The sequence below is a fragment of the Humulus lupulus genome, chromosome 3 (assembly GCF_963169125.1).
Source record: "Humulus lupulus chromosome 3, drHumLupu1.1, whole genome shotgun sequence".
Classification (NCBI taxonomy): Eukaryota; Viridiplantae; Streptophyta; class Magnoliopsida; order Rosales; family Cannabaceae; genus Humulus; species Humulus lupulus.
This window is the reverse complement of record NC_084795.1, coordinates 143454737-143598915: the sequence shown is the minus strand read 5'-3', so window position 1 is coordinate 143598915 and position 144179 is coordinate 143454737. Positions and strand designations below refer to the sequence as shown.

The 144179-nt window shown below is 40.7% G+C and overlaps 1 non-coding gene across 1 annotated transcript; it reads left to right on the top strand.

Annotated features, from left to right (window-relative positions):
• The first annotated feature begins 96870 nt into the window (after positions 1 to 96870).
• On the top strand, positions 96871 to 96977 carry LOC133828106 (small nucleolar RNA R71). The gene has a single exon (XR_009890747.1). It is a non-coding gene; the product is annotated as a small nucleolar RNA R71 (small nucleolar RNA).
• The last annotated feature ends 47202 nt before the right edge of the window (positions 96978 to 144179 follow it).

The window sequence follows — 144179 nt, the reverse complement described above, 5'->3', positions numbered from 1 at the left end:
CCCTGGACTAAACCAGGTACGAAGTTTGAATACTAATAGGTACATGCGAACATGCAATTAAAACCTTGGATACAACCAGGTCCGCAACCTTAAATTAACTAGTCAGCCATCAGGCATATTCCTCGATCTAAACACAATCCCTATAACTATTCAAGTGTATAAAAACTTAGAAAGTTCAAAACCTCAATAATAAATAAATAGAAGAGAAAAAGCGTAAAGATTGTGGTTAAACAATATATATTTAAAACAAGGATAGTTAACCTCGAACTAAGCCCTAAGGCAATTGTATCGGCCTAAATGGCCTGATTACAAGGGATAAAAAATATATAATAAAAAGAAATAATCTAAATAAAAAGACGACCCTCTCAACTCTTAGCTCCCGCAACTTGCTCTTGAGATGAGACCTCATCTTTTCCGCCTTCTCTTCTAGCTCTTGAGGCCATGTCGATGGTCTCAGTCGGCTCCTTTGCCAATAGATCTTGAAATTTGGCGAGGTAATGCCCCTAAAGCTTGGTGTCAAGGAAAGAGAATTCCCCATCTTGATTGAAACACCAGGCATGGTAAAACATCTTCTCCAATGCCTCCTCCAACTCGGTGTCAGCTCCCTTCACTTTCAGTGTAAGCTCCTCGATCTGAGCGGCATCATCCTTGGCCTTTGTCGACCTAGGTAGCATCCTCTGTGGCCTTCAATTAGAGTCGATCGACCTCTTTTTAAAGTTGATCACAATTTTGGATCACCTCTTAGGACTATGCCTCGGCAATTTTTTCATTATTTCAAGTGGTCTCCATGTCCGCCTTGACCTCTTCGAGGGCAGAGCGAATTCGCTCTCAATCTCGAACCTGGGAAAAGTAGGACTGCATTGAAATTTAAATGAAGAGTTAGATTACGAAAAATATTGGAACTTTAAAAACAGTAAGAGAACTCACGGTCAAAGACATCCCCAAGGCGGAGTCAAGGACAGACGCGGTGGGATTTCCTTCAATTGCCTCCAGCTCCATTGAGGTGAGCTGATTGATGTGCCCGACCACGTGGCCGGAAGCCCTTGGAGCACAGCTCACAGGTGCTCTGGAGGCTTGCCCACCTCAATGTGGGGAGTTCGCATTGTGACAGAAGGAGCTGTTTGGACAACTTGGGGAGCTAAGAACTCAATTACCTAGGGATCTGGAGGGGGAGTGTCCTTGATTGTTAGCATCAAAGCACGGGGTTGTTGGGATTGAGAGGAGGTGGTTTATTTGGCCTTGGCCAGAGTTCTTGTCGAAACTTCAGCCCCAGTAATGTCATTCTTCAAGACCGCTGTCTCTTAATAATTAGGCCAAAGCTTGTGAAGGCATTCTTAAGGTTCATGTCATCTTCTGCAAAATGATCAAAAGAGTTAGACAAATTCTAATTAAGTAAACAACAAGAAGTAAAAGTAGAAGAGTCTTACCCTTCGAATTGGAGGTGGAAACTACAATGGATAGCTCCAGATTGGGGGCCAGGATAGCTACAATGGGAACCACTAACTCCTGAACTATAGAGGGTGGGGGAGACTCTATCAAAATTATATCAGGAACTCTTTTTGGCTCAATCTCTTCATCCGAGCTAGGATCGTACTCGGGTTTTTAAAGATCGGGGTAAAAGTGTTGTAATCTAAGGATTACCCAGGGTGGATGTTTGTCTCGTATTGTTAAAAAAAAGTTGGACCTAAAATGGAAGGTGTTATCTACAACTACTATATACTTTAGGTGGCTAAAATCATGGCGGAGGACCAGGAGGTTGACACATTGTTGCAAAGTGACATACTTGTCTGGATCCTCAGGGGGCATAGCACGACCTTCCTCAAGTTGTGTTGGTATAGTACAAAATTGGCAGCAGCTCGGTTAATTTCACTATTAATGTTACTTGGTTGGAGGTTTCGGCTGCTGCCCCCGAATCTGCTCGACCTTGATTATTATCCTAGTCGCCCTGGACATTCTGCCTATGCACCAGGGGCACGACCTCATCTTCCTCCTCGTCTTCCTCAATGGCGGCCAGAGGCCTCTTAGGACCTCGGGGTTTTATGACCAAAGTCTGACCCTCCTTGATCAAACCACATGCCACCATGGTGGCATCATTTACAACTACTCGATACTCCTTTTAGTAGCAATAGTAGAAGCAAGAACTTGGTACTGGTCCAAGCAGACCTGAGATGACTCGAACCTCTTGTAGATAGTTGTACAAGGAAATACATCGATCAGAATATGCAAGACACTTAGCAACAAAAACTTAAACAAGGTTAAAGGCAATGATACTTACAAGGTCGTTTGAAGTAGCGGTAGTCGCAGGTCCCAAACCTGTTCGACATAAAGAATTGATCCTTATAATCGTTTGGATGGCTCGGGAGGTTGATGATACTAGCGGTCTTGGGAAACTGGGTGAGGTAGTAGAAACCCTCACTGTAACGACCCAAAATCGCTAATAAGGCTTAAGGGCCTTGATTAGCATGCTGGGAGGGCATAATTGGTTCATGTGTGATTTAAATGATTAAATGGATGATTATGTGATAAGCATGATTATATGATTATATGGACATGTGAAATGCATGTTTACGAGTATTAATATGCATGCGAGCCCTGTTTAGCTTATAAGGGCATATTTGTAATATGAACCTGTTGAGGGTATGGTTTTGAGTTATGTGCGGTGTTTCTGGCGTGAGGGGATCCTGTTCTGCGGTACTAGTTGAGAGTCACGACTGTGGTAAGTAATGTTTAGCTGAGGTGGTAACCATTAGTAACCTTAGAGTTAGTGGTATTGGTGAAATAAGAAAGGAAAAGTGGTATTTTTGCAAAGAGTGGAAATGACTAGGTTGCCCTTGAGGTTTAGGAAGGCAATGTCTTGAAGGAAGGGTAGAAAGGGTCATTTAGGCTTTAAATGAGATAATCACAGCTAAGGATATGTTATACGTACAAACTTCTCAAAACATCCATAAGTCACTTTTAGTTCAAGTTTGAAGAAGAAAGAACAGAGCATAGGTCTTGAGAGAGAGCTGGATTTTGAAGGAGGTAGAGAGTGGGATCAACTTGAAGAAGAATTTTCAGCCACCCACACTTAGAATTTCAAAATTTGGGAAGGAGGTAAGGAGTTCATGTTCTGGTTTTAGGTTTTCATCTGTTCTTGGGAATTTTGGATTTCAAATTTCTGAATTTTGGGTTTTGTGATGAAGTTGTGAGGAATTGAGCTTGGAACTTTGAGTGCTGAAGCTTGGAGTGGTTTGGGGGCAGCCTAGGCCGAAACTCTCTTGGAGGTAATGATTTTTTACCTTAATTATCTGGGTTTCTTGAGCTTCAGAGATCAAGTTTGATTTTTATGTTTGATGAAGTTATTAGTCAAGTTTTGGTGTTATGTGGGTGTTTTGGTTGAGCTATAGTGAATTGTAGGTTCAATTTTGAGTTTAGATGAGGTTTGGAGTGGGTTTTTGGAGCTTTGGCTCGGGAAAGTTCGATGGGAAAAACCTAGAATTTTGCATGTTCGGGTTGTAATGCTGTAGCGCTAGGCTGGGAGCGCTACAACGCTAGGCTGTGTTCTTGGGGGCCTGGGTTTCTGACTATAGCACTGTAGCGCCCCTCTTGTAGCGCTGTAGTGCTGTAGCGCTACCTTGTCTCCAGAATTTGTTTTTTGGGAATTCTTTTAGGGTTTTTGCTTGGGGGCTCGGGGGACGGTTTCACCACTTTGTTTGGTGGAATTAGAGGTCCCAAGAGCGTGAGTTTGGTCCCGAGATTGTCCATCTTGAAATTTAAACTCATCGAAGTACCATTTTATGGATTGTGACTAGGTGTATGCTAGGGCTCAGATCGCTATCGTGCTCAAGGGTCGTCTCTATTAACCAAAGCACTCAAAATCAAAGGTAAGAAAATTGCACCCTTTTGTGTGGCTGTGATGGGACTAAGGGCTCCCTATATTTGAATACAATTGTTGTATGATTATGATATGCCATGAGAGCATGAAATAAACAGCCTAAGAGAGCTAGAATTTATATTTGCGCACAGGACGCAGCTTGGCCACTGGTAGCTAAGGACAACTTAATAGTCACTGAGCTTGGCTTAAGCGGGCTGGAGTCAATGGGTTAGACACTGGGCTCAGCCTAAGTGAGCCGGAGACAGTGGGCTAAATAGAGGGTGCGGCCTAAGGGCGTCGAACCTGAGTATTGTATGATGAATGTTGATATGTTATTATTGTTGTTTGTTGATTATAACTTGTTTAATACTGAGATGAATGGCTTATGAATAATTGTTTGACCTCTCTGAGTAGATGACTGTTATGGCATGCTGAATACCTGGTTAACAGCTTTATGGATTATTTGTTTGTATGTATCGTTTATGGCATTATGATTTTCTTACTGGGCCTTGGCTCATGGGTGCTACGTGGTGTAGGTAAAGGCAAGAGCAAGGTGGACTAGTCTTGAGTTGGAGAGCTCTGGGGAAGAATGTGCATAGTCAGTTGCTCGTCCGCCACGGTCGAGGAATAGTGCAGGGACAGGAAAACCTGAAATGCGTATTTTTCCATTAGAGTAGCTTATGGATGTATATAACTCTGAAAATTTTGTAAACTTCCCTTTAAAACCTGTTTTTGGGATCCCATGTACTAAATGTTTATTTAAATGAGAAATTTCCCGTTTATGACCAAAACCTTTTAACCCTAACCTGATTATGATTTTAGGATCACATTTTCAACTATATGACTTGATTAGCAAGTCTTGCACATTTATAATCCACCGTGTAATGGCCTTGGTTATCTAGGGTGTTACACTCACCTCTAGTTTTGGTGTCCAGATTGGCCTTCAGGAAGAAAAAAAAGAATATCCTTTGGAGTGGGGTCGTCCCACGCGTTCTTGAAGAGTAAATACTTAAGCCTCACGAGGAGGCGATAAGTGTTTGGGGGAATCTAGAATGGAATGAGCTTCATGAAGTTCAGAAAGTCCGTGAAATATGAATGTAGAGGGAGGAAAACTCCTAATTTCAGGTGTTCGCCACTCCATGCCCCCAAGTTGTCCTCCAAGGGAGTGCAGCTCTGCTCATCGTCCATCGCAGGCTAGGCATAAAATCCCATGACTCCTCATTATTTTGTTTACTTGGGGCATTGAGATTATACGAGACACGATCCTCTCAGCCTCATAAAAGCTGTCAAAATTTACCTCGACCTCCCGCTCCACCACTGGTCCGAAGTGGAGAATGGGGGTTTTAGCGACTTGCTAGTCCTAGGAAGAGGATCTGACAACAAATTTTCCTTTCTGGTTGCTAATTTTTAAATGGTTTAGTTCTCCTAGTTACCAAACGTCTGTTAGAGGTGACCTAGGGTGAGGTAATATAGGACAAGAAAAGCTCAACCTAAGGATGGGAAACTATACTACTCAAACTAAAACCGTATCTAAAGTCCTAATATGTGTATCAACGCATGCCCCTAATTCACGCGCTGTAATCTTGGGAAGTATTGCCACCTTGAAAATCATGTGTTAAAACAGTGGTTTTGAAAGGCGATTTTAATGCCAAACCGCTCCAGATGCATGTCGCTTAAGCTACCCAGTTTCAGACCTGAAATCCCCAAACTAATGGCCTTAATTGCTATCCAAACAATCTTAAAACCTAGAAATGACCCGATAGTTTACCTACTTTTACACATTCATTCAGACATTTTCGGTCTTATAGATGATTTATCTATTTTGGCATACCAAACTCAAATCAAGCCATTCACAGAACCAAAACGAGGAAAGAAAAACTGAAAAAAAAACTTCGTAAACTCGTGCATAAATGTGTAAAATAAGTTTAGAACAAAGAAGAAATATATACTTACGAGTTGGTTCTTGATCGAAGCTTGGAAGGGTTAGGAAAGTTAAGAATGCAAAGAGCTTCTAGGAAAAAATTGCCAAAGTGTGCTGGAAAATTCAAGGGTTTTCAGAGAGAAGAAACAAAGAAGAAAGTTTGGATTGAAAAGGTGGTGAAAATCAGGTTCTATGCCCGTATAAATATGAAAAACTTGGGAAAGAACTAGAGCCACAAGATCAAAGCAGTTTGAGATCTAAGGGCTAAGATTAAATGAACCAAACGATGGCAAAAGGTTGGCAAGACAACTGTCACAGTACTCGAAACCCGAACAGAAGCCTATAACAAACAGACACGTATCCTACACTCGAGTGGGTTGGTGGGCACATTCTCCCACTACAAAATTATGCAACCCCCTACTGTGCATGTCAGAAGTGACTTCATACACGAGCAGGGGCTTGGGGGGAAAATTTTGTACCCTAAAAATATGAGCTCAATCGTCTAGTTCAAGGTATAGTTGGCGAGCAATAAATGAAGGTTACTGGATTCTGAAGATGTCTTATTAATTCTAGACAAAATAGCTCGAGGTTACGTCATCGAGTTTGGCTATTTAGATATCCTCCAGATCGCCCTCATCAGGCTTTGAGCATCACTCGGGTCAGATCGCCCTAGCGTATAACCTCCAATTTGAGAAGCACATTCAACTCGCGGTAGTCTCAGAGATTGATATGCACAATTAATATTTGTAACATTTATCTAATAAATGCCCGATATCAAGAGAATTAGCACATTTAAGGAATTTATGTATTTGGGAAGTTACCCATTCTTGTAAGTTACCAAATATTTTACGGTTACCCAAAATTGTCCATCACCCTGTATAAATAGAGAGGGAATTGATAGTAAAAGGGACTGAATTTTGTATGCAAGAACTCTGCAGAAATTGTTTAAGACAATTTCTCCAAGAGTGCTCAGACAAAATAATAATGACTCGTGGACTAGGTGAATTTTAATCACAGAACCACGAAAAATTGTTTGTGTTCTTTATTTACGGTTTACAAATGCCTAATCACCTTTGCTCATATTTCTAACGTGTCAACAATAATATATATTTTAAAATTTTAAAGAAAAAAAATTAAAACAAAATAATTTAAAAACTTTTTAAAATAAAATTATTGAATGTCAAATTTTTTTTGAGAAAAAGTGTTAAAAATTATATTTAAAAAAAAAATTAAGAGAATGTTTATATATATTTTTTGGGTACAAATATAATGCCCCTTATTAATTTAAGGACAAATAACCCTTTGGCCCCTCATCATTTGCTAAGAGTTGTCATTTACCCTTATGTTTTGCACTTGTGTCCACTTGCCCCATTATTTACAAAATGGGTAATCATTCGCTCTATTTTTGCTTTAGCCCACCACCAAAAAATATAATTTTCCCACATTTGATTTTTTTTAATAATTAAAAAATAACTATATATATTACTTTTTAATTATACCACCCTTAAATTATGTATATATGTATATATTAATTTAGAAGAAAATATAGCTTATGCTTATATATATTGCTAAACAAAAGTAGGATAAAGAAAAGGAAAAAATGGGCAAAAGAAAAAGGAAAAATAGGTAACTAATATATATATAGAAAAATTATGTGGTAGGAGCATTAAAAATAGGTGCATTGATGCACCCTATTGTGTTTTCGGCTTGTGAATAGTTTTCGGTGAAATTTTTTATGACCGATACATTGTAGTTATTTAGAGTACCCTGCAAATTTTCAGAAAATTCCAAATAATTTACAGTACTGAAAACAAAGTTCAAATAAGTTGTTGCACGAGTGATTAATATTTTTATGCGCATGGAAAATAACATATTTAAACTTTTTTTTTGGCATTGTAAATTATTCAAAAATTTGTAAGATGCTCTAAATAACTACAATGTACTTGGTCATAAAAAAATTGCACCAAAAACTGTTCATGGACCAAAAACACCAAAGAGGTGTACTAGTGCGCCTCTTTTTGAAGCTCCTACCATGGAAACACTCTCTATATATAAAGTCACTAATACATATATATTAATTAATTCATAAAATATATGCTCATATATATAGCTAAGCAAAAATGGAAAAAATATAAAAATGTATTGGTAGTTTTCTTTAAGGATGATGCAATTAAAAATTAACATACATATATTTGTAGTTATTTTTTTAATTATTAAAAAAAATAAAAGAGAAAATTATCTTTTTTTTGGAACGGGTCTAACATGAAAATGGGGCAAATGATAACCCATTTTGTAAATAATGGGGCAAGTGGATACAAATACAAAACACAAGGGGTAAATGACAACTCTTAGCAAATGATGGGGGGCTATAGGGTAGTTTGTCCTTAATTTCACTTTTATAGGGTTTCAAATTACTTTTATACAATTTAGCATAGTTCTGATACAAACTACACACTATACCCACATTTTTATCATTTGTTTTCTTTTTCCGATTATTTACTTTTTCTTTTCTTATCTCCCACATAAAAAATAAATTCAAATAACTAAAATATGTTTATATTATTTCATCTAACATCTTAATAAATAAATAATAAAGTGCAATAAGTATTTTTCTAACAAAAGTTTGTAAAGGAAAAGATAGTTACACAATTTAATATTAGTATAAGAAGACAAGCTTTTATGACACCTTACCCCCTTCTTCTTCCTACACCTTTTACTCATTTTTTTCTTTTCTTTTCTTGCACATTGCCTAATACTTATTACCCAATTCAGTTGTTATTCATCTTCTCTCTCTCTCTCTCTCTCTCTCTCTTTCTAGATATCAATATAATTTTTTGATTTTATATTCTTCACAGTGGTTACTACTCGGTCAAGCTCTGGCCTATACTTACTTTCTATAATAGGTCTCTAGCCCTCAACACTGATATCATTGGAATACGAGGTCCATTAATAGCACCAAAAAATAAAAATGGTTCCTCGCCCTCAGGCTCAAATGTCACCATTTTCCTTTTGCAATCTATGGTTGCTCCATACTTGGCTAACCAATCCATACCCATTACTATATCGAAATCCTCCATTTCTAACTTAATCAGGTCCACTGATAATTCTCCACCATCCACCTCTACATGTAAATATCTAACCCACCTCCTAGAGATTACTAATTCCCCAGTAGGTAATAGGGTTCCAAACCCCACATCATATATATCACAAGGTCTACTAAGTTTGTCTATCACTTGCACAAATGAATGAGTAGCACCAGAATCAATCAATACTGAATACATAAAACCATTGTTAGAAATCTAACCTGTGACCATAGATGGACTAGCCTCGAGCTCTGCTTGAGTCAGCGTAAATACTCGAGCTGGAGCCAATTCATCATATTTCTCCACACACGAAACATGCATTTGCACGACATTCTCCCAAATGCCGTCTCTTGCATCTTGCACACTCGGGATAGGTTCTCTAATTTTCATTCCCACCCTGACGGTCGCTCTGAGTTCCCTGGAACTTCTTGTTTGAATAAGTGGTACCAACTGTGTCAGTAATCTTTCTTTTCTTGTCGGTGGAGCCACCACCCTTACTAGATCTAGTAGACGGAGGAGCTCATCCCATAGCATATGAGCGACACAAGCCATCATGTCATTTCCCACCACTCCGATAAAGTCAAGAATGGATTTAATCTTACTCATCCACTGCTCAGCCTTAAGTGGATTTGGGCCTCCCTCAAAATATCAAGTATAGTTACAACCATTGTTTCCAAAATAAGTCGGCCTAAGCGACAAAAAATAAACTTTTGACTCAAGTCCATCAAATAACTCAACCCCGTAGGTTAAGCAGACCAAACATGTACACACTCTCTCCAAGCTCTCCAACTCATGGTTGATTTAACTTTCCCTTGCCCTTACCTGCAACATAGAGCACTTTGAGCCAAGGCCCAGCAAGAAAAGTTCCACGAGGCATAAATAATAATCACAACATACAAATATATCAATCCCATGAATCATAAATTATACATATATAGTTCAACCATATCAACATCCAATACGATTCATGCCGAGTAAGGTGCATCACCAAGCACCACGATTAGGACTCATGCGAGTGAGTGCATAACTGAGCACAACACTTACGACCTATGCCGAATGGGTGCACTCCAATAATGGCCCAACCATCACAACCTACATTTCACATGATCATAGACGAATACGGTCCATGTCGATCAATCACAATCCATTGAATACAGTTAAGCATAGTAAATAAAATAAGCAACTAGGGTACATAACCTTAGTTCTATTTCAATGTTACGGTCATAATCATTTACTCATTCAATATGGTCAATGCTCGCTCTATGTGCAAATGCCAACTTTTCTTGCTTGGATTCCGGCAATGAAATAAGTACCGACCCAAGTGTGACCTCCTTTAAGTGTCCTTAAATAGCCCTAAGTCACAATCAATATAACGTGGGTTTAGTCCTTCCATTAAACCAAAACCTAACATCACTTTCCATAAACCTCATATGTTTTGAATACACTTTAAACACATTCAATTATGTCCTAGGAACCTTATCTTTAGTTCCCCTAAGGTTACCCAACAAAAATCATCAAAATCAGATCCGAAACAAGACCAAAAACACGGGCCGATCAATCGGTTACCCAAGGCCAGTCAACTGGATGCCTCTAAAAATGCAGACTGCCAACTTACAACAGGCTAGTCGACAGGCTTTGTACAGAGAGCCAAAACTTCATTTTTTTCATTTTTCCAAACTCAACCAATCCAACCCTCAACTTGTTTTCATCAAATTCTAAGTACAATATTGACCCTATAACAAGTATACAACTCAATATACATCATATAACATCCAATTACAAGTCACAAAACAGAAATTCAAGAATTAGGGCTAAAATCACCAATTTTCCCCAACTCCAAAGTTGAACAAATTAATGGTTTTCAATTCTAATTCAATCCTTAAATAGTTCATAAACATGTTTCTAACCTCAACCTACTCATATAAATAACCTAGCATCGTCAATTTTCAAAAATTAACTAAAATTCCCAAATTCTATCAAGAATAAAATGAAGAACACAAAGGAGAATTCTCTTACCTTTCTTTTGTGATTGATTCATATGAAGAATATGTAACTAGCAGCTACCAAATCCTCTAAGAACCTTGAATTTCTTTTATAAACTTAGGGAGAATCAAAGAGCTTGGTTGAGAGAGTTTTGAGAGAAAAAAAAAGAGGAGAAGAAGAGAGTAACGTGAAAATGAGGAAGGGAAAGCCTTATGGTCATCTTCTACTAACTATAAACCCAAATAACTAAAATGCCCCTCCATCTAATTTCCTTTCTTAACCATCCTCAAGGGTATTTTGGTAATCTAGCATGTACTAATTACCATCAATCTTCAATTACTACAAAATATCATCAAGTATAATATTCTACCAACTGCCCTTACCTTAACAATATAATCAAACTCGACTTAACCTGGATATTATTCATTGTGATATTTCGCTATTACCGCTTGAAGGAATCCACCATTGCCGAATTTTAATATAAATTCCCACATAATATTGTTGTCACAGTGCACATATCATATATTAATCACATATAATTCACATAATCAAATATATTCAATTATATAATAATATAATTCATCAATTAATTCCACTCATGCCCTCCAGGCATGCCATTAGGATACTTAACCTCATAAGAAGTTTTGAGCATTACAATTATCCCCTCCTAATAGAAATTTCATCCTTGAAATTTACCTGAACAACTCAAGATACATATCTTGCATATCTGACTCTAGTTCCCAAGTCGCTTTCTCTATTTTCTTGTTTCTCCATAACACTTTCACCAAAGCACAATTGAAAAGGATCGAAGTTCAACACATCCGAAGAGGAGTTGGTTGCAACCTTGAGTGAGGTGATGTCATCCAAGAAAAAGTGTAAGGATGGTGGTATGACACTTGTGCCACCATTCATGTAACTTATGATAGAGGAATCATCAAGACTTTTGAAGAGACCAAAGATGGCCATGAGATCTAAATAGGGAATAAGCATAGATCTAAAGTGATGGGAAAAATGCAAAGTGGATCTCTTCTTCACATTTGGAAAGATAGTTCTTCTTACAAATGTTTTGTATGTACCAACTATGAGTATAAATCTTGTAAGTGAAAACTTGTTAAGCAAACCGGCATCAAAGCCGTGTTTGAGTCTAGTAAGCTCATTTTGTCCAAGGGAAACTGGTTTCTGGGAAAGGGGTATGTTTATGATGGTATGATTAAGTTGTATACTCAAGATTCTAAGATTGACAATAATATTGCCATCTCTTCATGTTATATGCTTGGCTAAATTATATTATTTTGTGGCATAATAGACTTGCTCATATATGTTATAACACAATTAAAATAGTTAATAACTATGGTTTAATTGTATGTGATAATGTTGAGCATGATAAATGTGAATTATGTACTAAATCTAAAAAGGTTAAGAACCTTATCCTAGTGTTGAAAGAGAAACTAAGGTGTTAGATTTGATACATAGTGACTTATGCGAATTAAATGGAATGATAACTAGAGGTGGACATAGATACTTTATTACTTTTATTGATGATTGTTCTAGGTTCACATATGCTTACTTGCTTAAGGATAAGGAGGAAGCTTTTAGCATGTTTAAAATCTATAGAGCTGAGGTTGAAAATAAAATGGAAAAGAAAATCAAAGTAATAAGAAGTGATAGGGGTGGTGAATACTTTTCCAATGAATTCAGTTTGTTTTGTGAAATGCATGGTATAATTCATGAATGTAAATCCCCTTATACACCCCAAAAAAATGGTATAGCGGAAAGAAATAATAGAATATTTGTAGAAATGATAAACGCTATACTTTTGCATACAAATTTTAGTTTTGCATTTGTTGCGAAAATAATAGATATGCTTGCAAGTTCACGAATCAAAAAAGTAATTGTTGACCCTGATTTTGGCCAACTGACACGGAGTCAAATATGCTTGATGTGGACAAATGCGTTGAAAGGAATGTGATGACAGAAACAATAAAGAACACAAGAATTTATAGTGGTTCGGCCCCAGAATCTGGTAACAACCTACGTCCACTTGAATTATTATTGATATAGGATTCAAAAGAGTGATCAAAGAACTAGGGTTCAATGAGTTTCACCAACCTTTGAAGAACAAGAAAATATATCAAATAGAATAACTCTAATCTCAGATAATCAGAAAGCAAAAAGTCCCCCTCCCTTGAGCTATCTTTCTCTATTTATAGGCTCAAGGAAGATTTACATTAATTTGTTACAGATATTATTTCCTAAATAATCGGATACTTAGGAAATCATGGGAGATAATTTTGGATTCTATCATAACTGCATAAGATTTTCTCCATGTATAGCATGCGTATGACCAGGCTGGTCGTATATGGAGATCGAACGTTGTGACAATAGATGTCTTCCTGGTCGATAGTCGAGCACGAATTCTGCCAGATGTTAGCCATGTGTATTAAATGTTTGCCATGTCATCTATGCCTGTTTTTTGGATAACATTTGCCCCCCAAGTTTGTTTAGTGTGACCAGCAATAAAGAAACTTTAGGGAAACAACCGTTCATATCCCCACGAAATCTGTCAGGATCCCCGTGCGTTTTTGAAAGCCATGACATAATTATGTCTAATCAAGCCTTTTTAGTTTTCAAGACAACAATTTGACGGCTTATACACTTCCCCACGTTTCGAAAATGGGAAGTAATGATTATCACCTTTTGCCATACCTCGGCCCCTATAAGTAACTTCTTTTTCTTCCCTATAATTTTTTACTCACCATCTTTGTCAAGAACCTCAAGAACCTTGCTCCCAGAATACAGAGCTTCGAAACCAGTCAGACGTCCAGCCGAAGGTCTTTCCGACTCGAAATCTCTACTTTTTTCTGAATCTCTATCTTCGCCCAGGTAATTACTTTGTTTTTTTTAAATTTTTTTTTCTTTATGCCATGCATGCCGTTACTATGCTCTGTGATTTCTGTGTTCTTGAGTATGGTTTTATGAGGATTTTTTGTATAAACCTTTCAATGCTTGGTAAGGGGGTGTCTTTTTGCTTTGTATAAGTTAGGACTTAGTTTGATAGTAAGGATCATAGGCTTAGGGCGTAAGATCAACGTAAAAATTCAATCTTTAAGCTATGTGAAAAAATTGGGTTTTTTCCCGCCCTTCAGGAGTCGAAAAAGTTCTCTTTCAGAAAATAGTTTATTTCCTTTATGATCCATTTTTAAAACCACTAGTGCTGAATCTTAGTGTAGGGGTAGGATGCTGCTGGTTATTTAGACGCGAGCAACGTTATCCCAAGCTTCCACACTACTTCGCAGACTGTCTTATCTCCTCCATTGTCTGTTTGCAGTTCATATGCAAGACCCTTGGGGAGGAGAAAGACCTATTGAAGACGACCTCTTGGCCCAACTACTTGAAGGCGAAGAAAACCCATCCACTTTGATACCAGAAATTCCTTTTTCTCGCCCTAGATCAAACCGTCCCCCGGCCCCAACCCAGAGAATGGCCCGAACAAAAACAAAAGCTCAAAAAAGGAAAACTCCTAACTCCTCAGGCCAACCTTCTGCTGATGCCCCCTCGACCAGTGGTCGAGGCGAATTCGCTCCTGACACCAATGTCCAAAGGCGTGCCTGCCTTCGTCATGCTGACCAGCCAGTTGTTGAGTGGCACGTTGTTCCTCAAAGTAGGGTGACGATACGGATGATCGCCAACTACTTAAATAAATACAATCTAACGGGGGTGACCTTAGTCAGACCTTCTATCGACCAGCGGGCCAACCTGCCAGGCGGAGCCTATAGCGCCTGGTTGCAGTTTCACTTCGAGGCAGGTGCCACCTTGCCTCTTCATCCGTTCTTTCAGGGGTTGCAAATTACTTTGGAGTTTCCCCCTTTCAAATCACCCCAAACAGATATAGAATGCTGGACGCACTTTATATCCTTTATAAACTCAAGAAATGGCCAGTACCTACCCGCCACGAGGTTAATTTTCTTTTCGACCTTAAGTCCAACCCCAACCAAGATGGCACAGGGTTTTTTCATCTCTGCCACCAAGAAACCGGGCGCACTTTCTTGTCTGACACCAGTCATATCTCTAACGCGGGGAGGTATCACCATGAATAATTCCTTACTCCTGACCTAGCTGCAGACAACCTGGCCTTCACTCGAGGAGGTAAAAATTCTTATGCCAGTAGCTTTTTCACTTAGTGTTTTCATGTCGCACTGTCTTCACATTCCACTGTGTTCCAGGCCCATGGTTACATCCAATCCCTACTCCAGGGATGGAGTTAAGGGCAACACTCTTAGCCAGCATGTCAAATGCTGATAAGAGTGTCATAAACTTAGTTGCTGAGGCTAACCTTAGGTTGGTTGGCCTTTGGAGCTCCCAACCTGCGACGAATGAACCTTTGGCGGGCGGTGTCCAAGACGAAGTGGAACCTGAGCGGCAACCCCAGGCGCCTCCTCCACGGAGGAGCCCAACTGGGGTTACGATCAGGGAACCTGCCATCCCCCATCGAGCAGAGAAAACCTCGGTCCTCGAGGGCAAGGGAAAACAAAAGGCGGCCGAGCCTACCGAACTTTTTGACGATTCGTCGGATGTAAATGGTACAATAATCTCACTTTTAAATCATTTGCCAATTCCATCTCATCTATTTGATGGGGACGGCAACTTTAGGAATGCTCCCTCTTTAAACTCAGATTTCTTCCAGGAACTAGGCAGTTCAGTAAATAATGCTACAACCAGTAGTTGTAGCCCGGGTACTTTACTTGTAATCCTTTTACTTTTATCCCTGTTCCCTCTATGACCATTTAGTCTTATTGCTCGAGTTGCTTTCTTTTGTACAGGTATGGACTTCGAGGATGTTTTCGAGCATTATCAGGCTACCGCTGCCTCTTCTGTCCCAAAGAAGGATAACAAGAGGACTCGAGGGGAAAGCAGCAAGACCCCTTCAAAGAAGGCTCGAACAGACGATGCTCCAGCCACTGCCCCTTCCAAGGAGAACACACCTCTGCCCCCCACCGAGCAGACGACTCCCATACCTGTTAATCCACAACCTTCTTCTAGGGTCGCTGACAAGGAGGCATTGGACAACTTGCCCGAAGGCTCCCTGCCCAGCTTCATGGTCGGGTCAGCCCGAGAGAGGATATACAAACTCTCAAAGCACAGACGCAGTCAGGCTGCCATCACCGAAACTGCTTCGATGGATTCTGACCAGGTCGTCAACAGAGGGCTGAATGAGATAGTTAGCGTAAGTCATCTCTTGCTACTTTGCCATTTATGTCTGATTTCTTTCCCTTTCTTTGTTTCATTTTTTATCCTCCAGGGGCTGCTAACCCTAACGGCTCGCTGGCGCCGCGTTGGGGCATTAGTTTCTCGCGGAAAGAATTTTGACTCCAGGCTTGCTCAGGCTAAGCAAGCACTTGAGGCTGACAACAACAAGCTGCTCGAGGAGAAAAAGGAGCTGTCCAAACTTAACGAGCAACTGTGCGAGGACCAGGCCACTCTCACCCAGGAGCTTCTGGAGAGCCAAGATGCCTTGAAGAAAGCCAATGATGCCCGGGAGAAATTCAGGGAAAGTGCCAAGCTTGTCACTCAAGAATGTAAGCAGCTTGGACTTGATCTGACTGCCAGTAGGGAGGAGATGGCAAAGCTTGAGAAGCGAGTACAGGAACTCGAGGAGGAAGGGGCTAAGAATTTGAAGAAGTACAAGGAAGCCACTCACCTCTGCTTCTACGAGTTCTGGAAGCACAACCGGGAGGCCAACTTCAACTACCTGTCCGAGCGGTTGAAGAGGACTCTGATGGCGCAATGCGCCATTCGGTTGGAAGAAGAGGAGAAGGCCAAGGCACCTGCCGCTGACGTTGAAGCTGGTCCTCCTGCCGACCAGGGTACTCCCCCTAATCCTCAAGACCCTTCTGCTCCTCAGTTTCGTTTTTATGACCCACGGGTCGTTTTGTAAAGACAATTGGTTTTTATTGCTGCGAGGGCAGCGCCTTTATTTTTAATTAAACAATTACATCCGAGCAGTACTGCTCGCGGTGTAACAGAATGCTTTTTTGATACTATAATATTTTTTGCCTATTATAACATCTGTTCGTATGACCGAACTTAGCATAGTACTTTGGTTTGATTTAACAAAATATAAAATTTGAAAAATACTAAGTACCGCAGCATGCTTTCACTTATTTTGTTCATGTGTTTACATACTTTTTGGTATGCTTTTCTATCGATGTACCTTATATACCCCCCAAGTGATCGAGGAGCTTCTAGGTCCTTGATCACTTGCCTTGACCACGACCTGTGCGAACATTACTGCTCGATAGGAAACGTAGAATTTATAATACAGCAAAACAACACATGTAATGAACAAATACTTGTAAAAATAAATTTACAAAGGTTGGCAAGAATGACTGGCTGCGCACAGTCCCTTATAATCTCGTATTAATAATGGACTAAACATGTCTTTACGAGTGATCTTAAAAAGATCTTACACTTATAAGCGATTAGCCATACAACGTGGCTAACCCTTTTTCGAAACTTGTAAAAAGTAAAAATTAATACAAGCCAGTCCTTTAAAAAGGACTGTTTATTGGTAGTACTTGCGCAGGTGTTCACCATTCCAATAGCGTGGAATGAGATCTCCATTTAAGCGTGCAAGTTTGTAGGTTCCCGGATGAAGGACTTCTTCAATCTGGTAAGGTCCTTCCTAGTTTGGTTCGAGCACTCTAGCAGTGGGGTCGCGGGTATTCAAGAAAACTCATCGTAGCACTAGGTCACCGACGTTGAACTTCCTTTCTTTCAGCTTTGAGTTAAAATACCGGGCGACCTTTTGCTGGTATGCAGCAACTCGGAGTTGGGCTTTTTCTCGTATCTCCTTAATTGAGTCTAGGGACTCCATCACCAGTTGGCTATTTTGGCTCTGGTCGTATGTGATGCGTCGATGTGAGGGGGGATCTAATTCAACAGGTAACATAGCCTCATACCCGTATGCTAAGGAAAACGGGGTGTGACCTGTCGCTGTTCGATGAGAAGTTCTATACGACCAGAGTACTTCAGGCAGCTGTTCTGGCCATGCTCCTTTAGCGTCTTCTAGTCTTTTCTTTAGGGTGTCCTTAAGCGTTTTATTCACTGCTTCAACCTGCCCATTTGCTTGTGGATGCACGACTGAAGAAATGCTTTTAATGATCCCGTGCCTTTCGCAGAAGTCTGTGAATAAGTCACTGTCGAACTGGGTGCCGTTGTCTGAGACAATTTTTCGAGGTAAACCATATCAGCAAACAATGTTCTTGCTGACAAAGTCGAGAACTTTTTTGGTCGTTATGGTAGCGAGTGGCTCAGCTTTGGCCCATTTGGTGAAGTAGTCGACTGCTACAACTGCGTACTTCACCTGCCTTTTCTCGTTGGCAGGGATCCAATCAAGTCTATACCCCATACTGTGAAAGGCCAAGGACTTCGCATCTGTTTTAACTCGTTTGGAGCTGCGCGTGGGATTTTGGAAAATCTTTGACACTTATCGCACTTTCGGACAAACTCCATTGAGTCTTCGTTCATAGTCAGCCAGAAATAGCCCTGCCTCAGAATCTTTTTCGCCAAACTTTGCCCCCAAGCGTGATCCCCGCAGAAGCCTTCATGTACTTCCCTCATCAACTCCTTAGCCTTCTATGGTGTAATATATCTGAGCAGTGGTATGGAATATCCTCTACGGTATAGAACACCATCGACCAGAATATACCTGGCAGCCTGCCTTTGAAGAGTTATGGCTTTCTTCCTATCTGCAGGTAGTACACCATTTGTAAGATACTCCAAGTAAGGCGCCATCCATGTGTCTCCCATCCGGATTTCCATACTGGCTTCAGTTGCTTGTATGCTTGGCTCGCTCAATCTTTCTACTGGCACAATATTCAAAGTGTTAGCATCTTTTGCGCTTGCGAGTTTGGCTAAGGCATCTGCATTCGAATTCTGATATTTAGTTTCTACTGGCATAAGGTATTTGCTGGAGGGTATACTTCTTGAACTGGGCCAACAGATCTTTAGTTTCTTTCAAGTAGGCCACCATTTTTAGGCCTCGTGCTTGATATTCCCCTAGAACTTGATTTACTACCAGTTATGAATCACTGTAAATATCCAACACCTTTATACTCATGTCTTTTGCCATTCTTAATCCAGCGAGGAGTGCTTCGTATTTGGCTTCATTATTTGACGCTGTGAAGTCGAACCTAATGGCGCAGTGAAATCGATGCCCCTCTGGCGTTACTAAGATCACTTTTGCTCCTGCGTGAGATTCGTTGGATGATCCATCTGTGAATAACTTCCACGAAGGAGCATCATCTTGGGGGTCAGGCGCACTAGGCTTTTCGCACTGCTCGTTGTCTGGGAGTTCGGTGAACTCTGCAATAAGATCAGCCAAGACTTGTCCTTTTACTGCTACTCGCGGTGAATATGTAATATCGAACTGCCCTAGTTCGACCGCCCATTTTAATAAATGCCCAGCCGCCTCTGGTTTTTGGAGGACTTGCCGAAGGGGCTGGTTAGTTAAGACTGTAATGGGATGGGCTTGGAAGTAAGGACGTAGCTTCCTTAAGGCCAAGATTAAACAATAAGCTAACCTCTCGATGGGAGGATACCTCAGTTCTGATCCGATTAGCCTCTTGCTTACATACTAAACTGCCTTTTGTACGCCTTCTTCCTCTCGTACTAGTACCGCACTAGCAGCAACATTGGTGATCGCCAGGTAAATGAACAAAATTTCTCCTTCGATAGGCTTTGATAAAATAGGAGGCTGTGCCATATGGGCTTTTAAGGCCTGAAAAGCTTGCTCTCAGTCTCTTGTCCATTCAAACTTCTTGTTGCCTCTTAGTAGATTGAAGAAAGGGACGCATTTATCCGTTGACTTGGAAATGAATCTACTTAGGGCTGCAATTCTCCCAGTTAAACTTTGTACATCCTTGATCTTCTCTGGCGATTTCATGTCGATCAGGGCTTTTATTTTGTCGGGGTTGGCCTCGATTCCTCTTGAATTAACCATGAACCCCAAAAATTTTCCCGATCCAACTCCAAAGGAACATTTGAGAGGATTTAGTTTCATCTGGTACTTGTTCAATACATCGAAACACTCTTGTAAATCCTTCACATGTCCTTCTGCTTTTTTCGACTTTACCAGCATGTCGTCCACGTACACCTCCATGTTTACTCCGATCAACTCTTTAAACATGTGATTAACCAATCGCTGGTAAGTCGCACCTACGTTTTTCAGTCCGAAGGACATTACTTTATAACAGTATAATCCCGTATCGGTCCGAAAGCTGGTGTGATCCTCGTTAGGGGGATGCATGCTGATCTGATTGTAACCTGAGTATGCATCCATGAAGGAGAGGATCTCATGTCCTGCAGTCGCATCGACTAGCTGGTCGATCCTTGGGAGTGGGAAACAATCCTTTGGGCAGGCTTTATTGAGGTCTGTGAAATCCACACAGGTTCGCCATTTTCCGTTTGGCTTGGGAACCAGTACTGGATTAGAGACACACGATGGATAAAACGCCACCCTGATGAACCCATTCTCCTTTAATCTTTCAACTTCTTCTTTTAAGGCTCTCGACCGATCCTTATCGAGCAGCCTTCTTTTCTGTTGCACGGGTGGAAAACTCTTGTCTACGTTCAGGACATCGTTGATAACTGCAGGATCTATCCCAGCCATGTCTTTGTGTGACTAGGCAAAGAATTCCTGGTTTTTCCGCAGAAACTCCACCAGTACATGCTTCGTGGTTGGTTCTAAGTTTTTCCCGACCTTCACGACTCTGGTCGGGTCTTTCTCGTCAAGTTGGACCTCTTCCAGGTCCTCGACGGGTCCAACAATTTCTTCAAAATCCCCAAAGCGAGGATCTAAATCTCTATCCTCACTTTGGGCAACACCCTATTTGGTGACTTCATCACCGGATTAGGCTTGTGTATCAATTGCCATCTGCAACCTATCTGGGGGAGTGCTCTTTGACGTTCCCTTCTTCACCTTCGTGACTGAGGCATTGTAGCACTCCTTGGCCTCCTTCTCGTCTCCCAACATGCGTCCTACCCCTGCGTCTGTTGGGAATTTCATGGCTAAGTGCCGTATAGAGGTGACGACCCGTAGATCAACTAGTATGGGCCTCCCAATGACGGCATTGTACGCCGAAGGACAATCGACTACTATGAAAGTAGCGAGTAATGTCCTGGTAGCAGGTGCTGTACCTGCTGTTACTGGTAGTCTAATTGACCCTGCTGGGGCGAGTCCCTCACCAGAGAAGCCGTATATTGTTTGGTTGCAGGGCTCTAGGTCCTTAACGGACAACTTCATGCATTCCAGTGAAGACTTATACAGGATGTTCACCGAACTTCTTGTATCAACTAGCACTCTCTTCACCATCATATTGGCCATTTGGATATCCACGACCAGCGGATCAGAATGTGGGAACCGGACATGTTGGGCGTCGCTATCAGAGAAGGTTATTTCGCCCTCTTCTGACTGAGCCTTTTTCAATGCGTGGTCATCCACAGTCATCATCTCGATGTCCTGGTCATGGCGCAGAGTTCAAGCATATCGTTCCCTGGCCTTTCCGCTATTTCCCGCGAGGTGTGGGCCTCCACAGATGGTTAACAATGTGCCAGTTACGGGGTCAGGCTACAAAGGTGGTGAGCGTTGGCGTGTGGGTGCTTGCTCGTTACCACCTGGAGCTTCTCGTTGGGAATTTCCCGAGGCCTGTATGTACCTTCTCAAGTGTCCTTGTCTAATAAGGAACTCGATCTCATCCTTCAGCTGGTTGCATTCATTGGTATCATGTCCGTAGTCGTTATGATAACGACAGAACTTGGTAGTGTCTCTTCTCGAAATATACTTTCGAATGGGAGCAGGTTTCTTATAAGGCACACTGGAACTTGTGGCCTGATAAACCTCTCCCCAAGACTCAATAAGGGAAGTATAGTTAGTGAACCGAGGTTCATAACGATTACCCTTAGATCGTTTATTGTCAGAGGTGGAAGGCTCATTATGTGGCCGTTTCCCCCCATTCTTTCCATTGCCATTGCCGTTCCCGTTGCCGTTGGGCTTGGACCCATTGGCAGCTTTGGCGGGCTTGGTAGTCCCCTTGTCCTTGCCTAGGGGTTTTCCTTCATTGGCAATGGCATCTTCGAGCTTGATGTATCGATTAGCTCGATCCAAAAATTCCTGGGTAGTTCTGACCCCATGTTTTCTGAGGCTGTCCCAGAGAGGCGTGCGGCGCTTAACCCCTGCGGTTATGGCCATCATCTTGCATTCGTCTACCACTGTTTTTGCTCCAGCAGCTACTCGCATAAAGCGCTGGACGTAGTCCTTCAGTGGTTCTCCGTCTTGCTGGCGTATTTCGACCAGCTGGTTTACCTCGGTCGGGTGCACACGACCCACGTAGAACTGTCCGTAAAACTCCTTCACGAACATTTCCCAGGAAACTATACTTGCAGGAGGGAATTTGAAAAACCACTCCTGTGCGGCATCAGAAAGTGTTGCAGGGAAGATCCTGCACCGAGCGTCTTCAGACACTTTCTGAATGTCCATTTTTATCTTAAACTTGTTGACGTGAGATACCGGGTCACCATACTCGTCAAAGTTCGGAAGCGTAGGCATCTTAAACTTGCTAGGAGTTTCTGCCATAGCTATCCTTTGGACGAAAGGAGTGCCCTTTCTCTTATCGTGGTCGATATAAGATGTTCTTCCCCCGACCAGCTGCTGCACTGCCTGGTTGAGGGCATCTATCTGGGCTTGCACGGCGTCAGGAATCGTCGGGGCCTCTGGTGCTGGGGGGACGTACTCGTCGTGCTGCTCCCGGCGATCGTTGAGTACGTCTCTTAAATCCTCGTCTCTTCTCCGCTGCTCGCTAGCTCCAAGCCGGTTGAAGAAGTTATTTTGTCTGGGCTGCCCCCCGGCGTCCCGTCTTTTGGGTTGGTCATCCCGAGGTGGCAGGCTTCTGCCTCCACCTCTTTCTTCATTCCTCCGACCGGCATTTCCTCTGCCTGAGTCGGTCTCGTTATAACCATGGCCATCTCTGAATCTTGATTTGCTATGGTGGGATTGACTGTTCCCTCGGTTGCCTTCCCAGGCTGGAACCTCCTGAGTGTTAGAGGGTGGCCTGCGCTGGTCGGTAGGCCCCCGTGCATTATCATGCCGTGGGGGGCCTCGGATCGCAGAGCCTAACTCTGAGTTCCTCCTGTTACCAGGAGGACGCTGTCCTCTACTCGAAGGATTTGGCTCATCGCCCCTATGGCATCTAGGACTGTGGGGCGGCTGCCCGGCCCTATTTTGCCTTTGTTGCGGGGGATTGCCGCGACTAGCTTGGGATAGAAGCTGTGCTTCAGGGTCCCTTAGCGGGATATCTTCCTGAGGCACTGGTGGCTGCTCGGGCCTTTGTGGGCTCGAGGGTTAGATAGGCGGGCTAGGATTAGGACCCCTCTGTGGTGGTCCATTCGTAGGTTGATCAGGCTGCGAGGCAGGTGCAGCCTGGTTCCTATCCAGTTGTAGGGCTGCTTCGAGGGCTGCCATGGCCTCCCTCTGGCGACGGTCCATCTCCGCCTGTCTTTCACTCAGCTCCAGGCACTGCCGTTCAATTTCCTGTTGCTGCCGCGCCATGATTTCGGCAGCACTTACCTGACTGGCCCTCAGATTGGCCAGTTCATCTTGCAATACCCCCAGGGTATTCTTCAGCGTCTCGGAGTCCATCTCTTCCTCATTGAATTCCAAATGTGGCTCATCCTCAGCCACGTTTGGAGGAGGAGGAGGTGGGTGAGATGGTGCAGCGCCGGCCGCCTGTCCAGTTTTCTTGGTAGTTTTCGCCATTGATCTTTCAATGATAATGTATCAAGCTCTCAATGAAAGCACCAGAATGTTGACCCTGATTTTGGCCAACTGACACGGAGTCAAATATGCTTGATGTGGACAAATGCGTTGAAACGAATGTGATGACAGAAACAATAAAGAACACAAGAATTTATAGTGGTTCGATCCCAGAATCTGGTAACAACCTACGTCCACTTGAATTATTATTGATATAGGATTCAAAAGAGTGATCAAAGAAATAGGGTTCAATGACTTTCACCAACCTTTGAAGAACAAGACAATATTTCAAATAGAATAACTCTAATCTCAGATAATCAGAAAGCAAAAAGTCCCCCTCCCTTGAGCTATCTTTCTCTATTTATAGGCTCAAGGAAGATTTACATTAATTTGTTACAGATATTATTTCCTAAATAATCGGATACTTAGGAAATCATGGGAGATAATTTCGGATTCAATCATAACTGCATAAGATTTTCTCCGTGTATAGCATGCGTACGACCAGGCTGGTTGTATATGGAGATCAAACATTGTGACAATAGATGTCTTCCTGGTCGATAGTCGAGCACGAATTCTGCCAGATGTCAGCCACGTGTATTAAATGTTTGCCATGTCATCCATGCCTGCTTTTTGGATAACAATAATAAAGTGGTCAAGAGACCGATATCGTCCCACAAGGATTAAATTCGATTAAACAAATTAAATACAACGATTACTAAATCCTTATTTTATTTGAGCAATCAATTTTCGAAGACTAATGAAAAACTTAAAATAAAATATGACTTTTAGAGAACAAGTAATTAAATAGAAAAACTCAAGATAAGAACAATTGTTAAGGTTTCAACTTCACTCTTTAAAAAATTCTAATCTCAATCATTAATGTACCTAAATCAATCCAATATTCTCAAGAACCTAGAATGTTCTTTTATTTCTATACCATCTCTCGAGTGTCGCATAAAGAGTGTGTAAGTTATAACTAGCCTATATCTCTATACGACCATTTATCCCTACCTCTTCATTAAGTTCCACTCTAGAAACAATTCTAAGTATTCCACCTCTCGATTTCACAACTTAGAAGTATTTCGGCTACCTAGATTCATGCTTCTCTCTCGACCTAACATAACCTAAGTTATTCAGCTCGTTGACAAATTGTTTAAATGTTCCCTTCTAGAGTAATAAGTCTCACCATTGAAATAAAATCTTAATTACAATCATATAATGCATCACAATATATAATCATAAATATACATCAATGAACCAAAGAAGAACACTGTTGACCAGCGTTTTGGTCAACGACACTGAGTCAAATTGAACGATAGTTAAACAATATAAATGACCTGAATTCAAGTAAAAGACACTAGAATTTATAGTGGTTCAGCCCCAAGAGTTGGTAACGACCTACGTCCACTTGCACTTTTATTAATAAAAAAAATCTCAGACTCAAGATCAGAAGAACAAGATTCAACTGAGTTTCCTAAGCCTAAGAGAGAATACAATTCGATAGAGATTTTGTATGTAAAGTGCCACCTAAAGCTAATGACTATGAGATATCTCTATTTAAAGAGTCCCTTAGTGGGTCATGGGCCTTACAAACATGGAATAGGCCTCACACGCATAATATGAGTTTCTTACAACCAAATATATAATAAATGAATATAAGAAATACATTCAAATAGTAGTTACATAAATATCCCATAAGATTCGGGTAATTCTGGTCGATTGAGGTGTCTTTCAACCAGGTCATTCTTTTGAGTAGTTTGTATCATTAATACGTCATCGACCATGTCCTTGCTGCCGACCAGGTGCTTTCCGACCAATGATCTTCGAGTGATACTGTAGCGTCCCAAAACTCCTAATATGATTAAGTACTTTGATTAGCGTGTTGGGAGGGTACTTTTGGTAATTATGTGAATTATATTATTATATGATTGAGTATGCATGATTATGTGTATTAAATGTGTTTAAAGACTCACGTTTGTTAAAAAGGGTCATTTTTCATAATTTTGACCCATTGATGGTATATTTGTAATTATTATGTGCTATGTGCTTTGAGACCACATTATTATGTGGATATACGTGTTATTAGGTATGAGTGGATCCTTTCGAGTAGTTTTAGCAGAAAAGTAACAATGGGGAAAAATACCCAGCTCGGGTCGAGCCTAGGGGTATTTTGAAAATTTCAATAATTTGGGATAATTGGTAAAATGAAATTAATTGGTGGAGTAATTATATTTGATAAGTTAAGAGATTAGCGGTGTAATTAGAATTAAACTAAATGACCAAAATGCCCTTGAGGTTAGTTTTGAGGTTAAGCAAATGTGAGGGAAAAATGGTCTTTTGACCTTGAAGTTAGACAAAATGGCTAAGTGCTGATATTCTCTTGGTCATTCATGTTCATTCTTTCTCACCTCTTCTAGTTTCCTTCATCAAACTCATTCAAGACTAAAGCACTTAGGCCAAGCATCAAGCCCTTGAGATTTTTTTAAGGATTTTAGGGAGGAGTTGAGCAGCAACGAAGGAGTTAGTGCTACCAAGGTCACCTTTAGCATAATGATTCAGAATTAAAGCTTAAGAAGAGGTAAAATTATTCATTTGTTCCTCATTTTCTTTGAGGTGTTCTTGATAAAATTTGGGTTTTTGGTTGGATTTTGAATTTTGAGGGTTTGAGGCTATTAGGATGTGTATATTGATGATAGAAACTAATTGGGTTGTTGAATTGATGCTTGAATTTGGATTGAATCCATGATTTTTTATTGAAATTTTTAGATTGGGAGAAAAAGTTCGAGTTTCACACTCAAAGTTTCAAATTGTTGTTTTAGGTGGTAATTGGAACTTTTTATAGTGTCTTGATGTTGTTTATAAGTTATATTAATTGTATTGAGGTTGAATTTTGTGTAAAACTGCTGAAAATCTGGTTTGGATCGAGGAATTGAAGTTTGAAATTCGTAGGGGATGATTTGGGGCCTGAAATTCTAGGGACCTAGCACGACCTCGCTAGTGTCCTAAAAGCTTAGGAATTTTGTGCATTAGTGTTACCACCCTAGGGTAGGGCGCGACTATGCTAGGTTCCTAAATACATTTTTTTTCTTCTGATTTTTGGGAATCAGGCTCGGGGTTTCAAGGATCTATTTTGGGGGCCCACTTGGGGGCTTGAGGGAAGATTCCATTACCGTGTTGAATGGATTGGAGGTCCCGAGAGCTAGGGTTTTATTTTGGAGACTATAATTGAACTTAGTTCCTAATGAGCATATCATTAATGTTATGACTAGGATTTCTGAGGGGCTCGGGGAAAGGATCACACTCGATGTCGTTTATTCTTCAACACATGACTTGAGGTAAGAAAACTGACACATGCACCTAGAGTAGGGCCTCGACCCTGATATTTGAACGCGGTTATAACCATGCATTGAATCTGTTTAGGGTTATGTAACCTTGTTTTATAATTATACTTGTTGCATCTAACTGCTTTATGTAGTTGTCTGTGATTGGTTAGCATGGGCCCGTATTCGACGATAATCATGAAAAATATAGGCCGTGATGGCAGGGCCACTATGGGGGTGCTGTATACACCTATTCAGCATAGGCCGTGTAAATTGTTTATATGCTGAAATGAGATTTTTTTATTATTTGTGAAGCATGCTATTTACTTTCTATGTTTAACTGAATATCTTTTATGCTCTGTTGAGTTTACTTCTTGGGCCTTGGCTCACAGGTGCTCTATGGTGTAGGTAAGGGCAAAGGGAAAGTGGACCAGCCATGAGTTGGAGGGCTCCAGAGCGACACATACATATTTGTCTTGTTCAGCCGTCAGGCTCTGGACATCTGAGGGACTTGGGTTGAAGAGTCCATTTTGTCACCTAGGTCGACTATTTTGTGAACAATGATGTATTTGTATTTTGGTTTAAACTCCTTTTGGGATCCGTTGTACATGTTTAAAGTTTTAATGGAAAGTTTAATCCTTTTGACCAACATTTTCAGTACCAAAACCTTTATTAAATTTTAATTACATTTTTGAGTCCAAATGACTCACTTAACGAGTTAAGCAGTATTTTAAGCACACAGTGTAACCATCCTGGATTTGTAGGGCGTTACAACTAGATATCAGAGCTGCCAAGATTTTATGGTTCCTAAAGAGTGACAAAACATGTATGCTCGCTGCTAAAGACAAGCTTGACTCATGGTTCGGTGGGTAATAGGTCGAATATCTGTTAAACTGTTTATTTGAACTATATGTCTTATCTGCATGCTAGAATAGGGAGCATGAAATATACTGATAGGGCCTTGTCCTTGACTGCTATGTGAATATGAAAGATATGCTTATTAGCATTATTGTTTCATGTGAGTATAATAGAAATGCTTATTAGCATTATTGTTGCATGTGAATGCTGTGTTGGTTCGGTATGGACCGTGGGATGGATTCTAGATATGTTATCATTGTTTGATAAGCCGAGTCATTGATTGTAGACATACTTGGAAGCTATGTCTCCAAGGCGTTCAATCAGACTAGTCGGAGCTAATATCAAGGCCAGAGATGATAATCAAGGCCAGAACCCTCCACCTGCCCCTTAGAATTGGAAGTAAATGTTTGTAGATATGCATACCAGGCTTCATAGATGAGAGGATGAGATCAGATGGTTGAGACAGTAGGTTCCACCAGGGAACGCTACCCTGCTTGTGCCACTTATAGTGGTTATCAGAAATTGAAAACAGATGGGAACCCTTCCAACTTTTGAGGGAGGCCCAGATCCATTTAGGGTTTAGCAGTGGATGGACATGATTAGTTCCATCCTCGATTTCATGAGTGTAACACCCTACTACCTTAGAGTCATTACCATGTGAGTTATAAATGTTCCATTAGCTTGCTAATCGAGGCTTTAGGTTAAAAAATGTGATTAAATTGAAATAAAACTAGTTTAACGACATTAATTATAAATATTTGGACATTCATTAAAATCATAAGAGTTATACATTTGGGATCCCAAAATACTGTTTAGAAAATGTATTACAACTCAAAAATACAATTACGGTCGACCTAAGCGATAAAGAAAATCATTACAATACATTTCCCAAAATAACCCTGGCTGTGGCAGCCAGGTAGGGCGAACATGTACACGCTGCTCCACACTCTCCAAATTATGGTTGGTCGACCTTTTCCTTGCCCTTACCTACACCATAGAGCACCTGTGAGCCGAATCCCAGTAAGAAAACTCAACACATAATATATCATAACTCAATCATAGAATTAAACAGTTCAACAAGCCACAAAATAAACATATAGCGGCCTATGCCGACCCAAGTGCTTTACTCGGCACTGGGTTCGCTAAATTACTACCTATTACCTTGTAAATCCTGAACACCAACTATATTCCCAAAATACCCCTAGGCTCACCCCGAGCCAGCTACTCGACCCCGTTGTGACTATTTTTCTATTCCACTACCTAGAACCGTCTCATATTGCACACCACAAATATATCACCACAATCATGTGGTATCAAGCAATACACACATATTGATTGCATTTATGCCCTCAATGGGCTATAATTACAAATATGCCCCTATTAACCAAATTGGGTCCACATGCAATTTAATTCACTTAAACATGCATTTCTAATCACATAATCATCTAATTCACATAATAACATAATTAAATCAGTTATTGCCCTCCTGGCACACTAATCAAGGCACTAAGCCTTATTAGCAAATTTTGGATGCTACAACTATCCCCTCCTTACAGAAATTTCATCCTCAAAATTTACCTGAATAGCTCGGGATACTGATCCCGCATATAAGTCTCAAGCTCCCAAGTTGCCTCTTTGACTTTGTTGTTCCTCCACAGCACTTTCACTAAGGCAATGGTCTTGTTCCGCAAGACTTTATCTTTTCGGTCTAGAATCTGAACGGACTTCTCCTCATATGATAAACCTTGATCCAGCTCCAGGTTCTCATAACTCATCACATGCGTAGGATCTGATACATACTTCCGGAGCATGGACACATGAAATACATTGTGAACCCCTGATAGAGCTGGAGGCATCGACAATCTGTAGGCTACCTCTCCAACACCTTCCAGAATCTCAATGGGGCCAACAAACCTAGGGCTCAACTTGCCCCTCACTCCAAATCGTTTCACCCTTCTCGAGGGAGAAACTCTGAGAAATACATGATCACTGACTTGAAACTCTATGCTCTTATGTCTCAAGTCTGAGTAACTCTTTTGTCAACTCTGAGAGGCGAGCATTCGAGCTATAATCTTCTCAATTGACTCATTGCTCCTTTGAACAACCTTAGGACCTAGATACTTCCTCTCACCCGTCTCATCCCAATGGATGGGTGATCTGCACTTCCTCCCATAAAACATCTCATATAGAGCCACTCTGATAGTCGCCTAATAACTGTTATTGTATGAAAACTCAATCAAAGGAAGATACTTACTCCAAGATCCCCCAAAATCTAGTTCGCAGGCTTGTAACATATCCTCTAGTATTTGAATTGTCTACTCAGACTGTCCATTTTTCTGCGGATGATAAGTGGTACTAAACCGCAACTGTGTGCCCATAGCCCTCTACAGGCTCTCCCAAAATTTGGAGGTGAAGGTGGGGTCCCTATCGGATACTATCGACCTCGGAGCCCCATGTATTCGCACAATTTCCTTCACATACAATTCAACATACTGCTCCCGTGCATAAGTTTTCTTGACAAGAAAAAAGTGGGCTGATTTGGTGTACCTATCCACAATCACCCACACAGAATCATACTGTCCCACAGTCTTCGATAATCCAACCACGAAGTCGATGGTGATATCCACCCATTTCCATTTCGGAATCCCTAAAGGCTGCAGCAACCCTGCTGGCCTCTGATGTTCAACCTTTACTTGCTAACAAGTCAAACACTTGGCCACATTATCCACCACATCCCTTTCATTTCTGGCCACCAATAGAAGGTTCTCAAATCTGGGTACATCTTCGTCGTACCCAGATGTTAGGAATAGGGGGTGGTATGAGACTCATCTAAAGTCTCTCGTCGGATACTGGAATCCATCAGAACACAAATCTGACTTTTATACCTTAGTAAACCCACCTTTGATATAGAAAAGTGCTTATCCGCTATGGCTAAGACATCCTATGTGTGCTCCCTCAACTAGGGGTCCTCCCTCTGTGCTTCATTGATTCTCTCAAGGAACATGGAATGAAGTGTAATATTGGCTAGCTGACCAACTACCAACTCAATTCCTGCTCTAGTCACCTCTTTAGCTAACCTCTCCGATATCTGCCTCGAACTGAATAACTGCCCAAGGCCCTTCCAACTCAATGCATCGACCACCACATTGACCTTCCTAGGATGGTATAGTATCTCGCAGTCGTAATCCTTTACCAATTCTAGCCAACGCCTTTGGCGCATATTGTAGATCCTTCTGAGTAAAAAATACTTTAGAATCTTATGGTCGGTGTATATTTTGTTAGGAATGAGTTTCCCAATACGCAGCGGAAAGGTGGTGGGGTTGGCCCAATGTACAACAAAAAATTTGTAACATATTTAAACTACCTTTAAATATGCGGATCTATTAATATACATACATTAATCATAAGCAAGTTAAGAATGGAAATCATACCTCTTGAAGCCTATCAAGTGTCCTTGCTATCTTTTCGTAATTAGAACGATTTTCCTATCCAAGATGCTCCCAGGTACTCACACCAAGATCTTCCACAACGTTCTCTACACCTCAAGAAGTGTGTGGGCACTTAGAGAATGAAGGATAGTTTATTTGTGATTCTACTTGATGTACTCAACACATGAGATCAAGAGACTAGGCCTGAGAATTGGTTCTTTATTTTTCAGGGAGAGAAAAATATCGTTTTACTTTTCATAGAGCGAATAGACTTAGTTGTCTTAATTATCTGAGTTATCTGTATATTTTCTGATTAGTCATACTTAAAATAAAATATTCAAATTTAAAAAATAAATATGTAACCAACTTACAATTTACTTTTTAATTAATTAATTATTTTATTAATGAAAATATCCAAAAACTAATTTTTTTGAATCATTCGTTAATTAATTAATTAAATAAATAAAAATGAAAATTCTATCCCTGAAAAATAGCAGTACACGCCACAACCACCCCTATTTTAGGGATATTTGATTTTTCTATTTTTATTTAATTATTTATTCAAATTACTTTGTCAGATAAGATCTAACAACATGATAACTAATTCAAATTTGAATTCAAATTTAAATTAAATATCTTTTTAACTAATTATCAAATATAATTAATTATTTGAATAAATATTAATCTTTTAAATTCAAATCCAATTTGAACTAACCGGAATATTATCTCCCACTCAAATAAAGATATTTAATTAATTCTACTAATTAATTAAATCCAATATTTTTGAAAATAAATATTTAATTCATTATAATTTTGAAAATTATAATTAATTAATTATTTAATATAATTTCAAAAATTATACAATAATTAAATATTAATTAATTTTGTTAACTACAACTAATTTGTAATTAATTAAGTAATCATTATTATCATATAATTGCATATTTAACCCGAAGAACAAATTTCTTCTTAAATATGTCTTTAAACTATTTTTATTTTCACATCAACTCTTACCTTGACTAGTATTGATAGAGCCGCTATGGGGACCTACGAACCTATAATTCCAAGCTCCAATAAATTTGAGATTATTAATTAAACTCTTTAATTAAATAATCTTAATTTATTAATCTCATAATTATTCCACAATAAATATGAGACCGCACTCTTGTAATTATAGACATTTCATTTACTGAGTACTTTATAATTATAAAGCGTCCATTGATATAATCATTGCATACAAATTGACCCACTAATAATGGTTCATAATTAATCGGGAATAAAATTATCATTTTACACTTTTAATTATCTCTTGTTTCCTTAAGTACCATTGGTTTTACTAGTGAAAGTTAATTCATAACTAAATTATGAATTTGAGCTCAATAACCTTTCAGTCTCAAAAGTCAACCCTTAAGAGAACCATTATTCAATCTCTTGTGAGAAGGCATAGATTCCATATCTGTATACTATGTCCCTAGCCATCTACATTAATGAGTTCCCAAAACAAAGTTTCTAGCTTGATCATTCTGATAGACCCTAATGAGTGAATCAAAGAACTCATATAACATAAACAAGAATTCATAGTAACTTCAGGATTAAGATCTATTTGTATATGATCATCAGTTGATATATTTAATTAATACTTCGAAACAATATTTAACTAAGTATTAATAAACATATCTGGTCCAGTTCTATATATTCTCTAATATATAAAGCACCTCCACTAAAGTGTCCTACCACACTAGTGATCCGGATCTAGATCACATGTATTCATAATACTAGTGGACCGTACTTGCAGTAATTAATCTAAAGATTCCATAACTTTATTTTACTACGAACTATTCAAGTTCATTTATCTCAAACACATCCTCCCGTACCAATACGTGTTTGAGATCACATATATGAACTTAGGAATTTTTCTGATATTTACATAATATTATCACAGAATAATATAGTCCATAAAATATATGCATAACAAATTAAATTTATTTATTTATTACATAAAACAATGTATACTACATATACTTTCAGGGAACAATTCCCAACAATCTCCCACTTGCCCTAAAGAAAATGAGGCATCTCTCTCATTCCCATGTTTCTTACATGCTCCTTAAAATATTTTATGGATAAAGTCTTTGTGAAAGGATCTGCAAGATTATGCTCTGAAGCTATCTTCATAACTGCAACATCTCCTCGATGAGCTATCTCTCTTAGCAAGTGATACTTCCTCTCGATGTGCTTTCCCCTCTTGTGACTCAGTGGTTCCTTTGAGTTAGCTACTGCCCCACTGTTGTCACATTATAGGACTAGTGGCTTATCCACATCTGGTACAACTTCCAGATCGGAATAGAAATTTTTGAGCCACATAGCCTCCTTAGCTTCTTCACAAGCTGCTATATACTCGGCTTCCATGGTGGAGTCTGCAATGCTGGTTTGTTTAATACTTCGCCAGGCTACCGCTCCTCCTCCAAGAGTATAAACTGATCCATAAGTCGATTTCTGACTATCTCTATCTGATTGAAAATCAGAATCAGTGTAACCAGTGGGGTTCAGGTCTCCACCTGAATATACAAGCATATAATCTCTAGTATTTCTAAGATACTTGACAATATTATTCACTGCAATCCAGGATTGGATTGATAACGGCTGACTATCCCTACTGCATAACAAATGTCAGGTCTTGTACATAACATGACATACATCAGACTGCCTACTGCTGAGGCATAGGGATACTGTCTCATGTCTTCCTCTTCCTGAGGTGTTTTGGGACACTGCTCCTTAGAAAGGAATACTCCAGAACGGGTTGCCATATCACCCTTTTTGGAGTTTTGCATATTAAAGCGTTCTAGCACCTTATCAATATAAGTTGCTTGAGACAGTGCCAAAGTTTTGTTCTGTCTATCTCTAAGAATCTTAATGCCCAGAACATACTTGGCTTCTCCCAACTCTTTCATTTGGAATTTCTCAGATAACCAGTTCTTTACCTTTGATAATGATGTTACATCATTTCCAATCAGTAATATATCATCTACGTAAAGAACGAGGAATACTACTACACCATCTTTGATTTGTTTATAGACACAAGGTTTGTCAACGTTTTGTTCAAAACCAAACATTTTAATTGTGTCATCAAATCTAAGATTCCAAGATCTAGAAGCTTGTTTGAGTCCATAAATGGACCTAACAAGCTTGCAAACCTTTTGCTCTTGACCTTTTAATTCGACCTTTCTGGTTGAGACATGTAAATGGTTTCGTCAAGGGAGCCATTCAGAAAAGCTGTTTTGACATCCATTTTCCAAATCTCATAATCCATGCACGCAACTATGGACAAGAGTATACAAATGGATTTTAGCATGGCTAATGGAGAAAAGGTTTCTTCATAGTCAACCCTTTCTTTCTGTGTGTAACCTTTGGCTACAAGCCTTACTTTGAAAGTCTCTACTTTCCCATCCACTCCTCTTTTCTTCTTGAATATCCACTTGCAACCAATGGGTTTGATATTCTCAGGTTGATCTTCAAGAACCCAGACAGAATTGGAATACATCGATTCCATTTCTTGGTTCATGGCTTCTTGCCATTTGTCCTTGTCAGAATCATTCATTGCATCTTTAAATGTCAATGGATCATCTTTGTTTGTGTCAGACACAAGCATTTGAACTTCTTGTTCATAGCGTGTGGGTTGCTTACTAACCCTCCCACTACGACGAGGTTCTCTACTATTTTGACTAGAACTAGCAATTTCCTCTTGTCGTTTTTCATTGGTTGTTGCTGGTGACTTTGCAACTTCATTCGAGACCATCTCCTCCAGAACAACCTTACTGCGAGGTTTGTGGTTATTAACATAGTCATGTTCAAGAAAAGTTGCATTTATCGATACAAATATTTTATTTTCTTTTGGACTATAGAAAATTCCACCTCTAGTATCTTTGGAATATCCCATAAACATGCACACTTCAGAGCGTGATTCCAGCTTCCCGGTCTTTCCTTTAAGCACGTGTGCAGGACACCCCCAAATTAAAAAATGGTGTAAACTAGGTTTACAACCATTCCATAATTCTATGGGTGTCTTTTGGATAGACTTAGATGGAACAACATTCAATATGTATAGAGCACATTGAATCGCATAGCCCCAGAATGACAGTGGTAATGATGAGCAACTCATCATTGATCTAACCATATCTAATAACGTTCTGTTCCGTCTTTCTGAAACACCATTTTGCTGTGGCGTTCCAGGTGCAGTGAGTTGGGATTGAATGCCATGCTCACGCAAATGGTCCTCGAATTCAAAATCCAAGTACTCTCCTCCTCGATCAGATCAAAGAGCTTTTAGTGATTTACCTAATTGTTTTTCAGCCTCTGCTTGAAATTCTTTGAACTTTCCAAAAGTTTCAGATTTTTTTCTTTGCATTAAGTATAGGTAAACATATCTTGAATAATCGTCAATGAAAGTGACGAAGCATTCATAACCTCCTCTTGCTTGTACATAAAGTGGACCGCAAACATCCATATGTACTAGCTGAAGTGGTTCTATGGCTCTTGAACCTTTCGCAGAGAAAGGTCTCTTGGTCATTTTGCCTTCTAGACAGGATTCACAAACAGGGAGAGATCCAATAGATAGTTCTTTTGAAGGACCATCCTTTACAAGCCTATTTATTCTGTCTAGACCAATATGGCCCAATCTCAAGTGCCACAGATATGTTTCACTATCAGAATCAGTCTTTTGTTGTTTAATAGATCTAGGATTACCTATTTTAAATAATTCAAAATTATAAACAGATTTCTCTTTAGCTTGCAGTTTATAAAGCCCATTGATAGATTTTGCAGAACATAACTTAAAACCATATCTTGAAATAACAATTGAATTATTATTAAAAGAAATTTTAAAATTTTGTTCATGCAACATAGAAATAGAAATTAAGTTTCAAGAAAATCCAGGAATTTAATAAACGTTCTCTAAAAAAAGAAATTTATTCTTCTCAAATTCCAAACGGGCTATTCCAACTACTGCTGCAGAGACAATCTAACCACTGCCTACCCTCATAGTCACCTCTCCATCAGCAAGCTTCCTCGTCGAACTAAGAATCTGTAGAGAAAAAAAAACATGGTTAGTGGCTCCTGAATCTACTATCCAAGAAGAGGAATTGTCTTCCACTAAACAAGCTTCTAGCACAAGTAAATCAAATTTACCTTCTTTTTCTCTTTGAGATCAGCGAGATACTTTGGAAAATTTCTCTTTCAGTGACCATCTTCTCCACAGTGAAAGCAAGTCCTTTTTGGGGTCTTCTTTTTGGAGGTTTTAGTGTTCTTGTTCTCTTTGCCTTTAGATGACTTTTTAGGCTTCTTTGTATTCTTGTCTTTCTCCTTGTCTTTGCCATTTCCATTTTTCCTCTTTTTGGTTTTAGCCTTTGAAGAGGATGGGTTAGAATCAACAACATTTGCTTCTCCTTCTTTCTCAGAACTTTTGTTAAGAGATTCATAAGTTTGCAACTCATTTAACAGCTATGTCATGTTATATGATAATTTGTTCATGACATAATTGGTTGTGAAACCTTTAAAAACTGGGGAAAGTGATTCAAGTATAATGCTTACTTGAGTCCTTTCATCGATGATTGCCCCATGGATAATGGCATCGTGCATTATATTGATCATGTCTAATACATGTTCTCTGACAAAAACTCCTTTCTTCATTTTCTTGGTCATGTAGGATCTGGTAGCCTCATGCCTGCACTGGTCTGACTGCTGTCCAAACATATCTTGAATGGTATCCCAGATCTCATAAGCATTTTCAGTGTTTTTAAACTTCTTTCTAAACACATTGCTCATACTCGCAAGCATATAACACTTTGCTTTGTCGTTTGATAAGATCCAATTATCAAACTTTTCCCTTGCAGTTTTGGTAGCAATAGCGGGAGGGACTTTAGGAAATTCCTCAATCAAGACAAATTTGTGGTTCTCACATATTAATACAATGTTCAAGTTTGATTTCCATTTCATGTAGTTTTCACCAGTCAACTTTTCATTAATAAGTAAAGAAGATACAGGATTTGAGCTAGACATAATTGCTGAAAATAAATAAATAAACAAAATGAATTTATGCATATAATAAATATTAGTAATTCTCAGAATAGTAAACGTGATGCATGAATGCAACAATTAAAGAAAACATAAAAAATAATTACTAATTCCACGATTAATTAATTTGAACATTAATGGACCAGCGTTAGGGTAGGTCAGACTAATTCCAAATTAATTTTGAGACAAGTTCTCAAATTTATAAGTGAAAACTTAAATCAATATTTCTCTTTTGACTTATAAACAACTGCTTGTTTGGTCAAGAATACACTAGTCTGCTCAAAAGCCTAATGTACCTTGTGAGTGTAACCCATTATTTTAGATCAATGACTTAACTCAAGAGTGTGCCTTAGGGTCAGTCATACTTGAAATACATCATTAAATCCTATTCTTGAAAAAGAAGTTTTCCTTGAGAATAACACAGTCGGAACCCTTCCTGTAACGACCAAAAATTACTAATAAGTCTTAAGGGCCTTGATTAGTGTGCCGGGAGGGCATAACTAGATTATGAGTGATTTAAATGATTAAATGCATGCTTATATGACTAATTGGATAAATGTGATGCATGACTATGTGTACTAGTATGCATGTAGGCCTTGTTTAGGTTATAATAGTATATTCATAATTTTGGCCTGTTGAGGGCATAAATGTAAATATTTGTGATAAATGGTTGAGACCACATTATTATGTGGATATATTTGTAACTTGTGACTCGAGGTGATCCTAGTGAGTGGTTTAGCAGAAAAGTCATGGCGGGGATTTATACCCAGCTCAGGGTGAGTCTGGGGGTATTTTTGGGAATTTAGAAAATTTATTAGAGACCGTTTGATATTGAGGAATATAATTGGTGATTAGTTAGGCGTCGGGATATAAGTGGTAATTAATAGGGGTACTCGAGGAATTAGCAGGAATTGGGAATAATGACCAAAATGTCCTTAGAAGAACTTAAAGGATTAGTTATAATTGGGAGGGAAATATGGTCATTTGACTTTAAAGGGATAAGTTATATTCAACTTTTTAGGACTTAGTGGAACTGTTAGAAAGAAGTAGAAACTGAAAGAAGAAGGAAAGAAGAGAAAACAGAACACTTAGACTTACTCTCTTCTCCTCCAATCGGTTCGGTCATCTTTCACAACCTCTTGAGGAATTTTGAAGATTTAACTCAGGAAAACTTGGGCTGGAGCTTGGGGCTAGATACCTTGGCGAAGCTAGAGGTTTTAGCAGGGATTTGTCACTTAATTAAGGTAAGGTCTCAAGGTTTTGTTGAGTTTTCTAAACTGTTTTAGAAATGATTTTTGAAACTTGATTTTGATGGAAGTTAGGAGAATTAAGCTTTGGGAATTAAGGAGTGTAAAGCTGGAAAGGGTTGGAGGATAACCTAAAGTTGATTTCCCCATCAAAGGTAAGAAAATTCCGCGTTTGATCAACTTGATTTCTGGGTTAGTTTTGAGTTTCTGGTTGGGGTTCTTGAATTTTGAGTTCAATGCTCACTTTCTTTGTCTGATGATGCATGTGGTTAGAATTGAGGTTGTTGGATCATGTGTGGTGACATGTAGATGATGATGGGATAAAATGGTGTATGGTTGAGGTTTGGAGGGGCTCTAAAGAGGTTTGGCTCGAGGAAAATCGAAGGAGAAAAAAAAACTAGACTGCTGAAGTGATGTAACTAGCGCTGTAGCGCTAGCCTTTGGGCATTACAGCGCTAGCCTTGGCTGATTTGGGCGTTTTTGCTTCTATTTGTAGCGCTAACCGCCCACTTTAGGGCGCTGTAGCGCTACCCTGTTTCCAGAAGGGAATTTTGGGGTTATTTCTTAGGGTTTTTGCCCGAGGGCTTGGGGTTTGATTCCACCACCCTATTTCATGGAATTAGGGCTTCCCGAGGGCTCAAGATTGGTCCTGAGGTTAGGTTTTGGGATTGAAGTTTGGTAATGGTTCTAACTTATGACCGTGACTAGGTGTACGCTAGGGCTCGGAAGGGATCGTGCTTGAGGGTTGTCATCATTGATCAAAGCTACCGGAATTCAAAGGTAAGAAAACTGCACCCGGTTATGTGATTGTATTGGGACTAAGAGCTCCCTATATCTGTATGATGTCATAAATGGTATTATGCCATGGGACATGTGATAAACAGCCTAAGAGTGCCGGAATCAATATTTGTGCATAGGGCTGGCTCGGCCACTAGTAGCTGAGGATAGCTTGATATTCACTGAGCTCGATTTAAGTGGGCTGGAGTCAGTGGGATAAATAGGGGGTGCGACCTAAGGGTGTCGACTCTGATTGTTATATGTGAATTGGTTGTTAATGATAATTGATAAGCTTGGTATGATGAATGCCTGATTATATGGATGTCTTGGACTGTTGAGTGTATGATTACACTGTATGAATTATCTGATTGTTTGATTGATGATTATGCTCTGTTATTGTGTTTTCTTGCTGGGCCTTGGCTCACGGGTGCTACGTGGTGCAGGTAAAGGCAAGGGTAAAGTGGACCAGTCCTGAGTGGGAGAGCTTTGATGATGAATGTACATAGTCAGCTGATCGGTCGCCACGGCCGAGGAGTGGAATAGGACGGGAAAGCCTAAATTTCTGTTTTTCCCTTAGAGTGGCTAGTAGCTGTACCTATAACCTGAAATTTTGTAAACTGTCTTTTAAACGATATTTCTTTTGGGATCCCATGTACGAAAATGTTTAAATATATGAAATGCAACTTTTGTGACCAAAATCTTTTAACCCTAATTCAATTATAGTTTTTGTAACACATTTCTAACTAAATGACTTGATTAGCAAGTCTTGCACTTCTATAAATACACAATGGAACGGTCTTGGCTATCCAGGGCATTACAACTTGGTATCAGAGTGTCCTAGGTTTAAGGGTTCCTGAGGACTGGCTGGACATGTACATTCGCCGTTAAAGACAAGCTCGACTCAGGGTTTGGTAATTGCACATACGTGTTTAAATGCTTAAATGATTAGAATGGAATATGAATGCTGATATTTGCTTGATTAATAGGGAGCATGAGATACTGATAGGGCCTGGCCCTTGACTACTGTATGGTGATATTGAGGCATGATTATTAGCATTGCTGTGTATGTGAATGAATATTTGAATAAACAGTTATATCTTGATTGTTTGTGAATGTTTGAGTTCCAATGGTGGATCATGGAAGGATTATTACCCTGTCATTGTAGCCTGATCGCCGAGTTGTTGATTGCATATTAACTTGGATAGCTATGCGTCCAAGACGATCTGTACGACTTACCGGAAGTAGGTCTGAGGCAAGGGATGATGACCAGGGCTAGACCCCTCCGCCAGTCCCTAAGAACTGGCAGCAACTTATGGCAGACATGCAAGCACGGCTACAGAGCCAGGATGAGCAGATCCGTATTCTGCGATAGCAGGCTCCATCAGGGAGTGTTGCCCCTATTGTGCCACCTACAGTGGTACCGGTTGCACAACTAGTAGAGGTTGAGAACATATGAGAGCCATTGTATGAGCAGTTTAGGAAGCAGCAACCCCCAATCTTTGAGGGAGGACCTGATCCACTAAAGGCCGAACAGTGGATGACCATGATTACTTCTATCTTGGATTTCATGAGGGTAGAAGGACATGATAGAGTGGCCTGTGCTACATATATGTTGAGAGAGGATGCCCGTATTTGGTGGGAAGTGGCATCACAGACCAGAGATGTTACTACACTAAGTTGGGAAGGATTCAAGGATCTATTCAGTAAAAAAATACTATAATGTTGCCATTAGGGTAGCGAAGGTAAATGAGTTCGTGGGGCTGGTTCAAGGCAGCATGACCGTTACAGAATATGCACTGAAGTTTGACAGACTTGCGAAGTTCGTACCAGATCTTGTGCCTACCGATGCAGCTAGGCAGGACAAATTTATTAGAGGGCTTAATGCTATGATAGCCCGAGATGTGAGGATTACGGCAAATCCTGGGGGGACAACTTATGCCCAGGCTGTTGAGAAGGCTCTTACTGCTGAGGAAGCAGAGAATAAGATCTGGAGGGAGAGTGCAGTAAGGCAGGAGGGCCACAGGGCAGTGCCTTCATATTCTGGGTTTGGTAGGGGCGGAGTGATCTGAAGAGGAAAACCCCTGATAGTTTGACTACTTCCGGTCTTGATAGGAGGGGTCGGGGTACCCAGGGTGGCCATCAGGGAGGCGATGATTTATGGAGGAGCTATCTTGAGTGAACGAGGTGCAGAAGATGCCATCCGGGCAAATGCCAGGCTAAGGCCTGTTATGTGTGTGGGGTGGTAGGACACCTTAAGAAGGACTGCCCAACAGTGAAGAAAAGAGATGCAGGGAAGGTGGACAGCTTGACTCCAGCTCGAGTGTTCACCCTGACGCAGGCGGAGGCTAAGGCTAGTCCCTTGGTAGTGACAGGTCAGCTTTCTAGAGCTGGCTCTCTTTTTACTGTATTGATTGACTCTGGTGCTACACATTCATTTGTTTCTAGTAAGGTAATTGATAGACTGTGTAGACCTAGTGAGTATTATACTTCGGGATTTGGGACTATTTTTCCTACAGCAGAACTGATAGTTTCTAGGAGGTGGATTAGAGCACTTCCAGTGATGGTTGATGGTAGGGAATTGTCAATAGACTTGATTGAGTTGGGTATGGAGGACTTTGATATGACTTTAGGCATGGATTGGCTGGTTAGATATGGAGCTACTATTGACTGTAGAAAGAAGATGGTGACCTTTGAGCCGGAGGGCGAGGATCCCTTTGCCTTTGTGGGAGCGGTGCATGGACCCCGCGTACCCATGATATTAGCGCTGAGAGCCAGAGATCTGTTACAGGGAGGATGTATAGGTTTTCTAGCTAGTGTGGTAGATACCACTAGGGTTTTTCCAACAAGACCGGAGGAGACCAGATTGGTTTGCGAGTTCTTGGATGTGTTTCATGAGGACTTACCTGGATTGCCACCGCGTAGAGAGATTCAGTTTGTTATTGAGTTAGTGCCAGGGACAGAGCCAGTGTCGAGGGCACCGTATAGAATGGCACTGGCAGAACTGAAGGAATTGAAGATACAGTTACAGGAGCTTCTGGATTTTGGGTTCATCAGACCTAGCTACTCGCCATGGGGTGCTCCAGTTTTGTTTGTGAAGAAGAAGGATAGGACTATGAGAATGTGTATAGACTACAGGGAATTGAACAAGTTAACTATCAAAATTAAGTATCCACTACCAAGGATTGGCGACCTGTTTGATCAGTTGCAGGGTAAGACGATGTTCTCAAAGATTGATCTTCGATCTGGTTATCACCAGTTGAGGATCAAGGATGGGGACATACCGAAGACGGCCTTTTGGATGAGGTATGGGCATTATGAGTTTCTGGTCATGTCGTTTGGTTTGACCAATGCCCAGCATCCTTTATGGATCAGTTCGTTATTGTCTTCATCGATGAAAGTTAGTGTACTCCAGTTCAGAGGCAGAGCACGAGTTTCATCTTCGACAGGTTTTGCAGAGATTGAGAGAGCATCAGTTGTACGTCAAGTTTAAGAAATATGAATTTTGGCTACCAGAAGTTACATTCCTTGGACATATTGTTGGTGCAGATGGGATTAAGGTGGATCCATCTAAGGTGGAGGCAGTTAGGGATTGGCCGAGGCCAAGGAACGCCTCGGAGGTTCGAAATTTTCTTAGTTTAGCGGGTTACTATAGACTGTTTGTGGAAGGCTTCTCAAAGATAGCAGCGCCAATGACAGAATTGACACGAAAGAATTTGAAGTTTATTTGGTCAGACAAGTGTGAGAACAGTTTCCAAGAATTGAAGCGACGACTTATTATCGCACCTGTGTTGAGTCTTCCTTCGGAGGAAGGAAAGTTTGTGCTTTATTGTGATGCGTCAAGGTTGGGTTTAGGCTGTGTGTTGATGCAGAACGAGAAAGTCATTGCTTATGCATCACTGCAGCTGAAGGAGTACGAGCAGCGGTATCCTACCCATGATTTGGAGTTAGCAGCGGGGTGTTCGCACTGAAGGTTTGGCGGCATTATCTATATGGGGAAAAGTGAAAGATATACACCGATCACAAGAGTTTGAAGTACTTTTTCACACAGAAGGACCTGGACATGAGGCAGAGATGTTGGATGGAGTTGGTAAAGGACTATGATTGTGATATTCTTTACCATCCGGGAAAAGCCAATGTAGTGGCGGATGCGTTGAGCCGGAGAGGCCCGAGATAGTTGTATAGTTCCACCCAAATCTCGAGAGAGTTAGCTGATGAGATGGTCAGAGCGGGGATAGAATTGGTGGTGGGCCGGTTGGCCAATATTACTCTGCAGTCGACCCTGCTAAAGCGAATTAAGGAAGGTCAATTGGTAGAGCTTAGTTACAGTAGGTTAGGGAGAATGTCTTAGCGGGAGTAGCTAAGGACTATTCTATTTCTGAGGTTGGCTTGCTACGGTATCAGGGGCGGATTTGTGTTCCAGCTGATGAGGGGATCAGACGAGAGATATTGGATGAGTCACATACGATGCCGCACTCACTTCATCCGGGTACCACGAAGATGTATCAAGATCTACGAACGTTATATTGGTGGCCAAGGATCAAGAAGGATGTGGTGGAGTACGTAGCCAAATGTTTAACCTGTTAGCAGGTGAAGGCTGAGCATCAGCGACCAGCAGGGTTGCTTCAGCCTTTGGATATTCCCGAGTGGGAATGGGAGGATATTACGATGGATTTTGTAGGAGGTTTACCAAGGACAGTAGGGCTTCATGACTCGGTGTGGGTGATAGTGGACAGATACACCAAGTCAGCTCATTTTCTTCCCGTGAAGACGACATATACTGTGGATCAGTATGCAGAGTTATATGTGAGGGAGATCGTACATCTCCATGGGGTTCCTAAGTCTATAGTGTCAGACCGGGATCCTATTTTTACCTCCAAGTTTTGGGATAGTTTGTAGAAGGCTATGGGGATTCAGCTGAAGTTCAGCACGACCTTTCATCCTCAGACTGATGGACAGTCTGAGAGGACGATTCAGGTATTGGAGGATATGCTCAGAGCATGTGTGATTGACTTTGAGGGATCGTGGAGTAAGTATCTCCCGTTGATTGAATTTTCGTATAACAATAGTTACCAATCGATGATTGGAGTAGCTCCTTATGAGATGTTGTATGGGAGGAGATGTAGATCACCCATTCATTGGGATGAGATGGGTGAGAGGAAGTATTTGGGGCCGGATATGGTTTAGAAGACAAATGAAGCTATTGAGAAGACCCGAGCTAGGATGCTCATCTCACAGAGCACACAGAAGAGCTACGCTGATCCCAAGCATAGAGACATGGAATTCCAGGTTGGGGACCGTGTGTTTCTTCGAGTTTCACCACTGCGAGGGGTGAGGAGGTTTGGGAAGAAGGGCAAGCTAAGCCCTAGGTTAATCGAACCTTTTGAGATCTTGGAAAGAATCGGTCAGGTGGCTTACAATTTAGCTTTGCCACCGTCGTTGTCAGGATTCCATGGCGTATTCCATGTTTCTATGCTCCGGAAGTACGTCTCAGATATGACACATGTGTTGAAGTATGAAGATCTAGAATTGCAGACAAATTTGTCTTATGAGGAACGATCGGTTCAGATTTTGGATCGGAAGGATAAAGTTCTATGGAATAAGACGATTCCTCTAGTCAAAGTGTTGTGGAGGAATAGTAGGGTCGGGGAGGCGACCTGGGAGCTTGAGTCAGCGATGCGGGATCAGTATCCCGAGTTGTTCAGCTAAATTTTGAGGAGGAAATTCTCATTAGGAGGGGATAGTTGTAACGACCCAAAATTACTAATAAGGCTTAAGGGCCCTGATTAGTGTGCCGGGAGGGCATAACTGGACTATGAGTGATTTAAATGATTAAATGCATGCTTATATGACTAATTGGATAAATGTGATGCATGACTATGTGTACTAGTATGCATGTAGGCCTTGTTTAGGTTATAAGGGTATATTCGTAATTTTGGCCCGTTGAGGGTATAAATGTAAATATTTATGATAAATAGTTGAGACCACATTATTATGTGGATATATTTGTAACTTGTGACTCTAGGCGATCCTAGTGAGTGGTTTAGCAGAAAAGTCACGGCAGGGATTTATACCCGGCTCGGGGTGAGTCTGGGGGTATTTCTAGGAATTTAGAAAATTTATTAGAGACCGTTTGATATTGAGGAATAAAATTGGTGATTAGTTAGGTGTCAGGATGTAAGCGGTAATTAATAGGGGCACTCGAGGAATTAGCGGAAACTAGGAATAATGACCAAAATGCCCTTAGAAGAACTTAAAGGTTTAGTTATAATTGGGAGGGCAATATGGTCATGTGACTTTAAGGGGATAAGTTATATTCAACTTTTAGGACTTAGTGGAATTGTTAGAAAGAAGTAGAAACTGAAAGAAGAAAGAAAGAAGAGAAAACAGAACACTTAGACTTGCTCTCTTCTCCTCCAATCGATTTGGTCATCTTTCACCACCTCTTGAGGAATTTTGAAGATTTAACTCAGGAAAACCTGGGTTGGAGCTTGGGGCTAGAGACCTTGGTGAAGCTAGAGGTTTTAGCAGGGATTTGTCACTTAATTGAGGTAAGGTCTCAAGGTTTTGTTGAGTTTTTTAAACTGTTTTAAAAATGATTTCTGAAACTTGATTTTGATGGAAGTTAGGAGAATTAAGCTTTGGGAATTAAGGAGTGTAAAGCTAGAAAGGGTTGGAGGATAACCTAAAGTTGATTTCCCCATCAAAGGTAAGAAAATTCTGAGTTTGATCAACTTGATTGCTGGGTTAGTTTGAGTTTCTGGTTGGGGTTCTTGAATATTGAGTTCAATGCTCACTTTCTTTGTTTGATGAGGCATGTTGTTAGAATTGAGGTTGTTGGGTCATGTGTGGTGAGATGTAGATGATGATGGAATAAAATTGGTGTATGGTTGAGGTTTGGAGGGGTTCTAGAGAGGTTTGGCTTGAGGAAAATCGAAGGAGAAAAAAAAAGTAGACTGTTGAAGTGCTGTAACTAGCACTGTAGCGCTAGCCTTTGGGCGCTACAGCGCTAGGCTTGGCTGATTTGTGCATTTTTGCTTCTGTTTGTAGCGCTATAGCTCCCAATTTAGGGCGCTGTAGCGCTACCCTATTTCTAGAAGGGGGTTTTTGGGTTATTTCTTAGGGTTTTTGCCCGGGGGCTCGAATTTTGATTCCACCACCCCGTTTCGTGGAATTAGGGCTTCCCGAGGGCTCGGGATTGGTCCCGAGATTAGGTTTTGGGATTGAAGTTTGGTAATGGTTCTATCTTATGACCATGACTAGGTGTACGCTAGGGCTCGGAAGGGATCGTGCTTGAGGGTTGTCATCATTGATCAAAGCTACCAGAATTCAAAGGTAAGAAAACTGCACCTGGTTATGTGATTGTATTGGGACTAAAAGCTCCCTATATCTGTATGATGTCATAGATGGTATTATGCCATGGGACATGTGATAAATGGCCTAAGAGTGCCATATATAATATTTGCGCACAAGGCGCGACTTAGCCACTAGTAGCTGAGGAAAACTTGATATTCACTAAGCTCGGTTGAAGCGGGCCGGAGTCAGTGGGATAAATAGGGGGTGCGACCTAAGGGCGTCGACTCTGATAGTTATATGTGAATTGATTGTTAATGATAATTGATAAGCTTGGTATGCTGAATGCCTGATTATATGGATGTCTTGGACTGTTGAGTGTATGATTACACTGTATGAATTATCTGATTGTTTGATTAAGGATTATGCTATGTTATTTTGTTTTCTTGCTAGGCCTTGGCTCACGGGTGCTACGTGGTGCAGGTATAGGCAAGGGTAAAGTGGACCAGTCCTGAGTGGGAGAGCTTTGAGATTGAATGTACATAGTCAGCTGATCGGTCGCCACGACCGAGGAGTGGTACAGGACTGGAAAGCCTAAATGTCTATTTTGCCCTTAGAGTGGCTAGTAGCTGTACCTATAACCTGAAATTTTGTAAACTGTCTTTTAAACGCTATTTCTTTTGGGATCCCATGTATTTAAATATATGAAATGCAACTTTTGTGACCAAAATCTTTTAACTCTAGTTAAATTATAGTTTCTGTAACACATTTCTAACTAAATGACTTGATTAGCAAGTCTTGCACTTTTATAAATACACAGTGTAACAGTCTTGGCTATCCAGGGCGTTACACTTCCTTTAGGGGACACAAGCAATTGTGCCGCGGACCCCCCTCCATGCTACCTCGATGCTTACTAATAATGGAGACCATGAGACTTATTGTCATAACTCCCTCTCCCACTCACTATTTTAGAATATGTGTTTTCTCAAAACATCCTATGCTTTTTAATTGGTTGTAAAAATAATGTGATCTATTTTTACCAAATGATATTCTAATAATTATTAATCAAATTAAGCAAAATTAAAAATATAGAATTATGCCCTAATTAATTCAATTTTAATTTGCTATTACTAAGAATATCATTTATAATTTAATAATTTTTTTTATTAAATATTAAAAATTAAACAGCTTTTAAAATCTATTTTCACTCTTGAACTAGTTAAAATCTAGATTTATTATTATATGGTCCAACATATAATCACATAGGACAATCCTAAGACATGTTTCTACTCATATGAGATGCATGCACAATTTTAAATACTGTGTGGGTTATATATATGGCATGTCAAAAATGCATGATAAAGTATTATACAATTTAATCACATTCAAACATTTAAATAAATAAATACTAACTAAATAAATGCAGGCCGGGGTCTTGGGTATTTCTAGAAAAAACTATAACACTTGCAAAATTATACATAAAAATGTAAGAAACTAAATAAGACTTAAAGAGATCTTTATCTTTAACTTTGGGCCTTCACAAGTAGTCTTGATCCATTAAGCCACTTATCCATTTAATTTTGAATTAAAATAACTTTTAATTATCTTAAACAAATTTTAAGAATAATTAACTTGGGCCTTAATGCTCGATTAGTTATTAGGTCCAGTTTTGAATTTGGGCTCATAAATTTAATACAAAATAAAACAATTTTAATTATGGGCTAAATTAATTAAGCCCATAATTTAAATGGATAATTTTTGGATGCAAGCCCTAGGGTTTAGAAACCCTCGGGGCGGCTGCATATGGTGGCTCAGCATGGGGCACGGCTGGGGCGCACAGAGCGCGTGCGACAGGCGTAGGCGCGAGGTGCGCTGCTGGGTGCGGCACGCAGGGGCGCCCGGCTGGGTGTAGCAGCAGCTAGCGTAGGGGTGTGCTAGCATGTAGCTGGGCGAGGTGCAGGGGCGCACTAGGCAGGCAGCACGCAGGGGCTGACACGCATGGGTGCGGCTGGGTGAAGCTTGGGCTTCGGGGCATGGAACCCGGGGCTCGGGCCTTACAGAAAATTTTCAAACAATTTAACGCAGAAAATTAAATTACAGAAAATTCCTATGCCCCAAAATGGCTTACAATTTTCATCTAGAATTTTAAGAACATTTCCTAAACCCAAAACACCATATAATTAACGACCCTTAAGAATAAACTATAATCATACATACATCCATCCATTCACATGTATTACAATAACATAAGAATGCACATTATGCCCACACAGTAATTAATGTATGTAGGGATTAATGACCTCCCTGATACCAATTTTTAGGAACGAGTTTCCTAATACGCAGCGAAAATGTGGTGGGGTTGGCTCAGTGTACAACAAAATTTTTGTAACATATTTAAAATACCTTTAAATATGCGGATCCATTAATATACATACATAAATCATAAGCAAGTTAAGAATAGAAATCATACCTCTTGAAGCCTATCAAGTGTCCTTGCTATCTTTTCGTAATTAGAACGATCTTCCTATCCAAGCTGCCCCTAGGTACTCACACCAAGATCTTCCACAACGTTCTCTACACCTCAAGATGTGTGTGGGCACATAGAGAATGAAGGATAGTTTATTTTTGATTCTAATTGATGTACTCAACACATGAGATCAAGAGACTAGGCCTGAGAATTTGTTCTTTATTTTGCAGGGAGAGAAAAATATCGTTCTACTTTTCACAGAGCGAATAGACTTAGTTGTCTTACTTATCTGAGTTATCTGTATATTTTCTGATTAGTCATACTTAAAAGAAAATATTCAAATTTAAAAAATAAATATGTAACCAACTTACAATTCACTTTTTAATTAATTAATTATTTTATTAATGAAAATATCCAAAAACTAATTTTTTGAAATATCCCTGAAAAATAGCAGTACACGCCACAACCATCCCTATTTTAGGGATATTTGATTTTTCTATTTTTATTTAATTATTTATTCAAACTACTTTGTCAAATAAGATCTAACAACTTGATAACTAATTCAAATTTGAATTCAAATTTAAATTAAATATCTTTTAACTAATTATCGAATATAATTAATTATTTGAATAAATATTAATCTTTTAAATTCAAATCCAATTTGAACTTATCAGAATATTATCTCCAACTCAAATAAAGATATTTAATTAATTCTACTAATTAATTAAATCCAATATTTTCGAAAATAAATATTTAATTCATTATAATTTTGAAAATTATAATTAATTAATTATTTAATTAAATTTCAAAATTGCATATTTAAACTATTGCATAATTAATTATTTAATTAAGTAATCACTATTATCATATAATTGCATATTTAACTCGAAGAACAAATTTCTTCTTAAATATGTCAATAAACTATTTTTCCCTTCATATCAACTCTTACCTTGACTAGTGTTGATAGAGCCGCTATGGGGACCTACGAACCTATAATTCTAAGCTCCAATAAATATGAGATTACTCTTTAATTAAATAATCTTAATTTATTAATCTCATGATTATTCCACTATAAATATGAGACTGCACTCTTGTAATTATAGACATTTCATTTACTGAGTACTTTATAATTATAAAGCGTCCATTGATATAATCATTGCATACAAATTGACCCTTTAATAATGGTTCATAATTAATCGGGAATAAAATTACCATTTTACCCTTTTAATTATCTCTTGTTTCCTTAAGTACCATTGACTCTACTAGTGAAGGTTAATTCATAACTAAATTATGAATTTGAGCTCAATAACCTTTCAGTCCCAAAAGTCAACCCTTAAGAGAACAATCATTCAATCTCTTGCGAGAAGGCATAGATTCCATATCTGTATACTATGTCCCTAGCCATCTATATTAATGAGTTCCCAAAACAAAAGTTTCTAGCCTGATCATTCTGACAGACCCTAACAAGTGAATCAAAGAACTCATATAACATAAACATGAGTTCATAGTAACTTCAGGATTAAGATCTATTTGTATATGATCATCAGTTGATATATTTAATTAATACTTCGAAACGGTATTTAACTAAGTATTAATAAACATATCTGGTCCAGTTCTATATATTCTCTAATATATAAAGCACCTCCACTAAAGTGTCCTACCACACTAGTGATCCGGATCTAGATCACATGTATTCATAATACTAGTGGACCGTACTTGCAGTAATTAATCTAAAGATTCCATAACTTTATTTTACTGCGAACTATTCTAGTTCATTTATCTCAAACACAATCCTCCCGTACCAATACGTGTTTGAGATCACATATATGAACTTAGGAATTTTTTTGATATTTACATAATATTATCACAGAATAATATAGTCCATAAAATATATGCATAACAAATTCAATTTATTTATTTATTTCATAAAACAATGTCTACTACATATGCTTTCAGGACACAATTCCCAACATATTTTGCACTTCTCCCCATACAAATAATGTCTCCAAACCTTTATTGCAAATACAATCGCTGCCAATTCCAGATCGTGAGTGGGATACCTCTGCTCATACTCCTTCAGCTATCTCGACACGTAGGCTATCACCTTGCTAGCTTGCATCAATACATACCCCAAACCCTGTCTGGAAGCATCACAGTAGACTATAAACTTCTCATTGTCTGACGGCAGACTCAAAACAAGAGCAGTGATCAATTGCCACTTCAACTCCTTGAAAATGTTCTCACATCTGTCTGTCCAGACATACTTTGTCTTCTTACGTGTCAGCTCAGTCAACGGTGTGGCTATTCTGGAGAATCCCTCAATGAACCGTCCATAGTACCTTGCCAATCCCAAGAAACTTCTAACCTCTGGTACACTGCTCGGCCTGGGTCGATCTCTCATTGCCTCATTCTTACTTGGGTCCTCATTCTCTACTAGCAATGCTCTAACCCATCTCCTAGAGACTACCAACTCCCCAGTTGGCAATAAAGTCCTGAATCCCCTAACATACAAATCACTAGGTTTACACAAACGAATGAGTAGCACCTGAATCAATCAATATAGTAAATGAAGAACCAGAACTAGAAATCTGACTTGTCATGACCGAGGGACTAGCCTCAGTCTGTGTTAAGGTAAATACTCTGGCAGGAGTGATGAGGTTGTCGCTTTGCTTCGATTCTTCTTTCCTGGCTTGTGGGTAGTCCTTCCACAGATGACTAATACTCCTACAAATAAAGTAGGCTTTGATTTTGCACTCTCCCTGATGTTGTCGCCTACATCGAGGACACCCTGGGAAACTCCTCCAATTGTCTCCCAGCCCTGATGGCCACTGAAAGCACCTCGTGCCCTCCTATCTGAAATCAGGAGGAACAAAAGAATCTAGGCCTTTCTCTTTTGCTCACTGGGGCCACTACCCTAGCTTGATCCAGTAAAAAGAGGCATCTTCTTCCAAGCATCGCGCCTAGTGGTGCTCTCTCTCCATATCTGATCCTCGGCCCCTTAGCTGTAAGGGCCTTCTCCATTACCTGTGCATAGGTGGTAGTTCCCGAATCCAATGTTATCTTGACGTCACGGGCTATCATGACATTCAATCCTCACATAAACTGATCCCTCCGTGTAGTATCAGTAGGCACCAAGTTCAGAGTGAACCTTGCTAACCAGTCAAACTTTAGGGTATATTCTGTAACTGTCATCTAGTTCTGAGTCAGGTTGACAAACTCATCCACCTTTGCAGCTCAGACTGCAACGCTGTAGTATTTCTCGTTGAAGATGTCTCTGAATTATCCCTAAGTCATAACTATCATATCCCTCCTCTAGGAGACATCATCCCACCAGATACAGGCTTCTTCTCTTAACATGTAGCTGGCGCAGGCCACTCTCATTCCCTTCCACCCTCATGAAATCTAGGATGGAAGAAATCATATTCATCCACTGTTCTGCCCGTAGTGGGTCTGGGCCACCCTCAAAGGTGGGAGGATGCTGCTTCTTGAACCTCACGTATAAGGGTTCCCACCTATTTTCCATCGCAGGCTAGGTTGGCACTGGTGCCACAGCCTGTGGAACCTGTAAACCAATGCCTTGAGGAAAGGTCTATTGTCTCAACTCCTGAAGCTCCGTTTGTTGAAGTCTAGCTTCCATTTCGAAAAACAACTATTGCTAATCCTGTGGGGCATGTGGAGGGTCCTGACCCTGATTGTCATCCTGGGCCCTGTTGCCATGGAGTTTGATCAATCGTCGAGGCACAATTGCAATATGCCTGTAATCAATGAAGCCACACAACAGGCATGATAACAACATCCAAAAATCCACCTCCCAGTCCCATCAATCCAATGCAAACATCAATTAACACATTGCACATAACATATAATAGTCAAGTGGCCGTGCCCTAGCATCATGCATATTTAAACACATTCATCATGCTCTATCTATATCATTCAGGCAAACAAGGTAACTTATACAAACAGTTAAGCATATAATTCATTAAATACCAACCAGCCCTGAGTTGAGCTTGTTGTTGGCAGCGAGCGTACATGTTCGGTCGATCTCCAGGAACCATAAACCTTGACACGCTCTGATACCAAGTTTTGATGCCTTACTACCTTAGAGTCATTACCATGTAAATTATAAATGTGCCATTAGCTTGCCAATCGAGGTTTTAGGTTAAAAAGTGTGATTAAATTGAAATAAAACTCATTTAACGACATTAATTATAAAGATTTGGATATTCATTAAAATTATAAGAGTTATACATTTGGGGTCCCAAAATACTGTTTAGAAAATGTATTACAGCTACAAAATACAAATACTCTCATAAGGGTTGACTTTTGGGACTGAAAATGTATTAGGCTCAAATTCATAATTTAGTTATGAATTAACCTTTACTAGTAAAGTCAAAGGTATTTAAGGAAATAAGATATAATTAAAATGGTAAAACGGTAATTTTATTCCCGATTAATTATGAACCATTATTAGAGGGTTAATTTGTATGTAATGATTATATCAATGGACGCTTTATTATTAAAAAATACTCAGTAAATGAAATGTCTATAATTACTAGAGTGCAGTCTCATATTTATAGTGGAGTAATAATGAGATTAATAAATTAAGATTATTTAATTAAAGAGTTTAATTAATAATCTCAAATTTATTGGAGCTTGGAATTATAGCTCCATAGGTCCCCAGAGCGGCTCTACCAACACTATTCAAGGCAAGAGTTGATATAAAAGGAAAAATAGTGAAAATACATATTTGAGAAGAAATTTGTTCTTTAGGCCAAATATGCAATTATGTGATAATAGTGATTAATTAATTAATTAGAAATTAGTTATAATTAACAAAATTAATTAATATAAAATTTTTGAAATTATATTAAATAATTAATTAATTATAATTTTCGAAATTATAATAAAAATTAATATTTAATTTTCAAAATTAGTATTAATTAAAATTAGTTTTAATTAATTGGTAGAATTAATTAAATATCTTTATTTGAGTGGGAGATAATAATTGGATAAGTTCAAAATGGATTTGAATTTAAAAGTTATTTATTAAAATAATTAATTATATTTGATAATTAGTTAAAAAGATAATTAATTCAAAATTGAATTAATTATGAGGTTGTTGGATTTTATCTGATAAGGTAGTTTGAATAAATATTTAAATAATTGTGGAAAAATTAAATATCCCTAAAATATAGGGGACTGTGTGTGGCGTGAGCCACATATTTTTCAGGGATAGATTTTTCACTTTTATTTATTTAATTAATTAATTAATGGAAAATTAAAAAGTTAGTTTTTTGATATTTTCATTAATGACATAATTAATCAATTAAAAGATAAATTATAAATTGGTTACAGATTTATTTTTTAAATTTAAATATTCTCTATTTAAGTTAGACTTATCAGAATATAAAAGACACTCTTTTATTCGCTCTAAAGAAAAGAACGATACTTTTCTATCTCTTCTTGAAAAAGACACAGAACCAATCTCTGGCCTATTCTCTTGATCTCATGTGTTGAGTACATCAAGTTGAATTAGAAATTTACCATCCTTTATTCTCTAAATGCCCACACACTTCTTGGGGTGTAGAGAACGTTTTGGAAGATCTTGGTGTGAGTACCTGGGAGCAACTTGGATAGGAAGTTCGTTCAAATTGTGAAAAGATAGCAAGGACACTTGATAGGCATCAAGAGGTATGTTTTCTATTCTTTTCTTGCTTATGATTAATGTATGTATTTTAATGGATCTGCATATTTAAAGGTAGTTTAAATGTGTTACAAATTTTTTGTTGTACACTGGGCCAACCCACCACCATTCCGCTGCGTATTAGGAAACTCGTTCCTAACATGGATTGCTTAGCCAAGTATGGGGCGGCCATGGACTGTAAAAAGAGGATGGTGAATTTTAAACCTAAGGGAGATGACCCGTTTGTGTTTGTGGGTGCTTTGAACAGGCCTCACGTTCCAATGATTTCGGCGTTAAGGGCTGGAGACCTGTTTCCAAGGCATACTATCATCACTTTTTGCAAAGTAATGATGGTTTCTTTTATACCTTGCTGACGTCACACCAGGTCATACTCTTGCAAGGCTATGTATAGCCTTGCCTTTCCCACTTCCTTCACTTTCTTCACTTCCTCTTTCCTCTAAGAACCCTCTGAGAACCTGAAACTCTCCTTTCCAAATTCAGTATTTGTGACCTGTTTTTCAACGATTTCTCCTTCAAGAACACTCTTCAAGTATGTTCTCGCTCTTCCACTTGTAATATATTTTTTTTTAAATTTGTGGTAATTCTAATTTTTTACTATCGGGTTCTTGGTGTTCTTGAGTAAACCGTAATAACATGGAGCTTTTCTTGAAAAATAATTTTTTTTCTCGGAAAATTAATTTTTGGGAAGCAGGAAAATGCATTCTAGGCTTTGGGCATGTTATACTTTATAGTATATGTTAGGAAAATTCACATAATTGAAATCGATTTATAAGTTTTGAAAAAAATGGTGGGAAAATTCCTTCCAAAAGGTAAGTGAAAAAGTTTGTGAAAAATCTTTTTAATTGCCTTTTGGATCCATTTTTTTTTCTTGGTCGAATACACCTTTATGTTTATTCGAACAACATATTACCTTAAGCACACATATGTTGGTCGAACAACTCACTTCCCCCTATAATTTTTATCAGATGTATGCATGTGACCACAGGGGAAGTGATTATTCCATAGACCTTGACTTACTCCAATCGCTGGTCGACGAATTTGATAAAAATTGACCAGAACCAATTTCCAACCAACATACTCCTGAAGCATCTTCTCGACTAGTGGTTAAAAATCACTAATATCATTTCCATTTTATCCCCGAATAGGATTATCGTTGCAAGGTTGACGAATTGCACCAAGGAATATGGAAATTCCTTCCACGGGACTGGACTTACATTGTCCATCCTGACTCTATTAATACTCTCCCGGTTGAAATCTTGGCCAGTGGGAGAGCAACAAGCAAGGCTTCAATGGTTCAACAAGCTGTAACTGTTGCATTTTGTCCTCAAGATATGGCCAGAGTGAAGCAGACCACATGCCAAAGAACATCTATAGATCCACAAGTTAGAAATAGAAAAATACTTTGACATTGCTCCCTTCCAGATCACCCCCAACGGATATTTAATGCTTTTAGCATTATATGTATTGTATCATCATCACAAAAGGGAGCCTCCAACCCCCGTGAAGTCCATTCGCTGTTCAAGCTCAAATCCAATCCAGGCCAGAATGGCACTGGATTTTTCTATTTTTGGCACAGGGACACAACCAAAGTGTTCCGCACCAACCCCATGTTGATGAGCAATGCAGGACATTACCATAAGGTGTACTTTCTCACGACCAACCTGGTCGCAGAAAATCTATCTTTCCAATGAGGAGGTAAATAACACTTCCTCCTTTCTTTTCCTTCTTTTTCCTTTCTTAGATTTGTACTTAGTTTTTTTTTAGTTCATTTCTTAGGCCCATGGGAACGTCCTCCTCCTACTCAGGCCATGTCAGCTATTGGTGAACATTGCAAACCACAGGTTGTTCGGCCTGTTTCAGCTTCACTAGACCACCAAGGACACTACCACATAGAGTGCCACTGGTGGGATAGCCAACGAGCAAGAATTTGGTGAAGAAACGAGGTAAAACGAGAAGCCCTAGTCGACCCCTACACCCACGAGGATAAGGACAAGGGGAATAATCATCTGAGAGCAAGGGGATGCCCCTCGTGAGATACTTTATTCCACCACAGATAATTATTTCCTTTTTGTATTGCAAAGAATGTACCCAACAACCCCCAAAGTTAGTGGGAAGGGAAAACAAGTGCCAGTCGAGGATATCTAGACATCTCCCTTTCTTCTATTGATGATGATTATGAAGACCTTTCAAGTAATCACTTAGAATATAGTATTACTTCACCAGTAGCTAAGTGTAGGCGTAAACTTTTCAACTCACCCTTTTCCTTTCCTGATTTGCTTAAAAGGGAAGTAGAGGTAGATAATTTTAATGATTTCCAAGAAGATATTTCCCGCCTGAATAACACCTATTTTTGAAGATGCTTCTCAAATAATAGTGTAGCTTTTGGTACCAAACTTACTTTCTCACTATTTTGCTCGATCTTTTTATGCCCTTGTTTTATTTTTCTAAAATGCTTGCTATTGTTTGCAGCTATGTCAGGCTCCGATGTGTTTGATCTATACACATCAACCTGCCCTCCTACCTCCACCCAAGAAGGATCCATCCAAAAGGAAGGCTATTGACGTTGGGTCAAGCAGGGAATAACCTCCATCCAAGAAACTCAGGCAAAACGATCCTCCTACTCCAACATTTCTACCTTCGACAAGCCAAACACCTCCTCCTCTGAGCAACTCCCCGGTAGCTTCAATAGTTAACCCTAACACCTCCCCGAAAATACTTCAAAATCTTAGACTATGCTAAAGAGATCTGTACCCCAACAACCAAATTTTCTCGCAATCGTCTAAGTGCTGAGGCGTTTGCATCTCTCGAAGAAGCTTCTGCGGACAAAGCCTTTGGTTGGGCTATATCAGTAAGTGTTTTCATTATTTCTATATTCGACCAATAGTATCATTTATGATCGTCTTCAATTCTTTGCTTTACAGGGTGTGATGGCTCTGACTCACAAAAGACCACGAGCAAGAGCACTAGTCAATTAGCTATCACGGACCTCAACTTCTTCAGAGCGATCAAGAAATATCGCTAAGAAGAATAAGGAGGATACCGAGCAGAAGCTCATCCCGAAGAACACCAAGCTTGAGCTTAAGAGCAAGGTCATCCAAGTTCTCTAGGAAAAGGAGAGTAAGCAGGCTAGTCTCCTAGCTGATCGCGAGCAACGATTGAAGGATAAAGAGAAGCAAATACGAGGCCTTAAAGAGAAGTTCGCCTTGACCAAGACCAAGTTTGAAAATGTTGCCTTCAACTTTTTCTTCACATTTTGGAAGGAAAACAGAGGCAAATTTTAAGTGCCTTCATGCTGAACTCCAGAGGAAAGAGATTGCTAAATGCGTTGCTCTTGAGGTTGCTACCCCAGAATCCCCTGCGCCAGAGATCTCCTTGAATTCGGATGGCAACCAAGAGCATGAGGAAGTTGTTGCTCATCATTGATGCAGCTTTGTTTTTACGTTTTTCTTCTAAATACCCGAGCAATCATGTTTATGATGTAAAGACAATTGCTATTCGGGGAGCTTTTATTCTCGAATACTTGTAATATTTTTCATGCATATAGATACACTATGTTGCTCTTTTAATTTTAACTAGATATAACTTTTGACTACTATATATGATATCTAACTTTCTTGCTCGATTTAGTAATCAAAGCTTTTATTTCCCTGTTCGATTTAACGAACAAAGGTTAATACCTTATAAATTAAAAAACTTTTTAGTACTATTCAGTCATGCTTTCGACTCTTTTGTTTATGTGTGACTATGTATACTCTATATGCCTCCAAGTGATCGAGGAGGTTAAAGTCTTTGGTCTCTTGACAAATAACACCAGTCCTATTCGAACAAATCATGTTGTTCGTTATTCATAAAAATCAATGTACTTAGAAAAAATCACACATGTTAAGCAATACTTGTTAACATAACAACATTTTGGAAAATTTTGAATGTGTTAAGCAGACTCCCTTGTAATAACTCGTAATACAATGGACAAAATCATGTTTATCAAATTAAAAATTTATATGAGATCCCAATGTTTTTGAAAGGAAACATCTGGAAATGAATCTTATAAATAGCTACAAGGTTAAAAATTGTCATAAACATGCCTTATGACCAGATAATAATTAATTTGAAAAATAATTGGTTATTACAAAAACGACAAAATACATGCCTTTACAACCAAAAAATAATAAATTCTAGAAATGCACTGGTCGTTTAAAAAGGGCAAATACATGCCTTGCGACCATTGCTATACTGAAGTTTTGAACAATAAACTATTGATAATATTTTCAAAGATGTTTGCCATTCCAACATGTTGCGACCAGTTCACCGTTTAATCAAGCAAGTTTATATGTGTTAGGCTGTAAAACATCTATGATCTGATACGGTCCTTCCCAGTTAGGCACCAAAACTCCTGATGTAGGATCCCAAGTGTTTTGGAACACTTTTCTGCATTCCAAATCACCTACTGCAAATTTTTTGTCCATGACTCGAGAATTAAAGTATTGAGAAATTTTTTGCTGGTAAAGAACTACTCATAATTGTGATTGTTCTCATCGTTCATCGATTAGGTCAAGAGCTTTTGCTAGTAGCTAATGATTATGATCTTTGTCATATGTACTTTTTCTATGCGATGGAGGGGGTTAACTCGACTGGTATCATTTCTTCATACCCATATGCCAATGAAAATGGTGTGTGACCAGTCGATGTTCGAGCAGTTGTGCGGTATGACAATGGTATTTCTGCCAAGATGTCAGACCAGTTTTGTAACGACCCAAATTCACTAATTAGGCTTAAAGGCCTTGATTAGTGTGCCTGGAGGGCATAATGGGAATTATGGGTGATTTTAATGATTAAGATGCATGACTATGATTTAAAGCATGATATATGACTATGTGTATTATGTTATGTGATAATTATGCTATGTGATTTGTACCGCGTGGGTGTGGTGGTATCAATGTGATGCACGTGCCGAGACGGTCCTAGAAAGTTAGATAATGGTAACTGGTGATTTGGTAACCTGCGTAACTGTTAGTAACCATAGAGAGTAACAAGTTTTGTTGGAAAAGTGGTAGAATTGTAATGTTAGTAAAAAGACAGGTGTGCCCTTGAGGTTTAGTTAGGAAGGGATGTTAGTGGAGGGATAAGTGGTCTTTTGGCAGTGAATAGATGAGCTTCAGCTGAGAGGAAAAGTTAGTCACGTATAACACTTAGGAAGTTGATTTATGCTGAAATTGGGAGGAAAATCTAGAAGAAAGGAGAAGAAGAGGGAAGCTGGACTTGGGAGACCTAAGAAGAGAATTTTGATGATTCAAAGCAATTAAGCTAAGCCTAGGCCAAGATTTCTCAGAGGTAAGGGTCTATCTATGATTTGTTTAAGTTTTAAGTCTAGTTTTTGGAGGATAAGCATGAATTGAAGCAAGTTGGTGGCTTGTTTTGCATGAAAATTCAGCTGGTTTGTCAAGGAGAAATTCGGTTCAAAGCTTGGATTGTAGGAAGCTCAAGTTGAATTTCTGATTGAGGTAAGGATATTAAACATGTTTGCAATCTCGTTGCTGTTATGATTTAAGAATCTAGAGGTCTGGTTGAGACTTTTCTCAAGTTTTGGTTTAAGTGTTTGAGTCTGAAATTTAAGTGTGAATTCTGTGAATGGTTGTATAACTGAGCTAGATTATGATGTTTATAGGTTGTTGTAAGGTCTATCTGGAGTTTTGAATTGGTTTTGGGGCTTAGGTAGGAGTTTGGGGTGACTTGGAATGATTTGGGTTTGGGAAAAACGCAGGGGAAAAAACCCAGATTTCTGGGCTCGCGAAGGAGCGCCGCGGCGTAAGGCTGATTCTGGGCAGAGCAAGTTCTCTGACTTGCTGGGCGCCGCGGCTCAAACTTGCTGGGCGCCGCGGCGCTAGGCCAATTTCAGAACATAGGATTTTGCAATTTTGAGCCTTTGCTCCAGGGGTTCGGGGGATATCTTCGGTGCATTGTTTTAGGGATTTGGGGGTTCCGAGAGTGTGGGATTGGTTCCGAGAAATGGTTTTGGATTGATTAGTGACAAGGATGTTTCATTTGTGTTGTGACTAGGTCTTTGGAGAGGCTCGGGGTAGAGGACCGTGCTCGCGACTTCGTGGCATCGGAAACTAGTAAATTGAAAGGTAAGGAAACTGCACCCGGTTGTATAATTGAGATGGGACTAAGTGCTCCCAAGAATTGTGTCGTGTCAATGTTGGTATTATGCCATGGGACATGTAAAAGCGGTCTAAGAGTACCGTACATGATATTGGCGCATAGGGCGCGGATTGGCCACTGGTAGCCAAGGACAATGGGATAATGGAGTTAGCAGCCTGAGGGTGCTAGCCCTAGTTATCATTTGTGAATTGTGTATGTTATGAATTGATATGCCTAGTATGTGGAATACTTGATTATACTGACTGATGATGTTTACCGAGTTTTTCGGAAACGAATAACTAACAGAATAATAAAAAGATAAGAACTGTAGAAATACTGAAATGTAACTAAACAAACAGTGTTTTTACGTGGTTCAGGCGTTAACAAGCCCTAGTCCACGAGTCGATGTTATTATACTTGGAAAAGATTACAGTAAGATGGCTGGTGCATAAGAACTTCACACACTCACAATGTTTCTCTCGGGTTCTCTTGAAGAAGATGAAGCTAGAGAGATTTTAGTAGAGTTTTTGCTATCTGATTTGTTCGTCCCTCTTCTTGTAAAATGAAGGGGTCTTTATAGCTAGGGTTTTGGATTAGGGTTTTTCTCTACGTACATGAGTCTTAATTACACCAGCCATAAATAGGGATACAATTACTGTAGTAGCATGGCTACAAGACTCTATGTGGGTATATTTACGTGAAAGTATGGGGAACACACAAAGTCAGCCGTCTTTTCCAAGTTGTCAGCGGAACAGTAGGCGAAAAGGTACCCTTAGGCGTGCTGGGATGTGTGCGGCTTTGACCTGACGGGCGTGTCAGGCGGGATCCTGTGTCAGGCGGATATCATTCCAAATATGCCTCCTCCAGGACTCGACCGTTTGGCTTTGTTCCGTGCGAGGCACGGAACTGCTTCCGCGGAGGCCACTCGAAGAGCTTCTCCTGGAAGGAGCTTCCCCGAAGGATACCCCTTCGGGAGTCCGGGAGAGTTGACGAGTTTCCGTATTGTGTTTGCTTGGAAGAGTAATCCGGACACCAAGCGGGAGAGGTGAAGCCTTTCTGTATATCCGCGAGCTCTGGTCACCTATCGTGAAAGACATCGATAATTCTGCTTCCCTGAGGCCATCAATCTAAACGCTATCCGGAAATCTGGATAACATTTACCCCCCAAGGTCACGGAGCTTTGAGGGATCCGGGAGCTTGTACAATCGGTTTCTTAGATTAGGCGAGGGGGCACCTTCTGTGTTCCCGGAAGGGTTCCTTTTTCCCGCCTGAGTGTTAGTATGGAAAAGAAAGAGAATTTCTTCTGTTTGAGATCAAGTACTCAAGTGCGGCAAGGACCACGTGTCATTCTGGGAATGGTTCTGCGACCAAGACGTGTGCGTGAGGCGACTGGTTGAGTATGCGTGCGTCAGTCATCTAACTAATGATTTGACGGTTTTTAATGGTACTCCGGGCCCGAGGTGGTGTAATGATGGGAAATAAATACTTTATTCCCATCCGAGGAGTCATAAATAGGATCGTCGCTTCCTCTCCAGCCGTTGGATCTGATGCACACGGAATGGGAAGATCGGGACCGTCCACTTGAGGAATTCGAAACGGCCTCTTCCCTGCTATAAAAACGAGGGAAAGGACCTTTCTTCCTCTTTACGCTTTCAGATTCTCCATCTTTAGGATTTTCAGATTTCCAAACCTTCGAACTCTCAGGCTTCCCAGCTTACGTTCCCCCGAACTTGCCATTTCTTTTGGTAAGTATCTGGAAACTTTTCTTTTTGATTTGGCAGTGGGTTTATTCCCCGAAGTTCCTGGTTTGAATCGCCGTTCGTCTTTGCAGCTTTTACTTCTCGCGATCGTGCTGTGCAGTGATCCAGTTACTCCTTCAACCTCCAACTACCCGAATATCAGTAAGTATTTCTACTTTGCTCTTTCCTCCCAAACCTTAGGTTGTTGGTAGTTGTTAGAGTAGAGGTTTCTGCCATTATTGCTTATGTGCATTTGTGAATAGGGCTTTGGTAGGCATGTGATTGATTGTGAGTCGATAAGTAGCCTTTTCTGCATGTTTTGGCGATTTGCGTTTGGAAAGTCGTCCCTTGTTTTGCTGTTTTAGGGCATAAGCATGAACGCCTTTAGGGTGTCTTTCTCTGGAAAAACACTTCTTTTGGTGGGCTTAGGCTCGGGGTCTGAGTCTGGTTCCTTGCTGTCCTTCGGGTGGCATGGTGCCAATCCCTCGGTAAGCTCGGTGGGAGCCTCTCCAAGCAGTTTTCGAGGAGGGTCTCCCCGACGCCTTTGATACCACTAGGGTATGACAAGGGTGCTGACTGCTTAGAGTGTTTTCTTCTTTCTTTTCTTTTGTCCAGTGACGAACATCTCGAAGGAACAACTCCTTGCTGCGGGGGAGGCTGATTCTGCCCAAGAGAAGGGCTCTCCTGTCGCTGGTGGAAAGGGGAAAGGAAAGGCGAAAGCGGTCGCGGCTAGCCCACCAACCTCCAATAGTTCCATCTGGGAGATGGACCAAAAACCGAACCTTTTCAGGAATTATGGCATGCTGGAGCTGTATTCCTCTGAGGCAGGCCTGAAGAACATCCCAGGTCTGATGTGGCACCGTCTGTCGGTGCTGGGCGAGTCAGCTAGCCAGAGCCACGAGGGCTTTGGTGCCTGGAGTTGGGCACACATAGTGTGCGGAGCGCACTTGCCCCTAAGGAGTTACTTCGCCAATTTCTGTGTGAAGGCGGGGATTGCCCCCTTCCAGTTAATTCCTCCCAGCTACAAGCTCTTAGCGGGGTGGTTCATCTTTTGCAAGTCCCGGAGACTGGAAGCTCCTACCCCGGAGGAGGTGCTGTACTTTTATGGGTTGAAGTCTCAGCCTATGAGGGGTCACTCAGACAAGGTGGGGTTTTACAGGCTAGAAAGGCACCCGGATGTGATGTGCCCCACTTGTCATACCGCGAGGGTTCCAGACCTCCGGGAATACTGGTTCCTGACGACTGGCTTCCCGCTGAAGAGGGTGCCAGCTCTATCTTTGGATTTCAAAATCCCTGGTAAGTGTTTCCTCTTTTCCTTTTCAACTTTGTTTCTTTGTGTTTGATTTGCCTTTTGGGAGGATCTCTAACGCTTGTATTTGATTTTTGCAGAAGTCGTTCCGCGGACACCTCGCTGCGCGGAGATGATAAGGAGGTCCAAGTTCTACGAAGGGCTTTCCGAGGAAGAGTTGAGAGTGGAGGGACTTGTGACCTCCGAATCGTTGAGGGAGTATGGGTTACTCGCCTCCTTCCAAAATATCGAGCCAGTAAGTGGTAGGGGGCAGACTCAGGTGTCGGCTGACATCCGGGAGCAGATTGCCCTGGAGCTGTCTAAGGTGATCACCCAAGCCGCTCGGGACGAAAATACTCTATCTCCTAGTTGGGCGGAGAGGTTCCCCGACCCCCAGCCGGAGGGAGAGGAGATCGAGGCTCACCACGCCGCGGCTTACCCTAACGAAGGGGCTCCGGGGGCTAGTTCCTCCGGGAGAGGTAAGATTAGTTTTCGATTGATCCACACCCCCAGCCTGTCTGAAGTTTCCCAAACCTCTCAGATGGGGTTTGATCCTCGTTTCCTTAGGCTAGATCCGCGTAGGATACCTTTCGACAGGTACTGTGATAGGGTAGATGAGCTCCTCTGGTGTCTGAGTGATGGTAGTCTGCCAGAAGGTGTCATCATGGTTGACCCTTCTTCTCTCAGCATGTTCTTCCTGGACTTCAAGGAGTACGGGAGCTTCCTGGAGCAGGAAGCGATGTTTTGTTTTGCTCGGGGAAGGCCATCCACGTTTCTCGTGCATGGTCGTCCCTTTCAAACTTTTCTTTTTCTTGTTTCTTGTTCCCTGCTGGCGGGCTTGCTTGTACTTTTATGTTGCTGATTGTCTTGTCTTCCGCTTATCTTCTTTCTCATTTCTTGTTGGTTCGTTAACCTTGCTTTGTACGTTTCTTGCAGAGTATCCCGAAGCCAAGATGTTGGGGAGGGTTACTTTGCTTATTAAGAAGGCTGCCACCAGCCAAGACCCGCCCACGGGGAAAGGACGGAAGACCAAGGCTGGTAGGGGAGGTAAGGCTGCCTCCCCCAAAAAGACAAGTGGCGAGGCGCAAGCGTCTCCGAGGGTAGAGAAGTCCCCTGCTGAAGGGCCTTCCGAGACTATGATGGTCTCGAGTAGCAGTAGCGACGGGGAAGGGCTTGTGTTCCCCGTGAGGACAACTGGGGTGAGCAAGCGTCCCGGAGGAGATGCTGAGGGTGCTAAGAACAAACGCCTTAGACTCTCTTCTCCCGGTCGAAGGCAACAACAACAGCAACGACAGCAATCACAACTACAACAACAGCAGCAACAGGAACAAGAGAGACAATCACCAACGCCGCAGCAGCAGCAACAGCAACATCCAAACCAGCAGCAGCAACAAGGGCAATTACTTCTGCTACCGCAGCAGCAAAAGCAACAGACCGGGGCCTTAATACCCCGGCTGCCTCCTCCTCCAGCCCAACGGGGGTCCACCCTTCCGGGGTCTCCGTCTTCTCAGACAACCAATCTTCCCCTGCCTGGCCTGAAGTTCCACTTTCCGCGGAAGCCGACCAGTTTTCCCGCTGCCCTCCTGGAGGGTGTAAGACGGGCCGATAGTTTTTTGAAGAGGCGGCTAGAGGCGGAGAAGGCCGTTACTCAGGGAAGGGCAGATAACTTGTCTGCCGTGAAGAGGGCTGAGCTGGCCGAGGGGGTGAGATCTCCTCACCCGGCCGGAGCGGTTCTGGATGGTCCAGCCTTGGAGAAGAGGCTGGTGCCTAGGCTCGGACGTGCATTGGCGCCGTTCGGAGCTGAGATGATGGAGGACATGGCCCTGAGCTTATGCGAGCTCAATTCTGAGAAATGGGCCATCAGCAGCAGCAAGGATCCGCTGTTGCTGACACACGCTGTGAAGCAGCAACTGTCCGGGGTAAGCCGTCAGTTGTTATTATTATTTATTTTTTTTTTTTTGGGACCATCTGTCTTTTGGTCCTGCTTTAGCTCATTCTGTTGTCTTTCCTTGCAGGCCTCTATGATCGCGGAACGCTCGTTCCGGGAGGTTGGTGCAGCTCTGGTTCAGCTGGAGGAGAGCCAACTGGCTCGCCAGGCCTTGGAAGCGGAGAAACAGAAACTGACCCAACAGGCCTTGGGGGCTTCGGAGAAGATTGATCAGGCCCGGCGCACGGCTGAAGAAGAGGCGGAGAAGAAATATCTTGCCAAATATCAAGAGTACCGGGCCAAGGCAGAGAATGAGTTTAGACAGCGGTCGGATGGGATTAAGACCGAAAACTCCAAGCTCCGGGAAGAGCTGTCCCAAGCCAAGGTGGAGAAAGATACCCTGGAAGCCTGCTTGCAATCAAAGAACGATCTCCTCCTTAAGCGGCAAGAGGAATATTCCACTCTTCAGAGTAAGCTGCACGACGAGGAGCAACTCCATAAGAGGAGCAGGGATCTCGTGTCTATGCTTCAGTTGGGGCTCGCCGAGAAGGATAAAGAGATCGGGGCTTTGCAATTCACTGCCAGGGGGCATGTGACCGAGAAGCAATCCGTGCTGAACCAAAATAGGGAGCAGCGCAAGGCGATTGATTCTCTTAAGGGGGAGCGGGATGCCTCCAAGGCCGAAATGGAAAAATTGAGGGCCCAACTAACTGCCGCGGAAGCACAGCTGGCAACCTCCGAGGCGGAGCGGTTGAAGGAGAAGGAGGATGCTGAGGTGATACTGAACAGGACTATTAATATATCGCATGTGGTCCTCATGCATCAACTCTGGAAAGTGAACCCGGAGGTGTTAGGCTATCTGGGAGATGATGCCGAAGCCATGAGGGAGAAGCTACTCGTGTGGGATCAGGGCCCAGAGGCGTACGTCCAAACTTATAACATTGACGATCGTGCTGAAGCTCCTGAGGCGGGAGATCCCGGAGAGGCGGGGACCTCTGAACCTTCTCATGACCAAATTCCTCCTTCCAATGAGCCGACTCCGTCAGCCTCAGCTGAAACAGATGCCCCCGAAGCTGCGGTCGTGGACGCTGTAGTTACCCCCAATGCTTGAAGGGGTTCTATCTTTAATTGTTTTTCATTTTGAGTTTTTCATTGCGGACAATTTTGCCATAATCATAGCATTCTCCTTTCTTTTTCTGCCGAGTTCTTTATTTATCTTTGCGCTTAGGGTAGACATTTATACGGTAGAAACTGTTGTAGGGGCGTATGGGGTTTTGGTTCCAACGGCCAAAACTTATGCACTTCCCAGTTGAAGCTTTAACGGATGATGTCTTTCCCCACGTAGTTTCTAGGTTACGAAGGTTTTCTGGTTCCAACGGCCAGGCTCCTTTCACCGTACTTTATCTTTCCTGAGGCAAATAGCCAATCCCGGGACTTGTAGTTATACTGTTCGCTGGGATTGCTAAGGTGAGTCGTTCCATTGTTTGGAACGGGAGTTCTTTTGGTGAGCGTCGCTAGACTTAAGGTTAGATCTTTGCGAAGCAAAACTAACTGTTGTTGCGAACCTCATTGTGGCTGACTTCAGGGACCTGGCATGGAGCCCTGCGAGGCAAGGCTTATTGCTGTTGGGGAAATCGCCACGCCCACCAGGTGTGATCCTGGAGCAGGGGCTTTGCGAAGCAAAGCCGGCTGTGAGTGGGGGGATCAAGCATGTCTGCTTCTGGAGCTGAAACTTGCAATGGCCATGGAGCTTGCCATGCATTATTTTGTGAGATCCGGAGTTGGAGCCTGCGAAGCAAGGCTTACAACGGTCGCGGATCTTGCCATCTTTCGCCTCGCTGGACCCGGAGCTGGAGCTTGCGAAGCAACGCTCTACAGCGCTCGCGGATCTTGCCAACTTTCGCCTTGCGGGACCCGGAGCTGGAGCTTGCGAAGCAAAGCTCTACAGCGCTCGCGGATCTTGCCATCTTTCGCCTTGCGGGATCCGGAGCTGGAGCTTGCGAAGCAAAGCTCTACAGCGCTCGCGGAGAATTCTGCAAAGGACTTGTCAGGGAGTTGGGGGTGTTTTGGCGTAGCTCTATGAACGTGCCTCAACCCCCAGTCCCGTCCATCGCTGGGCTACACAGGAGATAATACTTATGATACATAATGGCAGGCATTTCCATGGCAATTTTCACATAAGCACATATGACACGTAATGCAAGCATGTTCATGGCAACAAATAAACCTAAGCTCAACAATTTAAACATTTCAAACAATTTAAAAATTTCAAACACAATGCTAGCACATAAGTGGTGTTCTGTGTACGTTTTGTTCAAGGGGCGTATGGTTATGCCTTAGCCATGTATACCCCCCAAGTGAGCGTGGGGTCCGAACGTCTCCGGACCGCGTGGTCACTTGTTAAAACGCAGCTTTGAACACAGGGATAAAAAGTGCAGTAAAAGCGGAGTGAATCTCTCCGTGTTTCATTGAATTAGCCTGCTAGGCGTGAGTTTTACAACAGGGAGGATTATTTCCACATTTTTCACTTTTGTTATTTTCACCAAGGACTTCCGACTGGATGGTCCGGGGCCTACTGGTAGTAACGGCGGAGGTGCTCCGCGTTCCAGGCGCGCGGGACTTTAGATCCGTCGAGTCTCTTTAAGTGATACGTCCCATGGCCCACTTTTTCTTGGACTTCGTAGGGGCCTTCCCAGTTGGGTCCGAGGACTCCTACTCCCGGGTCCTGCGTAGCAGGAAATACTCTCCGTAGGACAAGATCTCCAACTTCGAATGTACGGCTCTGGACTCTCATGTTAAAGTGTCGGGCTATCTTGCCTTGGTACATTGTTAGTTGGACCTGCGACTGCTCCCGGAGCTCCTCGATCATGTCCAAGGACTCCTGGAGGAGGGCATGGTTCCGGGTAGGATCGTAGGTGTCTTGCCTGTGAGAGGGGATCATAGCTTCTACTGGGATGACGGCCTCGCAACCGAAGGTCATGGAATAAGGCGTGTGCCCCGTCGAAGTTCTCTCTGTTGTGCGATAGGCCCAAAGTACTCGCGGAAGTTCTTCCGGCCAGTGAGCCTTGCAGGCTTGGAGTTTTTTCTTCAACGTGGTCTTTAATATTTTGTTTACAGCTTCCACTTGCCCATTAGCCTGGGGTCTGGCGACTGCGGAAAAGCTTTTGATAATTCCATGCGAAGCACAGAAGTTCGTGAAGTGTTCACTGTCAAACTGCCTTCCGTTGTCGGACACAATTTTCCGTGGAAGCCCAAAACGACACACTATATTCCTGATGACAAAATCCAGTGCTTTTTTTGATGTGACCGTGTTCATAGGTTCAGCTTCAGCCCATTTGGTGAAGTAGTCTACCGCGACTATGGCGTACTTCACTCCACCTTTTCCAGTTGGGAGGGAACCTACTAGGTCAATGCCCCAAACGGCGAACGGCCAGGGGCTGGTCATTAGGGTAATTTCTGTAGGCGGCGCTCGCGGAACCTTGGCGTACCTCTGGCACTGCTCACATTTCCTGACATAATCCACACAATCCTTCTTCATGGTGGGCCAGAAGTATCCTTGTCGAAGGATCTTTTTGGAGAGGCTCAGCCCGGAGGTATGATCGCCACAGAAGCCTCCGTGAATCTCATGGATGATGGTGCTGACTTCGGTTCCGGCAACACACCTAAGGAAGGGTATGGACAACCCCCTGCGGTAAAGCTTTCCATCCATAACCACGTATCGGGGAGCTTGATATTGGAGCTTCCTTGCGTCAGCTTTATCAGTGGGGAGCTCTCCGGTGGTGAGAAATCTAAGGATGGGTCCTATCCAGGAGTGGGAATGGTCGATGATGGCGTTTATCCTTCGTGTCTCAGTACTGGGGGCTTCTAAGTGCCCGATGGGGACTAAGCCATACTGTTCAATCTCCGGGTCCGTTGCAAGCTTGGCCAGCGTGTCCGCGAGTGAGTTCTGGTCCCGGGGGACCTGGCGGATTTGGTAGCCTTTGAAATGCCGCAGTAGGTCGCGGGAGAGAGACACGTAGGCAGCCATCCTTTCGCCTTTCGTCTGGTATTCCCCGGATATTTGGTTTACCACAAGTAGGGAGTCGCTGTACACTTCGATTTTTTGGGCTCCGACTTCTCTGGCCAGTCGTAACCCAGCTAACATGGCTTCGTGTTCTGCCTCGTTGTTGGATGCTGGGAATGCGAAACGGATGGCGCTCTGGAGCTGATGCCCTTGGGGAGATATTAGGATAACCCCCGCTCCAGCTCCTTTTTCATTTGAGGCTCCGTCTACGTAGACCTTCCAGGTGGGAAGTTCCGGGACAGGATCTTCTGGGAGGTCATTCATTCCCGAGCACTCCACAATAAAGTCCGCGAGAGCTTGACCTTTTATGGAAACACGCGGTTGGTAGTGGACGTCGAACTGGCTTAGTTCCATGGCCCACTTAAGCAATCTGCCAGAAGACTCGGGCTTCTGCAGGACTTGTCGGAGAGGGTGGTTGGTGAGTACTTTGATGGTGTGCGCCTGGAAATATGGCCTCAGCTTCCGTGAAGCGATCAGCAAGCAGAGGGAGAGTTTCTCGATCATCGAATATCTGGACTCGGCGTCCAATAACCTCTTGCTTACGTAATACACAGGGAGCTGGATACGGCCATCTTCCCGGACGAGAGCGGCACTTACTGCGTGCTCAGTCACAGCTAGGTATAAGAACAACGCCTCTCCTTCGACCGGCTTGGACAGAATGGGGGCTCGGGTTAAATGTTCTTTGAGGTGTTGGAAGGCCGCTTCGCATTCGGGGGTCCATTCGAACTTCTTGTTCCCTCGCAGAACATTGAAGAAGGGGATGCACTTGTCGGTGGCCTTGGATACGAAGCGACTGAGAGCAGCTATCCTTCCGGTAACGCTCTGGACATCCTTATGCTTCCGGGGGGAAGGCATATCTATGAACGCCTTTATTTTTTCAGGGTTGGCTTCCACGCCGCGGGAGCTGACAATAAAACCGAGGAACTTCCCAGACGAGACCCCGAAAGTACATTTCTTTGGATTTAGTTTCATCCCGTACTTTCGGATCACGGCGAAAGCTTCCTCAAGGTCGTTACTGTGGTCCCCGGAGGTCTTGGACTTTACCAACATGTCGTCCACGTACACCTCCATGTTCCTCCCCAGTTGGTCCTTGAACATTCTGTTTACCAGACGCTGGTAAGTCGCCCCAGCATTCTTCAAACCGAAAGGCATGACCACGTAACAGTAGACACCCTTATCCGTGAGGAAGCTGGTGTGTTCCTGGTCCGCGACATGCATCTTGATCTGGTTGTATCCGGAGTACGCATCCATGAAGGATAAGAGTTCGTACCCGGAAGTAGCGTCCACCATCTGATCGATTCGCGGGAGAGGGAAACAATCTTTCGGGCAGGCCCTGTTTAGGTCCGTGAAGTCAATGCACATTCTCCAGGACCCATCGGGTTTCGGGACCAGAACTGGGTTGGCCAACCACACGGGATAGTGCGACTCCTGGAGAAAGCCTATGGACATCAATTTGTCCACTTCAGCTTTGACGGCTTCGGCTCTCACTGGGTCCAGCGGCCTCCTCTTTTGGCGAATTGGAGTTGCAGCTGGGTCTATGTTGAGTGCGTGGCACGCAACATTGGGATTAATCCCCGTCATATCAGCGTGGCACCATGCCAGGATATCCTGATTATCCTTCACAGTGGCCACGATCTTATCTCGAACGGCCGACGGCAGGTTTTTCCCCACCTGAATGACCTTGGTGGGTTCTCCCGGATTGAGGATCACCTCTTCGACTTCCTCCATCGGCTCTATTGCTTTCTCGATTCCCACTCTCGGGTCGAGTTCGTCAAAGTATGCCTCCTGAGCATCCCTAGTTTCTGGCAATACTTCCGCCAAAGGAATGGCAGCAAACGTCTCTCGGACCGTGTAGACGGCTCGGACGGAGACGTTATAACAGCTCCGTGCACTTCTTTGGTCTCCTCGGAGGGTGCCAATACGCCCATCGTCGCATGGAAACTTCAAACATAAGTGGCGTATCGAGGTTATGGCCCCACAATCGATCAGGACTGGTCGGCCTAAGATGGCATTATACGCCGTGGGGCAGTCGACCACCACGAATGTGCTATGCTTGAAGGCACAAGCGTCGCTTTCTCCTCTGAGGGTGACTGGAAGTTGAATTTTGCCTAATGGCATGAGTGCGTCCCCATTGAAACCTTGAAGCTGGATGGGGCATGGGGCCAGGTCCGTCTCGGTCAATCCGATCGCGTGGAAGGCCGCTTTGAAGAGGATGTTCACGGAGCTTCCGTTATCGATCAAGATCCGTGAGACCTTCTTATTGGCAATCTGGGCTTCCACTACGAGGGGATCGTTGTGGGGGAAGTGCACATGTCGAGCATCGTCCTCCGTGAAGGTGATGGGAAGATCCATCATTCGGGGACGTTGAGCAGGTGATTGGACCAAAGCGCACATCTCCTCGGCGTGCTCTAACTCCTTCAAGTACCTCTTCTGGGAGTTGCGGGTACTTCCGGCAAGGTGTGGTCCTCCGGAAATGGTGGCGACGTGTCCGTCAACGGGTGGCGGAGCAAGGCCGGGCGGATATGGGTTGCCTGGTCCTGGAGCCAACAAGGCAATAGGCGCCGGAGCGGGTGGAGCAGGAAGTGCTGGGAACTGAGACCCGGGAGCTTGGGGGTGACCGGCTCCAGGAGCGCTAGCGGCCCCCCTCTGTCCCGGGGAATATGCAGCTCCGTGAACTACCCCCTGTCCGGGATAGATAATGGGTATCCTCACCCACTGACCGAGGTGTCCCGCTCTTGCCAGGGACTCGATCTCATCCTTCAGCTGAAGGCACTCATTCGTGGTGTGCCCCACGTCTCCGTGAAACTCACACCTCTTATTGGAGTCTCGCGGACGCCTTCCTCCGTGAGACACTTTCGGGGGCTTCCTGTAGTTGACCATATTACAGGTCGCCCGATAGACATTCTCTCGCGAGTCTATCAAACTGGTATATTCCGTGAACTTGGGCTCATAGTCCTTTCGGGGTTTCTTTGAATGGTCTCCCCGGTTGGAGTTTCTTCCGCTTCGTTTGCTCCGCGATTGGCTCAAATTTCGTTCTGGGGCTTCCGCTTGCGGCTGCGGCATGCTAGGAGCGACACTACATCCGGTTTGTACCGCTCCATACCCAGAGAAATGGGTTTGACCCGGCGTCTGAGCAGACGCGGAAGGCCCATACACACTCGGAGTGAATCGGGCTCCTGGAAGCGTGAGGACTGGTGCGGGAGCTTGCGAAGCAAAGCTCGGCGCAGTCACGGAAGGGGTTGGAGCCGGGGGAACTCCAAAGGCTTGCTGGTAGGCATCCTCAAGGTTGATGATTCCCTGAGCTTTTGACATGAATTCGGACAGGGTTTCTGCCCGTCTCCTTTGCATTTCCCCCCATAGCAGGGAGCCGACAGTAAGGCCCGATTGAAGGGCGATCAGCTTCATGTCATCGCTGACCTTGGTTTTTGCAGCAGCTTCCATCATTCTCTGAATGAAAGCTTTGAGGTTCTCAGTGGGTTGCTGTTTGATGTTGGTTAAGGAACCAACCTCCATGTCGTGGTCGCGGGCAGCAATAAACTGCCTCCTAAACGCGGACTGTAGCTCCTTCCAACTGTGGATTGATCCGGGAGCTAATCTTTTCCACCAGTCCTCCGCAGACTTGGTAAGGGTGAGTGAGAAGCACATGCATTTGGCGTCCTCACTGACACGCGCCACTTGCATCATTTTATTGTATTTAGCTAGGTGGGTACGCAGGTCTGTCCTCCCATCATATAATTCTATGTGAGGCATTTTGAAGTTATCCGGGAGGGACGTTTCCGCGATCCTCCTAATACATGGTTCCGGGTCTTCCTCCTCAGAATCTGACAGGGCCCCACTTTGCTTCCGGACCAGCTTGGTCAAGGCAGCAATCTGTTCCTCGAGCCTCTTCGTATCACTTTCCGGGAGGTCATGTCCCCGGAGCTTGTCATTAATATGATTTCGGAGGTCATCTCCGCGAGGCCGGGCCTTTTCCCCTTTGGCCTTTTCATACTTGGCCTCCAACCTTCTTCTTAGGTCCACCGTGGACCAGCTATCTTCGGAGTGCGAGTTCGCAGCCCGACCGTCCTGATTGACGGAATCACTGGGGCGGTTGTTTCTTCCCCTAGGCCTGGGTGCCTTAGCACCAGGCCCTTTAGGCACAGAGTGCCCCCTTGGGGCTGAAGGACGTCTGGGCTTAGGAGCGCCAGAGACCTTCTGCGCGCGGGGGGGGGCAGTCGGCCTGGTGATTCACGCCTTTAGGAGGTGCAGGGGCGTCAGCGCGCACAGGCTCTCCAACTTTTTCTTTGCCCTTGTTAGGGGCGGCTTTGGATGGTCCATCAGCGGCTGGATCCGGCATGGGGGCATCAGCACCACCTAGAACAGAGGCATCCTCGTCCGAGTCGCCTAGATCTCCGAACTTACTTTGGAGGCGTTCCATCATGCGTTGCATTCTTTCGGAGACGCGCTCCTGCTCAGCAAGCTTGGCCTTAGTGGCCACCAGTTCTTCGGCTACTTGGACCAGTTCTGGGTCCTTCTCATAGTAGCAGCCGTCCTTGTAATAACCGTCTTGGACATACTCTTCTTCGTCTTCTAAGTATGTTGTATCTTCGGTACTGACCTGATCCTGGCGGGATGTCGGGTCTTCACCTTGGTAGTCTAAGGGTTCGCTTTGCACCACATCTTCCATCACGGTATCGGGGTTGACCGTAGCATTTTTGTCAACAGCGGATTTTCTCGTAGTCACCATCTCTTTAGCACGAAGTGAATACAAAAAACGTACACAGAAAAAGAGCTGACTAACAACTTCCTACAGCTCTCAATGAAAGCACCAAAATGTTTACCGAGTTTTTCGGAAACGAATAACTAACAGAATAATAAAAAGATAAGAACTGTAGAAATACTGAAATGTAACTAAACAAACAGTGTTTTTACGTGGTTCAGGCGTTAACAAGCCCTAGTCCACGAGTCGATGTTATTATACTTGGAAAAGATTACAGTAAGATGGCTGGTGCATAAGAACTTCACACACTCACAATGTTTCTCTCGGGTTCTCTTGAAGAAGATGAAGCTAGAGAGATTTTAGTAGAGTTTTTGCTATCTGATTTGTTCGTCCCTCTTCTTGTAAAATGAAGGGGTCTTTATAGCTAGGGTTTTGGATTAGGGTTTTTCTCTACGTACATGAGTCTTAATTACACCAGCCATAAATAGGGATACAATTACTGTAGTAGCATGGCTACAAGACTCTATGTGGGTATATTTACGTGAAAGTATGGGGAACACACAAAGTCAGCCGTCTTTTCCAAGTTGTCAGCGGAACAGTAGGCGAAAAGGTACCCTTAGGCGTGCTGGGATGTGTGCGGCTTTGACCTGACGGGCGTGTCAGGCGGGATCCTGTGTCAGGCGGATATCATTCCAAATATGCCTCCTCCAGGACTCGACCGTTTGGCTTTGTTCCGTGCGAGGCACGGAACTGCTTCCGCGGAGGCCACTCGAAGAGCTTCTCCTGGAAGGAGCTTCCCCGAAGGATACCCCTTCGGGAGTCCGGGAGAGTTGACGAGTTTCCGTATTGTGTTTGCTTGGAAGAGTAATCCAGACACCAAGCGGGAGAGGTGAAGCCTTTCTGTATATCCGCGAGCTCTGGTCACCTATCGTGAAAGACATCGATAATTCTGCTTCCCTGAGGCCATCAATCTAAACGCTATCCGGAAATCTGGATAACAGATGATATATCTGAATTTATGTGATGCAATGTGAGATATCAACTTGTGTGTTAATTATTCATGCTCTGTTGTTGTTGAGTTTTCTTGCTGGGCCTTGGCTCACAGGTGCTACGTGGTACAGGTAAAGGCAAGGGCAAGCTGGACCAAGCCTGAGGTGGAGAGCTTCGAGGTGGAATGTACATAGCTAGCGGTTCGGCCGCCATGGTCGAGGAGTGGACCAGGACAGGGACCACCTAACTGCTTGTTTTGCCTTAGTATGGCCGGTTGTTGTACATAAACCTTGTGTCTTTTGTAAATGGTCTTTGAACTTGTTATCTTTGGGATCCCATGTAATAGATGATACTTTCTAATGAAAACGTGGCTTTTGAGACCAAAACGCTTTTAACCCTAGTTCCTTTATAGTTTCAATAACACGATTTTATCTAAATGACTTGATTAGCAAGTCTGGCACTTTATAAACACACAATGTAATGGTCTTGGCTATCCAGGGTGTTACAAGTTTCCCTTTGCTTGCTCAAGTTGCTTCTTCATGGTATCTTTCAAAGTCTTATTAACAGCTTCCATTTGTCCATTTTATTGAGGATGATCAACTGTAGATAAACTCTTTGTGATGCCATGTCTTGCACTGATGTCTATAAATAGATCACTATCAAACTATGTACCATTTTTTGAAATGATCCTCTTTGGTAGTCCATATCTTCATATAATATTTTTCACTACAAAGTCAAGTACTTTCTTCAAAGTGATCGTTGCTAGTGGCTCTGCTTTGATCCATTTAGTAATGTAATTCACTGCAAAAACTGCAAAATTGACTCATTTTCCTATAGGTAGCTGCCTGATCAGATCTATACCCAATACAACAAAAGACCCGATGATTTGCATTTGTTTAAGCTCATTAGGAGCTGCTCGAGGTATCTTGGAAAACCTTTGACACTTGTCACATTTCTTTACGCAGTCTAGCGAATCCTCATTCATTATCGGACAGAAATATCCTTGCCTTAATATTTTATTTTCTAGACTTTGCCCCTTATGTGATTGCCACATAATCCTTCATATACTTCTACCATTAGCAATGCAACTTCTGTTTTGGTAACACATCAAAGTAGAGGCATTGAGTACCCCCTTCTATACATCACTCTATCAATGATTACATATCTTGCAGCTTGTTGCATTACTTTCAGTGCTTCGTATTAGTCTTGGGGTAAAGTACCTTACTCTAGGTAGGTGGCAATAGAAGTAATCTAGGATGGAGTATTGTCTAGCAGCAATGTGGTGTCTTTTTCATGGATGTTGGGTTGGGCATGGTGCTCAGCTGGTATTACGTTCAAAGTGTCTACATCCTTATCACTTGCTAGCTTGGCCAAAGCATCAACATTTTAATTTTTGTCGCACGATACCTGCTGTATGGTGTACTTGTTGAATTGTGCAAGCATGTCTTTAGCTTTGCTCAAGTATGCAGCCATCTTTATCCCTTGAGCTTGGTATTACCCCAGAATTTGATTCACAACTCACTATGACTCACTATAGATATCTACGGACAAGGCTTTAACATCTCTAGCAAGTCTTAATCCAGTAAGTAGGGCTTCATACTTCGCTTCATTGTTTGAGGAATTAAATCCAAATCTTAGTGCACAATGAATAAGATGTCCTTCATGGGTAGTCAAAATTATACTAGCTCTAGAGTTATGCTCTTTTGATGAACCATCCACGTATACTTCCATATTGGCCGATTCTCCTCGTTTATGGATGGTTCTAGGACTTGCTCGTTATTTTCTGGTACACTTGTTCATTCAGCAATGAAATTTGCTAGTGCTTGCCTCTTTATTGCTATTTGTGGCTGGTAGGTAATTTTGTATTGCCTAAGCTCTATTGCCCATTTAAGCAGTCGACCTGATGCCTCGAGTTTTTGAAGGACCTACCTCAGGGATTGGTTGGTTAGGACCTTGATCAGATGGGCTTAGAAATATGGTCCAAGTTTCCTTGCTACAAGAAGTAAGCAATTTTCCAACTTTTTGATCAAATGATATCTTGCTTCTGCTCTTACCAGCCTCTTGCTAATGTAGTACAACATATGTTGAGTTCTATTTTATTCTCTTATAAGTGCTGCACTAACAACTTATTCAGTGACTGCTAGATAAATAAGAAGAGTTTCACCATCTACTGGTTTTGACAAAATATGTGGTTTTGCCAGATGTTCTTTGAGAGCTTGGAAGGCTTTTTCACACTCCTCTGTCTAGTCAAACTTATTGCTCCCCTTTAGTAGGTCAAAGAACAGTAGACACTTGTCCATTGATTTTCATACATATCTACTAAGGGCGAATATCCTTCTAGTGAGGCTTTGAACATCTTTGATCTTAGTTGGTGACTTCATGTCAATTAATGTAGAGTCCAAGAACTTTACTTAGCTAGTTAGATAGTAGTATTATAGTATTTATAGCATTATCTTTGTAACTGTGGATTTTTGGTTCAGACCGGGAATTATTTGGACACTCATAGTAGTACTTGTAGATTTTCTAAGTTTAACCTATAGTTTAAGAATATTAATTTAACCTAAGGTTTGATTAATATGACTGATATTAAGGATAATATTTATTATACTATAAGGTTTAGATAACAACCAATAGGATTTTAAGCACATGTTATGTATGGATGATTAAGGATTAAGTATTTTGAGGATTTAATTTAATAAGGGTAAAATTTGAATGCTTTAAGGTCAGTCAGCAGCTTTGAATACGTTGAGGGCTTAGTCAAGGCTATTTACTCCATTCAAATTTAGCTAAAAATGTGTAATTTCGTGTTTAAATAATCAGCGTGTGCCGATATATCGCAGCTATAGGGGGCGATATATCGCAGCACGTAGATACGGAAAACACGAGACGATGCACGACAGCCTCGGGCATACTGGCCCAGGCGATATATCGCCTCCTTCAATATATTTTGAAACATTTTGAAATCGTTTTCCATTCAGCCATTCAACCTCTTCATAAGTCCAGCACCTTTTTGAACGAGTCTTCAACCTCTGCTGAACGATTATTCAAATTATTTTCACCTAAAAAGCCATTATTTTTATTCAAGTGAAATTAAGATCCTTTCATTCCTAAACTCTATAAATAGGACCTAGTACCCAGCCATTATTCATCTTTTGCTCTAAGTTCAGAGGCTGCAAGTGCTAAGTGAGTGTGAGAGTGTAAACACCTGGGTTGGGGAATCATAAGCTTGATCATCATAAGCTTATCAAACACTTTGGGAAGTAAGGTTTTATAGTATTTCAGTTTGAGGTGTAGATTGGTCTTACAAGTCTTCAAGGTAACCCAAAACTCTAGTTCATTTCTGTACTTGTTCTTTTAAGTTCTCATAGCCTTCTACTCAGCCTCTAACCTTAATCTTTATTTTGGTTAGGAAATCTAAGCTCTTGAGTAAAAAGGTTTTGGTAAGTATGTTCTCAAAGGTTTAGTCCTTCAATTCCTTTCATTTCTTTTTCTTCAAATCTACTCACCCTGTTATATATATGGTTTTAGGAGTGTTCCAAAAGTCCCAACTTTGTCCTCACATCCCGGTAACTTTGGTAAGGAAAATAGGATAGAATCTATATGTTATATGCTTATGTTATCTTATGTTTTATGCTATGAAATATGTTATGAAATATGTATGTTTGTAGGCATGGGCATATGACCCATTTGACTAACAAGCCCCAAACAGATTATGGGCATATGACCTACTTAGCTAGTAGGACCCGACTAATCTAATGGGCATATGACTTGATTAGTCTATGGGACCCCAAGTAATAATGGCCATTATAGTATGTGTATGTAATAAGTGTTATGTTATGTCTTTATGTTTCTTATGGAATTTATGTATATGAAGTATGTGTTAGATTTTCCTTGCTGGGAATTAGGCTCATTCCTTTTGTTTATATGTGCAGGAAAATAGCTTTTAGTGGCGGTAAGGTTCGTGGATGCTTGGAGATTGTGTATCGATGGTGAATGGATTCAAGGAGTCGAGAGTTTGATTTCGAGGATGTAGTCGTTTATTTATGGGTTTATGTGTAATTTTTCCGCACTTTCTATGTAACTCCTTTATTTTAAATTATGTTTTGTTTTTAAGACAATGGGATCCCATATCCTTCTTGATATTTTTTGTAAGTAACTCTTATTTTTTTTACAAGTTACCTAATAAAATTATGGTATTTTCGCAATGTAAGCTTTATTAAGGGTTTGTATGTATAGTTTCGTTAATGGTCCAAAAGTCTAGAGTAGTGGGTCATTACAATTAAAGCCTTGATTTTCTCTGGGTTTGCTTCTATTCCTTGTGAATTGATGATAAAACTCAAAAACTTCCCAAAGTCTACTCCAAACTCATGCTAAGTCTTGGACGTGAACCACAACCTTTTCAGATTTAATCAACATATCATCGACATAGACTTCAATGTTATTACCTATCTAAATTTTTAAACATCATATTGTCTAATCGATGATACACCGAGCCAACATTTTTAAGTCCAAAAGGCATTACTTTGTAAGAGTATAACCCTATGTCGGTTCTATAACTAGTATGCTCCTCATCGGGAGGATGCATGCTTATTTGGTTATACTCGAAGTAGGCATCCATAAAGGTAAGAATTTCATCTCTGACAGTAGCATCAACAAGCTGGTCAATCCTAGGTAAAGGAAAATAGTCATTTGGATAGGCTTTGTTTAGATCTGTGAAGTCTACACAAGTTCTCCATTTGCCATTGGGTTTAGGTAGAAGAATTGGATTTGCAACCCATTCATGATAAAAAGCTCCTCGTATGAACCCATTTTATTTTAGTCTCTCAACTTCTTCCTTTAGGGCCTTGGATCTCATTTCTTTGTTGAAGAGCCTCCTTTTTTGCTGGAGAGGTTTGAAATTATCCTTGTCAATGTTGAGGGCATGGCTAATTACAGTAGGAATAATACCTACCATGTCTTTGTGCGACCAAGCAAACACATCCTGGTTGTGTTTTAAAAAACTTATGAGTTCAATCTTGACTTCCTTGACTAAGTTTTTCCCAATCTTTATGGTCTTGGTTGGTTCTTCTTTATCCTGTGGGACTTCCTCGAGGTCCTCAATTGTTCCTACTCTAGTGTCATAATCCCCAAAGCAAGGATCAAAGTCTATTTCCTCACTTTCGGTATCACCCTATTTGGAGGTTTCTTCCTCATTTATTGTGGCTTGCTCGGGTTCCACTGAATTGCTAACTTCCATTGTTGATGCTGGCCTATTTCACGAAGGGACCATCAAAGATCATGCTGGTCGTGACTGGGTCTTTTTTGGCAGTTGTTATGGAGGATTATAACATTCTCTAGCTTCCCTCTGATTTCCTTTAACACACCCTATCCTAACATTGATTGGGAACTACATTGTTAGATGGAAAATGGATGTGATTACTCTTAAATCAATGAGTATAGGCCTACCAAGCAAGGCATTAAATGCAGATGGAAGATAAACCACAACAAAAGTAGCCATTACGGTGCTGTTTGTTGGTGCATTTCCAATAGTAACTGTCAATTTAATTATTTCTGCTAGAGTCATTCCTTCTTCAGTGAAACCATACAAAGTTTGCATGCAGGGTTCGAGATCTCAAATAGAAAGCTTCATTCTTTCAAGAGTAGTCTAAAAAAGAATATTAACTAAAGATCCATGATCAACCATTGTTTGTGCAATAGTCATATTAGCAATCTATGCTTCAATAACCAATGGATCATTGTGAAGGAACCTAATGTGATTGGCATCTTCCTTGGTGAATGTAATAGGCTTACATTCATACCAAGGCATTTTGGGAGTATGCTCCTTGATGGCCAACATCTTCACTAGGCTGATGGTGTAGTGTTCAGGCATATCGTTCTATGGCCTTTCTACTATCACCAACTAAGTGCGGTCCTCCACATATCATGTCTAGCCACCCTGCTACTGGGGCAGGCAACAATGGTTGGGCTGGTGCATCAGTATTTTTTGCACCAACTGGTTGTTGGTCGATGAATATATCTTCTCATTGCTTGGTGATTTTGACGAATTAGAAACTCAATTTTGTCTTTGAGTTGATTACACTCATTAGTGCCATGTCCATAATTATTATGGAATTTGCAGAATTTATTGGTATCCCTTTTACTTATATCTTTTCGGATAGGAGCTGGTTTCCTATAGGGAACCTCAGCCTGTGTGGCTTGAAAAACATCTGCTGGCGACTCTAAGAGTGTAGAGTAGGTAGTGAAATGAGGCACGTATTCTCGTAACTTATCATTGGTATTTGTCGCTTGTTATCATTATTATTGCCACTATTGGAATTATTGTTTCACTTCCCACCATTCCGGTTATTCTTATTCCCATTACAATTGTTTGTCTAGTTCTGGTTAGAATTTGCACTTGTGTTTTTAATCGGTGCAGTGCAAGTTCTTGCTTGGTCAGCCTGGTCGGCTTTTTGAATAGCTTCTTCTAATTGGATAAACTCGTCTATTCGATCAAGGAACTCTCTGGTCGAGTAAACAATTTTTCTTCTTAGATCGATCCATAGCAGTCCTTTCACTTTTATTCTAGCCATAATGGCCATCAACTTACCATCATCGCTAACCGTTTTGGAACGAGAAACTTCTTGCATAAATCTATGCATGTAGTCTTGAGAGGTTCATTGGGTCCATGTTTAATATCAAAAAGGTCATTGATTTGAGCAGTAAAAACTTGTGAGTAGAAAAGTTTTACAAATGCATCCCAGGAATTAATGGTCCTAGACTCCAACTTAAAGAACCATTGCTGAGCAGAATCAGCCAAGGTAGCATGGACAATCCTGCATCAGGCATCATCACGAACTCCCTGAAGATTTATTTGTATCTCAAAGTTGTTCACATGAGATACTAGATCTTCCTTTCCAATATAAATCTTCCAAGTTGGCATCTTAAACTTGGGAGGAATTTTCAGTGCATTGATACGATCAGAAAATGGAGACCCTTTACTTCTCTCTAAATCAATATTTGGAGGCTTTGGGGCTATTAAATCTTGAACCATCTGAGTTAAGGCATCAAACTGTGCTTGAATTGCTGGAGCAACCATAGGAGCAGCGACTGGGATTACTGATGGGATTACTAGTGCAACCGATCCTACATCATTCGACCCATTATCTTCTCGGAGCTGGTCAAGGACATTGCGTGGGTCGTGTCCTTGATTTCCAAGTCTATTAAAGACACTATTTCCTCTTAGTTTTCCCCAACATTTTGACTATCTTCTCAAGGGGCACTAGGAGGTGGTCTAATAGGACAATTAGGCTGCTCGGGCTGCCTTGGTGGGGCAAACAGTCATTCAGGCTGCACATTTTCTTGAGCATGAATGTTTTGAGGCCCAAGTAGCCTTGGTGGAATAAACTGTCCTCTAGGTTTTCCATCATTGCAACGATCATAATAATACTGATTGTATCGAGTTTGTAGTATCTACTATCTCCTTCATCATCATCATATCCATCTTGGTAGGATGTTCGATAACTATTGCTTACTTCCTGGTCATTTCTTCGTTGATACCTCCTTGGCAGATGACCATGGTTATGCCCCATTAATGGGTTTCATTGAGGTTGCTGTCCCCGATTATGATTTTCTAGTCACTCATTCCTTGGTTGTTGGAATGGCTGACCAACGAATGGATTTTGTTGGTGAGGAGAATTCCCTCGTTGGAGTGGCTGTCCAACAAATTGATTTAGCTGGTTACGAGGATTCCCTCATTGTGAGGTTGAGTGCCTAGTTTGTTATTCATTTGTAGGTCTCCTTTCACCAGAAAATTTTCTGTTATGGCATTGCTCTCGACCATGATCAGGTAAGACTTGTTCACCTTGATGCAACTGATTTGGTTACACTGGTCGATACACTTTGTTGGAGCGATTGCTTTGAGTTGGCCTAGGAGGAACAACCTGATCCTGAGATCTTGTTGGTTCTGGGACACAACCAGTTTTCCTTTGAGTCTCAGCATTCATTTGGCTAGTGTTTTCAGGTTGTGGATTCACTGGTCGAATCCCAATGACTCGAGTTTGATGTAGCACAACTTCCAATAATCTTGTCGCTTCAGAGTTGCGAAAATCAGCTTCTTCTTGCAAAAGTTCAATGGCTCACTGCCGTTGGTCCATTTAAGACTGAATGTCTTGTCTTTTCTTGTTCAGGGCTTCAGATACAACCTCTTCGACTGCCGCCTAACTTTCATGCATGGTAACAAACTACTCCTGCATTTGTCCAACGAATTCTTTCAGCTGTTCAATATCAGGGTTAAGATCTTCCCCCAAGTCCACGTGGGGCTCATCATGACCCAATGCTCCTCGTTGAGGCAGAGTTCTAGGCAGAGGAACATCTAGCTAGGATATAAAGGAGGGAATTGACTGCTCGAGGGGCAACCATGCAGTCTAGTAGTTTGGTTTCCCCCTTGTGGCTCTTGACTTTGGCTTCTTGTGGTTATAGCCATTGATTCAGATTAGTGAATTGAGATTATATTGAGTTCAAATCTCAAATGAAAGCACCAAAATGTTGAACAATGTTTTGTTCAACGACACTGAGTCAAATTGAATGACAGCTAAACAATATAAAAGAGATGAATTCAAGTAAAAGACACAATAATTTATAGTGGTTCGACCCTAAGAGTTGGTAATGACCTATGTCTATTTTCACTTTGGTTAATAAAATAGATCTTAGACTTAAGATCAGAAGAACAAGATTCAACTAAGTTTCCTAAGCCTGAGAGAGAATACAATTCGATAGAGATTTTGTATGTAAAGTGCCACCTAGAGCTAATGATTGTGAAAAATCTCTGTTTATATTGTCCCTTAGTGGGTCATGGGCCATACAAGCATGGAATAGGCCTCACATGCATAGTGTGAGTTTGTTACAACCAAATATATAATAAAAGAATATAAGAAATAGAATCAAATAACAGTTACATAAATATCCCATAAGATTCAGGTAATTCTTGTCGATTAAGGTGTCTTTCGACTAGGTCATTATTTTGGGTGAAAAATACAAAAATCCCAACTTTTATGGCACAAGTGCCGATGCATTGCTTGATTCATGTTCTTTCCTCTCGACTCAACCCTCATACAGGTGATGCATTGCGTGGGCTATCCATACGTAGTCGTATAGTTACGTATTTTGGCTCATAAACTCATTTCAAAATTCTCTAATGTGATTGGTTAACACTAATGGCGGTTCCTACACTATTTAAGGGGTTTGTATGAGATTTTGGTGAATTGATCATTCTCCAGTCTCTCTCTCTCTCTAACTCATCAAGATTAGTAGTTTTCTCCAAGATCTTCATCAAGAAAACTTGATTTGTTCGAAGACCAAGGCTTGTTAATCCCAATCTTATTCCACCATTGTAGTAACTTCCAGCAATCTCATATGGGAGGTTAAGAATAAAGATTTTTGGACAACAATTTCATTTGCGTCAAGCCTTTTTGTCATCATCGTTGTTCATCACATAAAATCATAATTTTATGATTTTAAGTAACTAGGGTTTCGCTCTAAAAAGTTATTTTCTTTCTGTCGATCTAATTTATGTTATTCTTCCATTGTGTATATTGTAATTAATTTTCTTAAATTACAATATTCAATTTGTGATCATAAGAAATAATACCAATAATAAATACAAGGAAACACAAAATTTATAGTGGTTCGACCTGAAAAAGATGACATACTGATCCAAAACTTCTAGAGGATAGAACTTTTAATAGGAAACATATGTTGATACGTCTCTTTGGAAGTGGGTTCTGTTAATATAAGAAAGGTAATGTTATACAAGATAAGAAAGAATGTTAGAACTAAGAAAATTGCTTTCCAATTGATTGATTGATTCAATTTACAACATAAGCTTTATATACATGTCTACTTACTTAAAATATAATAAGTATATTAATTAAATAGTTTTTAAACCATTAACATCTAATGGTTTATAAACATTTACTAATGTATATATATAATTAGTTATAAACCATTAATCTCTGATGACTTATAATCAACTACTAATTTAGATAATTTAATAATTAACTAATTTATACATATATACGAATATATAAATATAATTAATTAATTATAACCATTATTAATAAATGGTGTATATGTTTTAAGTATATTAATTATATATGGATTATATATAATTAAGTAATATTATTATAATTAATTATTAGTAATGATCCTATTGGATCACCTACGTCCACTTTAGGTGATTGTATTGATGAAGAACTATGAACACTCAAGAATAGTTAAACTTTTATTAATTTATGTTCTTGAGGTAATTGGAATTACAAGAGAATAATTTTTTTCTTTCTCTCTCTGTGTAATACATTTTTTGAACCCCTTTTACTGTTTGCAACGGGGTATTTATAGTGGAGGAGGTGGGTGAAGCTGATGGTGGCACTCCATTTCCTGATCAGGCTGATTCATGTGAGATACAAGGTTGTTTCAGGCTTCTGTGTTCCTTAAAAAACAGTAATCTAGCTGGCTTTTGTAACACATTTTTTGTTGTTGATTTTTGGCTAAGTGTGCCAAAATGGACGATCCCATTGAGACCTCAAGGTCTCATTTCACAATCATCAGCTTAGTGAGGGCCATCCTGAACGAGATGGTTGAGGACTGCCATGAGGTGAAGCCTTCCTCACCGAGGGGGCGAGGTGTCCTGTACAGAATGTCTCACTGCACTTCAATCGGTCATACTCCGTTCTCGCTGACGTACGGAACCGAAGCAATGCTCACGGTTGAGGTTTTAGTAGCGTTTCATAGGCAGAAAACCTTTGACCAAGAACTAAACCATGCCTTGTTGAGAGAATATCTTAACTTGATTGAGGAACAAAGATAATCATTCTAGCTTTGGCTAGCGTCTTACTAGTAGAGGATAGCTCGATATTTTAATACGAAGGTTGAAGAGAGAAAGTTTGAGCTGGGAGATTTGGTGTGAAGAAAGGTGTTTCTTGCAAACAAAGATGTTAAGGATGGAGTACTAGGTCCAAACTAGGAAGGACCTTACGGACCTTACCCGATTGTGGAAATCCTTCATGAAGGAAGATTCAAACTAGCTCGGTTGACGGAGAAAAAGTCCCAATAACTTGGAATGCACTTCATCTTAGGAAATATTACTAGTTAATCTATTAGATTGTTTTTTTTTAATGTTTTTCACTTGTAAAAAATAAAGGCTTGGATTTATAAAAGCCATTTTACTTTCAAGTATTATTTAAATATAAGGGTTGTCGTGTACTTTAAAACACGGAACAAATTTTTTAGCCAATTTTTTTTTATTCTTAACCCATTAAAAATGATGTAGAATATGATTACATTTTTCTCGCTTGGGGGGCAGGTACGTATAATCTTTATACTCAGTACATTTTAAGCCTTTGCAAATTTCAAGTTGGCATAAAACAAAATAGAAATGAATAATCTGGTGCCTTGAGTAAACTCAAGTATTTGAATTAATTTCAAATGAAACTTAACTCACATGAAAAATCAAAGCAATAAGACCTAAATAATAACAGGGTAGCTATTAAGCAGTAAAATCCTTGACCTAGCAAGGTGAACGACCTGAATTATAGTAGGTAGCTATTGAGTGAGAAATATCTAGTTGTAGTTCAACCTAAAATTTTCTCTATGATATCAAAATTATTGCATCCACAAGTTTGCAAGGTATTTAAAAGAGAGTTTTTAGATAATTGGAAAAAAGTTGTATAAGTTGTCAGAATGAGGATTTAAACCTTCCAAATTCAAAAGAGAAAATATAGTAGAAAAATTGTCTCGGCCTCAAAGGCCCAATGAAAAGTGGTTGTAGAATCCCCCACAAAAAAATATCCATAAAAAGTTGATGGAGGTAGTGATCAGGACTGCCTAGAAAAAACCTTGTCCTCCTCACACTCCACGACAGTTCCAGTTTTTGTGGTCTAAGCACGCTCCCGAGCAAGTCGATCTCTGAATTTGGTCATGTATGTCATTAGGATGAGCTTTCAAGACATTTGTGGATTTTATATGCTACGCAAGTGCACGTATCGCAATTTAGTAATAACCTTGGTAAAACCAAGTATCGTCCTCAAGGACTGAATCCTTAATTACCAGTCAATTAATTTCTCTTTCTATTTGGTCAATTAGAATTTTTGATTCTTATAGACATAGCAAAAGAAAATATAATATTCAGAAACAATAATAAAAAATTAAATAAAATAACAAATAATAGCAAAACCTTGGATTTAAACACTGAAGAAATAATTAGGATATTTAATCTCATCAACTATTCTCCCTATCATTTCCTAATACAAAATACTAAATTCTTCTTCTTTCTGCCTAATTCAATTAACGAGTTGATAAAAGCAGCCTATAATCATACTATGAATTATAAACTCAACCTAGGTGACAATTTCCTATATTTCTATGGTAAATTGAACCACAAAGGTAGCATTAATCTCAACAACTTAATAAATAGTTACACAATTAATATGGATACTCTCGTTCCAAATTAAAATTATGTCCAATATAACCACAGCAAATTCAAATCTCACTTCTCAGATTTTGATTTAAAAACATATAAATAATGACTATAGATGGCAAATCAATAGTCAATCAATAAGAACAGGTTATATGGAATTGAAGAAGATTGAAGAAGAAGAAAATTGAAATTGCATTAATTCATAATAGGGATTCAAGCGATTCAATTAAAAATCCTAAACAGAAAATTAGTTCATAATCATTATTCTAATCACAAAGACAATTAAAAATAACATCAGAAAATAGATGAAAAACATGCAGTTTGAATACTCCAAGCGTTCCAGCCTCAAAGAATTTCCCACACCAAAATCTGTATATCTCTTCTTCCTCTCTTTCCTCTTATAAAAACCTAAAAATTCAGTTTTTAAAGAGGCGGGCCGCGGTTCTATATGTACCATGCCGAGGCCCGTGTCTAAATCCCTTCACGATTCTGCCTTTCCATGCCACGGCCCTCCTCAGCCATGCCGCGGCCCGTGTCTGCAATTTCTGGGTTGCTGCCCTTCTATGCCGCGACTCTTCTTAGCCATGCCGCAGCTCAAAGTTCTCCTTCAAAACATAGATTCTGTTTCACTGGCTAGCTGCGGCTCTACTTTGCTCATGCCACGACCCTTAAGAAATTTCTCAACTCTTCAAATTTTAATCCCAAAAATTGACCAACGCCTCCAAATCACGTTGAGATCCATCCTTTCTCACAAAATGTTATAAAACTTGGTTATTTCTTCTCTTTTTTTGGACATTTTTCTCTAAGTACTCAATTCTTCCTGATATTCACAAAAACAAACAAACAAACATAAACCTGCACTAAATGAAAGAAAAATGAGATAAAAGACTACTTAAAACACCACCTAAACATGACAAAAACTAGACTTAACCTTTACTTGCCCTCGCGTAAAGATTTACTTTAGACTTGAAACATAACACGACACACAAACAATTAAGCCCCCACTTTGTCCACAACACATTGTCATCATTCGCGAAATATCAATTGCATTTTTTCAACCAGAATTTTAGTCTAATCACTCTCATAATTAACCCAAATGCCTCAATTGGAAATTAGAATATGATTTGCAAATAACAAAATGTGCAATTAGAATACATCATACATGTTTTACTCTTTCAACAGTCCACTCACCAAAATTCAATATGCTTGCATTCTTGCCTTTCTCCACTAATGTTAACAACACATGTTTTGGAATCAACACGACTTTTAAGGTTTATGCATTTTTGGCTTAGGTAAAGGTAGATGAAAAGACATTTAGGCTTCATTATACCATAAGCTCCTAAAAAAATCAATCAAACAACCCACATTGCGTTTAATTGCCAGCCCATAATTCACCCACTTTTCATCGATTGAGAACTCATAATCAATACACCAACATCACTTTATTTTATTCATCACTTTTTTTTTTTTTTTCTGAAGACAAACATTGAAACTGACATACAGTGATGTTGCAAGTACTTTTACATTTTACACTTGTCTCAATCGAAAAAAATTACATTGTTCATCCACTCACACCAATATGTTTTTCCTTCTTTTTCTCTCCGCCCAATCAAAAATCGTTCCCCTAAACTTATTTCTATGCTTATGGCATAATTCACAGGACAGGGAAAAATAATTGGTACAATTTTGGCTTAATGAAGTGGTTAAACAATCAATAAAACAAGTTAAGGCACAAATGAGAAAACTAGGGACAATAATGATAAGGGTAAGCTTGAAAGGCCCAAACATTCCAAAAGATTGCCTAGATCATATTCCAAAACACATGTCATCAAGGATTTTGTCTCAAAAGACAAGTAATGCAAGTTCTATCATATTCCATCATTCATTCCTCATACCCAAGTAAAACATATATAACATAAGCTAATTGTCCAAATTTACACAACATATTCAAATTTCCAAAAAACATTTAAAATTAATCCCAAGAGTAATCAACCAAGCACACGGTTATTCACACAATTAATATTTCACAAATTGATGACAAATGATATTAAAAACAAATTATCGGCTTAACTGCGCAACAGTGAACATAAAACTAAAATTAACAGAACAAAGATAAAAACAATAAATGATAAGCCCCTCCCCCAAATTTAAATTTCACATTGTCCCTAATGTGACATAAAGACTAAAGAGGGAAGACTTACCTCAAAAAGCACGCCACGTCAGTATGGCGGAGGTGGTGGTGGCGGGTTGTATGGATTGAACTGAGGCGGAGGAGTGAAGTAATTTTCATCAACAGAACTCATAGTCCACCTAGTGACTAAGGCATTCAACTCCTCTATATGAACCCGCCCGTACTCATTCTGTTGCGCCAGGAAGTCATTGTAATGCTGATTTTGCGCATGATGCGATTGGATTAAATATTGATTTTGGTGAATAAGATAATCCAATTGATCATGCGTGCGCTGCGTGTGCTCATCAATAGGCCCACCAATTTCCAAATTCGAAGGTGGGTTACTAGGGCCCACTTCATCAGCTCTCTCCTCCTCCACTTGATCAATGTCAGCTGCATCATCAGCCCATCGACGCTTATAATGTTGCCCAGGTGACGGTGGGGTAAGAAAGGCCGAAGGAAATGCAGCAAACAAAGTCTGATTAATTGGCCCCATGGGCTTCCGAACTAAATCGCTAGCGAAGATCGGTACATCATAAGTATCACATAGGGTCGAGATGAAAGTACCATGGGCAACACCAGCAGTAGTATTGAATCTACTGATGTTGCAAATGCTATAACGAATGATTCGGCCCACATCAATTGTCATCTTGGTCATAATAGCATATACCAATAAACATCGCTCTCTATCAACAGTGGAAACATGAGAGGTCGGCAATAAGCGGGAAATAACAAAATAAATCCACGCCTTAGCAATTGGGTTAAGTTGCCACCGGTTCATGTCTTTCGGCTTGCCATGATGATAATTAAACCGAGCCTCTTCCATACTCAGAACTTCAGCCACTGCATCATAATCTGGCTCGCTAAAGTGGGCCAACTGCCAATGCTCGTTATCAAGTGCAGACAATGTAGGGAGGTGCAGCAATTGGTTAAATGAATAAATTTCAGTAGGCACCTTTTTACCTCTAATAATGTTTTGCTTGTCTGCATCAAGATATGGGAAATTGGCGTAGAACTCAAACATTTGAGAGTAGTTGGCCATTCCAACATGGGTAGAGTCGCAGAAAAAGCCCCAATTACGTCTCACTATCTCAGCCCGAATGAGATCATAGGAAGGATTATTTTCAAACTGTTCATCTTGAAACTCAAATCCCTGCTCCCTAACCACAGATTTCTCATGAATTTTTTTAAACATGTCATCCGCTTGCTTATTGACAAATAATTGAGTATCATCTAACTTCCCTTAAGAAATCACTAGAATGGATATGAGACACTTACTTGCATGTAACAATGCTTCTTCTTTTTGTCTCCTTGGCAGATGAAATTCTCAAAATGGAGAAGGGGGTTGTGAAAATAGAGAGAGAAAAGAGGCTTTGAGTGTTAGTAAAAAGAAAACTGTGAAAGTGAATGAGGATGAGGCCAAAATTCAGGCTTTTTACCCTTGATTACGCACATGGGCCGCGGCTCTAGCCATACAATGCCGTGGCCCGCATAAAATTTACTGGAAATAATGCCGTGGCATTATGATATCCATGCCGCGACTCGCCTCTATCTTCTGGGAAATCTGGGTTTCAATGCTGCGACCCTTCTTTTCGATGCCGCGGCCCACCTCATTCTTTCAAAAATCATGGGCCTCTGGAACGAGCAATGCCGCGGCTCAATGTATCTATGCCGCGAACCTTAAGGATTTTTCATTTTTTTTCTTTTTCTTTAATTTTTTTTTTTCATTTTTCACGTTTTTCACAATTCTAAAAGTCCAAAAATAAACCAAATATCCATTGTTTACAAGTGCAAAAGTAAGATAAATAATACATAAAAATAGGGTGCCTCCTATAAGCGCTGTCGTTAATGTCATTTAGCCGGACACTGAACCCCTCTTCAAAGAGGCTTCAAAAGAAGGATCGACTTTGCTTGATCGAACATACCGCCGAGATATGGCTTCAACCACTGCCCATTCACCTTGAAAGGCTCTCCACTTTTGCCTTGCACTTCAATCGAGCCATATAGAAACACCTTCACCACCGTAAACGGACCCGACCATCTGGATTTCAGTTTGCCCGGAAATAGCCTCAACCGTGAATTATAAAGAAGTACTTGCTGTCCAGGTTGGAATTCTCTTCTGATTAAATTCTTGTCATGCCACGCTTTTATACGCTCCTTATAGATTTTTGCATTTTCGTATGCCTCGTTACGAAATTCATCCAGTTCATTCAGTTGCAACATTCTATTTTCACTAACAACAGTCCAATCCAAGTTTAACTTCTTCCTTGCCCAGTATGCCCTGTGCTCTAGCTCTACTGGAAGATGGCAAGCTTTCCCAAAAACTAAACGATAAGGAGACATTCCTATCGGTGTTTTAAACGCTGTTTTGTAGGCCCATAGTGCATCATCCAACTTCTTTGACCAGTTTTTCCTTGAACTATCCACAGTCTTTTCAAGGATACTCTTCACCTCCCTATTTGAAATTTCTGCTTGACCATTTGACTGAGGGTGATATGGCAATGAAATGCAGTGGTATACGCCATAACGAGCTAAAACTGTATCAAGTTGTTTGTTAACAAAATGACTCCCTTCATCGCTAATGAGAGCTCGGGGTGTACCAAAGCGAGTAAAAATGTGTTTATGGAGAAAGTTTAACACCGTTTTACTATCATTGGCCTTTGTGGTAGCAGCTTCCACCCTTTTGGACACATAATCAACGGCTAACAGAATGTACTCATTTTTGTATGACGGTGGAAACAGACCCATGAAGTCAATGCCCCAAACATCAAACAGCTCGACTTCCAAAATCACATTGAGAGGCATTTCATTTCTCCTTGAGATATTTCCTATGCGCTGACACCGATCACAGGCCTTCACAAAAATGTTAGAATCCTTGAATAAAGTTGGCCAATAAAAACCACTCTGCAATACCTTTGCTGCTGTTCTTGTGGCTCCAAAATGCCCACCGCATTGAAGGTTGTGGCAGTGGGCAAGAATAGAATGTATTTCATCCTCCGGTACACAACGCCGAATAATTTGATCAGCACAATGTTTGTATAGAACAGGTTCCTCCCAGTAGTAATGCTTCACTTCAGAGTAAAATTTCTTAAACTGCTGCCTTGTCATTTCAGGAGGCACAACCTTTGCAACAAGGAAGTTCACAATATCGGCAAACCACGGCACAAGCAAATTTTTATTGTCTGCAAACAACTGTTGGTCTGGAAAGGAATCATTGATCTGCACAGCTTTCTCATTCTGATACTCTTCTGTTTCTAGTCTAGACAAGTGATCTGCTACAAGGTTTTCTGTACCCTTTTTATCGCGAATCTCCATGTCAAACTCTTGTAGCAATAAAACCCATCTAATTAAATGAGGCTTGGCATCCTTCTTAGTCATCAAGTACTTGATAGCAGAGTGATCAGTATACACAATCACCTTATTGCCAATCAGATAGGGTCTGAACTTGTCACAAGCAAAGACTATGGCTAACAACTCCTTTTCTGTAGTGGCATAGTTCAACTGAGCATTATTGAGAGTTCTACTAGCATAATAAATTGAGTGAAATACCTTATCAATATGCTGCCCCAAAACTGCTCCCAATGCATAGTCGCTAGCATCACACATCAATTCAAAGGGTAAGTCCCAGTTGGGAGCCACAACTATAGGCGCAGATATAAGTTTCTCCTTTAGTACCTTAAATGCATTAAGGCACTCTTTGTTGAAATCAAACACCACACCATTCATTAACAGCGAAGAGAGAGGCTTAGATACTTTGGAAAAATCTTTGATGAATCGCCTATAGAATCCAGCATGGCCAAGGAAACTTCTTACTCTTTTTATTGAGACACCAGAGGTGGTAATTTTTCAATTGTTGCAATCTTTGCTTTATCCACCTCAATACATTTCTAAACATTTTGTGTCCTAGAACAATCCCCTCTTTTACCATAAAATGGCATTTCTCCCAATTCAACACCAGATTTTCCTTTTCACAACGATTCAACACGTTTTACAAGTTACCCAAACAGAGGTCAAATGACAAGCCGAAAACAGAGAAATCATCCATGAATATCTCAATACACCTTTCTACCATATCTGAAAATATAGCCATCATGCACCGTTGAAATGTTGCTGGAGCATTACATAATCCAAATGGCATTCTCCTGAAAGAAAATGTGCCATAGGGACATGTAAATGTTGTTTTCTCTTGATCCTCTTGTGCAATAGAGATCTGATGATACCCTAAATACCCATCCAAGAAACAGTAGTAGCTGTGGCCTGTTAGCCTGTCAAGCATTTGATCAAGGAAAGGCAAAGGAAAATGATCCTTCCTCGTTGCCTTGTTGAGCTTGCGGTAATCAATACAAATCTACCACCCCGTTACAGTCCTTGTTGGAATGAGTTCATTGTTTTCATTTTTTACCAATGTCATACCACCCTTTTTAGGTACCACCTGTACTGGGCTCACCCATGCGCTATCATAAATTGGGTAGATCACTCCAACGTCCAACCATTTAAGAATCTGCTCAAGTACAACTTCCTTCATGGCTGGATTGAGTCTTCTCTGAGCCTCTATAGATGGCTTGCTATTCTCCTCCAATAATACTTTATGCATTACTGTTGAGGGACTTATTCCTCTAATATCCGCCAATGTCCACCTAATGGCCAATTTATGATCCCTTAAAACCCTCAACAATTTTTCCAATTCTATCTTTCACAGGTCAGCTGACACAATTACAGGTAAAGTCTCATTCTCTCCCAAATATGCATATCTCAAATGATCTGGAAGAGCCTTCAATTCCAACTGCGGTGACTGCTGAATGGATGTTAGCGATTTATCAGGCGCGTTTACTAATTCTTGAAACTGGTTCCAGTATGGTTGGTAGGAATTGATCCAGTTTACATAATGTCTTATCTCAGCATCATCATCATCGACCTCATCACCTATTAATACTGCCTCTAAGGCATCACTATTCATCCTTCTTTTAGAGACTGCCTTCTCTATCACATCCACACTATAGCAAATGTCACTAGCTATCGGATACTTCATGGCCTTGAAGACATTAAAGACCACCTCATCTCCTTGAACTCTAAGCTTAAGCTCTCCCTTTTGAAGATCAATAAGAGCTTGACCTGTGGCTAGAAATGGCCTACCGAGAATAATAGGTACATCCATGTCCTCCTCCATGTCCAGAACGATAAAGTCAGCGGGAAATATAAACTTATCCACCTTCACAAGAACATCTTCAATAATACCCCGTGGATGTGTCACCGATCGGTCTGCTACTTGTAGAGTGACAGTTGTTGGTTTTGCCTCACCCAAGCCAAGTCTTCTGAACACAGATAAGGGCATCAGATTAATACTCGCCCCCAGATCACATAAAGCGTGTTTACATTCAAATTTTCCAATGGTGCATGGTATGGTAAAGCTCCCCGGATCTCTAAAATTTTGGGGTAACTTCCTCTGTAATATCGCACTGCACTCTTTAGTGAGTGCTACCATCTCATAGTCCTCCATCTTCCTTTTCTTGGACAGAATCTCCTTCATGAATTTCACGTAGCTGGGCATCTTCTCTAAGGCCTCAGCAAAAGGAATATTTATATGCAGCTTTTTAAACACCTCTAAAAACTTAGAAAACTGTTTATCCAGTGTAGTTTTTCTAAGCCTCTAAGGATATGGAACTCGAACTGGCTGCTCATCAACAACTGGCAGACACTTTTCTGAAATCTGGTGGTCTTCAGTAACCTCTGCTGGATCAAACTGTTCACCCATCTCTCCATTCTGAATTACTGACTGTGGAGATTTAGGCTGCTCAGCTTGCTTCCCACTCCTCAGAGTAATTGCCTGAACTTGCTCCTTAGGGTTGACTTCAGTATTACTAGGAAAATTTCCCTACGGTCTGTTATTAAGAATATTAGCCAACTGCCCAACTTATGTTTCCAGGTTTCTGATAGAAGATCTAGTCTCTGTCATGAACTGAGTTTGAGTGTTGGTGAGGGTCAATAATGCAGCTTGTAGTTCATTAGGCCTTTCAGGTGGAGCTTGATTCATTAATTGTTGAGGCCTAGGCTATTGTGATGAAGAGGCTTGATGCATTGGTGGCTAAGGCATATTATTCTGAAATTGACCCTGAAACTGAGGTTGCTGGCCCTGATTATTCCTCCAAGAAAAAATAGGATGATTTCGCCATCCAGGATTGTAAGTATTGGCGAATGGATTATTGAATGGCCTCTGAAAATTTCCCACAGCTTGAACCTGAGCTTGATCCATCGGGATGTTATTATTAATACTGGCATGACACTGATCAATAGAGTGAGGACCACCACAAATTTCACACCTAGCTGCCATTTGAACCGCATTAGCTGATACAATGCTTTGCTATAATTGTTTTGTCAAAGAGGCTACTTGTGCTGTTAGAGCAGTGATTGCATCCAGCTACCCCCACTGATCTCTCCTCAGACCACTGATGATTATTTGTGGCCATGTCCTCCAGCAGCTCATATGCTTCATTGGCACTCTTACTCATAAATGCCCCACTAGCTGCAGCATCGATAATTGTTCTCGTTGTACCACACAGTCCGTTATAAAAGTTGTGAACCAGCATCCACTTTTCTATACCGTGGTGGGGACATTTCCTCAATAACTCCTTGATGTGCTCCCAAGCATCATATAATGACTCTCCATCCATCTGATAAAAATTATTAATTTCCCCCCTTAATTTAGCAGCATTCGAAGGAAAGAAAAACTTAGCCAAAAATTTCTGAGCAAGATCTTGCCAAGTATTGATAGAGTTTGCCTGAAGCGAATTAAGCCAGCTCTTAGCTCTTTCCCGCAGAGAAAATGGGAAGAGTATCAACCTTATAGCATCATCGCTAACCCCATTATACTTGAAAGTGGCACACAACTCCAAGAAATTTTCCAAGTGCATATGGGGGTCTTCAGAAGGAAGACCCCCAAATTGAACCGTGGACTGCACCATTTGCAAGATCGCCGGCTTAATCTCAAAATTATTGGCATCCACCGCCGGTGGTTTTATACAATTCTGTACTCCCGTAACAGTGGGCAGTACATAGTCTCTCAGACTTCTGGCGGCAGGATTTTGAACCGGCTGTTGCAGAACTTCGGGAACCTCATTATTTCTCTCATTCTGTCTATCCGGCCCTTCATTTCGTGCCATCTCTACTGTCTGATGAGCCAATTTCTTGTTTCTTCTGTTTTGTTTGCACGTCTTCTCAATTTCAGGATTTACAGGAACAAGACTACCCGCCCCTCTTCTGCTACGCATATAACAAACCACCTGAAGTTTAACAAGAAACGCAACTGAAACCAATTAGAAACAAGACAAAAAGTAACCAAACTAGAAATAAAATAAACTAGACTGATATTGATAGTTTTCAGTCCCCGGCAACGGCGCCAAAAACTTGTAGCAGATTTTATATGCTACGCAAGTGCACGTATCGCAATTTAGTAATAACATTGGTAAAACCAAGTATCGTCCTCAAGGACTGAATCCTTAATTACCAGTCAATTAATTTCTCTTTCTATTTGGTCAATTAGAATTTTTGATTCTTATAGACATAGCAAAAGAAAATATAATATTCAGAAACAATAATAAAAAATTAAATAAAATAACAAATAATAGCAAAACCTTGGATTTAAACACTGAAGAAAGAATTAGGATATTTAATCTCATCAACTATCCTCCCTATCATTTCCTAATACAAAATACTAAATTCTTCTTCTTTCTACCTAATTCAATTAAAGAGTTGATAAAAGCAGCCTATAATCATACTATGAATTATAAACTCAACCTAGGTGACAATTTCCTATATTTCTATGGTAAATTGAACCACAAAGGTAGCATTAATCTCAACAACTTAATAAATAGTTACACAATTAATATGGATACTCTCGTTCCAAATTAAAATTATGTCCAATATAACCACAGCAAATTCAAATCTCACTTCTCAGATTTTGATTTAAAAACATATAAATAATGACTATAGATGGCCAATCAATAGTCAATCAATAAGAACAGGTTATATGGAATTGAAGAAGATTGAAGAAGAAGAAAATTGAAATTGCATTAATTCATAATAGGGATTCAAGCGATTCAATTAAAAATCCTAAACAGAAAATTAGTTCATAATCATAATTCTAATCACAAAGACAATTAAAAATAACATCAGAAAATAGATGAAAAACATGCAGTTTGAATACTCCAAGCCTTCCAGCCTCCAAGAATTTCCCACACCAAAATCAGTATATCTCTTCTTCCTCTCTTTACTCTTATAAAAACCTAAAAATTCAGTTTTTAAAGAGGCGGGCCGCGACTCTATATGTATCATGCTGCAGCCCGTGTCTAAATCCCTTCACGATTCTGCCTTTCCATGCTGCGGCCCTCCTCAGCCATGCCGCGGCCCGTGTCTGCGATTTCTGGGTTACTGCCCTTCTATGCCGCGGCTTAAAGTTCTCCTTCAAAACATAGATTCTGTTTCACTGGCTAGCCGTGGCTCTACTTTGCTCATGCTGCGACCCTTAAGAAATTTCTCAACTCTTCAAGTTTTAATCCCAAAAATTGACCAACGCCTCCAAATCACGTTGAGATCCATCCTTTCTCACAAAATGTTATAAAACTTGGTTATTTCTTCTCTTTTTTTGGACATTTTTCTCCAAGTACTCAATTCTTTCTGATATTCACAAAAGCAAACAAACAAAGCATAAACCCGCACTAAATGAAAGAAAAATGAGATAAAAGACTACTTAAAACACCACCTAAACATGACAAAAACTAGACTCAACAAGGTACCACCAGGACCAGAGCTAGTTGCCTTTTTCTATAGAAGTCGCAGTTTCCTAACCGCTAGATCAATGCTCATGAAGGCATTTGCTAACCCAGACATGTATTCTTCTACCATTATAACAAAAAGAAGGGTTAGCAAATCTAAGTTAAAGAAGATTGGACAAAAATCCTAAAACTAAACATGTTATCCACTAAAATAGTCCTGGTTGGAAAATTATGATCGTAATGGGCAACTAGAGAGTCTGCACCTTTTTGGAGGGTGACATTTTTGTCTAGATTTGCATTCCCCATCACAATGTGAGACGGATGATACCGAGCTAGCAAAGGATAGACTGCTGCTTAGTTAATATTATTCTCGGGTTTACCTTGGCTAGAGGTGTTGGCACCCTCACCAGAACGAGCACGTTCTTTGTTGATTACTTCTGCAGGGCGCCTACGGACTAATGGGGCCACCTAATCTGCTTACCAGCCTTCCTCAATCACTGGAAGGGTCCTCTTCCTGGCAGGTCCTTGAGGACGAAAGGCCAAGCCTTGACCATCACTCAATAGTTTGCAAAGTCTCATGTTGGTGTTCGTTATGATGGTTTGCCAGTCCTTCTCCGCGACAAGAAGGGTGACGAGCTCAACATATTGAGCCTTCCTAATGACTGAGGCTTCAAACTTCTTATGGATAGCTGCATTATTAATGAAGATATTCAAATTGGGAAGTTAATCATAAAACAAATAGAAATATTGAAGCAATAAAAAATAATAACTTATGAGGTCGGTTGAAGTATTGATGTTCATAGTTCGCGAACTCATTGGTCATAAAGAATATAACTTTAAAGTCATTCAGGTGAATTTGGAGCTCTATAAAGGGTGCTGTCTTGGGGAACCAGGTGAGGTAGTAGAACCCATCACTGCTTGTCTTCGAGTTCAGAATGAATTTCAAGCAAAAGAAATATAAAATGTCTTTTGGAGTGGGCGCTTCGTACTCGCTCTTGTGAAATAGGTATTTTAGTCCCGTGAGGGGACAATAGGTGTTTGGTGGAAACTGGAATGGGGCAAGCTTGACAAAATTCAAGAAATTGGAGAAGTATGAGCTCAGCGATAGGAAAGCCCTGGCCTTCAAATGTTCATCACTCCATGCCCCAAAGTCATAGTCTAAGGGTGCGCAACTCCTTTCTCCCTTATGTGGTGGATGAGCATAACATTTCGAGGTCATTTTGATATCATCACCTTTCATGATACTGTTTATGTATTCAATCAAGTTAACTAAAGACTCTATTTTTTCAGCCTCATAGAAACTATCCGCGATGGTCACAACTTCTTTTTACACCACTAATCCAAAGTGGGGAATTGGGGTGCCTTCAATGGGTTTTTGCCTAAAGAGGCATTGGCTGGTTTTTAGATTTGTTGACTCATGGTGATTGATTTAATGTTATAAATAAGTTTTTCTAGGAAGAAAGCAATGGTAACTATTAGGCGGTGTTCTAAGGGCACGACTCTTGGAATTTTGGTTGAGTAAAAAGGCTCAGGGCAAGCTACATGATGTAGTGTGTAGCGATGGCCAAATATAATCTCTTGCAGATGCCTAGGCCTTATGTAAAGCCCCACTTTTCAGGCACCGATTAGTTCACTAAGAAAAATAACTCATTTTTATCTAAAATTTGGCAAGAACAATAAAAATATATACAATATTGAATCTAAAAAGTTTTATAAGAAAATACAAAGGGGAAAGAAAATTATAACTTGTCAAAGTTGGTAAGAAAATCAGGATTTTTAAAATTGGTCAGTTTGACCTTCGAGCTTTAAAGAAATGCTTCACCAGGTAAAAATGATCTTTTTGATCTGAAAATTTTGGAGAACATTTTTGACATATCGAAGTGGTAATCTAGAAACGTTAGTTTACAATTGATAAGTAAATTTTAAATTATGGATTACCAAAATTTGGGGTTTAAACTAAAAAAGAAAAAAGTTTTTACACTTGGTAAAATTATGATTTCTGACACTTAAAGTAAGAAATTTGTTTATAATTTGTCTTAAAACTTTTTAGTGACTCAAAATTTACCACTTTAGATATGATGTAGATTAATTTAAAAATTTAAAGAAATTATTTTTCTTAGCTAATTGAATTACTTTTGTTGAAAAATAAATGGGGTCCAAAGCCCTAAAATTTCAAAGAAATGATTAAATAAAATTTTATTTTTCTAAACTCAAATTAAGGATTTTTAAGAATCAATTAACTTATAATGACCATATTTTTAAGTTTTATTCCTCATTAATTAAAATTGCTTTATTTTCTACAAAAGGCTAAACTTAAGAATTTTTTACTTAATAAACAATTATATTTCTTAAAAGAAAATTATAAGATTAATTAGTTTATCCAACTTAATAAAACGACTAAATTTTTTAATAAAGTTAACCAACTGATTAGTATTCGACTAAGATTGAAACCTTATCAGTTTAGTAAGGAAAATTATTGATAAAGCAGAGCCTAGATACCGAGACACCAAGATAGGTCTATACTGAGTAAGGATTTTTGAATCCTTATTAATTATTAATGAAGACTTAAATGCCCAAAATTATAAAAACGAGCTATGATTGCCATAATTAATTAGAGTATGTTGTATGCTTAAATACAGTGTTGGCTGAGCAGAATGGGAATACGATTAGAAAAGAGAAATCTCGCTTTGCGCTAAGGATTCCAAGTATGTCAACTTTTATTTTGTTGGCTTGTGTAATGTGTGTTAGAATAGAGACACAATCACATATATACACTTTTCATATGTCCTAGTGGGTGCTCATTGTTGTGCAGTGTGATTCCGCTTATGATTGTGGTTTGAATCTGCCTATTATTGTTATGATGTCCGGTATGAGACTGTGACGATTGACCGAATAATTGAGAACTCTTGTGCTCGCGGTTTGAATCCGCCTATTATTGTTATTATGTCCAGTATCAGATTGTGGTAATTGACCAAAGAGTTGAGACTCTTATTGTAACGCCTTGGATAACCAAGACCATTACACTTTGTATTTTAGATGGTGTTGGACTTGCTAATCAAGTTATTTGGACATAAACGTGTAACTAGAAGTAATTAACAGATTAGGCTTAAAATTTTTGGTCAAAGGAATATTTACTTTCATTAAAAGTTTAAGTTCATACATGGGATCCCAAAATAAACACTTAAAAAGTCTTTTACAATCCAAAAGGGTGATTACAACACAAGCCGACCTAAGCGGAAAAATTAGGGTTTAACCCTAGTTCCTCTGTGAATCCCCAGCCGTGGTGGTCGAGCAAGCTGCATATGTACACGCTGCCACCGAAGCTCTCCAACTCATGGCTGGTCCGACTTCCCTTTCCCCTTACCTGCACCACATAGCACACGTGAGCCAAGGCTAAGCAAGAAAACTTAAATATGCTCATAAGCAGTTAATAACATATTACCGAATCACAATTAGCATGCCTAGCAGTAATAACCCTACTCATGCATGCATTCAATCCAGATAAGTGACTATAGAGTCACACTGAGGCCCGTTGCCCTAGGATAAGTGACTATAGAGTCACCTTGGGGCCCATTGCCAATCCTTTATATAACCAGCCTTAGAGATGGCCAAGCGTACCTAGTGCTTTATTTTCTAAGCGACCATAGGGTTGGTCAAGTGTATACCATGCTCCTAGATAGGCCTAACCATATTGGCCTGCACTCAGTGTGCTATTGCTGCCCTTGACTTATAAGTCAAGCCTTTCGGTCTACGCTCGACGCACTATTGCCACCCTTGACTCACAAGTTAAGCCTTTCAACCAAGTAAAATAGATAAACATACATTATTTATTACAAGTATGCACAACGCAGTTAACATGTCTAATAAAACAATCCAAGCATGGTCATAACCATGTTCAATAATCGGGCCAAGCCCTAATCACATACTGGGTGCTGTTTTCTTACCTATGGTCCAAGCACTGGATAGATAAAAATGACCCTCGAGCACGATCTTGTCCCGAGCCCTAGCAGTAACCTAGTCACAATGATAAATAATATACTCATTATAATTCAATCCCATAAACAAACTCTGGGACCAATCCCGTGCCCTCAGGGCTTCCAATTCCACCCAACATGGTGGTAGAATCATCCCCCAAGCCCCAAGCTCTAAAAATAAGGATTGCTAGAATTGACATAGGGTAGAGGCGCCCAAACAAGTTAGAGAGTTCCCAGGAACTCCCCTGCATAGCGTATGGGTGCCCAAAACAAGGGCAAGGGTGCCCAAGCATGTCAAAGAGTCCCCAAAGCCCTCCCCTGCTTAGCACAGGGGCGCCACCTCACAAACCCATAATTTATGGGTTTCCACTTGTGTTTTCTCTGAGCTCAACTCATCAAAACTCACCCTAGGTGCCAACCCAAACAAGAAATAAGTCCCAAAATCAACATAATACAACTTAAGAAATACAGTAACACCAAAAACTCACCCAAACTCTCACTAAAACTCAAAACCCAAATCTTGAGCTTCAAAGCTCAAGAACACCTCAAGAACACAAGAAAGCCTTCAAATCCCCAATTTCCAAGTGAGAGCTCAAGTTGGTCCTTAGCTCCAAAACCCTTCAAAGAAGGTAACCAACAGAGAGAGAGATAGAGAGTCACGTAAATGAGCCAAAGTACTTAGCTTTTGGCCAGCTTAACTCAGCCCAAGGGTCAAAATGACAAATTTACCCTCACCCAAGCCAATGCCCTATAACTAGACTAAGGAAATTTTGGTCTTTTGCCACCATTTCGCACTAATCCTCAATTAACATCATATTTCCCAATTAATTCCAATATTCCCAAATGATCACCAAACAATTCCCATTACCCGATAAATCTCGGTAATGTACTAAATTACTAAAATACCCCTACGCTCACCCAGAGGCAGGTATTTGATCCCGTTGTGACCTTTCCACTAACATATCTAGAATTGTCTTGTGTCGAGTAACCCAAATATATCTACATAATAATGTGGTCTAAATCAGAAATCACATAAATTTATAAATATACCCTCAACATGTCAAAATTACGAAAATACCCTTACAATAAGAAACGGGCCCATATGCATGCTTAATATACCTAAACATGCTATAATAGTCAAATCATAATATAACTCACATAATTTACATAATCATAATCATACACATAATATCCATTTATGCCTTCACGACACACTTATCAAGGCACTAAGCCTGATTATCAAATTTGGGGTGTTACACTTATAAATTTGGTTCGCATCCATCTATTATTGTTATTATATCTGGTATGAGACCATGATGATTGGCCAACACATGAGTATGTCTGTGATTGCGGTTTGAATTCACCTATTGTTATTATTATGCCTGATTCGTGTCTGTGACCGTTGGTCAATAGATGAGTATGCCTGTATTATCTAGGAGTCTCAGTAAATACCGTTCTCTTAAAGGCTACTTCTGAGCACCCAATATTATATAGGAATCTCTGTAAACCGGTGTTATCACTTTTACACCCATGATGACACTATTGCTTAAGGTGAACTAGTATTTTCTCTCATCATGAATGTGTGGTTAAAATGTTGTTATCAAGACTTAGGTTTGTGTTCTTAAATAAGTATGCTTAATGTGGGAATGCTTATGGGTGTGCAAAAATTATCCAATCCAATTAGAGCTGATCAATTCAATTACAAGCGACCGCTAAAATTTGGATATCCAATTATGATTGGATTGGATAAGATCATATCGAATTTTGATGATCCAAATTGGATCGGATCGGTTGTTGGATGAGATATGCAAAAATACAATACAACAGAATTGATCCAGTTGTATATATATAATATTTATTTATTTATGATTATGCTTATAATTTATGTTGTATTTGTACAATGTTAAATCTTTTTGGATAAATTAGTCTTTCTATTTATAATATTATGAATTATTTAAACAAATTTCGCTAAATAAAGACTCAGAAATATTGGATGGATTCAATCCAATCAAATACATAAGCAGGGGGACACATCCAATGGATAGAACCGATCCAATCCAATGGATAATTGGATCATATCAGATCGGTTGAGACAAGTAAATTGGATTCAATCGATTGTAAAAATCCAACATCCTATGGATAATTGGATCTGATTGGATAAGCCTAGAAACATTGGATGTGATCTAATGAACACCCCTAGGAATGCTTGTAGGCTCCACTATTATTGGAAATCCCCAAGTTTGCTTATAGAGTTTAGAATTAGTGGACTTTTGGCATTAGATATTCTGTACAAGTTGATACTTATACTGGTTGTGATATCTGGGTATAGATCTTGTACTACCAGGATGCTTGGGCATTTTTGAAATTTCATGCACAGGGCCTGGATTTATTTGGAACCCTAATTCTAGTAAGGTTGTTTGTTTGTTTGTTTGTTTCAATGACCCGGTCATTGATTCTTATCTCTTATGCTATGCAATTTATTGTTTGTTAAGTTGATCTTTCTAAGTGTTATCGCTTACCTAGTTGTTTCATGTTGTAGGTAAGGGCAAGGGTAATTTGTGAGTAAAATGAGTTTTAATTGAATGCACCAAGGTGCATGGTAGGTAGTGATGCACCTTAGCAATTGGGTGTGTGCATGTGCATGGTTGCATGGTGTGCATGCAATAAATTTACTACACATTATTTCCTTTTTATATGATTTATTTTATTTAATTAAAAGAATTAAAAATAAAAAAAAAGGGAAATAAGAGGATATAGGCGTGTGGGCATAGTGGGAAAGGGGGGGGGGATATGTTTTCTATTTTATTTGGCAATTTGATGATGTGAATTGATGATGGCTAAAAAATTGGGAAGGAGGAGTATTTTTCTTCTTTTAATTTAATTGAAAATCCCTTTATCTAAGAAATTGGAATAAACAAAATTAATGGAAATTAGAAAAGAGCAAACTTACCCATTTCCCACTAGGCTAGGCAATTTTCTCTAAGTTAGATAAAAAAGGAAGAGAGAAAAGAAGAGAGCCATTTTTGCTCCTTGGACCGTCGGCCATAGAGATAGGAAGAGAGAGAGTGAGTGTGAGAGCTAGAGAGAGAAAGAGAGAAAGGTAGAAAGAAGGAAGGAGAATAAGAAGAAGGGTAGGGTTTCGAAAACTCCTAGGTATGTGCTCATGTATTGGTGTTTTAAATCCTTAGTCATGAATCTTCTTCTTCTTGAATCTAAGAAATATTTTCTAGTTTTTCTTTCTTTTGTTGAATGGCGTCGAAAATACCTATAGGTATCAAGGTTCCTTTTTGCTAGTGTATTCTTGATTCCACAATCAAGAGAGGTAAGGGATTCTTCCCTATGTGTTGGTTTGATAATGATCATGGTTATATTTTCTTTCTATTTTTTTTTTGGGATAATGATTGATGAAGTTGTGAAAGAGATGTGATATTGAGATATGAAAACATGTTGATCATGATGAGTGATGTTATGGTGGTTTCGGCCAACAAGAGTATAAGCTTAGTTTTATTATTTTTTTTAAAAGCAAGCATGTTGGATTTGAATGTTGAGATTTTCTAAAGGATTCTATGTGTTTTCAACATGATACATGATTTAGACTCTTGTTGTTGAATCCATGAATTTTATGAACATGCTTATGAGATTGGTATGTGATTATGATGTATTAATAGGTTAAGGCATGCTAGGATTGTTTATGTGTTGTGCTTATATTTTGGGGACCAAGGGTTCCTATGCATGGTACCAATATGGTTGTCTATATGTTCATTGTTTTGAAAATAGGAACATGTTAGGATTTCTTATCTCTTTGCATGTTAGTTTTAATCCTCTTCCTATCTTGTGATCAATTGTGATATTAGGAGCATGCTAGGAATTTCTTGGGTTTTGGAAACAATAAGGAATGAAAGTATGATATAGGTTTCAACCTAGGGTTTCCTTGTAGCATGCTTATGTATGTTTAATCTTGAAATATGCCAATGATTTAATTATCTAGATTATGTTAGATTTTCTCTCTCTTAGGGTGTATGAGTGGTAGAAACATGCTAGGTGATGTTTTAAACATGATTTGGTGAAATAACACTTGCTGTTTTTTTTTTTTTATTATTTTGTGAGAATATTGGTGAAAGAATGTTTTAAAAATGCACAAATTGATGCCTCTAATGATATTTTGATTTTATGTAAATAAAAGGGTGTTTTATTTAGCATTTAAAATAGTGTTTTTACTCAATTAATACATGCTGATTTTTTAAAAATATTTTATGAAGAAAATGTGGTTTTAATCCAAGTTTATAATTTTTGAGTGATCTAATATTTGCTGGAATTTTTTATTTAAAAATAAGAAATGTCTTTTAAACGAAATAAATAATGTAAGTACATTGCATAAATTATTATCCTAAGTTACGTATATGTAAAAAAATGATATTTTTTTTATGTAGACATGAATGTTAACATTATTATTTAAGTGTTGTTTTTTTTTATGAGAAATTGTTTGGGCTTAATGTAACACCCCAAATCTCCTAATAAGGCTTAGGGCCTTGATTAGGGGGTCAGGATGACAAGTTATGGAATTATGTGATTATGTGATATTTATGTGCATCATTATATGATTATGTGAGTTATATTATAATATTACTTGATATGCATGTTTAGGAGTATTAAATATGCATGTGGGCCCATTTATGTTTAGTTGGGCATTTTTCATAATTTGGCCCGTTTTTGGAATATTTGGCATATATGTGATATATGTGTGTGTGAGGCCACATTATTATGTGAGTATGTTTGGGTTACTTGGCACGAGACGATCTTAGGGAGCAAGCTAGTGGGAAAGTCACAACAGGACCCATACTTGACTCGGAGTGAGTCAAGGGGTATTTTGGGTATTTAGCACATTGCTGGGATATTGGGTAATGCGAATAATTATTTGATGATATATCGGGAGTTAGTGAGATCAGGAGGGAATTCTGGGAATTTTGACTATTTTACCCTAGGGGCATTTTTGGGACCTCGAGCATTAGGATTTGCTTGAGGTTACTTAAGCTCGAAGTAACCTGTCAGAAATAAAAAGAGCGTTCAGAACGTTCTTTCTCTCTCTCTCCCATTCCCTTTTTGACACCGATCACATTTTCGAAGGAAACTCGAGTTTTAGGACTCAGATTCAGACAAGGATCAAGGCATAGCGATTCTAGGGAAGATTAGAAGCTTATTAGCCGAAGGATTGGGAAACGACTCAATCAGAGGTAATCCGAGTTTTAAGTTTTAAGTTTTCGAGTTTTTAAGCTTGAATTGGATTTTTATTTTGATGAGTTTTTGGATGGCTTGAGATTTGGGTTTTGATGGTTTTGGATCATTGAGATGTTAGGTAACTTTGATTTTGGGATTTGGAGATGTTTGGATAGGTTTTTGGAAGATTTTTAAATGAAGAAAATGAAGGTTTTGGCTGGGTTCATGGTTGGGCCGTGACCTTGTTCTTGGGTGCCATGACCCAGACTTGACAAAGGAGGAGGCCTGCTATTTGGGCATTTAGGACCGCGACATAAGGTAGGCACACCGCGGCGCAAGGCGCAGGCAGAGAAGAGGCTTGGCCTCTGTTTGGAGGCGGACTGTGGCTCAGGGCTGGGGGACCACGACGCTTAAGGGCAGTTTTGCCCATATTTGGTTTTTAGTCATGGGAACTTAACTCTAAGGGCTCGGGATTGATCCTACTATAAGATTTGGTAGGATTCAATGTCCGGTAGCTAGGGTTTGGTCCGGAAGTATTTATTTACTCATTTTGATGGGATTTTATATTATGGTTGTGACTAGGTGATCGATTTGGGCTTGGAAATAGGATCGTGCTTGAGGGTCGTTTATTGGTAACCTATGCTTGGACAAAAGGTAAGAAAATTGCACCCAGTATGTGATTCACGTGATGCATGTGATACATGTGGTTATGGCATGGCATGAATGTTGAATATGAAATTTATTAGAGATTGAGTCTATGTAATTGTGCATGATTATGATAATGTTTGTGATTATTGATTAAGCATGATTAATGCCTTATATCTGGATATTTGACATATGATATATGTCTGTTTGCATTACCCCATTGAGGAAGCACTGACTTATTAGTTAAGAAAGGACAATGGTGTTTAGTACTGGTCGTGAAGCTATGACTTATCAATCATGATTAGCAATAGTACTGAGCGCTGGTCGTATAGAATTGACTTATGAGTCAAGAGCGGCATTAGCACTTTTAACAGAGGATGAAATGATTATATTTGATCAACATGAGCATTAAATGCTTGACCGACCTATTGGTCGAAGAAAACTAAAGCGCTTGGCTAGCCTAAGGCTAGTTACTTAGAGCCAAGACTAAAAGGCTCAGGTTACTTGAATGTCACATGGCTTATGGCACAGGACCCCAGAGAGACTTATTAGTCATCTATTCAGGGCGTAGGACCCCAGAGAGACTTATTAGTCATCTATTTAGGGCGCAGGTCCCCAGAGAGACTTATTAGTCATCTATTTAGGGCGTAGGTCCCCGGAGAGACTTATTAGTCATCTACTCAGGGCGTAGGACTCCATAAACATTTATTTGTACTTGCCTGCATGCATGAATATGGTTATTACTGCTAGGCATGCTTATTATGATTTGGTGACATGTTATTGTCTGCCTATTAGCATGTTTGAGTTTTCTTACTGAGCCTCGGCTCACGGGTTCTATGTGGTATAGTTAAAGGTAAAAGAAAGCTGGACCATCCTTGAGTTGGAGAGCATAGGTGACGATGTGTACATATGCAGCTACTCGACCACCACGGCTGAGGGTTTAAAGAGGAACTAGGGTTAAACCCTATTTTGTCGATTAGGTCGATTGGTTGTAACTCTTTTATTGTAATTAACCTTTAAAATGTATTTTGGGATCCCAATGTATACAGTAAAAATTTTAGTGAAACGTTTGTATCATTGACCAAAATTTTTAATCATAAACCGTTAATCATATTTAGTTACACGATTATGGCCAAATGACTCGGTTAGCGAGTTTAGCGCTATTTAAAATACACAGCGTAACAGTCCCTGAGTAGTAGGGTGTTACACTTAATTTCACTTATGATTTTTAAACAAAATAAAGGTTGTTGAAAGTTTATGTTATGAAGTTAACATAAGTAGTTTGTTTAAAATTAATGGGTTTTACACTTACATAATTCAAGTCTTAAATAATATAAGAGAAAATATATTTTCCCACACATTAAATTATAATTTTCTCACACTTAATCTTGTAATTTTTATTAATTTAGACAAATGTTATTTTCTAAATGGAACATGAAATTTTATAAGTATTTCTAAATGATTATAAGTGTTGACGCGGTTTTTCGCCAACAGTGTATAAAGAAATAATAAGGTTGATTAGTGCTTAGTAATAAACCGTAACGAAAGATGAAATGAATTCACAAGAACACAAATCTTTTACGTGGTTCAATGGTTAAAATCCACCTATTCCACGAGTCTATATTATTGCTGTTTCTCTCTCTATTTTGGCAGATTTTTTGTATTATAGAATAATGGTCCCCTTCACTGTCCAATATTCCCAGTATTTATAGAGAAATTCTATGGAGAGGTTTGGATAACTGCGTGAGTCAATCACGAATTTACATATTTATTACATTTAAACACACATACTTCCCATTTATAATGGGATATGATTTCATCACAAAGTAAATGTTCTCCTAATATCTGGGCCTGGTCATAAATAAATGTATTATGGGACCCGTGTCTTTGGGGATCCGCAGGTACGCAATATTTGAGTTACCATGAGTCGGATATCTCTCTGAGCTCGTACTTTGATAGCTGTTTGAACATCATGAGCTCGTGCTTCACAACCTCCGTATCCCTAATCTGTATGACCAATGTGCAAACCGAGCTGCCTACGTGGATAATAAATGGATACCTTGGTTATTTTTCTGTATATTTTATTTGCCCGCTGTACCCGAGCCAAGTGAAGGACTCGTGCTGAAATCAGGGTACAACATTTTCCCCCCAAGTCTTTGCTCGTGTTTCATGTACTCATTTTCTGACCTACATAGTAGGGACTTTTAGACTTCTGCTGCATTAAAACATGCCTATCCACTAATCGAGTTCTGGACACGTGGTATACCACAATTGGTGTCTGTTCGGGTTTCGAGGACTGCAATAATTGTCTTGTCACCTTTTTACCACCGTTTTGTCTATTTAACCATGGCCCTTGGATCTTGTACTAACCCAATAGGATGGCCCAGATAAATTTACGTGATTTACGTATAAATAGGATGGGAAAATTTCAGACTTCACCACCTTTCATTCAAAATTTCTCCTCTTCTGCACTCTCTAAACTTCCTCCTTTTCCAGAAATCCCCAAAACTCATTCACCATACCACGTTACTCAGGAGTTTTCCAAGAACTTTCCTCTGCAAAATCTTACGTCTTACCGTCGAATAACATACTGTAAGACCTCTGATATCTTAGTTTGGAAAGTTTTTTTACTAGTCTTTTGTTCTTCACCATGCTCATTTGTAATATTCACTGTAGTCACTGCTAGGCTATTTCTAAACGTTGTTATCGAATAGGCTTCGACTTAGGTTCAATGGGTAGGTCCTAAAATAGCTCTAGAAATAACACATTCATAAAACTGGGAAATTTTTGGGTAAATCTGGGTAATTTCGATGGTGAACCAATTTAAAGAATACCCATTTGGGATAAAAGAGATGAAGGGTTTTTAGGGTTCAAACCAGATTGCTTAGGGGTCACACTTCTTGGGAGGTTTTGCACTAAACCGCTTCCCAAGGACAGTAGTGGTTTGGCAGTTTGACACACAGATCCCTAAATATTAGGGGTCTGTTAGGAAATCGAGGCGCGTAACTTAGGGTATCACGTGGCATCATGCAATGGGGCTGAGGCTAACCTCAGCTCGTATAACAAAAGTAAACCTTCCCCCCTTCGTATTTTTGCGTCAGTCTATACATCCTCTTAGGTTGCCTACTAACTAGGTCGTTCTATCCGTTAGGCGATCAGATGGCCCCCAAGAAAAATGCACCCGAGAAGAATGCACCCAGCTTGTCCGCTCAGCAAAAGAACAAGGGGAAACAGATCGCCCCAGAATCCCCAATTCCCCACTTCGGTCTGGTGGTAGAGAAGGAGGTAGTGGTTGAACCCAACGCCTACTTCGAGGTTGAAAAAATCGTATCTAAGATTACGACCCAGGGGAGGGTAAAAAAAATCATGCTGAGCCACAATATTGAGGTCGGGACTGGAAATCTCCTGGCCCGACCTGCATTCGAAGGGGAATAGAGCTGCTCCCCTCTCCAAGATGACTTCGCGGCTTGGAGCGATGAACACTTGAAGGTGGGGGCCTTCCTTCTCCTAGACCAATATTTTGCTGACTTCCTGAACTACGTTAAATTGGCACCATTTCAGCTCCCCTCAAATTCTTATAGGTTTTTGGCGGGGCTGAAATACTTGTTTTTGAAACATGAGTGGGAGGTCCCCACTCCGGCAGATATATTATACTTCTTATGCCTTAAAGCTAGCCTAGAACAGAGAGGGCGAGGTGATGGGTTCTACTTTCTCACAAAATTTCCCAACTCTGCTCCCGTCATCGAGCTTCTTAGCCATCCCAATGACTACAAAGACCTGATCTTTATGTCGAATGGGTTTCAGAATTACGAACATAGATACTTCAACCATCCTCATAAATTCCTTACTTCATTACTTCAGCTCGTGAAATTTTATGCCTTTCAAGATATTTCTTTTATACATGTATTAACTGAATTGGTCTCTCGTGCAACCATATTCGCGAGGACGGGGAAGTCCGTGACCCTTGGAGGTTAATATGCAAAACTATCTAGGCTTCCACCCAGTGAGAAAGACTATCGCCAGGTCATGAATGACGTCACGATGCTGGCGTGTAAATTGATTGGTGAAGGTCAAACGTTGGCCTTGAGGACCCGGGCAACCCATCCGGTGATCCAGCAGCTCCCGTCCTCTCAAGAGGAAGCCTTGCCAGCCACCAAAGGCGAGGAGGAGGAAGAGGATGAGGTGCCTCTTGTGTGAAAAAGGCGGGTTCCCAAGGCTGTTTGGGAACCTGATTTAGAACGAGCTGCATCAGGGGTAGCAACCGGTCCCTCCAGCCAAGGTAACCCATACCCCTATAGGGAATTAGATAGGGCTGTTGCCCATTTTAGGCTAGTTTGGTATAACCCAAATCATCTTGTCCATTGTCATCCTCATTACCCAGACTGTAATACAACCCTGCTCCAATGTGTAGATCACCTAGTGGTGCGTCATGATAATAGCTACCCTAAGGGCACAGTTGTTTTTTTACAACACTTTAAACTTTAGGTCTGCCATTTTCGAGGAGTATGGAACCAACTGCAGGACCTGGCCTTCTCTGCTCCATGGCGCCTTTGCCCCTGGATTTAGGCAGTACGTAGATGAGTCCAACCCTGAGGAAGAACATGAGCCTAAACCTCCTAGGATCCAAGAAATACTAGTTGTAGATGTTGGGTTTTATGCCTTTATAAAACCATGTCAGACATGTAGCACGATTTCATATTATCAATAAAAGTAGTAGAAATCATTTATTTTGACAACTGTGTTGCTTGCTTGTTTTATTACATGATTATTGAAATAATACAAACAATTATAAAATCCCAAATATATGGATAGTTACAATTATAGTGACTAGGTCACAGTGGATTATAGTTGTAATTATATGTTCAAAAGAACGAGTCCTAAGATTAGATCAGTGCATTGGATTTTCACTGATTAGGCAATCTACGATATGATCTACTTACACATTCAGGGTGTGATGTCTTGTCCAAGGCATCGACCAAGTAGATAAGATCGGATGTATTTAGTTACATCGGACTAGGACCGATATTGATTATTGATTGATAAATAAGTATCGTTGTTATCAAATCTAATCAATGTCACAACGTTGAACATATGTTTAGTCGATCTTAATTCTGAGTGATAATATTATGCTAATTATATTATTTAAATCTTTTGACTTGTTCGTTACCAGCTTACCCTAGGGTCTAGCCCATACTTACATCTTGGAGATTTATTAGTGTAATTGAGTGGGAGTATTATTCATAGCTACGAAATCTATAACTTTTGTATGAGAAGTGAAAAGATGATTTCCTTAATTGCTTTGTTCAAAAGGTTAAATGATTGAGATCTCATTTCTGTGATTAAGTTCACGGAAATATCATTTATAAGGAACTTAGTGGGAGTTAAGGATAAAATACTGATGAGGGGTAAAACGGTAATTTGCACCCAGCTCGTTAGTAAGTCATCGATAGAGGATTGACTGATTGTAATGGTTATAACAATGGATAACGTATTTATGGTTTTGAAAATACGTTCTATGAATTCAAGAGTTCAATTCCGAGTCTATAGTGGAGTCACGAGGAATTAATAAGGTAGTGAAATTATTTGTAAATAAATTCATGGTAACTTGTTGGAGCTTGATTTCATGGATCCATGGTCCCCGCATCACCTTTGAGTAAATCATCTAGAATGTCTCAATAAATTGATTTAATTATCAATTAGGATTTTTAAAGTTGACTAGGTCAATTTTGGAAAATTTACAGAGATATGAGATTTAGAGAATAAAAGAGAATCTCTGGGTAAATTTATTAATATTGATAAATTGGTATCAATATAAATAAATAATATTAAATCAAGTTTCAAATTATAATTAGTTAATTTGAATAAGGATTTAATTAATTAATTAAAAAAAATAAAAATAAAATGTTTTGAATTTAGGCCCAGTTGAGATTTAAATTCAAAACAAAGAGATTGGGCCCAAGTTCATTTATGGCAGCCCAATGCTTTTATTTTTGTTTATTATTTTTAATTAATTTAAATTTAAATAAATCCCATTAAGTTGCCTATATAAGAAATATGATATCTAGGGTTTTAAAAACCAAGTTAGTCTCAGTTGATTTGGATAAGTGAAAACCTAGACACTCTAATCCTTTCTTAGCCACATTCTCTTCTTCTTTTCTAGATCTCTATCTCATGTGTTGAGAACCAGCCCACACTAGTTCTAGGTTGATCAAAGGCTTGGTGAGGAAGACTGTGTTGCTAGGCAAACAACTGTTATGTCAAACTTTGTTGTAGTTGACTGTGCCTTAGCTTTCAATGCGGTGTTAGGGAGACCTTACTTGAGATAATTGAAAGTGGTAACCTCCATTTATCACTTGTCTATTAAATTCCCCACACTAGGAGGAGTGACAAGCGTGATAGGGGAACGAAAAAGGCAAGGGAGTGTTACAACACCTCCCTCAGGATAGCTGCCAAACCACGGGAGCCCATAGACATGGAAGTACATGGGGAACTAAACCCACATGAATTAGACCCTCGGGTCACTGAGGAGACCAGGGCCAAACCCATGGAGGAACTAGAAGAGATCGTGTAGTTGAAGATCCATTGAGGAGGTCGAAGGTTGGGAAGAATCTTCGAGAAGATATCAAGTAGAAGTTAGTGAAGTTTTTAAAGGACAACGTTGACGTATTTGCTTGGAATCATGAGGACATAATAGGGATAGAGCCCTCCATCATGTGTCACCACCTAAACATAGACCCCAAGGCAAAGTAGTGAGGCAAAAGAGGAGAGCGCTTAATCCCAAAAGATACACATCCCTTAAAGAGGAGGTAGATAAATGGAAAATAAATGGATTCATTCGCGATGCATTCTACCCAACATGGGTCTCAAACTTGTTGTTGATCCTAAAGCCAAATAGGAAGTGGAGAACTTGCATCGATTTCACTAACCTCAACAAGGCATGTCCCAATGACAGTGTAACGACCCAACATAAACTAAATAATTTACTACAAAACATTTATCGAAACTCATTTGAAAAAAATATGAATTAAATATCTTTTGCAAAACGTGCAATTTGAGATCTCATTATTTAAAATAAATCGTTTCCTTACATGCATATCGTAGGTAAAATACAAGTTATTAAAACTTAACATATAACCATGATTTGAAGAATTTTAAAACAATGCATACATAGAAACCCGTTTTGACCCCCAGGTAAACCGATCATGACATGCACACATCTGATCGAGCCTGCTCCAAATCATTGCCTCATCAGAACGCTTATGCCTTTACCTGCAACACAAAGTACCCATGAGCTAACACCCATCAAGATGAGCTATATAGAACACTAACCCCAAAGCCCAACAGTATAAGACATAAACATTAAAATGTAAAACATAACATAAGCATAAACTAACTCATATCTTCACAACCTAAAACATAAACAACTCCTAGTCGATACCTTATCACGCAAAGTTCAAAAATCAATCATATTGCTAGTAACATAACTATAGTATAATATAATCTATCAACCAAACCATAGCATAGCGGAAACATAGCATAACATAAACATAGCATAAAATAACCTATCATAGCATAGCATATTCAATCCATAACAAGTATTAGCGGTGTCGTTCCAGCCGTAAACCAATGTTGATCTGGTTAGTTGTGCAACTGAGCATGAATTAACAAAATCATGCATTTTTCATAACGTAAGCATGAAATTTATCTTAACATGAGCATGCATTTTCATATTGTAAGCATGACACGCAAACATACCACATATTCTTACACATTTCAATCACACACAACATGTATCACTTATAACATAGCTCCTAGCATAATTCATAACATGATTCATACCATAGTTCCTAACATATCTCATAACACAGTTCACAATATAATTTGTAACAAAATTCCTAACATAATTCATAGTATAGTGTTGTACCCTAATTTTAGCACGAGTTCATTCGCTCAGCTCGGGTATAGCTGGCAAATAGATACACAGAGAGATAACCGAGGGGAATAATATCTGCTTGTTATCCATGGGGACAGTTTTAGATTCACAGTGGGCATACGTGACTATAGTCGTCCTGAGTTTATCCCCAACTAAGGGTGCAATGGCTGTGAAGCACGAGCTTGATATATTAAATAGCTGTCGAAGCACAAGCTTGGAAGAGATATCCAAATCAAGGTAATTCTATTATATTGCATACTCAAGGATCCCTAGAGACTCAGGATCCCTTTATACATTTATTTATGACTAGACTGTCATAATTATTAATAGAGATAGTAGGAACCTATTATCCTGTTATCAAATCATATCCCAATATAAATGGAAATTATTTGTGTTAAATGTAATTATTATGTAAATACGTGATTGACTCACGCAGTTACCCAAACCTATCCATGGAATCCCCCTATAAATACTGGGAATATTGGATAGGAAAGGGGACCATTATTTTGTAATACCAAAACTCTGCCAAAATAGAGAGAGAAACATCAATAATATTGACTCGTGGAGTAGGTGGATTTTAACAACTGAGCCACGTAAAAGTTTTGTATTCTTAAGTGAATTTTTTTTATTGTTCATTACAGTTTATTATTAAGGACAAATCTACCTTATTATTTCTTAATACACTGTTGGCGAAAAACTGCATCAACAGTTTGGTGCTTTCATTGAGAGCAAATTAGTGCTTCATCAAAATCCCAGTCGATTCTCATCATGGTGCTCACTCGATCAATGCATGATAATGAGATAGAACAGCCTGGTGGGCAAGAGGCCCATCATACTATTGTTTCGAATGAACGTGGCCCTGAGATTTAACAACGTTGGGGAAAACAACCAATGGGTCATAGCGATACTGGGAGTTCGGTGTCATTGCCGCCGAATCCAAATCCAAACTACCTAACAACCGTTGAGTTAGAAAACATGCAATTGAGAAGCCATCTCGCTAAGGCAAACAGGCAGATTGAGAAAGTTTTGGCTCGGTTAGCCCCTCTTGCAACCGACATTAATGTCAGAAAGAGGTAAAGTGGGTCTCACAAGTCCCATAGGAATAATCGATCCAAACCAAGTCGATCTGTCAAAACCACCACTCCAAGTTCTGTACCTACAGAGCGAGATCACCAAAATGCTCGACCCAGCGACCATCATAGGGGTCGTCAGCATGTCACTCGGTCGGTTAGGACTGCAACCCCAAGTTCGGTGCCTTCTTCACAGGTCCCCAGAAATGCCCATTGAAATCCACGAGGAGGGGCTGGGATAGGCTCACAAAGACCAAATGTTCCAACCAACCCTCCTACGTCGTGATCGGATTGCCAGGCATAGAGAACTAGAGACATTGGAGTAGAACATAGGTGAGCTAATTTAGTCCGCCCTGATGGAATGAGGATAGCCTCACCGATAAGGCACCCCCTGTCTCCTATAAGACATACAACACCACCTCATCCTCAAGGGGACATTCCAGCTTATGGAGACAGTAGGAGGAATCCTCCCCCATCTGTCAATACGTACGTCCTACGAACACGTGTCAAAAATCCAGATCCTCGGTCACATCCGCGACCTGTAAGTTTCATAAGTGGGAGTTCCTTGACTAAAAGTCATTGTAGTGGTAGGTGCGAGGGCGACCTAAGAAATCAATTGAGTTCAGCACATAGCCCTTGGTACGATCCACAACCCGATTTGTCGATCAACTGAATTCGCAGAGAAGAAATCCAACTCGGAATGAAGATATTAGCTATACTCGACAAGAAGGAGGTCTGTCCATAGTACGCGATAATGGGAATGCCCCACAAAACTAAGCTAAAGGTTGGAGGGACAATAACCCATCAAACGCATATGATAGGATGGGAGCTATTGAACAACCCTCAGGTAACCTAGGGACTAGGGACCAAACTCTCGAAAGACTAGCTTTGATGGAAGGGCAAATGAAGAGGCTTTTATGTAGAAAGAAAAAGACGATTGCGACTCAGAAGACGAGCTCGAGCCTTTCGCTCCAAATATTGCGGTGACCACATATCTAGTAGGCTTTAAAATGCCACACTTGTCAAAATTTGATGGAGATGGAGATCCGTCAGATCACCTCGGACTGTTTAACACCATGATGATGGCTCATAATGTCGGGCTCGATCTAAGGTGTATTTTATTCCCTGCAACTCTGGCCGGGCCAGCCAGGCAGTGGTTTAAGCAATATAAGAGGCATTCCATAAGATCGTGGAAGAAGTTTTCCTCTGATTTTAAAAAAGCATTTCGAGCTTCACAGGCAACTCGGGTTGATACTGATTCATTGGCAAACGTAAAGCAGCAACTTGACGAGACGTTGAAGGAATATCTTAGTAGATTCGCCAATGTCGCTGCACGGGCTAGGTATGCTAATGACAACTCTAAGCTAATGGCATTGAGGACAGGAATTCTCGTCGGGGGTGACCTGTGGCAAGAGCTCCAAAGAAAAGGAGTTAAGAGTGTGGATGAATTATTGGCTCAAGCTCAAGAGTGGATTAAACTAGAGGAGGTGTGAGCTTCCATTGTGGGAACCAGCCAGACCCCTGTCCAGCTTGTTGGAGCGATAACGGACGTTGCAACTATGGCTCAAACCGTTACCCAGAATAACCAAGGGGAAATAACAAAAGGAAGGGAAATGGCGAGAGTGACTAGAGATGGATGAAGAAAAACAAATATGTGGAGAAGTTCAAACCTGTTTATGCTACTTATACCGGCCTAACGGACACCAGGGAGCACATCTTCCTGGAAAATGCTACTCGCCTTCCATGGAAGAAGCCAGAACTGTTGAAGAACCAGAGGCAAAGAGGGATTATTCAAAGTTCTGCCAATTCAATAATGACATCGGTCATAACATTGATGACTGTCGATAGCTGAAGGATGAGATTGAAACTCTCATCAGAGCCGGACTGTTGGCCCAGTATGCCCGAAATCGGGTTGTCCATAATTAGCTTATTGGACCAAACCCTCAATCAGTTTTCGAAGCCCTAGTAAGTCAAACTGGAGCTCAATCAAATCAGGTCAACCCTCCTCCAATAGTAGGGGGATATAACCACCATTTCGGGAGGACCTCATTTGGCAGGCACGAGCAGTGGGGCCCAGAAGAGGTACATTAACGAACTGGAGTTCGTCCCAGAACAACGGTTATCGAAATAGCAATGATTGGAAAAAAAACCAATCATTTTCACAGAAGAGGATGCTAGCCACGTCCAATTCCCACATAACGATCCATTGGTCATAACCGTTCAGCTCGCCAACCGGAGGGTCCGGAGAACACTAGTAGATAATGGAAGTTTTTATGAATCTACTTTTCAGGTCCACCTTGGAAAAAATGGGGTTACTTGTAACTGATTTGAAGGCGACCTCAATTACTCTGTACGGATTTTGTGGTGAAGGATCGATTACCATCGAGACGATCAGATTGGTGGTGACATTGGGAGAAGACTCACGAACTGTTTCCAAGTTACTTGAGTTTGTAGTAATCGATTGTCCAGCTGCGTACAATGCAATTTTGGGTCGACCTGCGCTGATGGCGTTTGTAGCCATAACCTTTATCCGCCACCTAGCAATAAAATTCCCCCCAGCTGCGAGAATATCCACCGTCAGAGGTGATCAGCTCACTGCCAGAGAATGCTATAGCTTTTCTATGAAGGGAAAATCACAACCCGGGCAGCAAACTGTGGTCATAAATGACAGAGATGAGGAGTCCCAGGAAGTAGAAGCTACTTGTGGGACAGAAGAACCTCAGCGAAAAAAGAATAGTGACGTCGCCCGATGCGATGATATTGACCCATGGATAGGCGAAGATAGATCAGAACTCCATGCCATAGAGGAGCTCGAGGAAGTAAACATTGACCCCAAAAAGGCTTCAAGAGTCATAAAGATTGGGAAGAATCTTGACGATAAAAGGAAGAAGGAACTAGTCGACTTCTTACATGAGAATATGGATTTTTTCGCTTGGTCACATGAAGATATGGTGGGAATAAGTCCGAATGTAATCATGCACACCTTAAATTTGGACAAGAACGTGCCTGCAAAATCCCAAAAATGGAGATGCTTAGGAACGGTCCGAGCCAAAGCTCTTGAGGAAGAAGTAGCTCGACTATTAAAATGTGGGTCTATATGCGAGGCAAAATACCCAATCTGGGTTGCCAATCCCATGCTGGTCCCGAAGCCAGATGGGAAATGGAGGACCTGTATCGAATCTCTGATCTGAATAAAGCTTGTCCCAAGGATTGTTTCCCACTGCCAAGGATTGATCAGTTGGTAGATGCCACGGCAGGTCACGAGCTCATGTCCTTCATGGACGCATATTCTAGATATAACCAGATCGCTATGAATCTTGCGGATTAGGAACATACTAGCTTCATGACCGAACATAACGTATATTATTATAAAGTTATGCCCTTCGGGCTAAAGAATGCCGAGGCTACATATCAATGTTTAGACAACAAGATGTTCGCTAATCAGATCGGGAGAAATATGGAAGTGTATGTCGATGATATGCTTGTCAAATCAAAGACTGCCAATAACAATGTGTCCGATCTAGAAGAATGTTTTGCAATATTAAGGAGGTATGACATGAAGCTGAATCCTTCGAAGTGCACTTTCAGAGTGGCATCTTGAAAATTCCTGGGATTCATAGTCAACACAAGGGGATAGAGGCGAATCTTGAGAAAATCAAACCGCTGTTAGAAATGTCCTCACTTAGGTTGCATAAAGAAGTTCAAAGCTTGACTAGAAGGGTGGAAACTTTGAATCATTTCATTTCAAAATCCACTGACAAATGTCTGCCATTCTACAACTTGCTCAGAGGAAACAAAAAATTTAAGTGGATTAAGGAGTACGAACAGGCATTCCTCAACCTAAAAACGCACCTAGCCGAGCCCCCAGTGTTATCTAAACCTATGTCTGGAGGACCTCTATTCCTTTATCTAGCCGTGTCAGAGAATGCAATCAGTGCCATGTTAGTTTGAGAAGAAGACCGTGCTAAAAAGCCAGTATATTATATAAGCAAGAGACTTCTCGGAGCCGAGTCACGATACCCATTGATAGAGAAACTGACATTCTGTCTGATATTGGCTTCCAGAAAGCTCCAGCCATATTTCTAGTCCCATTCTATCAACGTCATGACCGACCAACCTTTAAGGCAAGTTTTTCAAAAACCTGAAATGTCGGGACGTCTTTTAAAATGGGCTATTGAACTTAGCCAGTTTGAGATATTGTACATGCCACGAACCTCAATCAAAAGTTAGGCCCTTGCTGATTTTATGGCTGAATTTACTAGGTTTCAAGAGGAGCTCTTAAAGGAGATAGTGCAGGAGTTATGGAAAATCTTCGTGGACGGATCATCAAACGAGAATGGATCAGGAGCTGGGATAATCTTAATCTCACTAGAAGGGCATCGGTTTCACACAACTCTGAGATTCGGATTCAAGGCATCAAACAATGAAGCCGAATATGAGGCCTTACTAGCAGGGCTGAGAGTGGCAAGGGAGCTAAAAGTGAAAGCTATCCAATGCTATAGTGATTCTCAGCTCGTGGTCAATTAGGAATTGGCAGAATATCAAGCTCAAGGTACCAAGATGGCGGCCTACCTAGCTAAGGTAAAGGGAGAATTTTCTGAATTTGAGTATAGTTATTTTGAATAGATACCCCGCAAGCATAATTCTAATGCTGACACCTTGGCACGACTTGCCACCATAAAAGAAGCTAAAACGTTGAATGTCGTGCTGGTGGAGATCATGGAAAGCCTGCGTGTGACAGAAGCAATGATAGAGGTCGAGCTACTAGCCACTCTAAGGGTCACAAAAGTTTCATTTCATATAATTAACATTTTAGTACATGGGATCCCAAAAGAAATAGCATTTAAAAGACAGTTTACAAAATTTCAGGTTATAGGTACATCTACTAGTCACTCTAAGGGCAAAACAGACATTTAGGCTTTCCCGTCCTGTACCACTCCTCGACCGTGGCGACAGATTGGCAGACTATGTACATTCAGCCTCAAAGCTCTCCCACTCAAGACTGGTCCACTTTACCCTTGCCTTTACCCGCACCACGTAGCACCCGAGAGCCAAGGCCCAGCAAGAAAACACAATAACAGAGCATAATCATTAATCAAACAATCAGATAATTCATACAATGTAACCATACACTCAATAGTCCAAGACATCCATATAATCTGGCATTCAGCATACCAAGCTTATCAATTATGTTTAACAACCAATTCACATATAACAATCAGAGCCAACGCCCTTAGGTCACACCCCCTATTTATCCTACTGACTCCGGCCCGCTTAAACCGAGCTCAGTGAATATTAAGCTGTCCTCAGCTACCAGTGGCCGAGCCGCGCCCTGTGCGCAAATATTGATTACGATACTCTTAGGCCGTTTATCACATGTCCCATGGTGTAATACAATCTATGACATCATACAGATATAGGGAGCTCTTAGTCCCAATACAATCACATAACCAGGTGTAGTTTTCTTACCTTTGGATTCTGGTAGTTTTGATCAATGGTGACACCCCTCAAGCACGATCCCTTTTGAGCCCTAGCGTACACCTAGTCACGGTTACAAGTTAGAACCAACTCCAAACTTCAATTCCAAAACCTAGCCTCGGGACCAATCCCGAGCCCTCGAGAAGCCCTAATTCCACCAATAGGGGTGGTGGAATCAAACCCTGAGCCCCCGGGAGAAAACCCTAAGAAATAACCCAAAACCCCCTTCTGGAAACAGGGTAGTGCTACAGCACCATAAAGAGGGTGCTATAGCACTACAAACAGAGCCAATAGGCACCCAGGCACCCAAACCTAGTGCTGTAGCACCCTAAGGCTAGCGCTACAACGCTAGTCATAGCACAGCCAAGACTCAGGCTTTCCCGTTCGAACTTCCTCGAGCCAAAACTCTCCAAAACTCCTCCAAACTTCAACCATACACCAAAACAAGCCTACCAACATGTCTATCTCACTCCACATGACCCAACCAAACAAAAATCAACCACATGCATCATCAAACCTAGAAAAAGCCATGACTGATCTTTGAAACTCAAAAACTCAATAGAAAGCAACAGAACTTCAGTATTCAAGTGACCAAGTTCAGAATTTCTTCCCTTCAATATAGAAATTCGACCTTAGGATATCCTCCACACCACCTTAGATTTCACTCCTCAAAACCTCAGCCTTAATTCCCTAGAATTCCCATCAAAACTCAGCTAAAAAATCCTTTTCAACACCAAAAACCAGAAACTGAATAACAACCTCAAAAATTTACCTCAAATGGATGAATAACCTCTGACAATTCCTCAAGCCAAATCAAGGACCCCAGTGTTAAGCCTTAGCCTAAGCCTTCCCTGAATTTTAGCTCCAAATTCCAAAAAAATTAGTGAAGAAAATCCTAAACCGCATAAGAGAATAGGCCCTGTTTTTTCCTTCTTTCTTTTCTCCTTATTTTCTTTTCCTTTTTGTTTCTGTTGTTTTCCTTCAGCTTCTCAGATATTCTACACATTCCACTAAGGCTATAAAGCAGTATAACACTTATCTATGGTTTTAAACACCAAAAGACCAAACTGCCCTCCCAATTGAAATTAAGCTTTTAAACATCCTATGGGCATTTTAGTCATTACTCCCAATTCCCGCAAATTCCTCGAGTGTCTTTAATATTTACCGCTTACTTCCCAACACCTAACTAATCACCAATTATATTCCTCAATATCAAATAGACTCCAATCTACTTCCGAAATTCCCATAAATACCCCCAGGCTCGCCCCGAGCCGGGTATGAATCCCCGCCGTGACTTTTTCGCTAAACTGCTCACTAGGACCACCTCGAGTCATAAGCTACAAATATATCCACATAATAATGTGGTCTCAACAATTTATCACAGATATTTACATTTATGCCCTCAACAGGCCAAAATTACGAATATGCCCTTATAACCTAATTAGGGCCTACATGCATACTAATACACATAGTCATGCATCACAGATATCCAAATAATCATATAACATGCTTTAAATAATTTAAATCACATATAATCCTGTTATGCCCTCCTGACACACTAATCAAGGCCCTTAAGCCTTATTAGTAAAATTGGGTCGTTACAACTATCCCCTCCTAATGAGAATTTCGTCCTCGAAATTTACCTGAATAACTCGGGATATTGATCCCGTATCGCTGACTCAAGCTCCCAGGTCGCCTCCTCGACCCTACTATTCCTCCACAAATCTTTAACAAGAGGAATCGTCTTATTTTGTAGTACTTTATCCTTTCTATCCAAAATCTGAACTGGTTGCTCCTCATAAGCTAAATCTATCTGCAATTCCAAGTCTTCATACCTCAGCACATGTGTCGTATCTGAGATGTACTTTCAGAGCATAGAAACATGAAATATGTCATGGACTCCTGGCAACGACGGTGGCAAAGCTAACCTGTAAGCCACTTGACCGATCCTTTCCAAGATCTCAAAAGGTCCGATGAACCTAGGGCTTAGCGTGCCCTTCTTTCCAAAACTCCTCACCCCTCACAGTGGTGAAACTCGGAGAAACATGTGGTCTCCAACCTGGAACTCCACGTCCCTACACTTGGGATCAGTGTAGCTCTTCTATCTGCTCTGTAAGGAAAGCATCATAGCTTAGATTTTCTCAATAGCTTCATTTGTCTTCTGAACCATATCCGGCCCCAAATACTTCCTCTCACCCATCTCATCCCAATGAATGGGTGATCTACATATCCTCCCATACATCATCTCATAGGGAGCCACTCCAATCATCGATTGGTAACTATTGTTATATGAAAATTCAATCAATGGGAGATACTTACTCCATGATCCCTCAAAGTCGATCACACATGCTCTGAGCATATCCTCCAATACTTGAATCGTCCTCTCAGACTGTCCATAAGTCTGAGGATGAATGGTCGTGCTAAAATTCAACTGAGTCCCCATAGCCTTCTTTAAACTACCACAAAACTTGGAGGTAAAGATAGGATCCTGGTCTGACACTATAGACTTAGGAGCCCCATGGAGACATACAATCTCCCTCACATACAACTCTGCATACTGATCCACAGTATATGTTGACCTCACTAGAAGAAAATGGGCTGACTTGGTGTATCTGTCCACTATCACCCACACTGAGTCATGAAGCCCTACTGCTCTGGGTAAACCTCCCACAAAGTCCATTGTAATATCCTCCCATTTCTACTCGGGAATTCCCAAAGGCTGAAGCAACCCTGCCGGTCGCTGATGCTCAACCTTCATCTGCTGACAGGTTAAACATCTGGCTACGTACTCCACCATATCCTTCTTCATCCTAGGCCACCAATATAACGTCTGTAGATCCTGGTACATCTTCGTGGTACCCGGATGAAGTGAGTATGACATCGTATGTGACTCATCCAATATCTCTCGTCTAATCCCCTCATCAGCTGGAACACAAATCCGTCCCTAATACCGAAGCAAGCCAACCTCATAAATAGAATAGTCCTTATCTACTCCCACTAAGACATTCCCTCTAACCTCCTATAACTGAGCGTCTACCAATTGACCTTCTTTAATCCGCTCTAGCAGGGTCGACTGCAGAGAAATATTGGTTAATCGGCCCACCACCAATTCTATCCCTGCTCTGACCATCTCATCAGCTAACTCTCTCGAGATCTGGATGGAACTATATAACTGACCTGGGCCCCTCCGGCTCAATGCATCTGCAACTACATTGGCTTTCCCTGGATGGTAAAGAATATCACAATCATAGTCCTTTACCAACTCCAGCCAATGTCTCTGTCTCATGTTCAAGTCCTTCTGTGTGAAAAAGTAATTCAAACTCTTATGATCGGTGTATATCTCGCACTTCTCCCCATATAGGTAATGCCGCCAAACTTTCAGTGCAAATACCACTGCTGCTAACACCAAATCATGGGTAGGATACCGCTACTCATACTCCTTCAGCTGCCGTGATGCATAAGCAATGAATTTCTCATTCTGCATCAACACACAGCCTAAACCCAACCTCGACGCATCGCAGTAGACAACAAACTTTCCTTCCCCTGAAGGAAGACTCAACACAGGCGAGGTAATAAGCCGTCGCTTCAACTCTTGGAAACTGTTCTCACACTTGTCTGACCAGATAAACTTCAAATTCTTTCGTGTCAATTCTTTCATTCGTGCCACTAACTTTGAGAAGCCTTCCATAAACCGTCTGTAGTAACCTGCTAGACCAAGAAAACTCTGCACCTCCGAGGCGTTCCTTGGCCTTGGCCATTCCCTAACTACCTTCACCTTAGATGGATCCACCTTAATCTCATCTGCACCAACAATATGTCCAAGGAGTGTCACTTCTGGTAGCCAAAATTCACATTTCTTAAACTTGGCGTACAACTGATGCTCCCTCAACCTCTGTAGAACTTGTCGAAGGTGAAACTCGTGCTCTGCCTATGAACTGGAGTACACTAAGATGTTCTCAATGATGACAATAATGAATTGATCCAGAAAGTCCTTGAACACTTTGTTCATTAGATCCATAAAGGCTCCTGGGCATTGGTCAAACCAAATGACATGACCAGAAACTCATAGTGTCCATACCTCGTCCGAAAGGCTGTCTTCGGTATGTCCTCGTCGTTGATCCTCAGCTGGTGATAACTAGATCGAAGATCAACCTTGGAGAACACCGTCTTACCCTGCAACTGATCGAACAAGTTGTCAATCCTTGGTAGTGGATACTTATTCTTGATAGTTAATTTGTTCAATTCCCTGTAGTCTATACACATTCTGAGAGTCACATCCTTCTTCTTCATGAACAAAACTGGAGCACCCCATGGCGAGTAGCTAGGCCTGATGAACCCAAAATCTAGAAGCTCCTGTAGCTATATCTTCAAGTCCTTCAGTTCTACCGGTGCCATTCTATATGGTGCCCTCGACACTGGCTCTGTCCCTGGTGCCAACTCAATAACAAACTGAATCTCCCTACGTGGTGGCAATCCAGGTAAGTCCTCAGGAAACACATCCAAGAACTCGCAAACTAATCTGGTCTCCTCTTGTCTTGTTGGAAAAACCCTAGTGGTATCTACCACACTAGCCAGAAAACCTATACATCCTCCCTGTAACAGATCAAGGACTCTCAGCGCTGATATCATGGGTACGTGGGGTCCATGCACCGCTCCCACAAAGACAAAGGGATCCTCGCCCTCTGGCTCAAAGGCCACCATCTTCTTCCTGCAGTCAATAGTAGCTCCATATCTAACCAACCAATCCATGCCTAAAATCTTGTCAAAGTCCTCCATACCCAACTCAATTAAGTCTACTGACAATTCCCTACCATCAACCATCACTGGCAGTGCTCTAATCCACCTCCTAGAAACTACCAGTTCTCCTGTAGGCAATACAGTCCCAAACCCCGAAGTATAATGCTCACTAGGTCTACATAATCTATCAATCACCTTATTAGAAACAAAGGAATGTGTAGCACCAAAATCAATCAATACATTAAAAGGAGAGCCAATGCTAGAAAGCTGACCTGTCACTACCGAGGGACTAGCCTCGGCCTCCGCCTGCGTCAGGGTGAACACTCGAGCTGGAGTGAAGCTGTCCACCTTCCCTGCATCTCCTTTCTTCACTGTCGGGCAATCTTTCTTGAGGTGTCCTACCACCCCGCACACATAACAGGCCTTAGCCTGACATTCGCCCTGATGGCGTCTTCTGCACCTTGTGCACTCAGGATAACTCCTCCACGAATCACCACCTCCCTGACCGCCATCCTGAGTACCTCGACCTCTCCTATCAGGACCAAGAGTGGTCGAAGCATCAGGGGTCTTTCTCTTCGGATGACTGTGGTCTCCGCCCCTACCAGAACCAGAATATGGAGGCACCGCCTTGCTGCACTCTCCCTCTATATCTTATTCTTCGCTTCCTCAGCAGTAAGAGCCATCTCAATAGCCTGGGCATAAGTTGTCCCCCCAGGAACTGTTGTAATCCTCACATCTCGGCCTATCATAGCATTAAGCCCTCTGATAAATCTGTCTTTCCTAGCTGCATCAATAGGCACAAGATCTGGTGCGAACTTTGCAAGTCTGTCAAACTTCAGGGCATATTCTGTAACTATCATGCTGCCTTGAACCAGCCCCACAAACTCATTTACTTTCGCTGACCTGATGGCAACATTGTAATACTTCTGACTGAATAAATATTTGAATCCTTCCCAAGTTAAAGCAGTAACATCTCTAGTCTGTGATGCCACTTCCCACTAGATACGGGCATCCTCTCTTAGCAAATATGTGGCACAGGTCACTCTGTCATGTCCATTGTGGAAAATATATTTTGAGATATAATTTCTTTGAGAGCACTGCCATTTAAATAGGCACTTTACAAACTATAGATTAATTTGGTATTAAATACCAAATATTCTAGTGTAATTACAATGGTACTAAATCAACCTAAAATCCTCCAAAAAAGGAAAAAATATATTGTGTACAAATTGGTTTCCCATTCTTGAGGGAAACCGAATTAATTAAAATAATAACAGAAAATAAAAAATAATATTTTCTACACCCTCCCTTAAGCTGGTGCATAGAGATTCCACATGCCCAGCTTGAAAACAATCTCATTAAAACTGTCTTTCGATAAGCCTTTAGTTAGAATATCAGCCTGCTGTTGTTTGCTGGGAACATACACAACACATAACTCTTTCTCTTCAATTTTTTCTTTAATGAAGTGTCTATCCACCTCCACATGCTTCGTCCTATCATGATGAACTGGGTTATGTGCAATGCTGATTGCTAATTTGCTGTCACTATATAACTCTAAAGGCTTCGTTCTTTGAAGTTTTAGCTCTTCAAATATACGTTTAATCCAGATTAGCTCGCATACTCCTTGAGCAAGAGCTCTAAGTTCCGCTTCTGCACTACTTCGAGCTACTACTGACTGTATTTTACTTCTCCAAGTAACTAAGTTTCCCTAAACTTTGGTACAATAACCAGTGGTTGATCTTCTATCCTCAACTGATCCTGTCCAATCAGCATCGGTGAATGCCTTAACACCTTGTTTTTCATTTTTCTTGAACAATAAGCCAGCCCTAGGTGTTTTCTTTAGGTAACGTAAGATAATGTACACAGCTTCTAAATGTTCTTCAAGAGGATTGTGCATGTATTGACTAACCAGGCTCACGGCGAAAGCAATGTCGGGTCTGGTATGAGACAAGTAGATTAGTTTACCCACTAATCGTTGATACATTCCCTTGTCTACCGTCTTCTCTTTCGTATTCTTTTTGTACTTGCCTTTTGGTTCAACTAGAGTTGCTACAAGTTTACAACCACTCATTCCGGTTTCTTTGAGAAGATCCAGAATGTATTTTCATGGTGATACTGAAATTCCTTGTTTAGTCCTTGCCACCTCCATACCTAGAAAGTATTTCATAGGTCCAAGGTCTTTCACTTCAAACTCCTGGGCTAGTACACCTTTAAGCTTATCTTGCTCTTCATAATCATCACCTGTTATTATCATATCATCGACATAAACAATGAGGATAGTCACCTTACCCTCTTGTGAGTGTTTGAAAAACAGTGTGTGATCAGATTGAGCTTGTTTGTAACCATGCCTTTTTATCACTTGATTAAATCTTTCGAACCACGCCCTTGGAGACTGTTTTAGACCATAGAGAGATTTTTTCAGATGACATACATTCTCTTTTCCATATCTGTCTTCGAAGCCTAGAGGAATTCTCATATAAACTTCTTCCTCCAAATATCCATTGAGAAAGGCATTTTTGATGTCTAGCTGCTGTAAGAGCCAATCTAGATTGGCAGCAATAGATAACAGGACCCTCACAGTATTTAGCTTTGCAACAGGAGAAAATGTCTTATTGTAATCTACACCATGTGTTTGAGTGAACCCCTTTGCAACTAGTCTTGCCTTGTACCGGTCAATTGTTCCATCAGCCTTGTGCTTAACTGTAAACACCCATTTACACCCTACCACATGTTTATCTCTAGGACGATTGACAATTGTCCATGTGGTGTTGGCTTCTAATGCCCCAATTTTGTCATACACTGCTTGCTTCCATTCTTTTTGTGCAAGTGCCTCGGCAATATCCTTGGGAACTAACACTTGCTCAACTTTTGACAGGAAGGCTCTATAGTGAGGAGAGATTTTACTATAGCAAACATATCTGGACATTGGGTGTTGAGTACAACTCCGAACTCCCTTTCTTTTGGCAATAGGTAATTCAGACTCAGATTCAATCACACTGGAAGACTCAACATTAGGAATATTATCAAGTAAAATAGGTTCAAGAGAAGGATTACTTACATCAGGAGTAGTCTGTGGATCAGGTTCATGAGATGTTGGAGCATTAGTGGACTGTATTACTTGATGATGTTTTGGTCGCCGAGAGTAGACTAAGAGCTCCTTAGTCTTAGGTGGCGGAGATTGTTGTTGCTCAGATGAGTTTGGAAACTCTGAAATTTCAGGAAAAGCCTTGGGAAGACAGGTATCCCAACTAGAAACATCACTCACTGTCCCTCCCTGAAGTGAAAGGTTGGGATAAAAGGGTGTTTCTTCATGAAATGTAACATCTATGGAGACATAGAGACGACGAGTAGGGGGATGATAGCACTTGTATCCATTTTTTGTAGAAGAATATCCCAAAAAGACGCATTTAAGGGCTCTAGGATCAAACTTAGATCGGTTTGGACCGAGAACATGAACATAAGTAACACACCCAAATGTTTTCAAGGGAAGATTAGAAACCAGCGGTGTATTTGGATATACCTTGAGAAGCATAGATAGAGGAGTGTGAAAGTTCAACATTCGAGAGGGCATTCTATGGATAAGATAGGCGGAAGTGAGGATAGCCTCACCCCAAAAATGTTTTGGAACTGAGGTTGTGAACATAATTGCTCTAGGAATTTCCAATAGGTGTCTATTTTTTCGTTCAGCAATCCCATTTTGTTGGGGTGTGCTTGCACATGAACTTTTATGCACTATGCCATGACAAAGAAGATAATCACCTAAGATTGAGTTGAAATATTCAGTTCCATTGTTAGTGTGTAAGACTTGGAGAGTTACATTGAATTGATTTTTGATCATAGAGTGGAAATTTTTAAAAACCACAGCAGCATCAGATTTGGATTTAAGCAAAAACACCCAACTAACACGTGTGTGATCATCAATAAAAGTGATAAACCATTTTGTATTTGTAGTATTGGTTATTCTAGATGGTCCCCATATATCACTATTGTAACACCCCAATTTGCTAATAAGGTTTAGGACCTTGATTAGCGTGCCTGGAGGGCAATAAGTGAATAAACATGTTAATATATGAATTTGAATGAATATGTGATTAGAATGCATGTTTATGTGGTATAAATATGCATGTGGGCCCCGTTTGTATGTTAGGGGTAAAATGGTAATTTTAGCCCGCTAAGGGCATAAATGTGATAATTGTATTATATGATTAGTACCACGTGTGAGCGGTGATATTATTGTGATGCACATGCCGAGACAGTCCTAGGGAGCTAATTAGTTTAAAAGTCACAACGGGATCAAATACCCGGCTTGGGAGGAGTCTAAGGGTATTTTGGGAATTTTGTACCTTGAGTTTGTGAGTTAATGGTTAATGGTAATTGAGTAACTTGAGTAACCATTGGTGACCATCGAGAGTAACAGATTTTAGATGAGAAAATAGTAGATTTGCAAGAAAAGTGAAATGTCAAAAATGCCCTTAAGGTTTAGTTAGGAAATGATTTTGATGGAGGGATAGAATGGTCTTTTGGCAGAGGTAGAGAAACCTTCAGCTGAGGGAAATGAACATTCATGATACTTTATGCTAACTGTGACTGAAGTTAGGCTTTGGATGGTTAGAGGAATTAAGAAGGAAAAAGGAACTTAAAAACCTAGAAGCCAAAGTGAAAGAGGAAGTGAGCTGAGTTCTTTGAGGCTAGTGAAGAGCTTAAGGGTGTAGAATCAAACTTAGGCCAAGGATTATTCAGAGGTAAGAATTTATCCCCTGTTTTTCTAAGTTTCAAGTTTGATTTTAGAAGGTAAGCATGAAAATTGAAAGATTGTTGTGGCTGGTTTTGTATGGGAATTCATCTTGATAATCAAGAGGGTTTGGCTTGAAGCTGGGTTTGGAGGGGGCTCAAAATCGAATTCTTGATTGAGGTAAGAGTTTTTAACATCTTTGAGTTTTCGTATCTGATGTGGTTTAAGAATTTGGAAGCATGGTTTAAGTTTTTCAAGCTTTGGTTTAAGTTTTTGGCCTACTGGTTTAAGTTTCTGAAGTTTGAAACCAAAGTGTGGATTTTGGGTGTGATTATGTGTTTGACCTTGTTGCTGGTGTTTATAGGTTGTTAGATGGTTTATTTGAGGTTTCAAATTTGTTTTGGGGTTTAGGTATGTGTTTGGGATGGATTGGAGGTGTTTTGGCTCGGGGAAAATGAAGGGGAAAACCCAGAAATCTGGGTTCGCAAAGGGGCGACGCGGCCCTGTTCTTTGGTGCCGCGGCGCAAGGCTGCATTAGGCAGCAGAGAAGTTTCTGGGCGCCATGGCCCTTGAAGGGTAGTGCCGCGGCGCTAGACTATTTTCTGGGCAGGGAATTTTTGCATTTCAGGGCTTTTGCCCCGGGGGCTCGGGGGATGTTTCCGTTGTATTGTTTTGGGAAATTGGAGGTCCCGAGAGTACGGGATAGGTTCTGGGAACTGGTTTTGGATTGGTTAGTATTAAAGAGTGTTTTATATGTGTTGTGACTAGGATTTCGAAGAGGCTCAGGATAGAGGACCGTGCTCGTGACTTTGGTGCATTGTAAAGCTCGGGATACAGGTAAGAAAACTGTAGTACCCATAGAGCAGGGCATGGGCCCATAGTATTGTTGCAGGGCACGACCCTAGATTTCACTACATGTTAGGGTATAGCCTTGATTGAATTGTTATATGATTGAATGTTGTTTGAGCTAGGCTATATGTGGTTATAGTTGAGTGAACGACAAGGAGCCGGGAACCGGAAAGGGCTGAGAACGGCGAAGGCCGAGAACGGCAGTGGGGCCGAGAGTAACATTTGGCACTCGGAGTACATACCACCAGGGTGAGACCCCAATGGATACATGGGATATCCTTACAGTGAGGACCGGATCCCAGGCTTTGGTAATGCTTCTGGGACGGCATGGCCGTATATGTTTAGTCTGATGGACTATCTGTTTATCTGTGAATTATCTTTAATAATGGTTATATAATATGAATATGTTATGTGCTGTGTGAGTTTTCTTGCTGGTAAGGGCAAGGGAAAAGTCAACCAGCCATGAGTACGGAGAGCGTGGGGCGGCGCGTACATGTTTGGCCTGCCCGACTTCCTTGGTTGGGGGCATTTTGAGAAATGGCTGTATTAAATTGTGTTTTTGATAGTTGGTCATCTGTAAACCTATTTTGAGTTGTAAATATTTTATAAACCTTATTTTGGAATCCCAAATGTTAGACTCTTGGAATTTTCAGTGAAATAGAGTACTTTTAAAGATTACAGCCTTGACTTTTTGTTTAATTATACTTTTGTTCTAAAAACCTCGTTTAGCGAGTTAATTGCACATTTTAAACTCACTTAGTAACGACTCTAAGGTAGTAGGGCGTTACAACTATGAATAAGATTAAAAGGCTGAGTTGATTTGTAGGGGATAGAAAGAGAAACAACACGTGTATGTTTGGCGAATTGACAAATTTCACATTTAAGTAAGCTCAAGTCTTTATTCTGGAACAACTTAGGAAATAAATATTTTAAATATGAAAAACTAGGGTGACCTAGCCTATAATGCCACCGAATTATATCATTATTATTGGCAGAAATACAACCAGAAATAAAAGCGTTATCAACTTGAGCAGGGGGAAACGGATCAAAGTAATACAACCCGCTACATGCCTTCGCATTCCCAATCATCTTCCCCGAGGACATATCCTAAAAATTACAACCAAGTGGTGAGAACGAAGAAAAACATTGCTGATCATGGGTTATTTTACTGACAGAAAGAAGATTATAGGAAAGATTGGGAACATGAAGAACATCATGGAGTATAATGGAAGATGATAATGTAATAGATCCTTTACCAGCCACAGAAGAAAGAGAACCATCAGCTATTTTAATTTTTTGAGTGCCTGGGCAAGGAGTATAAGTGGTAAAGTGACTGGACTGACCATTCATATGGTTCGAAGCCCCAGAGTCTACTATCTAGGTAGATTTTTGAGCATTGAAGGCAGCAGAGGTACCTTGAGTGGAAGTAGATGAAGGATCAGATGTGGAAGCATTGGTTGTCGTGCTCAATAGCTGATGGAGTTGAGTGATTTGGGCCGGAGAAAATGGGAAAGGCTCGGGTGGTGCTGCTGTCAAGGCCTGGCTGTCATCAAATGAAGAAGGAGAGGCATTAGAAGAGCCCTTGTTGATGGTGTAGTCGGCTGTGGTATTTTACGCCCTGGTTTTCCCACGGGCTGTTAGCAAACTGAGATACGGCCTAATCATGAGATTTGGCCTAATCATGTCTACCACGTGGACATCCCCAAGACCGGAGCTGCCACTCGAAAGATCCTACCTCCTCCGCTCGAGGTAACCTAAGGGTTGGCCAAGATTAGACTGAGTTTGGAGTTTGAAAGCCACAGGTCGAGGGAAGCATCCAGCTCGTGGTACGAGCTAGAGTTGGAGGCTGTTACCCCTTATAAAGTCAACCATGCAAGGTAAACAAGCATATATCAGACATCACGTGTCTGATATATCCCTAACTTCTCGAACACGCAGTATGAACGTGCGCATTCAGACACCCACGACTGGGTTGGGCCGTGCGACCCATTATCCCCCTTACCTATTGATTATACCACACTTCATGTGTTAGGTTTTAGGAATTAATCATGAATGTCACAGAGTTGACATGATAGGTAAGAAGGTCACGGGATGACCTTCTTACCAACTCCCAGGTGCCTTCTCCTATAAATATGGAGACCCTGGGAGTTGCAAAGGGTTGGACTCTATCGTGTAAGAAATACCCTGTAAAAGAATACCAAGCATATAGCAATAATACTGGTGGAGTAGAAGGATTTTAACCTTTCAACCACCTAAAAACGTAATTGTGTCACCAGCCCATTCCTAAAAAGATCATTCATCTATTTCGGTTCAACATAAGCACTAATCCCTTCCTCTTATTTTCTTAATTACCTATTGGCGAAGAACCACGTCAACAGGTATCATCAGAGATGGTGGGATCAGGTAAGGTGGCCATGAGGAAGAAGAGAAGGTAGCGATATTGTAGGGAAAAAAAGGCTGCAATTTCTGAGGGAGAAAAAAATTGTGATTCCTTAGGGTGAGGGTATCGGCTCTGAGATATAATTTCTTTGAGAGCACTACCATTTAAATAGGCACTTTACAAACTATAGACTAATTTGGTATTAAATACCAAATATTCTAGGGTAATTACAATGGTACTAAATCAACCTAAAATCCTCCAAAAAAGGAAAAAATATATTGTGTACAGATTGGTTTCCCATTCTTGAGGGATACCGAATTAATTAAAATAATAACAGAAAATAAAAAACAATATTTTCTACATCCATCTACCCTCATGAAATCCAGGATAATAGTAATCATGGTCATCCACTGTTCGACCTTCAGTGGATCAGGTCCTCCCTCGAAGATTGGGGGCTGCTGTTTCTTGAACTGCTCATACAACGACTCCCATTTGTTCCCAACCTCTACTGGTACCACTACAGGTGGCACAATAGGGGTAGCACTCCCTGATGGAGCCTGCTATCGCAGAATTCAGATATGCTCATCCTGGCTCTGTAGCCGTGCTTGCATGTCTGTCATAAGTTGCTGCCAGTTCTCAGGGACTGGCGGAGGGGTCTGGCCCTGGTCATCATCCCTTGCCTCAAACCTACTGCCGGTAAGTCGTACAGATCTTCTTGGATGGATAACTATCCAAGTTAATCTGCAATCAACGACTCGATGGTTAGACTATGATGATAGGGTAATAATCCTTCCATGATCCACCATTAGAACTCAAACATTCACAAACAATCAAGATATAACAGTTTATCCAAGTATTCATCCATATATTCATTCACATGTATAGCAATGCTAATAAGCATGCCTCAATATCATCACATAATAATCAAGGGCCAGACCATATTAGTATCTCATGCTTCCTATTATCATACAGATATCAACATTCATAATCCATTCTAATCATTTATGCATACAATCATGTATACATAATTACCAAACCCTGAGTCGAGCTTGTCTTTAACGGTGAATGTACACGTCCAACCAGTCTTCAGGAACCCTTAAACCTAGGATGCTCTGATACCAAGTTGTAATGCCTTGGATAGCCAAGACTGCTACACTGTGTATTTATAAAAGTGTAGGACTTGCTAATTAAGTCATTTAGTTAGAAACGTGTTACTAGAACTACAATTGAACTAGGGTTAAAATATTTCGGTTACAAAAGTTGCATTTCATATAATTAACATTTTAGTACATGGGATCCCAAAAGAAATAGCGTTTAAAAGACAGTTTAAAAAATTTCAGGTTATAGGTACAGCTACTAACCACTCTAAGGGCAAAACAGACATTTAGGCTTTCCCATCCTGTACCACTCCTTGGCCTTGGCAACCGATCGGCTGACTATGTACATTCATCCTCAAAGCTCTCCCACTCAGGACTAGTCCACTTTACCCTTGCCTTTACTTGCACCATGTAGCACCCGTGAGCCAAGGCCCAGCAAGAAAACACAATAACAGAGCATAATCATCAATCAAACAATCAGATAATTCATACAGTGTAACCATACACTCAATAGTCCAAGACATCCATATAATCAGGCATTGAGCATAACAAGCTTATCAATTATCATTAACAACCAATTCACATTTAACAATCAGAGTCAACACCCTTAGGTCGCACCCCCAATTTCTCTCACTAACTCCGGCCTGCTTCAATTCCAAGCTGTCCTCAGCTACTAGTGGCCGAGCCGCGCCCTGTGCGCAAATATTTATTACAACACTCTTAGGCCATTTATCACATGTCCCATGGCGTAATAACATCTATGACATCATACAGATATAGGGAGATCTTAGTCCCAATACAATCACATAACCGGGTGCAGTTTTCTTACCTTTGGATTCTGGTAGTTTTGATCAATGGTGACACCCCTCAAGCATGATCCCTTCCGAGCTCTAGCGTACACCTAGTCACGGTCACAAGTTAGAACTAACTCCAAACTTTAATTCCAAAACCTAGCCTCGGGACCAATACCGAGCCCTCGAGAAGCCCTAATTCCACCAAACGGGGTTGTGGAATCAAACCCCGAGCCCCCGGGCGAAAACCCTAAGAAATAACCCAAAAACCCCATTCTGGAAACAGGGTAGCGCTACCGCACCATAAAGAGGGCGCTATAGCACTACAAACAGAGCCTACAGGCACCCAGACACCCAAGCCTAGCGCTTTAGCGCCCTAAGGAAAGCGCTACAACGCTAGTCACAACACAGCCAAGACTCAGGTTTTCCCCTTCGAACTTCCTCGAGCCAAAACTCTCCAAAACTCCTCCAAACTTCAACCATACACCAAAACAAGCCTACCAACATGTATGTCTCACTCCACATGACCCAACCAAACAAAACTCAACCACATGCATCATCAAACCAAGAAAAAGCCATGACTGATCTTTGAAACTCAAAAACTCAATAGAAAGCAACAGAACTTCAGTATTCAAGTGACCATGTTCAGAATTTCTTACCTTTAATAGAGAAATTCTACCTTAGGCTATCCTCCACACCACCTTAGCTTTCACTCCTCAAAATCTCAGCCTTAATTGCTTAGAATTCCCATCAAAACTCAGCTAAAAAATCCATTTCAACACAAAAACCAAAAACTGAATAACAACCTCAAAGATTTACCTCAAATGGATGAATAACCTCTACCAATTCCTCAAGCCAAATCAAGGACCCCAGTGTTGAGCCTTAGCCTAAGCCTTCTCTGAATCTAGCTCCAAATTCCAAAAAAAATTGTGACGAAAAGCCTAAACCGCATAAGAGAATAAGCCCTCTTTTCCCCTTCTTTCTTTTCTCCTTCTTTTCTTTTCCTTTTTGTTTCTTTTGTTTTCCTTCAGCTTCAAAGATATTCTACACATTACACTAAGGCTATAAAGCAGTATAACACTTATCTATGATTTTAAACACCAAAAGACCAAACTGCCCTCCCAATTGAAACTAAGCTTTTAAGCATCCTAAGGGCATTTTAGTTATTACTCCCAATTCCCGCTAATTCCTCAAGTGTATCTAATATTTACTACTTACTTCCCAACACCTAACTAATCACCAATTATATTCCTCAATATCAAATAGACTCCTATCTACTTCCCAAATTCCCATAAATACCCCCAGGCTCGCCCCGAGCCGGGTATGAATCCCCGCCGTGACTTTTTCGCTAAACTGCTCACTAGGACCGCCTCGAGTCATAAGCTACAAATATATCCACATAATAATGTGGTCTCAAAAATTTATCACAGTTATTTACATTTATGCCCTCAATGGGCCAAAATTACGAATATACCCTTATAACCTAATTAGGGCCTACATGCATACTAATACACATAGTCATGCATCACAGATATCAAAATAATCATATAACATGCTTTTAATCATTTAAATCACATGTAATCTAGTTATGCCCTCCCGGCACACTAATCAAGGCCCTTAAGCCTTATTAGTGAATTTGGGTCGTTATATGGGCGGTCTGAGCTTGGGAGGCAGGCGCAGCCTTCGCGGCCTGCTTGCTTTCCTGGGAAGAAGTGAGAGTAGCCTGGGCAACCTGTTCATTCTTTTGAGAATTTGTCAAGGTGGGTTTGGCGGCTTGCTCATTTTCCTTGGCAGCGCCCAGCTCGGCCCGGAGTTCGTCATTTCTGGCCCTAGCGCGTGCTATGCTGCGGTATTGGGCCAGGACGAACTACAAAATGACAGAACAAGTTAAAAATATAAGGTGAGCGTAGTAAAAAAAAAACAATTTCTCCACCAAGTATGGGAAAGGAACTCACGGCGAGATTCATCCCCATGGCAGACTCAAGAACATTCTTGGGGCTGCACTCCTCAATGGTCCTCAGATCCCTTGATCTGGCTTTATAAGCATGACCCACCATGTAAGTCACGGTGTCATAAATGATACCCTGAAAGGATTCAGGGATATTCTCTAGGTCTTGAGGATAGACAAGTGTTCGGATGGTGGGGGCCTCTGTTTGTATAACTTGAGGAGGCATGAATCGAGCTGGGGGAGGAGGAAGTTGCCCAACAGCGACATTAGCCATCGGAGCTGGCTCTCGAGTCGAGCTCGTGTCCTTATTCTTGGCGGGGGACTTTGAAGTGTTCCCCGTTGCTGGGGTGGTCTTCTTCGCCACGTTGAGCCTCTTCATGACGGGGCTCGCGCTGACTTTCTTAGCATGGAAAAGAGTTCGTAGGTCGGGAGCTTCTGGTTGTTCCATCTCTTCACCTAAAAAGAACAAAATGAGTTAGTTCACAAAAATAATGTTTCAAAAAGCATTTATAAAGAAAGAAACAAAACAAAGATCTTACCCTCTGGGCTGGGGGAGGAATCTATTATCACCAGCTCGAGTGTTTTGACAAGGATAGGCACCACCTTTGACCTTGGAACTAATGGAGGAGAAGGGGAATCTACAGTTAATACTTCTTGGATCCTAGGGTTTAAGGTCCTTCCTTGGGGCTGGGCTCATCTACGTATTGTCTGAACCCATGGGCAAATGCACCCTGGAGCAGAGAAGGCCAGGACCTATGGTTTGTCTTGTATTATTAAAAAATGGCAGATCTAAAATTTAGGGTGTTTTCAACTACGATTGTGCCCCTAGGATAACTATTGTCATGGCGTACCACTTGGTGGTCTACGCACTGGAGCAGGGTTACGTTTAGATCTGGGTTAGAAGGATGACAGCAAACGAGCTGATTTGGATTATAACAAACTAACCTAAAGTCGGCAACAACCCTATCTAATTTCTTAAAGAGGTATGGGTTACCTTGGCTGGAGGGGCTGGCTACTGCCCCTAATGCAACTCGATTTGGATCGGGTTCCTGGATAGCCTCGGGAGCCCGTATTTTTTGCACAAGAGGCACCTCGACCTCTTCCTCCTCCCTGTCCTCACAGGTCGGTGAGACCTCTTGAAGAGCGGGAAGCTCGGGGATGGTTGGGAATAGAGCCCCGGTTCTTAGAGCTAATGTCTGCCCCTCTCTGATCAACCTGCATGCCAACATGGTGGCATCATTCATGGCCTAGCGATGGTCTATTTTGCCAGGGGGAAGCCTGGATAATTTTTCGCATTGACCCCCGAGGGTCACAGATTTTCCCATCCTCACAAATATGGTTGCACAAGAAACAAAATCAATTAAAACATGTACAAAAAAGAAATGTTTTAAAGGAACAAAATTCATGAGCTGAGTTCATAAGGATAGAAGACTTACGGGGACGATTGAAGTATCGGTGTTCACAGTTCTTGAAGCCATTCGACATAAAGAATACATCTTTATAGTCGTTTGGATGATTGGGAAGCTCAATGACGGGGGAGGAGTTGGGAAACTGCGTGAGGTAGTAGAATCCGTCACCTCGCCCTCTCTGATCAGGGCTAGCTTTGAGGTAGAAGAAGTATAGTATGTCTGCCAGAGTGGGGACCTCCCACTCGTGCTTCAGAAATAAGTACTTCAACCCCTCCATAAGCCTATAGGAGTTTGGGGGGAGCTGGAATGAAGCTAGCTTCACGTAGTTCAGAAAGTCCGCGAAGTACTGGTCCAAAGGAAGGAAAGCGCCGGCCTTCATGTGTTCGTCACTCTAGGCCGCGTAGTCATCTTGAAAGGGGGCATAGCTCCACTCCCCCTCAAGCGCAGGTTGGGCAAGAAGAGTGCCGAATCCTACTTCTATATTGTGACTCAATAGGATTTTGTTGACTTTCCCTTGAGTCGTGATTTTCAAGACTATATGCTTAGCCTTGAAATATGGGTTGGGATCAATCACGAGCTCCTTCTCCACCACCGGACCGAAGTGCGGGATGGGAGATTGGAGGCAACCTGCTTCCCTTTGTTCTTCTGATGAGAGAACGAGCTCGAGGCATTCTTCTTTGGAGCGTTCTTCTTTTGTGGAGCCATTAGATCGCCTGATGACAAAGCAACCTAATTAGTAGGCGATCTAAGATGATCTATAACTATGACGCGATAGTACAAAGAATGAAACGCGTTATTTTGGTTATATGGGCTAAAGTTAGCCTCAGCCCCATCGCGTGATGCCATGCGATGTTCTAGGCTACGCGCCTCAGTTTCTTAACAATCCCTTGGTATTTAGGGATCCATGTGTCAGAAACGTCAGGCCACTAATTTCCTCTGAAAAGCAGTTTTGTGCAAAACTGCTTAAGGAATCGTAACCCTTAAGCTACCTGGTTTTAAACCTAGAAACCTTACGATTTTTTTGCCCCAAACATGTATTTTCTAAACCTATTAGATATTAGAACTACCCCGGATTAACCCAGAAAATTACCCAGTTTTCTGAATACCTTCATATTTGGTTTCACTTATTGAGTCTAAAGTTGAAGTTCATTCCCTATTGACATTCACAAAAAGCCTAACAATGCCTAGCGATGAACATTACAAATAGAAAAAAATGTTTCTGGATCATTAAAGATTGAGATACTTATAGGAAGTGTGTTCGTCGACGGGAGGATGTAGACTCTGATCACGGAAAGCTCTTGGAAAGCTTCTGAGAATCTGGGCATGACAAATCATTGTGGGAATTCTAGGGAATGAGGAAATTTGAAAAATGGTATTTTCTTGAATGCAAAGGTGGTAAGGTCTGAGGCTGGTCACCCTATTTATACGAAAACCATGAAAATTGATCTTGACCATTTGACGGGAATGATTTGAGATCCAAGGGTCAAGTCAAATAGACCACATGGCGGCAAAAAGTTGACAAGACAATTATTATAGTCCTCGAAACCCGAATAGGCGCCAATTGCAATAGACCACGTGTCCAATACTCGAGTAGTGGGCATGCATGGTTTTATGCAATAGAAGTCTAAAAGTCCCTAATGTGTAGGTTAAAAAGTGACGACATCAAATACGAGCAGGGACTTGGGGGGAAAATTTTGTACCCTAATTTTAGCACGAGTTCATTCGTTAAGCTCTGGTACAACTGGCAGATAGATACACAGAGAGATAACCGAGGGGAATAATATCAGCTTGTTATCCACGTGGACAGTTTTAGATCCATAGTGGGAATACGTGAATATAGCCGTCCTGAGTTTATCCCGAACTAAGGGTGCAATGGCTGTGAAGCGCGAGCTCGGAATATTAAATAGTTGTCGAAGCAGAAGCTTGGAGGAGATATCCAAATGATTGTAATTTTATTATATTGCATACTCCAGGATCCCCAGAGAATCGGGATCCCTTTATACGTTTATTTATGACCAGGCTGTCATAATTATTATCCAAGATAGCAGGAACCTGCTATCCTGTTATCAAATCATATCCCAATATAAATGTGAATTATTTGTATTAAATGTAATTATTATGTAAATACGTGATTGACTCACGCGGTTACCCAAACCTTTCCATTGAATCCCCCTATAAATACTAGGAATATTGACAGGAAAGGGGACCATTATATTGTAATACCAAAACTCTACCAGAATAGAGAGAGAAACAACAATAATATTGACTCGTGGACTAGGTGGATTTTAACAAATGAACCACGTAAAAGTTCTGTGTTCTTAAGTGAATTTCATTACGGTTTATTATTAAGCACTAATCTGTCTTATTATTTCTTAATACACTGTTGGCGAAAAACCTCGTCAACATATAGCTTTTAACATAATTTGTAATATATCATACAAAGTTACCACACTTAAGTACGTCGAGTGTACACCCTGCGTGCAGGTGTCCACTCTTCTTACCTCAGGTTCAGTAGCGCTCAACACTTATTAACGTGTCCCCTCATGTATCCTTAGCAAGCCTATCATATCATATAACATCGAAACCTTAAAACTCAAGCCAAACCAAAATCCATATTAAGAATACACCCATGTCCCTCTTAAAGATAACTCATACTCCAAATATTCTTAATAAGGTCTTAAAACTCTACTGCAATAAACCCCAATCGAAAAAGGTTCCAATTGTATCAAATGGGTGCATCAAAACCTAAAAAATATGCATTTCTGGGCAGCTAGCGTGGTCGCACCAGTGCTTGGGTGTGGTCGCGTTCATAGAGCGCCAGGGCTGGGTGCGATCGCACTATTCCTTAAATAAAGAAATGGCAGATACAATTTTAAAG